This window comes from Bombyx mandarina, chromosome 22 (genome assembly GCF_030267445.1).
Source record: "Bombyx mandarina strain Sakado chromosome 22, ASM3026744v2".
In the NCBI taxonomy this organism is placed as follows: domain Eukaryota; kingdom Metazoa; phylum Arthropoda; class Insecta; order Lepidoptera; family Bombycidae; genus Bombyx; species Bombyx mandarina.
In genome coordinates this window covers 4,920,950-5,065,128 of record NC_143228.1, presented here as the reverse complement: position 1 = coordinate 5,065,128, position 144,179 = coordinate 4,920,950, and the positions used below count along the sequence as shown (strand labels likewise).

The following is a 144,179-nucleotide window of genomic DNA, read 5'->3' as shown; positions in this document are numbered from 1 at the left end:
GCATTATTTGCAAATAATTATTATACAGTTTAATAACGGCATCTAACACAAAAAATGTAAATCTTGAAATATTACCTTCGAAATTAAAATATAAGCTGTTTGAGACATGGCAATTTTCGCACATACAATATAAAAGCGTATGCTCAAACAGAATGGAAATATATACATACGTATATGGGTATATTGTACATATTTCAGGAAGCTTAATAAATATAAAAAAAATATGAATATGCGAACAGAAAAGTATTGCGTGTGTACAGAACCTTATAAAATACTTTCGCGTCTGACCGATTCACCCACGGATCATTCGTTTATTGAAAAAGGTCTAAAGAAAGATTAGAAATTTATTGGAAAGGTCTGAGCTGCAGACAAGATTGGAAATCTTATGAGCTGCACCTTTTCGTGACCTCTGGCTGCCGTCGGGAAAATTTAAATGTAATTACCTTATAAATGAAACGGTAATAAATTTGAGTTTTCAAATAACATTTTCAACAAAACAAAAACATTTTCTAAAAATTTTGCGAATACATCCAAAATGTTTGCAATTTTTTTTATTTATTGCTTAAATGGTTGGACGAGCTCACAGCCCACCTGGTGTTAAGTAGTTACCGGAGCCCATAGACATCCATAAAGTAAATGCGCACCCACCTTGAGATACAAGTTCTAAGGTCTCAAGTATAGTTACATCAGCTGCCCCACCCTTCAAACCGAAACGCATTACTGCTGCACGGCAGAAATAGGCAATTGAAAAGTAAAGTATAGAATTTCGTTTCATTATTTTCGATGCTGTTTTCTTTATGGCCTTTGTGGACATACGAGCGTACGGCCTACCTGATGGTGAGCGGTTAACGTCGCTCAAGGAAATCAACAATATCATTAGCACAGCCAAGTCGCTGCCTATCACTAAGTACTTTCTGCAAGCCTCATGTTATAGTGCTCTAGAAACAACGTTTAGGGGACTTCATTCCAGAGCCGGGCAGTACTTGGCAAAAAACATATCTGGAAACTTACTGCCAATTATGCAGTGGTTCCAGATATTATTAATGAGCTCTGAAATGGTGGCGGAAGGGGCGGAACGGAAAGAAAACAGGAAGTGGAGAAATCATCTCGAAAAAGTCTTCAGAACACTGGGGAGTGTAACGTAACACAGAGAGAACCGAAGTCTCTCTGAGACCCAGAAGTTCCAAAAGATGGGTGATTTCCTTTTAGTTTTTTTTTCTCAGATCATACATCTTAGCTAATGACTTTGGTGATGCTCATGAATACCGTTCATTTGTCAAGTACCATTTTTTTTAAATATTTGAATAAAATATGGTGGTCATTTTATTTGAGCTGTAAATAACTTTTATAAAGATCTAGACCGATCTAGATCTAGATATTTAATCTAGAAACACAAAAAAATCACTTACAGTCCATTAAAACGATATAAATTCGTTTAAAAATGTCTAAAGGAATTTTTCAGTTAAAACTGTAAAAAATACTCAGTGCTTAGTATCCAGTGTTCATATCGTTATAAAAGGTAGCCAGTATTTCATGTTCTTCATAAAATCTCATGTTATATATTATATATGTGTACAGAACTAGCATAGCACAACAATGAAAGGAAATTACTTCAGCAAATAGCTTAGTTCGAGTATTGATTAGACCAATTTAGGTTTGTTTGGTTCTGATATTGACAGCTAAATTGGACGTTTGATCATAGGGATAATCTGTCCACTTCGTAGCTATTCGGACGATATTCGTACACTGCTAATAATATTATTGAATTTATTTCCTTTTTTGAATCAAATATAATACTGAATGAACGACATCAAAAGATAATATTTGCTTAACAGATATTACGATCTCTGAGGGGCGATCTCCAAAGATATGATAGAGTTCATTCAAAATGTAAACGTATCGTAGCCGAGGTAATTTTGTAATAGATTCACTTTTATCATTTATTTATACCTTGGCACTGGACTGTTTCATTTTGAAGATGGATGATCGACCTCACAGCCACCGCTCTAAAATGGATAACAAAATCCATGGGCATTTCGTAGTGAATGTAGCCACCGATCTAATTCCAATATAATGTATAATTGGAAAACGAGCTCATAGTCTACCTGGTGTTAAATGGTTACCGGAATACATAGACATCAAAAACGCAAATTCCGCCACTCATCTTAAGTCATGAGGTCTAAGCCTCTGTTCTATTGTACAACAGCTATCCCGCCCTTCAAACCCTAACACATTACTGTTTCATGTAAGGGACAGCCGGAGGGTGATTGTACCTACCCATCCGTGCTACCCTACCTACCACCCTACCACCAGTAATTACAAATGCTAATTAGAAATAATCACAACGCTGCTGTCGTTTCTCCGGGGAATCCCCTAAACGCCTTTACGACGCCCACTGGAAGAAGTGGTGTAGTGTAGCACTATTCTAGTGCACCGTACAGCTGAAGTACTTGAAAAAATTCATAATTCATTAAACGCCTTCAAAAACGAGGGAGGAAGTTAATAAATTACTGTATTTGTTTCCACAATATTTATTTTCTAAGTTATCTTAGTGTAAAGAGCAGTCAAACTTTTTCACGAGAACTGTTCCTAAATCTTAGTTTTTAAGCACTTCTGTAATTGTACGACACTCAGAACTTTTTTTTTAAATGTACGAATATTCATCAGTTAATTTCCAAATCACGAAACTATGTTTAAAGTGCCTCCCTTATCGGAGCTATAAACTCTGAACTATCTAGGTCGTTAAATATCGTTCAATAAATGTAGGTCTTCTCCGGACATCGATTCGCTCTCGAATCATTCATCAATGTTAGAAGCGGACCGGTCACACGCTAAAGTATGTCCCAGAAATCTTTAAAAATAAGCATCCCATAGAATACTCCGTCCAAAATGGATTTAAATAAAGCACAGGCCAAGGTTGTGAAACAAAGCAGTGATTCAGACTACCTCTTGTTGAAAAATCGAATAGAAACTAATATTCACATGCTGCTATACATATATTGGGTTTAAATGTAAAAATATTCGAAAAATAAATGGATTCTGGACGTAAAATTAGTTAGTTAGTTAGTAGTAGAAGGAGGCGTGTACATGTAATTAAAAGGTTTCACTGGTGGTGTGGCCTAGTTATGAGTCTTCGTGGGAGGCTATTTTAGGTGCGAAGTAAAATATATGCTCCAGTTTTGAAGCCTTTGAGAGCCATTATGTATTCAATACAGTTGTTTATTGTGTGACGTGTGCTCTTTAAGATCCATAAAATGTTAATACTAGGCACCATAAGTTGGAAATCGGTGGTCTAGAGCAAAGTTTTAAAACCACGAACTAAATTATTATTCACGTGTTACAATTTTCATAAAATATAGTTATAGTTTGAAAATTTTCATTAATCTTATATATTTAAACGAGCAATTCATGTATATAAATATATATATATATATAATCTGAATCTCGGAAACAGCTCCAAGGATTTTTATAAAATTTAGTATACACGGGATTTCGGGGGCGATAAATCGATCTAGCTACGATTTATTTTAAGAAAATGTCGTTTTATTCGTGTTTTCAATAATCAACTTTATCGATAATTTTGATTTATCTTTAAATAACCAGTTTTAAATTTAAATAACCATATTTTTTTATTATTCTGTCGGTAAGATAAAAAAAATTATTCATAATTCATCATTTTATCAATATGTAATTCGTATTTAAATATAATTTCTAAAAAACACAATTTATCAAAAAAAATAAAAAATACCGAGCGACTACTCGGTCATTAACTAGTCTTGTTTAAGAAAAGACGATGTACAGTTATGAAATTCGACGAAATTGCGTGATAGATCGTTTTTATATGTAATAAATGAACCCGTCTGCGATCTCGGCTGGTGTGCTAGAAAATTACTTTATATATTACATTATTGTTGTGGAAAACGCATTCCGAAATTTAGTCACATGAATGTCAGAGCCCATGAATTGAAATTGAGCCTCAAATGAATTGATTAACTGTCATACCCGTTTAAAGAAAATAAACGTATGCTTTGAAAATAAATAATAGTTTTAAAAATGCAAAAGGTGCATGGTATTAATAGTTTTTATGAACAGATGAGTAGAAGGATTATTTTGATAATATCCTGAAAAGCAACCTACGCTTTTTTTACAATAAAATATTTTTTTCTTACACTATTTTTAATTAAAATTTATTAAGATTTATTTTCTATTTTTAATGGGATTTTCTATAAAAGCGTATTTTTTTAGTTTTTTTTAAACTATTATTTATTTTTCATTTTTTAGTTGAATTTCAATTTTTCAATATTTTTTTGGTATTCAATTGTCATCGGTCCTTAATAAGTATACCAAATTTCGAGTTAATCCGACGTTTTGAAGGAGTCAAAATCATGTTCAAAGATTCCGTTACATACCGAAGTCTGAAGCTAATAAAAGAGTATTAAAAAGAATTCCAACGGTAGTGTACCCACATCCGCGAGTTAACAATACGCTTTAGGACAAGTAAGCGATTTTTTATTTATCAAAATAATTATTTTTCTACACCATGTCATTGGGTATGTATTTATTACGGTAAAAACGTTATCAGCGGGATTGGAAGTGTGGAACACTCGCATCATTTAACCCGGGCATGTCTCGCCTTTACTTAGGCACTTTTTTTATATTCACAAAAAAACAACACCTTACATTCATCTTCTTTACTTGTTCTCACTAAGAAAACCACTAGGGTATGTACTTGAAAATTCCTACTGTATGGATCCTAGAATAATTGGTTTAACTCGATGCACGTATCTGAATTTGATTTTCTTTTTAATAATCTCTTATTAGCTAGGTTTTGTAATGGAAAATATTCGAGATCAACGAAATAAAAACAAAATTAAATGATAAAATAAATCGTAAAAATAGTTTTAATTACAATCGAGTCATAATCGAAAACTGAAAAAAAAAACACTGTAGTGGTTATTTATTTACTGACTATTTACGGAACGTCTTTGGATACAATAGCAAAGGCAATTAATAGATTTTTTCATAATGAAATAGTTGGGAGATACCAACGCGCCTCTATATCAATAAATCATTCGAAAAGTAAAAGTAATTGAATGTGATCACATTTTGGTTGTCCCAAATGACGTTTTGCGAACGCGATATTCGGCACAATACGATAGCAAAGAGTCATTTTTGCGGAAATTAAATTGCCTACCGTATAAAAAGGAAATAGCATTTTGATGTGACAAGAGATACGTTCGCTGGGCGAGTAATTTTTCCTCATTTATTTTACGTTAAGGAGACGTTCCGCTTTTATGGGCTGGGAGGTCAAAATCACTTTTATTTTTATTTTTTTATTTGCTTAGACGGGTGGACGAGTTCACAGCCCACCTGGTGTTAAGTGGTTACTGGAGCCCATAGACATCTACAACGTAAATGTGCCACTCACATTATTCGTAGTGTTTTTCTTCAATATCGTATTAATTTTCTTACTTTCAATATTTCGCTATTCAACTGAAAAACGAATTTTGTGTTTTTTTTTTATTACGGTTATTATATTTTAGTAATCTGTAATGTATGCGAAATATTGGTAATAGAGAGACGTATTCACAAACGCGATGTTAAACAATAAGTAATGAAATCGAAACTACAATATAATTATTTTTTATTTTTCGGACGAATTTTAAATACTTCTAATATGTATCTAACTCTGACGAGGAACAATGATGTTGGCGACTTTACATTTAAATATTAACGGTGTATTGTTTCGAGGACTTTGATTATATTTGTTTGTAGAAAAAGTTGAAGCTTTACTTGAAAAGTTGAAATATACAAAGTTGAACTGCGATAAACGCCATGACCTAAATCAAAACTTATCTACACTTTTCACCAAGAAAACCTAGTTTTTTTCAGTTGAAAAGGCTGGCAAGCGAATCGACTCGACATTCATCCATACTATTAATAATACCCTCAATAATTCTCAAATAGACTGTGAGCACTCACGAAAAGATTATACTATAAGATTTATCATATTTGCCCCTACAATAGTACGAAACAATGAGTTGAAATTAGGCAAAAATAAATTGTATCTTCGTTGTGGTTAAGTATAAATTTTAATAAAAATACAAATGTACATCCCATATTAAAATTTGATGTGATATGATGTGAGATTTGATAAACTTTATACACTGTATCAACTTAAAGAGATTTTGCTATCATAGGACTACAAACGTGACGTCATTCTAAAATTCCCATTATAACTACTATTAACAGTCGCAATATGTTTTGTTGGAACGCAAATAATGCATTAGACCTTTCAGACCACCAGAGACCCTTTTCAACGAAATGACGTGAATCATTTATAACTGTTAATTTTACTAAAATTATTTTGAAATGTACATTAGAATTACTGAGCTAAATCATAATGCTACTATTTCGTTTGCATTACAATTACTTGCTTTAAACATCCATTTGGATGTGCATCTCTTCGATATATATCGTCTTTTCGCATTAAAGGTGTACAATTTCCTAAAATATTCGAAATTGGGTTAATATGCGTAAACATTTGGTATCACCAGTATTTTTCTCATAAATACTGTCAAAAGAGCGTAGTTTAGTTTTAGTTTTTTTTTTTACCTATGTTTTGACTACTATTAACAAAATTACTTCATAATTTTATCTTACTTTAATAGACAGATAATGTAACTGGTAAAAAATTTAAAAATAATGTTGCAAATATAATTAATATTAAAAATATCACATGCAAACAAATCTTTAAAACATTCTAAGTTTTGAGATTAGACAGTTTTAATGCGAGAAGATGATATATTTCCACTTCATACGATCTGGGAAAAGATGCGATTGGGCCTTCCTAACCTTTCTCGGGTTAAGCTGTGGAAATGACATTTAACGCGCGTTGCCCGTCGTGTGGGTACGTAGTACGGCCTATCAACACGAACGGCGCGGCACGAGACCTAGATCTAGAAAAACTACATTTTCTCTAAATCTAATTGGAATTTTGTAGAATTCCAATTGGATTTATCAAGAAGATAGATTTCTTTATGTAATGTCTAATACTACACCTAACAGTTCTAATAAAAATAATACGGGGTACGCAAATTTAACTTTCATATTCCGATAAAAAAAAATTAAAACGCTTGCTGGATGTAATATTATAAAGTTCTTAAACAAACTAACGTACTTAATACAAACACGATAAAAGTGGCACATGTTCCCATACATTTTGTTTATACAACACGCGTTTCAAAATAAACGACCTACTTCAAATGTCACTTGAGTGGGTCTCATAATTCATTTGTTTAGAATACGTTTTTGACGACAGGGACAAAAAGTGTTTTGTTTCCAATAATTTAAGCTTATTGCCAAGCCAGTTTAAACATGGACATGTCGTTTTATTTTATAGATTTTGAGTATGAGCGTCTCAAATATGACACTCAAAATTAGTGCAAAAAACAGTGTCTCAAAAAAACTAAGATTTTGCAAAATATATGCTTGCAAGTGGTATAATAATTAATTATTCAAGATTTACATGAAACCGGGCATTCACTTCAACGAAAAAAGCCACATGTCTGGAAGAAAAAACATACAAAAAAAATTCTTAAAAATAGTGAAAAATAACAACGAAGGCTAATAAAGTACAGATATATATACTTATATGTTTATTGACTTATTCAAAATAAAAAATAAACATTATGATTTGTTTTTTTTTTTCGAACCTATTTGATTGATAGGTCAAATAAACATTTTTTTCAATGTTATCGTGAAGAATAAAAAAAAAAAAAAATAAAAAAAAAAAAAAATACAAAAAAAAAAAATTATACAAAAAAAAAAAAAATACAAAAAAAAAAATATATAAATATAAAATTTTGAAGCTGGCAATATTTTTCCCGCAAAAATAAAATTCTTGTTTTTTTCAATAGAGTTACTTTTTTTAAACTACTTATTGTAAACTGTAGTGGCGCTTATTTGGAAGAAAGTAAATGCATATTTATTTATGACAAAATTAATGCACTAAGTATTTTTTCTCTAAACTAATATTTTTAACCTTATAAATTAGGCCTTAAGTATCATTTTAGAATAAATATTTTTGTACTGATGTCTTTTTATGTTCAAGTGACATTTTAAATTTATTCCATAATATTCTTTTTCTGACGAAAGGACCTAAATACATATATTTTGCAATGGTAATTAAACTTTATGTTTAAGTATTAAGGTTTAGAATAAACTGAAGTCGTTAACATTATTAAACTTTTTTCTAAGAAATGAAGATGTTTTCGTGTCTGCAAACGTGGCCACTGGAGCGTCTTATTTTTGTTCCTGATCTTTAATCTAGTACTATTATTGATCGAAGACCAAACTACGCAAAAACGTTCGACAAAAAAAAGGAAACAGCTATAGAAATTTTTAAGTGTGTGTCGAATCGCGGGAGTGCGTAGCAACGTGTTTATTGTGACTTAATTCCAATAATTTTAATACTTTTGGTGGTTATATTTACGTGGTCTTTTGTTGTTTATAAGGTAAGTAATCTACTAATACATAAAAATAAAGGTTTCAGCATGAGACACAAAATTTAGGCTTTTCTAAACCTGATACATTTTGGCGTTTGCTTTGTTCGCTGACGCCATAATTTTACTCTCATTTTTTGTTATTTTTTTCCTGTTTTATCATACTAAATACGATTAATATGTTAGATCAACTTATTATCAGCGGGAATAATCAAAGAGAGGCGGTAGAAATGGGTCCCCATAAGGGGGCACCCCAACAGTGTGGGGGGAGATGAAGAGTGTGGACAGCTCAGTCCCATGGGGGCACTCATTATGAGCACTCCCATATCACTCCGGTTAAGCCGACTATCTTACCATAGCCGGGGGTTCCAGTAGCTCCCTTGGTAGCGCCTGACCATCAGGTGGTCTGGCGTGCAAGGGAGCTATATTGTGGAGATGCTCGCGGGGTCCACCGTCAGCCCGCTCGTACATATTACGAGCTAGCCTCCGGATGAACTCCTCGAGCGACTCCACATCTAGATCCCGGGCGATTACGTCATTTCTGACGTAACGCCCTGCTCCGACTATCGTGCGAAGAGCCAGATTCTGCTGGGCCTGCAACTTCACCCGCATGATCTGCGGGATGAGGTGATACCAGGCCGCAGCTGCGTACGTGATACGGGAACGAACATACGTATTGTAAATGCCGAGTCTAGTCCTGGTCGGCAACCTGGAGGCCAACACCGGCCGGAGGAGAAACCTCGCATAGCGGGCGGCCGCCAACGCCGACTTGGCGTGGGCGGTCATCCTCAAACTCCGGTCGATATTGACTCCCAGGTATCGGACACTGGGCCTAAACTCGACATTGACTCCACGGAGACTGAGCTGTCCTGGGACGGCTCTTGTGCGGACCGGACCGAAGAGGATAGCCGCGGTCTTCCCCACGTTGACCGCGACCCTCCATCGGTCCAGCCACTGGGGCAGTAGGTCCAACAGCCTCTGCATCCTCGAAATGGCCGCAGAGGGGAAATTAGAGGACGAGAAGTAGGCGCTGTCGTCGGCAAACAGCGCCAACTTCACGTTGGCTTCCCACGCTTGGAGGTTGCCCTCAAGCGTGGGAATGTCGTTGGTGTAGAGAGCGTAGAGGACTGGTGCCAGGACGCTTCCCTGGGGAACTCCGGCCGTGACTGGGCGCACCGACGACTTTGCGCCCTCGACCGCGACAAGGAAGGATCTTCCCTCCAGGTACGACCCCAGCAGTCGCACATAGGCGTGCTGGAGGTCCGTGTTCTGCAACAGCTTGTAGATCAGTCCCGCATGCCAGACACGGTCGAAGGCCTTCTCGATATCGAGAAAGATTGCGGCCGTGTACTGGCGCGCGTTGGACCGATCCGCCAAGTGGTGCATAACGCGGACCAATTGCAGCGTTGTCGAGTGACCGCTGCGAAACCCGAATTGCTCGGGTCTGAGAAGGATGTGCGGCGACACCCTTCTCAGCAGCAGCCGCTCGAACAACTTGCCCATATGCGACAGCAGAGTGATCGGACGATAACTGGAGGGATTTCTCCTATCCTTGCCGGGTTTGGGCAGGGCAATAACCTTGCCCAATTTCCAAGTTCCCGGGAAGTGTCCTGTGGACAGAATGGAATTGAACAGTCGTGTCATGAATGACACGACCGTTTCGGGGAAGTGGAAAAATGCGAGGGAGGGAATACCGTCCTCGCCCGGCGCCTTGCGCCTCTTCATCCGCTTGATGGAGAGGCGCAATTCACTGGGAGTGATGAAATCACCATCTCCCAACGGTGGCACCGGGGAGGAGAGTAGGCTTGCTACGCTCTCTTCCACCGATTGGTGGAATGCGGCCTCTGAGGGTGCAGAGTTATTTGGAGCGAACTGCCGCTCCAGCATTACGGCCAGGACATCGGCGCGGGCCTGAGCCGAGAAGCATCGGTTGCCCCTCTCGTCCACGAGTGGACAAGTCGGGGCAGGCCGATTTGAGAGCTGGCGGCAAAGTCGGTGGAGGGACACGGACGAGGGGTCCTCACGGGCCTCCTCGATCCGTTCCTCCCACGCATAGCCCCGATAGGAGCTAATCTTCGCCGCCAACTCCGCTTCCAGCTCATTAAGCTCGCGCTTGATCCTGGGACAACGAGTTGTCGCCCAGAGCCTCCTCAGGCCCCTCTTCCGGCGAATAATCGCTTTCAGATGGGCCGGGAGTATACCTCTGGGCCCGCCGCTGGGCACAAGAGTCGTCGCCTGGTCGATCGCTCCCCTGATGGAGTCGACAAGGCGGACTGCCGCGTCGTCGACCCCCTCAGGGGTGTTGGGGTCCTGAATTACGGGAAGGTCGACTAGGAGTCTCTTAAAGAGCTCCCAGTCGACCTTCGGTCGTAGGGGCGAGGTCGCAACCCGGGTAAGCCCCATTCCCAGTGTGACCAGGATAGGGAGATGGGGGGTACCCAGGTCGTACAGTGCCTCAATAGTTAAGGGGCACCGTAGCCCCTTATGAACGCACACATCCAACACGTCGGGCTGGAGTTGCGCGGCGGTCGGAATGTGCGTGGGTTCGTCGGGGCCGACCACAGAGTAGTCGCCCCTATCGGCATCTTCTAACAGCCGCCTGCCCACTGCTGAGTTCAGTCGGGAGCCCCACGCGACGTGCTTCGCGTTGAGGTCCCCGACCAGCAGAGCTGGGCGGCTGTCGCAATTCAGGACCCGTCTTATGTCCCCGGGGTGGAAATCAGGCCCCGGGGGTCTATACGCGGCATAAACCCGCATATCTCCCCCCGAGGTGTGGATCCTCACACCGATCGACCTTGTCGATGTGAAGGCCAGCAAATCCAACTGATCATGCACCACGTCTCGCCTGACGAGCGCCGCAGTGCCCCTGAACGGCGTCCCGGCAGGACTCACCTCGTCACGTCGGTACATGAAGTAGTTTGGAATCCTGAACACATCCCGAGGACGTAGCTTGGTCTCGCCCAGGAGCACAACCTCAGGGTTGTACTCCCGGGCGAGAACCAAGAGCTCGTTCTTGCGGGGTTTTACCCCGCCGGGGTTCCAATAAATGATGCGCAGTTCCTGGCTAGCCATTGAACTGCGCAATCATTCGGTAGAACCCCGACAGGAGAGCCCCGAAAGGGCTAGCTCCTGAGGCGATCTCGCGGATAATTCCGGAGATCACCTGAGATAATTTCTCCCAGAGCGCGAGGAGCCATGCAGCAAAGCCGGCAGGTTGTGAGGCCTGCCGACCGCTGCGCTGCTCGCGCTGAGGGCGGGGGGGAAGAGGAGGCTGACTAGTGTAAGGTGGCGCGCTTTGATGGGCCTCGGATAATACCGGGCCTTCATTAGTCGAAGGTTGGTCGATGTGTGAGGCCTCAGTAGTAGACATTGCCTCAGCTTGGGTGGTTTGAAGGTCCGGCACAACTGGCTCGGTCGTAATGGGTGGGTTGTTAGTATTTGCCTCTTTTTCTTTTATTTTTCTTAATTTTCTGTTTAGCTTTTTCTTCCTATTTTTCTCCCTCTTTCTGTTGACTGTGGACGTGCTCTGGATGTTCTGAGTGAGAGGCGCTGGCTTGCTTACTGTTGTGGTAGTAGAGGAAGCTCGACCACGAGGAGTAGGGACAGGCTTGTTTGTTCGCCTCGGCGGGTTTGCCTGTGCCATCAGCGTGGCCGCTGACGGCATAGCCTCCACTACCGAGGCAGACGGAAGGGTACTAGGAGGGAGAGGGGCTGGGGTTTGGGAGGATTTCCCTTTCCCCTTCCCCTTCCCCTTGGGGATGGGTGCGGACACAGGAGCAGCTACTGGAGCTGGGACATTCCTGGTCCGAGGCACCGGTGGAACAGGAGGGGGGATGGTTACTCCCATCATCCTGGCCCTCTTGCGGTATACCACACACCGCCGATCGGTAGCGGCGTGGTCCTTCCCGCAATTAGCGCAGGATAATGGGCCATCCCTTGGCCTCGGGCAGTCCGCCACAATGTGCTCGCCGGCACATCGAACGCAGCGGACTGCACGGTGACAGTTCGTGGACGCGTGCCCGAAGGCCTGGCAGCGGTAACACTGCGCAGGCCCCCGGGTTGGACGCCATCCCTCGACCGTCACCCCCGGCAGGTATAACAGTTCGTTAACTGAATACAGCCGGGCGAGGTCACCCTTGGAGAGGTGGTCCAGAGCCACGAAAAATACGCAGCCCTGTCTCCCCCTCTTAGCCTGGATGCACCGGGCATATCGGGCAGGAAAGCCCAGCTCCTTGAGGGCGTTCGTTACTTCCGCCGCATCGGTGTCAGCAGGGAGACCCCGGACAGCCACCTTCGAGGGTATTTCCTCCGACAGCGCATAACAAAACCATTTAATGGCTTTGTCTGCGGCGGAGGCCCTCGAAAGGTAGTCCTGAATCACCCTATACTCCTCCGCCGATGACGGCAGGAAGCGGAAACCGGCGCCGTGGGGTCTGGCAGAAGGAGCCCTACCGAGGCGCTCCCTAATGGCCGCCATATGGCGAGACCAGTTCGGGAGAGCCTCCACCATGATAGGTGGATGACGCCGGAGCTCCTCCTGGGCCCGACCCCTCGGCCTCGGGGGTGGGGGAACTTGCGGTTGGGTAGGCTTGGGGCGTGCACCTACTGGGGGTTGTGATGCGGCTATGGTCGCGTAGGACGTAGAGGGGATGGGTTGTTGGGCTTTGGTGGACTCGAGGTCCATATATCTGGTAGAGTCCAGATTGCCCGCCGTGCCGCTTAGGGCGGGGGCACCTCGGGTCGAATCCACCGGGATAGGGGAAATGGTAGGGGAGGGGGATCGGGGAGGGGATCTAAGTAGGCGTGGGGCTACCCCTGTCCTGACGGGGGCCCTCGGTTTGGGAACAGGTTTGACTGCTGGGATGGGACTCCCAGTAGGGGATGAGGATCTTGAAGAGTCTGGAGTGGAAGATTGGGAGGAGGAGGGGGAGGAGGACGTGGCCTCACTATCCTCTCCTTCCGATTTAGAGGAGGGACCTAGTCGCGGTCGTTTGTCGTGGTCCTCCGATGAGCCTCGGTCGGACTCAGACCTGGCCTTCTTTCTCGGCCGAGGAGTCCCAGGGTGATCGGTCGACAAGGGAAGGGAACCTTCCCCCGGTCCGATCCCCTGGGAGACCCGGGCCGAGACCGAAGGTCCGGCCGAATCGTCCTTACCGGGGTCCATCGGGACCGGTCGGGTTCGTGGGATTGGGCGACGGGCGTATAGTTCGTCCATTGCTTGACGTCCCTTCCGGGACGGGCCGGGTGTGCTGACGATGGGGGGAGAAGCCCCACCAGACATGATTTGGCTATCCTAAGTCGGTCGCGCGGACATCAAGAGCACTCTCACTAGCAAGTCAAACAAAACTGTCTAACAAGGTTCTTTACCGGTTGACAGGTAAACTATTGCTGACCCTATCAGTTACTGCCAAGTTATTAAAATAGAGAGAGAAGGAAAGGTGAATTTTAGAAAAGGTACTATATTACTATAGTATCTAATATCTATAGTTATCGATAAGAGCTATGTTCAACTTAAATTAGCTAGAAAAATAATCAAAATAATCAAAATCAAAATCAAAATTAACAATTAACAACTGGACAATAAGAAAAAGGAATTAGGAGAACAAAATTAGAATTAATATAATTAATAACTAAAAATTTAGTGTTTATATACACTAACGAATAATCGTGTACGGATAATGTTACAACACGACAACAAACTACAATACGGAGGCGGTTGCGGCCATCAGCGCCTACCACTGGTATTAATTAATAATTACTAACTAAATCATTAAAGAAAGTTAAGTTTAAATGAAAGAATTTATATTGATATCTAATGAAGGACAATCACATAAAAATAATAAAATAAAATAAAAGATAAAAGATGAATTCAATACTATTTATATCCTTTAATAGTAGTAGTAAGGGTGCAACCAAGACGGCAAGGTCGCAGGGCCGGATCGCACCGGGTTTGAAAATCCAGAAACACAAGTTCTGGATCTGGAAGCCCAGAGTTCAACGGCCGAGCGATCCACAACCGCCAGGTACGAACTCCCCTTCCCACTCAGTACTACACCAAACACTACTAGGTTCTTAAAATAATATAATGAATGGAAAAATAATAAGTAATAAAGTTAAAAGTTTCAGTCAAGTGACACAAAATGCTATTTAACAGGGCAACACGACCGAAAACCGCAGCCAACAACCGTGCACCATATAAACGATGCGTATGCGATGAATATCGACAGGGACAGCTTAGTACTGCCGATCGGTATGCCAGATTTTAAATTACGGTGTGAAACTTTGGATGGATTGAAAATATTAATATATGAGAGGGTAGAATTGAAAAAGATATGAATTGAATGTGCAGTCTGTATATAATTGCAACTCGTTGTTATTCGCTTAGAGCGAGACGGCACTACAAACTACTTGAATGATTGATTAATTAAAATCTTAACTACTTAATTATTTACGATTATGGATAAGGAATCTGAACTGAATTAAAGCTAGTAATGAATTAATTATAAAGGGAAAACAATTATATACAATCTACACTAAACTTAAGCTAAGACCTACCTGTAAGGGCTCCGACGCCGCAGACCTGTGGAGGATTGGCCTTCGGGTGTTGGTAACAGCCCCTCCTAACCCCGAAGGGTAGGGGAGGACTGGGAACAGACACGGGCGGCCAGACTCGATGGCGCTCACGAAAACCAGTTTTATTACCAAATAAAACGGCTTCGCAGCTTTCACAGGCTGATCGACACCTACCCGCTATTAACCAATGTTAAGAATAGAATAGTGTCAATCAACTCACCTGTTCCCGGGTCCTGCGTTACGCTGCTCGGAATGTCTCCAACCCGAAGCAGCACCGCTAGATGAAAACACACGCACTGTGGGCACACACTAACTGTACAGCACAACACAGCAAGGGGCCACTTAGCCTGGTGTCCCGGGGGAAGCAGTAATGCGTTTCGGTTTGAAGGGTGGGGCAGCCGTTGTGACTATACTGAGACCTTAGAACTATATCTCAAGGTGTGTGGCGCATTTACGTTGTAGATGTCTATGGGCTCCAGTAACCACTTAACATCAGGTGGGCTGTGAGCTCGTCCACACAGCTAAGCAATAAAAAAAAATATATATATATTAAATATGTGTATGGGTATAATAAAAAATCTTATATTTATTTCCGTTATCTGGTACCTGTAACACAAGTTCTTTACGAACTTATCACGGGACCAGTTAACGTGGCGTGACTGTTAGTAAATATTTAAAAAAAAAAAAATTACTGTTTTTTTTGTCCTCAACGTATTACCACATGTAGGATAGGTATCGAAAATGCGGCATGCTATCTGATATTCGAATAAGTCCCTCCGCATATGACACGGCGTGTCTATCCGAAAACTAGACATATCGTCTTTTCGTATTAAAAGTGTACAATTTGCAAAAACATTCGAAATTGAGGTAATATGCGGAATCATTTCAAAAGATCGTAGCGTATAGTTTTAGTTTTTTTTTGTTTACCTGTATTTTGACTACTATAAATATAGCAAAATTAATACATAATTTTATCTTACTTTAAAATACAGATAATGTAACTGGTAAAAAATTAAAAAGAAATTTTGCAAGGATGATTAATATTAAAAATATCACATGTTAACCCTTTAAAACACTCTCCTGTAAAATTAGTAAGTTTTGAGATTATACAGTTTTAATGCGAGTAGACGATATGTTACTTTACTACGAACGTGATAAATGACTCGTCCAATGTCTGACAATTTGAAAATGCTCAGTCAGATAAATAGAAATCTGATAGCAAATAACACACATCAAATTTACCAACAGACATTTTGTGTTGAATTCTGAAAGTAGCAAAATAATGTACTATAACCGAAGCGGAGGTTAATTTGGTTTTAGGTCATGTCAAGGTACGAAGTATCGCCGAGCGCACTCACTTGTACCTCTGGGAAATTTGTTAGACAAGCCTATTACCTCACGTGTGGACTTACATTCGGTCGAGAAACTGTACAATTGTCTGACCTAAAAGTTTGTGGTAACATTAATACGAATTCTATTGTCAAATTAATTAGGTACAGTGTAGTTTAAATTCGAACGTATGTAGTAACGTTTTCTTGCAAGAGGGCGTTTGGATAAAAAAACGTTAAAATGTATATAGTTAGTATTTTCTTAGTTTTTTTTTTTTTGCAGAAGTAATTAATACTTTTGAAGTTTAATCTCGCCAACTGTAAAATATTGGAAACGTCAGAAATAATGTATTGAAAACAAAAATGCGAGATTAAACGTCGTCGAATAGCAGAAGCGAATTTCAAAAGAACTAGTAAAATCGAGAACGCTCGAGAAGTGCAACGCCATCTATTATCAAATAACAGAAACACATATCGAAACTACTCGACCAACCAGTTCGAATGTTCTCGGTAATTACCGAGAACATCGGTAATTACCGAGAACATCTCTACAATTGTTCGGACATCTCTACAATTATACAATTGTAGAGATGTCGTATCGATAAATAAAAGCGTTGCAGAGATGACAGGAAGGCAGTTAGTAAGCGGTTCTACTGGAAGCGAAACAGCGAACGGATCGCCTGAACGTCGGAAAGAAGCGAATCACGAATTGTAAAGTGTTCTAAGACACAGTTTTAATTTGTACTTCGGTGGAAGTTTTATTTATCCCAAACCCCAGTGCGTAGCATTATTTTTTTTTTTTTTTTTATTGCTTAGATGGGTGGACGAGCTCACAGCCCACCTGTTGTTAAGTGGTTACTGGAGCCCATAGACATCTACAACGTAAATGCGCCACCCACCTTGAGATATAAGTTGTAAGGTCTCAGTATAGTTACAACGGCTGCCCCACCCTTCAAACCGAAACGCATTACTGCTTCACGGCAGAAATAGGCAGGGCGGTGGTACCTACCCGTGCGGACTCACAAGAGGTCCTACCACCAGTAATTACGCAAATTATAATTTTGCGGGTTTCAATTTTATTACACGATGTTATTCCTTCACCGTGGAAGTCAATCGTGAACATTTGCCGAGTACATATTTCATTAGAAAAATTGGTACCCGCCTGTGATTCGAACACCGGCGCATCGCTCAACACGAATGCACCGGACGTCTTATCCCTTAGGCCACGACGACTTCAAATTACTAAAATACCGGTCACACTTCCACTTCATATCCTAATATAAACACAGCAGCGTCCACTTTGTGATATCTGCAGACTATGATAACGACTTAAGACCTGTTCGCCTGCAGATTTTATATTTAAAAGAAAGACAAGAAAACATTTTGCTTCTGAAATTATAAACTGAACTATCGTTACTGAAGTGTCTTGCACTACAACAATATTAACAAGAAAATACAAGTTTCGTAACGCACATGGTCAGTACGTGTTCCGTACAATATACTGTTGTCTGACCTCAGTAAGGAAATTAATGAAATTTTCTTGGGAACTTTGGATGTATTCGAGATAGGATTACATAGTTCTCAGGAAATTAACTCCGTATTTTATGTGAGATACGAACGCTTGTATCCCCTGTTACCGATGTTAATCATACAAAGTACTTAGTATTTATAAGCCAATGAGATTTTAGAATTAAAACAGCACTTAAGGAAAACGAGTATGATTTGTTTAGAGTTACTGGATATTTGATCAGTTCGAAAATATCTCGAGATGGCTGCTTGCTTCTACAATGTTATTTGATGAAACCATTTAGTGCTTACTGTAGACCCAGTAAATACTAAAGACCAAGTTAGCTATTAATTAATCTACATCAATTAACGTTCATTTCTTGGTGTGAAACGGAAAAGTAAAATGATGCCAAAAAAAATTGGTGTTCAAGTGTGAAATCTAGGACTATATTTTTCTACATCTCTTTTAAATATGATGTAATTGAAATTCGTAGGTTTAGAAAACATGTCATGTGGTGAAAACTAGCAATTGGCCTTTAAAATTTTATTCCTATTTTTCGCAAATCCACGATTGGTTACACGAAACCTGTGATAAGTTTTGCAAAATACTTCGCATAGAATATCTTCTAGACATCATCTCTATGTTATGCCATCACCTTACAAAGTATGCAAAGCGTAGTGTTCTTGCAGAATCTGTAAGTCCGGTCCTCAGTTAAGTTTATTATTGGCGAAAATGCCTCCTAGTGATCACGTAGGGTAAGCATCTTAAATAAATTTGATGAAAACTTTATATTATAAACTCGTTGCGTTTTAATACCAAACCAAAACTCTGCGTTTATAACAGAGCTTTAATACAAAAACTTTTATGCAGGTTATATTTGTCAAAAACGTATTTACAAAGGTCGGGCATGACGTATCGTGGTGGGCGGGTGACCAGGGGACATTCCATCATCATTTGTTTGCGCGATCCATCGTTTACGGACGTCGAAAGTAGAAGGCGAGCCGAGCCGCTGACCAGTTAAGTCTCGTTAAGGTTGCTACTTTGGATATTCTAGAAATGTTTCAAACAAAAATAACTTCTTTCTATTTTCCTACCTAAGCTGATAGCCGTGAGAGGCTATTTCAGCGTAACCTTAACTAGTAGGTGAGCTCATGGGGCTCAAACCGGAGAGTTGCTAACACTGACCCTAGCAAGAGCAGGGCTTCGCAGAATCTTCTACCACCGGGTCGGAAACACGACCCACTGAGAAGATCCGGCGAGAAACTCAGTGGGCTGTGTCTATGGGTTAAATCGCTTGTCGAGCCCTTCGTTAATTTTATTTACGAATAGTGCCTCTTAAAATAAATTTTTTTTATTGCCCGAGCAGGCAGACGAGCATACGGCCCACCTGACGATAAGTGGTTACCGTCGCTCATGAACGTCAGCAACGCCAGGGGCAGAGCCGCTTAATACTCTATTTATTATACTTATAAAAATGATATTTGAAATAGTAAATATAAAGTTAAGGGATACTTCAGCTATTCAGAAAATAAAAACACCAGCATACGATCAACCTGATGGTTAATAGTGACTTTCAGGAGTACATTAAAGCCACTGCCACTGCTACTCTCTCTCTCACTACTACTCTCGTTAGCAGAATAGATCCTTGTCAGTCGCTTCGTGATTTTCAAAGCATTCGTGGTCGTCTTAATGTAACTTTGATATCGTTTTCCCAAGAAGATATTCTTGCTTGAATAAATTACAGAAAGCGGTGTAGAACTTAGCATTTATTTTATTTTATTATTGTTCTCGACGTGGTATCGATACTACACAATCTGGTTAGAATTCCTAGATATTAGTTATTATAATAATTTATATGACGCTAAATTTTTTTAGTTATACTAAACTCCTGAAATAGCTTGTTACGTTACAAAGAAACGAATTAAGCAAAATAGATGTTGCCGTATCAATTATTTTGAATTAAAGTTTATATAGAATTTTTCGTCTGCAAATTTTTTTTTTATTGCTTAGATGTGTGGACTATGGCCCACCTGAAGTTAAGTGGTTACCGGAGCCCATAGATATCTACAATGTAAATGCCGCCACCCACCTTGAGACATGAGTTGTAAGGTCTCACTTTTAACGGTAGGTACAACAGTACAATAGTGAATACAAAACCAATATACATATTTATTATTCACATTTTGCATTCGATGCTCTAATTTTATGAATAAGCACACCCCCGCCGTCTATACAAAGCCCCTCCAACATTATAATATGAATAGAAGACCCTAACTCGACACAATGAGCTATAGATTTGTTTTTTGATATTGTTCTTTGCTTTTCTTTCACAAATTATGCACACACGTGTGGATTTGCTAACACCTTTTTTTTTAATATTTAGGTCACATTAGTTTGAAATCTGTCGACTCGATCTATTTTTGTACAAAACGAAGATGACATCACGGTGCGACCATATTGAATTTCAAATCCGCATGCCACAAGGTTTCAATATTCCAATGATCCCTTAAAACAGCTGGCGAGTCTTTTCTTTTATAGAAAACGAAAGTAAATTGACGTGGTACATCTTATACCTTTAAACGAGCAATTCTTGTATATTAATATATATTATGTATATAATCTGAATCTCGGAAACGGCTCCAACGATTTTCATAAAATTTAGTATACAGAGGATTTCGGGGGCTATAAATCGATCTAGCTACGATTTATTTTCAGAAAATGTTGTTTTATTCGTGTTTTCAATAACCAACTCTTCCCGACATCTATTGGCGAATAATAATACTATTTTTCTTAATTGAGGGCAACTAATCGCTTTAAAAAAACAACAAGATGGCGTTATCAAAAAAAAAACTGAGCAAAGCTCGGTCAGCATCTAGTTTAATTTATACAATGCTCTTTTAACAATTATGTAACTTTTCTAAAGCGAATCCTAAACGCTCTTTTAACTTTCAAGCGAAACCTTATTGAGAAAAACTTCATTATATAAAGCTTCGACGTGAAAGTTCACCGCTTAGTTTCGATGAGGATAGAATTCGTTTTAAAAGTTGTTAAGACTTTTTTTTATTTCGTGAGTCGACCGGGCTTCATTTTTAAACGTCGAGTTCTTTTGGGATTTCATAATTCCCAATTAATTAATTCGTTTGACAACGTTTGATCAAAAGTATCTATTATACTTTTTGTAGTTTTGATTGGAAATTCAACGTGTAAGGTAATTGAAATTTGTACATTTGTACCACCAGGTAGGACCTCTTGGGAGTCCGCACGGGTAGGTACCACAACCCTGCCTATTTCTGCCGTGAAGCAGCAATACGTTTCGGCTTGAAGGGTGGGGCAGCCGTTGTAACTATACCTGAGACCTTAGAACTTATATCTCAAGGTGGTTGGCGCATTTACGTTGTAGATTTCTATGGGCTCCAGTCACCACTTAACACCAGGTGGGCTGTGAGCTCATCCACCCATCAGAGCAATAAATAAATAAAAATTAGTAACTTTTGTTGTTAACGTGTTCACATGGAGGATATGTATGTATGTATGGTACAGGTTTTCTGTTGAATCTCCTGCAGTTCTTTTATATCAGTCACACGGCGATTTTGCGTTCTGATCTTAAGGCATTTGACTATTAATTAAGATAATTAAAACTACTTTTAGGGTTAAATCTCGCTTTTTTATGGTCAGTATTTTATATTATCTAAAACAATGCAAAATACTATACGGCTACCGTGACCACAGATACCTAAAGTTTTGTTAGTTGACAATTGAATGTTGAGGTAGCAGAAAATATTTATTAATTGATATTACGACTGCACGTCCCGACTTAGTGGCACCTATACTAGTAATTCTTAAAACAATAATTAATAAATTCAAAGAACAAAAATACATGTTAGGTACCTATACAGAAATTATGACACGTTTTGTTTTTCCCGCAATTAAACACAGTTTGAAATCACGTCAGCTGATATTGTTAGTTCTGCGGTTTCGATGCTTTTGCCATAAATTACTGGTGTATGAAATAATGGGAATTCATAATTATGCACGATTAGTTCAGTGAATTAAAAATTTCTACCTTTCGCTTTTGAGTGGTTTGTTTCAGTTTTGGAAGCGGATTTTAACACCTTTTATAAATGTGAATCAAACTGCAATTTAAAATTTCTTATGCTCCTTATTGTCCTCATATTTCTAATACAAACCGTTCACGCGTTCCATTCTAATGACAAGGGCTACCATTATCCTAATGTTGATGAGAGTTTGACCCTATACCTCGAAATGGGTGATTTTATTTCATACATACATTTTTTTATTTTTTTATTGTTGATATGGGTGGACGAGCTCACAGCCCACCTGGTGTTAACACATCGGGTCCATTAACTGCCTAACACCACGTTGTACATACCACGGAGTAAATAAATGAAATTATTATTATTATTATGTGTATTAAGCACTGCCACGCCTGGGAAGACGGCAGGACACACTCCGGCGAGGTGGGCAACAATCGGCCGGAGCGTTAGGGACTATTGGGAGAGAAATCGGCGAACTATACGGGCATTGTTGAGCAAGACTGCTTTTTGCATTTGGTCCACCACCGACTTTTTGTTGAGACCAAGCCTCTCGAGATGTTTTGAGAGGCTTTTAGGGACCAAACCATTCACCGACACAACTACTGGGATTATTTCTGTAGATACCACCCTCCACATGTCGGTCACCTCGTGCGCCAGGTCCAAATATTTGGTCTTTTTATCTGCCTCGGCCCGCACGAGGTTCTCGTCGTAGGGGATGGTGATATCCACCAGAAATACCCGAGACTCCATCCGGTCCATCAGCACGATATCAGGCTTATTCGCAAGAATAGTCCTGTCCGTAATGATGGGCCGGTCCCAGTAGAGCTTGGCACGGTCGTTTTCGAGTACAGCGTCCGGCTGGTTATTATTATTATTATTATTATGTGTATTCAACACTGCCTTGCCTGAGAAGACGACAGAACACACTCCGGCGAGCTGAGCAACAATCGGCCGGAGCGTTAGGGACTATTGGGTGAGAAACCGGCGAACTGTACGGGCATTGTCCAGCAAGACTGGTTTTTGTATTTGGGCTACCACCACCGACTTATTATTATTATTATTATACATGTGCTTGTCTAATCGTCTATGGTTTTAAAAACTGAAACGATGCAGTTTCTCGGATAATTGTTTAAAACATCAATTCACCATTTTTATAAGTTATTATATATATTTATAAGTTTGGAGCCTCTGGGTTTGCGGAGGGACTTCGGTTCCCTCTGTATTTTATACCGTATGTTCCATGGGGAGTGCTCTGAGGAATTGTTCGAGATGATACCAGCATCTCGTTTTTACCATCGCACCGCCCGCCACCGGAGTAGAGTTCATCCATACTACCTGGAGCCACTGCGGTCATCCACAGTGCGTTTCCAGAGATCTTTTTTGCCACGTACCATCCGGCTATGGAATGAGCTCCCCTCCACGGTGTTTCCCGAGCGCTATGACATGTCCTTCTTCAAACGAGGCTTGTGGAGAGTATTAAGCGGTAGGCAGCGGCTTGGCTCTGCCCCTGGCATTGCTGAAGTCCATGGGCGACGGTAACCACTCACCATCAGGTGGGCCGTATGCCCGTCTGCCTACAAAGGCAATAAAAAAAAAAAAAAAAAAGTTATCCACAGATATACAGGCGAACAGAGATTTGAAATGAAACCGTCTACTTAGCGAAATTTGTGCTTAGTTGTAAACTAAACTAAAAGTTGGTGAAATCTCTGAGATTCAGCTAATTCGTCATGATCTGTACCTACAAGGTTTGATTGATTGTGTACTCAGCTCCAACAGTTGCGGTGAAATACGAATGGAAATCACAATGCTTGCAGTTTGTGTTTGCTGGAAACAATTCAAAGTTGCCAATAATTTTAATTTTTACCATTTCAAAAGCGAAGTGCATACAAGGAATCTAAACACACTTAGCATCGAATTGATCGGTGTCGGGGAGTATAACTCGTATCCCATAATAATAGTCAGACTCACTAGCACTAGGCGACGATTTCATTTTTATATATTATCTATGTATTAATACATGAAGCAAAAACGTTGTAACTACCCCTTTTTACGAAAATTGCGCGGGTGGAAATTTCCCACACTTATAAAGAATATAGAGAAAGAGTGCAGAATGTTTTTTTTAAGAATGCTTAAAAAATACATAAAATCAATAAAAAACATTACACACACTAGCATGCATTTCACACAACAGATATATTATATACTCTTTGTTTATTGTCTAGATTTTGTTTTTGCTTAAAGTCTGTGATCAAATTAAGAATAGATTAATATTGTTTGTCCTTAATATTATTTTTCTGTAGTGGCGAAATTATGAGTAGTCTTTGACAATAGAACCATAATAAATTTCAAACTTATCGTTTCAATTCATTATAGTCGAATTTCGACTACTGGGGGACCACTAGTATACATATAAACCCGACCCATACACGGATTATAACCATGTATGGGTCGGGCTTATCATTCCTCTGGAACGGCTGGACCTTTTTTGATGATACTTTTTTTTATGTATTGAGCAATTCTTAGATAGTATAGATTCACAATTCAACCGATCCGCATTACAATCGTTTTAGGTTTTATTAAAATGTATTTTTAGCCCTAGAAAACGTCTCACTTACTAATAATCTTGAAAGTTAAGTCTTAAACATAGTCTCTAGAAATATCTTGGCGTAAAAGCTCTCGAACTGCGTCAGTTTTCAAAAAAACTTTTAATGGTATTTTCTGTTGCGTGTATGATAACGCTAGCTATCGATCATTGGAAACATCCATGTTTGTCAGCATTTCACCGGCTGCCGGCCAGACAACGATCAGTAATGTCACTGACATATGCGCCAAAATAGTATTCCGTTGATTCGTTGATTAATTAGTATTAAACGCAAAGCGTGGTATGTCTATCGTAAAGGTTTGTCTAGCTTAATTAGCTTTAGTTTTAGCTTTATCAGCATTTTTATAGCATAATCTACGTATAAATAGACAGTCAGCTTTAGTGTCATTTTATCTTTTGTTTGTTGCTAAAGTGACTGGATGGCATCATGGCCAACCTGGTGTTAAGTGGTTACCGCAGCCCATAGATATGAAAACATAATTGCCGCTACCTATCTTGAGATATGAGTTAACATTCTGTTTTATAGTACAACAGATCTGTCAAAGTGAAACACATTTTTCCTTCACTGCAGAAATAGGCAGCTAGTGGTACCATGCGACTCACAAGTAAAAACTTTCGCTTTTGACCGATCTTTCCTTAAATAGTAGTGTTTATTATTGTTAAACACGATAAGTTTCATCAATATGGTTTTGAACAATGAAAGACACACAGTCTAACAACAATTTTGGTTAGACATATCGGAGCTTGACTTAGTTTTAAAAACATTTTAATACGAGCGTAATAAAAAAACGAATGAATATAAACAAATGATTATAGGGTACTACAATAGATATTTAATGGAGCGGGTTTTCGCTCGGAGCGACAGTCCGAATATTGTTGTTCAGAACTTTTTGTCCTTCTTTGTGTGTTCAAAAGTAGCTTGAAACTACTGTCGTTAGCGTTTTCAGATTTTCGGAAAGTACCTTGTATTCCATAACAGCTAGCATTTGAAAATCTACTGTATAAACAGGCAATTAATCTTCAAACATCTAAATTCTTATATAACTATTATTTGTTTACCACATTATTTATGTTTCACATCTTTGTACTTATTGATCTATTTTAGGAAAATATTAAGAGAGAATTACGATGGAGATGTTCTTAAGCCCTCCAGACTGCATTTTATGGCTTCAATTATTTTAAGCAGCTGTTGTTTTTCATCCATAAAAATAATAATGATTTACATAATTCGTAATTGAGCGAAACTTTCACGAAGCCAAAATTTGGTGAGGCAATTTCTTAAACAGATTACAAATTAAAAATAACCAACGTCAACCGATAATTCCCTTTCATTATATTGAACTAAATGCCTTGAATGGCTCGTCAACTGGTTTTTTGTGACGCAGCAAAAAGTGTACCTTTACATAAGGACTGCTTTGTCGACAGTTGGTCGAGAGCTTTTCCATGGAAACGCTTTTCCACTAAAGGCTTTCAGGTTATTTCCGTACAACAAAAGAAACGGCAGACGCCGAGTTAGCTGAGTGTTTCGTGACCACGAATTCGGAAATTAGATGGAACTGTATTTTTGTTATCCAACGGCTTGAACTAGTTTTAGATGTGTGTCGTCGCTTTTATTAAGCCTTTCTTTTCAACTGATCTATTTTTGTACAGAACATGTTAAATTCTTCGATGTGCTTAACTGCTAAAGAGCAGGAACAATTTTGCTGTATGTTTTGGGTTTGGTTTAGCTTGTCGTTAGTTGCTATTGTAATGATAAGCATTGAATTATATTACTGAGGAATTTGTCTGATGTTTTGTTCTAAAGAATTGTAAATTGTGATCAATAATACATACACGAATAGTATCTCCATTAAATAAATTTAAATGCAGAATGCCAGAATGTAATGCCATCATTTTTAATTAATCTTGGTAATAAAGCAAGATGCAACTGTCAGAAAAAACATATTTAAATAAACATAAATATGGGAATACATTTTGCTATACAAGTAGCCAAATAAAGTAGCTTAACTAATCTTGTACTTGAATTTCTAATTTTGTTATTTCATAAGCTCTTGTCGTCCACTTTAATTTAGTTATTGCAGACAAAACCAAGATTGGGTTTATTCTATCATGGCATAATCTGATTTTTTTTTATAAAATATTACGCATATATTTATTTATATTTTTAGGATTTAACGATTATAGGTTTCCCAAAGGTCTTTCCAGTTTCACTAGGAGAAGTGGGCGAGCAAAGGCTCAGCCAGCACGAGTTTTGTATTTTTACCCAAGAAGTCTCATTTTTATTTCAATAGTAATATATTTGTCTGCGCCTCAAACTGTGAATTTTCTTATTGACAACTATACTGTATAATTTATTAATTATGTAGTAAGTTGTTCCATATAATTTGAATACAATGAAACTTAGAACTAAACAAAACCGAGCACTTTATAGGTTTTCTTAGGAATAGTATCGAGACGTGTGTTATATGTATTTTGAGCGCCGTTAGTTCGTTAGGAGTAACTTATGTTTATAAAGCATTTATATTTATTGAAATCGTCGACTTAATTATAACCTACAATAAAAAGAAAACCTCTATTTTCAGATTCAATAGAAATATTATAATGGTCACGCATAATACCATTTATTTATTTATTTATTTCTGGTGGTAGGACTTCTTGTGAGTCCACACGGGTAGGTACCACCACTCCGCCTATTTCTGCCGTGAAGCAGTAATGCGTTTCGGCATGAAGGCTGGGGCAGCCGTTGTAACTATACTGAGACCTTAGAACTTATATCTCAAGGTGGGTGGCACATAGCAATAATAATAATAATAATAAAAAGTCGGTGGTGGCCCAAATGCAAAAGGCAGTCTTGCTCGACAACGCCCGTATAGTTCGCCGGTTTCTCTCCCAATAGTCCCTAACGCTCCGGCCGATTGTTGCCCACCTCGCCGGAGTGTGTCCTGCCGTCTTCCCAGGCGTGGCAGTGTTTAATACACTATAATAATAATAATTTATTTATTAACCTTGAAAAACATTTACACGTAACAGTTTGCTAAAAAAAAACATTCTTTTTCGAATCACAATCATTAAACCGACTCATTCAACTTTCACAAAGAACTTCAATGTCGAGTTATCACTCGCGTAGTCAACGAAGCGGTGCCCTCAGAGAAGTCAAACTTTAACGAGAGTACGGCTCGAGATCCCTCAAGACGCATGGGGCGGCAAAATTGAAATACTCCCTCTTGCTCCTTAATAGCATGCAAATTACGTCATTACATGATGTTCTACTTGTCTCTGGGAGGCGTAAAAGATCAGGTTTTATGACATGGATGCTGAATTTATAGATTTAGTGACACGAAGCTAGCAAGTAGCAGGGTTTGTGTTTAAGGATGTACTAATTAAATAACCTTCTAAGTCGAATGTACAAGATAGTGTTACAATTTTTCACGTAATCTGTCTATATATCTATATTATCTATATATCTATATTATCTATATATCTATCTATATATATAAAAATGAATTGCTGTTCGTTAGTCTCGCTAAAACTCGAGAAGGGCTGCACCGATTTGGCTAATTTTGGTCTTGAATTGTTTGTGGAGGTCCAGAGGTTTAAAAGGTTAGATAAATATGAAAATGTTCGGAATTAAATAAAAATATCAATTTTGTTTTTCCTTTGATGTGTCCCCACACACAAAAAATCCGTCGGTCGGATTCCTTTTGTTTATTTTAAGTTTATTTTATACAAAAGTTTAGGTCTTTTATTTATGGATTGAGGCACTGCAAAGTCTGCCGGGTCAGCTAATTAAAGATGTCATGATTAGGAAAAATATCCAGAACAAAGCAGTATTGTTTTTTCTATCTATGTGATGCAGAAAGCGACACACTAAGCAATCTAGTGAACCGAAATGTTGATTGGACTTGATACGCTACAGGGCCTTGTTAATCTTAACGAACGTCGAGTGTGAGGCCCGGATAACTTTGTTTGCCGAGTTCCAGTGCGCGGCCTTCGTTGTTTGAAATTTTACTACATTTTCGACGCTAACATTTTTCCTTCAATTATGTAAAACTGTTTGACTTGGTAATTTTACTAATAGCCCGAATGTTTATTTAGACCCTGATCTATGACTGTGACTACTATGATGCTATATCCTCGCATTTTGAATTTATTTATAAAATGAAATAAAAATAAGTATAATAAAATTCATTTAATTCAGACCCTCTTAAGTCCTTATGTTGTAAGTAGAATAATACTTAGAGCTATGTTAGTAAAATTAAAATAGGCAATTAAAATATTTAAACATTTAATTCATAATTAAGAAGTAAGCGTAAAAAAGCGAGCTGTGTAAACTGTGTGAAATCAGAACATACAGTATGAAATTAGATAAAAATAAAATTATGTCGATGTACTTTTGTCACGTTTTAGTTTCTGATCAAGTTTTGATACGCGATAAATTATTTTTTTGTTAGAATAGGTAAGCAGATAGAATGCCTTATGGCTTTAAACGACTCACCGTGCAACATTAAGTCGAAGTCCTATTTGTATTGTAATACAACTATCTTATCCTTCAAGCCGTAACGCACGAATGCTCTGCATAAGATATAGGTCAGTAGTGTCTGCACGTATGGGCTTTCAATATGTATACTGTTAGCAAATCCAACCGCTCCTGGCTAAGCCTTTGCTCGCTCACCTGTCCTGGTGGACCTGGAAAGGCCTCCGGCCCACCAGTACGTAATCGTTCTATCATAAAAAACACGTATGCTCTGCATCAGAAATAGAAAAGACGTGTCCACACATATGGGCTTTCAATGTGTATTACAAATATATACATATATTAATGATATTTTTTTTTGAGAAATGAGTCTCAGAACTAATTCATTACTGAAAATATTTTTACTTATCTCTAACGAGAACTCCCCTTCTAGACAAACCGACCACATCGTTCGTATTGTTACGCACGCCGGTAAGAGTAACGCCAACTATCGCCGAATATCGAAGGATCTAGTAGCATCTAGAACGCTCGAGAAGTACAACGCCATCTATTGTCAGATAGCGGAAACAAAGTACTCGGCTTTTGTGGAATATTCTCGACGATTCTTGGGATTTCGTTTCGACTATAAAAGCATTGCAGAGATGGCACGCAGTCAGTTAGTAATCGGAACTACTCGAAGCGAAACAGCGAACGGATCACCTGATAAGAAGCGGAAGAAGCGAATTGACAGTTTTGAAGTGTTCTAAGTGTTGAATACAGTTTTTAGTTGTACTTTGGAGGAACATTTATTTATCCCGAACCCCAGCGCGTAGCAGTATTAAGGTCGCCTTAAATCAGAGTCTGTTTCAAGTAGGTAATGCTTTAAGCACTACAATTGCACTGGCTATCTGTGGACTTGTGTTGCTAATATTGCCATCCCTAATGCGGATAAATTTGTTGCCTCCCACTTCCTACGAATGCGAATATATACTGGATAGGTGGTGGTTTTGTATTCTACTGAACCTGGTGTGCTTTTGCGGAATATTTTCAGGGCTATTTGCTGGCTGGCATGTGAATAAAGAATAATTGCTTTAGCAACTAATGTTTTATGTTTAGCCGATAGTAGAATAAATAGTAATGTCAAAATTTCAATGGTTGTCGGATATTTATATTTATTCAAGTTAAAATTAGTCAGCAGTAGATAGTGTTATGTTTGATTTTTAATATTTTAAAAACAACCGTATCTACTCGTAAATCCAAAAAAAGCAAACTATGTACTTTTGTATTAAATCCTGAATGATACATATCATTTCACACAGTTTTCATGAAACTTAATAAATGAATATATAACTACTTCGTTTTGTATTAATTTATATAACGTATTATGTTTGACGGAGGAGAAACGCCGAAGGAATGTTTTTAAAAAGTGTGACGTCACCATTGCTGACGTCACGGTCATTAAGTTCTCGACGATGACTCATGTTTGGGCTTCCAAAACAAAACTTCACCAGAACTTCACAATAACTGCGTATATTTCACGAGAAGCGTGACAACGTTCAGAGAGATCCGTACTGTACTACGGCTCGGACACGAATGAATCAACGCTTTTTTTTTTTTTTTTTTTCCTACCTATTCTGATAGCCTTGAGAGGCTACTTCAGCGTACCCTAGCTTGTGTAGGTGAGCTCGCGGGGCTCAAACCGGAGAATTGCTAACACCGCCCTAGCAAGAGCAGTGCTTCGCAGAATCTACCACCGGATCGGAAGCGCGACCCACTGAGAAGATCCGGCGAGAAACTCAGTGGGCTGTGTCTGTGGGTTAATTCGCTCGTCGAGCCCTTCGTCGCAAGCGACGGGTTCGGCGAGGACGGTGACCGGTGCTTGTATTGCCTAAAAGCACCGTTAATGGATCAGGAGGATCCGTGATGACGTGCTTTGGGCGACGTCGACGGTTTACCAAACGGTCTACAGGATCGGGTATGTAGTTTCCGGCGGCCACGACAAGAGGGTTCTCATGTCGTGCCGCCTTCTCAAAGTGGCGCAGCGATGCCGACTGTAGATACTTACTGACGGGGTCGAGCTCCAGGTCATCGTGGAGGTCCACGTTCCTCTGGAACCATGGTGCTCCGACGGCTATCCTGCAGAATCGGGATTGTATAACCTGAAGGGGTTTCAAGTTGGTGCGGGCCGCGTGAGCGAACACTACGCTTGCATACGTCATGACGGGGCGTATGCAAGTTTTGTAGAGGGTTACCTTATTACGGAGGGACAGTTTGCTTCGTCTACAAAGCATTGGGTAGAGTCTCCTAGTATAAACGCGGCGCGATCGCGTACCGTTTTTACGTGGGGACGGAATGTCATCCCTCTGTCGAGGGTGACGCCTAGGTATTTGACCTTCGGGGCCCACGGTATGGGCTGGTCAAAGAGAGTGATGGGGCTAACGGCGGAGGTGTTTACGCGCCTATTGGGGAGTGGGGTGCTCGAAGTGGTATTCGGAGGGCGACCCCTTTTGAATAGCACCGCTGTGCTTTTCGTGGGGTTAATGTCTATTCGCCACTTCCGGAACCACTGTCCCTTGGTGGTTACTGCGGTCTGGAGTCGCCGATGAAGCAACGACATCTTCCTACACGAGTAGTAGATAGCCGTGTCATCGGCGAAGAGCGCTAGATGGGTCTCCGGAGACCGGGGTATATCGTTGATATACAAACTAAATAGTAACGGGGAGAGTGCGGAGCCTTGCGGGACTCCGGCAGTCAGATGACGGGGACGAGAACGAGTTCCCTCTACTCGATATCGAAACGAACGGTTCGACAAGAAGTCTCGTATGATGAGCACGAGTCTGTCTGGCACTCCCATGTTGTACAGTTTGTAGATCAAACCGTTGTGCCAGACTTTGTCGAACGCCTTCGCTACATCGAAGAAGAGGGCGCCGGTCGGGATTTGTTTACGCCTATTTAGCCCTATTAAGATGTGCTCCGTGAGGCGGTGCACTTGTTGTACGCACGAGTGTTTGGCGCGGAATCCAAACTGCTCGTCTATTAGAATTTTATTCGCGGTAACGAAGTCCCAGAGGCGTTTCCGAAGGAGCCGTTCGTAAATTTTGCCTATCGCTGGGAGGAGACTGATCGGTCGGTAACTAGCGGTTTCATTATTCGGTTTGCCCGGCTTGTGTATACCGATAACGTCTGCTTCTTTCCATACCGCCGGAAAGATGCAGTGCGTCATAGCGGCATTTAAGATAGTAGCCAACATTGTTATCAGTTGGACTGGTAAGAGTTTTAACGCGCGGTTGCGGATGCCGTCGGAGCCGGGTGCCTTCTTAGGTTGAAGGTTGTCTATTACTTCTCTAACTTCGTCAGAGGTAATGGGGGGTAACGCGTCCGAGGGTGGCAGGGAAGCTCTGCGCTCGACCTCCCTGTCGACTGCCTCGGTGTGTTCGGGGTCCGCGTATTGAGTGCTGGTGGTGCACTGCTCTTGCAGTGCATCGGCCAACAACTCTGCCTTGTCATCGTCATCGAAAGCCGGTGGTTGGCCTGAAGGGCGTACGAGAGGAGGCATAGTAGCGGTAGTTTCGGACTTGAGAGTCCTTGCTAGTCGCCAGTATGCTTGATGAGAGGGCGCGAGTCCTTCTAAGTAACTATCCCAATTCTCATTTCGGGCGTCGCTTAGGCGAGATTTTACATCCCGCTGTAGACGACGCATCCGAATCCGGTTTGAGTGCGTGGGAAGTTGATCGTAGGCCCGGATTGCCGCGTTTCTAACTCTTAGGAGGTTCCTAAGTTCGGGGGACAGTCTGATGCGGTGGAAGCTATCCTCCACATCGACTTCTTTTGAGGATCTTATGATCGCGGAAGAGATGTGATCCGTGATGATGTTTATGGATTCGACTGTGTCCTCGGGGGATGGAGTTGAATCCGGGCCGCAGGGGAGGATTGGTGGAGCGGCATCGGCTAAGCATTTGCCCAGCTTCTTCCAGTCCACCATGGTCCTCGTAGCTGTGACTGGGTTGTGGGGGCGACCGAGCTGCATAACGACAGGTCGGTGGTCTGAGTCGAGCTCTGACATTGCTTCGATGGAACGCAAGCGCAGAGTTACGTTCCTCAGCAGTGCCAGGTCTATAGTGCTCGGACGGAGCGCGATGTTATACGGATAACATGTTGGAGTTGGGGGACCGACTACTTCAAAGGTAAGGTCGTCTATAAACGCGTCGAGACGCCTACCGTTTATGTTTGAACTGTGGCAGTTCCACCTAGTGTGGTGGCAATTTAAATCGCCTGCCAGGATGACGGAGTCTCCCATGCCGAACAGTGACTCGATGTCACTGCTCAGAAGGGGCTTGTCCGGGGGGAGATAGACGGATGCGATGACGATCGGCTGGTGTCCCGTCAGCGAGATACGGCACACTGACGCCTCGATATGTGAGAGCGAGGGGGTATCGAGAGGGACAACGTGCAGGGCCCGCCTATAGTAAATGGCAGTCCCGCCTTTGGAGGCGGTGAGTCTGTCATTCCTAACCATGACGTAATTCGCGACTTTCGGGTCACGACGCGAGGGCTTCAGGCAGGTCTCCTGCACTAGCAGAATATCTACAAGATTGTCGCGGAGGAATTCGTAAATTTGATCGCGTTGTCGCGCGAGTCCGTTAGCATTGTAGAATGCTAACGTAAGGGAATATGGTTTCTCTCTAGCGTTTTGCGCCATTGATTACCGGTGATTTTAGAAAGTACGGGCCACGGACTCGTAAACGTCCATGTATTCGAACGCGGCCGCGAGCCGTTGTTCGGGGTTTACCGCCCTTCGCATCGCGTCTGCGAACGATCGCAGACGGTCGAAGTTGACCGCCGTGACGAAGTCGCGCACGAGCGTGAAGTCGTTGACGGCTGAGGGTTGCGGGGGACGGTACGCGGGCGCGGGGGGAGGTGCGAGCAGGGGCTGCGGCGCGGGACGTGTCGCGAGCGGGGGCTGGGGTGCGGTTTGTGTTCCCGACCTCGTATACGGCAGCGGTTTGTTCCACGCCGAGACGGTGGGAATCAACGCTAGACAGCACGGCCGTATTTATAGGACTTTACACGTCAGCGTGTTGACAAGTATTAAACACGTGAGCGTGTTTACAAGATTTTAAAGTATTGAAATTACAATAAAAGGGACTGTTTAACATCAATTTCTTATCACAGAGTAATTAGTTGATGATCAGTAGGTAAATAGTCATATTTGCGCCGACATGTTAAATGTAACTAAATATTTTATTACTACGTTCTATACAAGTACACATATTTAATAAAAGCTACAACCCCATTCGCACAATACAGTCGTCCAGAATAAAACACTCACCACTGAATTCACAAATAAAAATGACCTCAAAACAACTAGAGCATCAAGCAATGTCTACTGTGTCCCAGTTCGGGCGAAAATACAAATAAAAACGCTTCGATGTATATTATATATGTATGTATATTACGATGTATATTATATATACTTAAACAATAAAATTGGGAATAATAGTTATTAGTGTTGCATTCCCGCATCATAAACATTTTCGTTTTTTGCATTTACTAACGACCCACCCTCGCTTCACTTCGGAAACTGTAATTTATTATTGATTTCTCCACTATTTTAATGGATGTTATTATCTATATATTAAGACGTGAAACAAAAACTTTGTATCCCTTTTTACGAAAATTGCGCGTACGGAGGAGTATGAAATTTTCCACACTTATAGAGAATATAGAGAAGAAGTGCACAATGCTAATATTTTTTTTAAATAATGCATAAAAGATACATTAAATCAACAAAGAAAACATCACACACACTACATACCATGTATTTGACGCACACACGCATGCATACTATTTATTGTCAAACTTTTGTTCTTGACGTCTGTGGTCAAATTGAGAATAGATTAAATATTGTTTGTCTTTATTATTAATTTTTATAGTGTAGGCTTGGCGAAATTTGTGATTATAGAAGTATAAAATACAATCATAATAGTGTACAAAATTAATTATAGTCGAATTTCGACTACTGCGGGACCTCTAGTACATATTAATCATCCTGTTCAATCACTCTATCTATTAAAAAAAACCGCATCAAAATCCGTTGCGTAGTTTTAAAGATTTAAGCACACATAGGGGTATAGGGACAGAGAAAGCGACTTTGTTTTATACTATGTAGTGATGAGTGAGCGAACTTCCTCACGGCTTGCCAGATGTAAAGTGGATAACTCACGATGAAAATTGCAGTTCGAATCTCAGTTGTGCAATGTTTCGATTGTCCCGTCGTTCAAATAAATGACATTACTGTTTCGTGACACAAGTATACATGATGATAGTGCCGTGAACCCGTGAACCCGTGTGAGCTGATACTCTAACACGCTCCGGTTATTAGTGCAGGTTTGATTTTTTCACGCGATATATTGGTCTTCTTCGTGTAAGTTATTAGTGAATACGCGGGAAGGACGTATTTTCTTAGAAAAAATTGTGCCCTCCTCCGGAATGCTTGGAGTGACTATCAATCTGGTATCTTATTTTTTAGACAACGACGATTCCAAATATTTTAAAATAGATTTTTAGCTTAGTACATTCGAAAACATTGAAATCTATTTCCGAATAGTTATTAGGAACTGATATATCTAATCGTTTTCCAAGTTAATTTTATCACGGAGCTAAAATAAGAAAGGGTACATAGCCAACAAAACTAAATGAAGTACATATTTTCTTCGGTATTCGCGACTCGTGGTCATGGCGTAAGCTGTTAGGTGGTTGTCTTAAAGTCCACTAGGGATTCACTGGAGGATGGGCGCGCTCTCTAAGAACTATAACAGCGTACAGAAACCATCACGTAGGATTTGCTAGTGTTAGCGTGTATTATGAGCCCGCACGGGTAGGTACTACCGTCCTGTTTATTTCTGCTGCCAAGCAGGCATACGTTCCGGTATCAAGGTTGGGATAACTATAATACAATACAATTGAGACTTCGACTTTAGATCTCAGGGGGAGGGCATTCCTCTGGAAACCACGTTGCACCGAGATAGAAGAAGAGTCTGGAACGAACTTTCATGGACAATAAAGCTATTACATTGCTAATTGAAAAATAATTTATATTGCATTAGGCTTCGAGCCGACAACAACTATTATTTATTATAAAATATAGGTATTGTATTCAATACTTAATTAAAGTTTTTAATGGCGGGCGAATTTTAATCTGACTTAAACGTTTAACCGCAATTAAATTTGCTAGGCGCTGTAGGTTAAAATATATTAGAACGTATGGAAACTATGTTACGTATTATGAATAGCTTTTTTGGCAAATTTGTGTTAATTTAAGTGTACGTTTGCTTGGCAAAGAATTAGTTTAATAAACCGAGAGCCGAGCCGCTTAAACGTTTTTATCGCGACATCCAAAAGACCACTCCCTTAGAGGGGAAATGGATCCTAACCAGTAAACTCAGTGAAATATGAGTCATTATGCTTCTCTTTTAATATGAGATTGCATAATAAAACGAACAGGTAAGCTATGGCGGGAAATTAGCGGAACATGGGCCAGGTATCGCATCCGGAGGTACGGGGCGGCGCGCGCCTGAAACAAGCGAATCTTTGGGTTGAAAGCGCTGAAGAAATATCCAGATTTCAGCATTTTCCATAACGCTTACCTTCGTAGTTAAAAAAAAAGATACTCTCAAAGATACTTTAAAATATTGCGAAGACAAAATTCCAAGAAAAAACGCTACTCAAAAATTACTAGATTAATAAAACTAACTGTAATCTTTTATGAATTTTCTAGAACTTATTACTTTAGATTACTACTGGATTTAGTTTGATTTATATATTAAATTCATTGTGATTTAAGCATTCTAGAAACTTTTTGTAGAAATATAAAGAGAGATTAGGAGGCGCCGTTTCTTTCTAGCCTCAGTTTTCGGTTTACCATTTTTTTGGAGAAAATCTAATCGTCACTAAGCATTGACAACACCGAGTCCGCCCGCTCCTCACTGGTCCTCAGTTCGGCTTTAGGTGTCGTGGAAGACGTATGCTTTCCGTGGAACATCTATCGGTGACGAAATCTGTCAAATTGTGAATTAAATTAATCAACAGAACTATTAAACAATACACGTTTGTGGTTTTTTTTTTCAATTTATTACAATAATATTTGTTCATTGTGTTTGAGTGATTTGTGAACTGATGTGTTTTTATTTATTTGAGATGTCTTTTTGTGGTAAGTATTATAATATTTTATACGTATTGTAAAGTGCTTATAATATTTGTTACTCGTTGTAATTATTAAAAAATAAACCAAATACGTAAAGTAAGTTAATCTATTTTATTTACATGTAGTTTATACAAGGTGATCTTATTTTAAGAAAATAATAATCGTGAATTATTGTGGGTCGAAAGTTTTTTCTTACTTTTATTGTTTTTATTTTATTCTCATCTTTATCTCATCTTCCTTCTCGTTTTTTTAATTTTTTTCTGTTCCTTCTATACGATATTTTTATTCTTGAAGCTTTAATTGTTATAATTTTTATGATCGACATTTTGTTATTGATCAAATCATATTCAAAGTATAATAAATATACCTAGTATGTTATTTTATTTATAATATAGTGCACCTAGCATATTACAAGGAATATTTGCCCAAATTTTAAATTAACTATATTCGTCTACGCTGCAATAAAATATAAATAACATTAATTGTATCGATTGTTAAAAATTTAATAGCACACCATTGGTTGGTGTTTAAGTGTGTCCTAATTATATTAGTAGTTGTTATCTAAAGATGCGAATAAATACATATATTCGCACCTTGCGTAGAGACCTAATGAAGTATGATATATTATGTAGCTTAAAGAGTTTCTATTACCACTAGAAAAGTGTATTATACCGGAAATTATTATTTATATTTTTCGTGTATTCATGTAGCATATAATCAGTAATAATATTATAAGCACGTGTATTGTTAATAGGAAATGTTTAGGCACATGCTTACAAAATAATATTCCATCGGGAAATTCAAAGTTGTTTGTTTGACGATTATTTCCTTGCCATTAATCGCCACCGCAGTTATGTGCTTCAGATGGATTAAGACAATCGTTTTGATATATTTTTAGACGTATATTAATTTCATATAGGTATACTGGCTTATTGGATAACAGTACGCGCTAGTGAAGAATGCAGAATTTATCACACGTTCGCCTTGGTAGCTATTACAATATTCCTAAATAATTATCAGAAACCAAAACATAAAAGCGACATATTATTTATGCTGTAAACGGGATCATAAAATCGTATTTTACTATTGTCACGCCGCATTTACTATTAAACTAAATCAGTAGGTACGTTTATCTTCAGTGGTAAACATATTCGTTTAGGATAATTGAAATCACTGATTAAGTCTATTCGAGGGCTACAATATTCAAGACTTTTGTGCGCAAGTGTCTTTGAACTACAAATATTTAACTGAGTTTTTCTTCTCAATTTCGTGCAAGTGCACTCAAACAGTTCGTAATAAAATTATTTTCTTCATCGTTTTTTTTTCGGCCAAAGTATTGTTTTGTGAAATAATAAGTAATCAAAATGAATCGCCTTTCATGAATATAATTTTCATTAACACGCTATTATTAGCTTGAAAGTCATCGTGGCCCAAAGGATACGACGTCCGGTGCATTCGTATGTAGCGATGCATCAGTGTTCGAATCCCGCAGGCGGGTACCAATTTTTCTGATGAAATACGTACTTAACAATGTTCACGATTGACTTCCACGGTGAAGGAATAACATCGTGTAGTAAAAATCAAACCCGCAAAATTATAATTCGCGTAACTACTGGTGGTAGGACCTCTTCTGAGTCCGCACTGGTAGGTACCACCTTCCTGCCTATTTCTGCCGTGAAGCAGTAATGCATTTCGGTTTGAAGGGTGAGGTAGCCGTTGTAACTATATTGAGACCTTAGAACTTATATCTCAAGGTGGGTGGCGCATTTACGTTATAGATGTCTATGGGCTCCAGTAACCACGTAACACCAGGTGGACTGTAAGCTCATCGACCCATCTAACCAATAAAAAAAGCTTGATATGTATTTATCGTTGTTTCTATCTAACGCAACCTTTAGAAAGGGATGTCTTCAAGATATCCGATTAACTTGAAAATTTGCACGCGCTTCTAAGACCGATGATAACTATAACTATAAGATATAACTTCGCTCTAATATCCTGTCTAGTATCAAGAGAATAGTAAATTAATTGTTAGTTCGGTTTGCTATTGAAGCCTATTTTTGTTATGTATATCTTATAATGGATCATACAAGCACGTTATCATGTACCTTGAAGTACCGTTACCACATAAAATAAAATAGGCCGTTAAGACTATTCATTTAGATAAAACAAATCACGAATCCTTAGTGTATTTCCTTTTTTTTATTAAATAATTCGTGGTCTTTTGATAAAAAATTATGCAAATACAATTATCAGAGATTATTGTCATCGTAACCTATGTAATCTAAGCTCAATATTAGTAGTAGTAGATAGTGCTGATAAGATAGAATGAAACGGATAAATGTAAGTGAGGAATTAGTGCGTACGCAACTGATTTACATAACTATTCATTAAATTAAACTGTCTAATGAATTTGGACGGTTCGAAAAGTAATATACATTTGATTTTTGTAACAAAGAAAACCAGCTCATCGAAATGAGGTATGAGCGGTAATGTGTCTTGAAGCCAGGATGTAGGTAGAGGCCATGTATATTTCTGCCGTAGAACAATCACGAATTCCGGTTGAAGATTGGGACGGTATAATAAATTACGATCTCTTGTCTCAAGGTGGATAGCCGCATTCAAATTTGCAATATCCATAGCCTCCAGTAACCAATTAATGCCAGAAAATAAATTGATATCTTATTTATCTAAAAATGTTTTTTTGTAGATATGATGTTGCTCTTTCTCGGCAAACGGAGTTGCTTGTGTTTGGTCGAAAAACTCGCAAAAAGTGATAGTGGGCCGGCCATATATGCCGTCGCACTGAAAATCGGTGGGGCACAAAAATACTGGAGTATAGACCTCGTACTGGACGTCGTAACGTGGGTAGACAGCCAACGAGGTAGACCGATAACCTAATCAAAGTAGTTGGTAGAGATTGGATGCGAAAGGCAAGAGACCGAAAAGAATGAGGTGCATTGGAAGAGACTCAGCATTGGGTGAACACGGGTTGAAGAAGAGAGAAGAGAAAGGTCAAAAAACCACCAGTCGATGCTTATATCCGTTGATAAACCAGCGTGTACGAAATGCACGAGATGGTAGCGATAAGTCGAATTCTAGGCCGGGAACCGCACGGCATTACCATGATATAAAAGTATCCTGTCTTAATTTATAATTCGGACTATCTTTATACGAAATGCCTTCCAGATCTCTTTAGATAATTTCGCGTGAAATACACACCTAAACTTAATTTCTAATTTTAGTATAGATTGAAATAGTATATATATATTTTCTGATATGACTTATTTTTGTTTCATTGAAATGGTAAACTTTAAAGTCAGAACCATTAGGTTGAATTATTACGGTAAACGAATACTTGTGCAGTTATAGTTTCTTTTTACTCGAATTTTAACATATCTACACTATAACATCAAGACGTATTATTAAAAAAAAATACAAATTTGCTATAACCGATATTCATTTGAAATGTTGTATTTATACAATCGAAAATATTTAATATCAATGTCAAGAAATACTATTAACGTTCCAATTAGAGACAATATACATTTTAAATCGATGAAGACACCATTAAAAACGCGATAAAAATCAAGCACATCAATAAAAATTTATATTCGGAACTCATTACCCAATAACGTATATAATCGTATAAGATAGATACGATAATATGATTCATAAAATTCCTATATCAATGAGTCATGTTCACTAAACGCTTGGTCCAGAGAACAATTACATCACTATTATCATATCACGATTATGTGCTATGAATACCAAGTTAGATCTTATCGTACTTTTTGAAGTCAAAAACTCTTCGCAGTTTTGCCGACGGCACGATTGAAGATCCTGTTAAAATTTTATCAAATCGATGTCCTTTTTTTGTGCAGAAACAAAAGCCCTTTAGCCAAGTGTGTAATATTTTGATACAATGGTCGTTAACAACACAATAGTTTAATATAACAATGGTTATTGTTTTAGTTCAATATATTGTTGAAATTTAATCTTGAACGACATTATTAAAATTGTAGGTGAACATTTTAGTAATGAGATACATTCTTAAGATTTTCTGAATCTTTATAACAATGAATATATTTATATTGTGACAAATTACTGGTTCCAATGCATTTATCAAAATTTGTAGTAAAAAAATAATTTTATTTTATTAATATGGAGCATTTTATTTAAATGAAAAACATATAGAAAATAGCTGATCATTCATGAAGGTGTATCAGAGCACAATAATAATTGGTGTAATGATTATTTAAAAAAATACGCCACAGATTAGGGTTACGCAGAATCAAAAACTCATGAATTAACCTAAAGAATAGGAATTATTTCAGAATAATATCTTTTATCAAATTTGTACTACGATAGGATTAATCTGGAGACGACTTTAATTTTCTGTCTTTAAAAGCTATCCCGGAATACTTAATCTGTCTCCCGGGAAATCTGAATTTCCAAGTACAGATCCGTTTTTGTGATGGTCGCTTCGATATTATACCGGTATATATATTATTATAGTATTGTAGGCTTTTCATCTAACAAGTTATTCTTTAGTGAACTATTATTACAAATTTTCGGAAACAATACGGAAACTTTACAAGCGCCTACTTAACCCACATATTTCGATTGCTTTGTCAATCTTAGCGATAAGCACAGCTAGGTTATACTTTGGCATTGCCGATTTCTTTAAGAATTTATAAGTGGGCGTACTTGCTGAAGCAACGACGCTTACTATTATCAAGTGGATCGTGAGCTCAGCAATAAAACGTCATGCCCTTAATAACTACGCAAATTTAGTATTAGTGGTTTATATATATGTTTTTGATTATACTAGAAGTCCCGCAGTAGTCGAAATTCGACTATAATTAATTGGAATTGTAATATTTGTACACTATTATGATTGTATTTTATACTTCTATAATCACAAATTTCGCCAAGACTAGACTATAACAAATATTGACAAAGACAAACAATATTTAATCTATTCTCAATTTGACAACATACGTCAAGAACAAAAGTTTGACAATAAACAGTATGCATGCGTGTGTGCGTCAAATACATGGTATGTAGTGTGTGTAATGTTTTCTTTATTGATTTTATGTATCTTTTAAGCATTATTTAAAAAAAATATTAGCATTGTGCACTTTTTCTCTACATTCTCTATAAGTGTGGAAAATTTCATAGTCCTCCGTCCGTGCAATTTTCGTAAAAAGGGATACAAAGTTTTTGCTTCACGTATATAATATATAGATTAGTATTAGTGGTTTATACATACGTTTTTGATTATACTGCGCAACGATGTTTCTTCAGTGCGGAAAATATTCGTGAAAATACGCTAAAGGTTTTTGGATGTATATTCTTACTTCTATTTTTTCAGAGAGACACACGTAATATCGCAGAGGCCCGGCGTACATTAATTTTGTATAAATACCGAATTCAAATTGCTAAAATGCGTTTCTGATTCATTTATTATTTCTCTTATAAACCTCTTAGGCAATATATCTTTTCTATAAATTAGATAATTCAAGATGTTCAAATGCCCCCAAAAAAATTATTGTACTTACATAGTATTGTATATTCGATATTCAAGATTCTTTTAAATATTTTCGATTTCATTAAACTATTTTAAATCGAATCATAAAGATTTTCATTCGAATAGAAATTAGGAGCCCCTACACACAGTTACGACTTTACCACTGATTTAGAACTCAATTTTAGAACTGAGTAGAAATTAATGGCTAGTTTTTCAAATAAATACTAAAAAATTGTTATTTAAATCAACTTAATAAACAATAAAAATGCTTAATACTGAAAGGAACAGGATCTACATTACTGATAGCAAATATCAGCTTAGTACTGTTGTCATATGGAGTACAATTTCGATTCCACCGATGACTGTAAAGCACCTAATTCCTTGTAGATTTCCGACTACGTACGTCCGCAGTCAGCCAATAAATTACGAGCATTCTTGAAATTATACTATGCGTCTATAAATCACTAGAGCAGTCCCAAACAAAGAACTTAACTACTAACTACTCAGTAACCAATCACATACATATGTATCCAATAACAAACACATTTTTGTGGGAAATCTAAAACAGGCCCGCACTATTTTTATCTTGTTGTACCATGACAGATGCGAGCTATCTATGCTGGAATTTTATATCTCAATACAGACCGATACAGTATTGAGCAATGACGTCACTAATCCAGATGATCTGCTAATCATCCTACGTCTCTATAAAAATCACATCCACTAGAACTGTTCAAAGAAAATTATGTTTACGTCAATTATACGTAATAGCACGGTTCATTTGTTTAATTATTTTGTTAAGAGTTCGCGTGCGAGAAGTTTCGAGTTGAGCCTTTTGATAAACGTAACTGCCAGTTTCCAATTTAGACTTTAAATGGTTTCAAAGTAAATTGCCTTTGTTTGCGTATGAAATATGCGTTTCATTTGACTGTGTTTGTTTTGGGCACAACGTTTGTAGCATTTGTCTCTGAATTATTTCACTTCGTCTAAGTGATTAATATGCAACGTTCGTAAGTTTGAGTTGTGAATTGTAGAAAGGTCTCTACGAAAATAAAATGATAAATTCACTTTTTTTCCCTTACCTAATCTCTGTTAGCTTCGAGGGGCTATTCGAGATAACCACAAATTTATTAATTGAATAACTGAATAACTACTTTTGATGGTCTAATCTTTTCAGATTATAATTTGGTCATTAATTTGGTAACATTGAAATTTGCTTAAAAGATGACGAAACTTGTAAGATTAATAGCCATAAACTTATGATAAGTTTTAGAAATGTCAGTATTTGGTGAACAATTCAATATGAGTGATTAAGTACTCGACAACTCATATTCGAAATATTTTTAACTTATCTTTCAACGCAGGATTGACCCAAAACCCTTATTTTCACTGAGAGCAGATATGATTGATAAGTTGAGTGATAATCGGTTTTAAAATATACATTGTTTATCTTTTCGTTTTAGTGATTTAGGGCAAACGGATCTAATACATGGAAGGCGGGATTTTTACATTCTGAAACCAAATTGCGATGTTCTTTGCATTTAATATTCGATGCGAATATTATAAACCTAGTATTTTATAAAAATCGGACGGATAAAACGATTATTTATTATAATATGTTTTTCTTTCTTTCGCTTCTTTCTTTCGAGTAATTGCTTACAGCAATAATGGATGATGGTATATCCCAGTAATACATATAAAATATTCCGGTTTGAGGGTAGGACTATAGCTTTTTTTAGCCCTCGCAGTTTCTCGCCGGATTTTCTCAGTGGGTCACGTTTCCGATCCGGTGGTAGATTCTGCGAAGCTTTTTTTTTTTTTTTTTTTCCTACCTAAGCTGAGAGCCTTGAGAGGCTATGTCAGCGTAACCCTAACTTTAGTAGGTGAGCTCACGGGGCTCAACCTGACGATGTTGCTAACACGAACCCTAGCAAGAGCCGTGCTTCGCAGAATCTACCACCGGATCGGAAACGCGACCCACTGAGAAGATCCGGCGAGAAACTCAGTGGGCTGTCTCTGAGAGTTAGTTTACTCGTCGAGCCCTTCGTCGCAAGCGACGGGTTCGACGAGAACGGTGACCGGTGCTTGAATTACCTAAAAGCACCGATAGTGGATCGGGCGGATCCGAGATGACGTGTTTTGGGCGACGTCGACTGCTTTCCATTCTGTCCGCAGGATCGGGAATGTAGTTACCGGCGGCCACGATGAGAGGGTTCTCGTGTCGTGCCGCTTTATCGAAGTGGTGCATGGACGCCGACTGCAGATACTTACTGATGGACTCTAAGTCCAGGTCGTCGTGGAGGTCGACGTTCCTGACGAACCACGGGGCTCCGACGGCTATCCTGCAAAAACGGGATTGAATAATTTGGAAAGATTTTAAGTGTATGCGGGCCGCGTGAGCGAACACTACACTTGCATAGGTCATGACGGGGCGTATGCAAGTTTTGTAGAGTGTCACCTTATTTCTAAGGGACATTTTACTTCGCCTACATATCATCGGGTAGAGACGTCCTAGAATGAAGGCGGCACGATCGCGTACCGTCTTGATGTGGGGGCGGAATGTCATCCTACTGTCGAGGGTGACGCCTAAATATTTGACCTTCGGGGCCCACGGTATGGGCTGGTCGAACATCGTGATCGGGCGAACGGCGGGGGCGGGGGTATTGACGCGCCTAGTCGGGAGGGGACTGCGAAGCACTGCTCTTGCTAGGACCAGTGTTAGCAACACTCCCGGTTAGAGCCCCGTGAGCTCACCTACACGTCATCAGTGGGTCACGTTTCCGATCCGGTGGTAGATTCTGCGAAGCACTGCTCTTGCTAGGACCAGTGTTAGCAACACTCCCGGTTAGAGCCCCGTGAGCTCACCTACACGTCAAGGTGAATCTGAAATAGCCTCTCAAGGCTACCAGCATAGGTAGGGGGAAAAAAAAGTTTTTATTTTTATTAAAACAAACAGGGACTTGTTATAAAAGTTTCCGAAATCTTATTAAGTCTTTATAATAGCTTAGTTAAACATTTTCGTTAATATATGATTCTGTAAATTAAATGAGAATTTTACTTGACGATTTTAGACGACTACTAAAATAAATGCATAGTACACATACATATATATATATATCGTATATAAAACATAAAACCTACAGGCATTTAATGAGCTTGAATCACAAGTACCTAAAGGAGGTTTTTGTGCCATTGGTTTAAAACAAAACGACACCCATTCCAGCGAATTTTAATCACATCTCTGTGTCTCAATATTGATTAAATAACGCGTTTTTCTACTTTTTGTTTTGATTATGAAACACTTTTTGTGAAATAATCAAAGATGACCTCGACAGCTTCTTTCCACTCTTTTTAATTTCACTACGTTTATCTACCAAATGTCACAAAAAGATATTTTTGCTAGTTCCTAGAATGCTCTGAAATTTATTCCCGTTCACGGGGCTTTCCGAACGCTGGGGAGTTAGGAGAGTGCGAAATTGATCGATATGATGCCGTCATCTTCTTACCGTTGCAACACCCCTGTCGTCCGGACCTGAAGTGAACTTCCTTCCATAATATTTCCTATTTCCGTAGGACTTTTATATATCTCTCATCCCTGGTTTCTCTGGTTTCAAAAAGGACTCAGAGGTGGGATGTTGATTGGGTGTTTGACATTACTGATTCTCATGATAAACAACTTTAACGCCTGTCAGTTTCATTGTAATAGAATGATGCTTAATTTGTCTTCCACGAGGATTGAATGATTTTAAACTGGTAAATAGAATATGTAGAACAGTTAATATTGCATTGTATGCTTTGATTAAATATTTGTTAATACAAATGTTATCTTCATCATTTTACTTATTTTAGAAACTTATACTCTATATTATATACGACGTATCTACCGTGTACCTATTGTATACCACCAGCAAGAGGCATAGTCAAGCCGCAATCTAACATTTTTGCCTAAGAAAAAGAATTTATGAAAATTGTTCCAAAAAATTCCGAATTCCGATTAGCCTTGTTTTTTGTTCTTTCAAAATAATTCCTCCATCCCTTTTCAGTGGCGCATGAGGCAGTAACTGTAACATTAATTACCAGCGGCTTAAGTTCAGATTTAATCTGGTTGTCACATTAACAGTTTAGTACAAATCTATCTACCTACGATCTGTCATCCCTTCCGTTCTCTTAGTTAATGAGTTAATGTAGCTTACGCCTTCCTTGGGCTTGCGGTATTCCCCGCGTGTCCCCTAGGCGCGGACACCTACAAGGAAATTCGGCCCACTGACCGAAATAAAAATACACACGCCTAATTATTTTGTTTTTTTTATTTATATCTAATATTATATATGTATTGTATTGTGTATGTGTTGTATTGTATTGTATTGTTGTATGTATGGAAGTACTCTTACTGGTGGTAGGACCTCTTATGAGTCCGTACGGGTAGGTACCACCACTCCGCCTATTTCTGCCGTGAAGCAGTAATGCGTTTCGCCGAAACGCAGTTGTAACTATACCTGATGAGACCTTAGAACTTATATCTCAAGGTGGGTGACACATTTACGTTGTTGATGTCTATGGACTCCAGTAACAACTTAACACCAGGTGGGCTATGAGCTCGTCTACCCATCTAAGCAATAAAATAGAAAAAAAATATATTTATCTTGCTTCCACTGTTCGGGTGAAAATTATTTTTACACTAACTTCCAGATAAGAAACTCTGAGTTCTTATTCGGAACAATTATTTTCTCCGATTCGAATGATGGTGTAAGAAAAAAAAAATTTACAACTAATAATTTAAAAAAAAAGCTGGTATATATTTTAAGATTTAAGTACCTGTTCGCTTAATCATGTCTGAAAATCCTGAAGCCGTATTTACGTCAGTCAGTTCGACATGAAATTAAGAAAATTTTCAGCACATGTGAAAAATTATTTATAATTTTCATAACCTCTGGTGGGCAGCCAAAAGCTCTTGATTTATTATCATTTTGCGGCAAACTCTTTGAAGTTTCCGTTTATCACTATAGTTAATAGTGTGAAACAGTGCGTGAGCCTACTGCAGCTGCGGTTTTTGGTGTTTTTTTTTCACAATTACCTCACCGTATTGTAGATTAAAATTATAAAATCAGCAATTTTATGAGCTTGTTCATGAGGCCCTCGGTTAGGGTCATACACACGGAGATATGTTGTTACTACACTTGAGACCTTAGAACTTATATCTCGAGGTGGGTGGCGCATTTACTTTGTAGATGTCTATGGGCTCCAGTAACCACTTAACACCAGGTGGACTGTGAGCTCGCCCACCCATCTAAGCAATAAAAAAAAGAAACGATATGTACATACGGTCTAAATTTTCATCACGTTTTCAAGAAATACTTGAATTGCTATATTTATATGCAGTTTTCTTACACCTGGGTAGAAAGTACACTTCAATGTCAATAGTCGGCTGCTTCAAAACAATGTTTAACATTTCAATATAACATGTATTATATATTAGGAGGTGGGCGCCACTGCGTGACTTTTGCTTAAAATTCTAAACTTATTTTTGAGTCACTGCTTTATAAAGAAGCTTTTGATTGAATCTACTTACGGTGGCGACCACTTTTCCATTCTGAGTCTTATACTTAAGGACCTCTTTGGCTTTCAAGTCTCTTTGAAAAATTAATAACTTCATGTTCCGCTGATTCATCACAACCTTTTCACTTTTTAAGAAGATTTTATTTTGATTTTGTCGTTTTTTGGGTTTCCGTTGATTCTGGCACAACTTGTTTTCTTATAATATAATATTAAAAATTAATTACTTACTCGATTATTTTCAGAAGAAAAAAATATGCATTCAAAATGACCGAAAATAAAATAATTTAATTAGGTATTCCAAATTGCATGTGCAAAATGATAACTGCCATAATGAGTTATTTGTTTCACACTATTATCGGAAAAATGGCTTCTTTTTCTTATTCAGCTTTATAAGTATGTTATTCAATAGTCGTCTAGCATTAATTAGAGACAATATTACTGAGACAATAGACTTCATAACATGAATATCCCAACCACTCTAGAGTTCTGAAGTCGAAATTTCAAATCTGTTAACAGCTGCCCCGCTCTTTCTAAAAGCATGACCTTTTCAGAGCAGATATTGATAACTACCCGTATGAGATTACAATATAATTTATCACTCAAGTGAGTTATATGTATTTAATTGTAAATTGATCTTGATAGCATCTGTCAGTGCATAAAGCAACTAGTGATCAAGTTATTCGTAGTTCGTTAACAAACTTTAGTTTTATTCTCTATATCGAAAATACTGTAGATTAACTGTCTAAATCAATTAAATAGAACGAAAGCAATCTTTTAAGCCAACAAAAGTTTCATAAGAAAATATTTTCGTCAAAGATTATTTACTTAAGTAACAGAAGTGAAACTTATTCATGAACCCTAAAACGTATTGAACGTCAAAAAGCGAGACCAGGAGATCCTAAACAAACAGATCGGCCCCGGAAGATACAAACATTGTATTCTTCGTGAAAAGTTTTTGTTACATTTTATCGCGAACGCTGCAAATCGTCCGACTGTTAAAACATGGCGGACCCTGATAGAATCACCGGTAGCAATAAATCTAGAACGGACAGACTCTTTTTCTTAAATTTTCCGCTCTCTTTGATTATTCTTTGGGAATATGATAGATGATTTGAACGTGACAGATCTTTATACTAGCCGACTTCGAGAGAAATTCGAAGATTCAAGCAGTTTTTTTCCACTGACTATTATTTGTGTATTATATTTGTTGGATTCTTGTTTATCGAACTGAGCTAAACTATAAACAAAGTAAACTTTTAAAATCATAATAAGTTTTCATTAAAAATTTGCTTTTGTTGGTATAGTCATCGTTCGGTTTCGGACATCGATTATGATGTTTATAACACAGAGTACCTACAGGTTTATCTTTAAATAGGCTTGATAATAACATGTTATTTGCACTGAGCGCTCCAACAAATTGTTTTAGATAATCCTCTCATCTCGTTTCTACTATCGCATCGCGACGTAAACGTCTGATGTTGTGAAGTAAATCTTTTTCATTTAAGTTGACAGATGATTAATATGTTGTAAATTTTTATAGCTAAATACTACAAAAACTATACATTCAATCAAAGTGTCCCTGGCGTCTTTTATTTCATTTTTTTAATTCCTGAAATCGTTTTACGAATTCGCCAAAAATCTGCTGTCTATTTTATATAATTTCTATTAAATATACGATGACCCTATGAAAACTCGTGAATATTGGTTATATAACCCGAACGAATGATTTAAAATGCTTCTAATTTAATTTCTCTTGAAAAAGTTAGGAGAACACGCATGATTATAAAAAATTCTGTCTCATTTAAAAATACACTAGCTTGATTAATGATTGATGCATTAACCTTACCTTGCACATGACATTTTAATGGCATTTTTACTAGCTTAAATTGAATAAATAGTATAATTCCGGATCTGCACTATAAACAGATTAAATTACAATTTATGATCACACTATCACACATATAACAAGGTACCAAATATAGAACAGGATATTAACAGATTTTTTTTCTTGGATGCGTGTTATTTTTAGAATAATGACGGCGTCACACATCTTGAGATATTATTAGGTTGGATTCTCAATTGTGTTGAGTAATGAGTGTTCTACCGTTCAGACGGGAGCAAGTGATTTTTCAAAGGCCTCAAGAGCGCTATAGTATTAGGCGCTGATAGCAAGCAGTGTAGTTCAAGTGTGAGCTACAAAGTCAAGACCGGCTGTTAATAATAGTGGGCTATTAACCTACTTACAGGAATGCACTTATCCACTGATTTTACTGATACAGTGAAGCGCTCAGTAGTAGGTTTGAAAGGAAATTGTTGAGTTCATTACAATTGAATAAAAGCAAAGTAACGAAAATTACCCTGTAAGTAGTTCTGGTAGTAACTGGTGGTAGGACCTCTTGTGAGTCCGCACGGGTAGGTACCACCACCCTGCCTTTTTCTGCCGTGAAGCAGTAATGCGTTTCGGTTTGAAGGGCGGGGCAGCCGTTGTAACTATACTGTAGCCTTAGAACTTATATCTCAAAGTGGGTGGCTCATTTACGTTGTAGATGTCTATGGGCTCCAGTAACCACTTAACACCAGGTGGGCTGTGAGCTCGTCCACCTATCTAGGCAATAAAATATTTAAAAAGTCTAGAGGTATTTACCTAAGCTCTGTTTAAAAGGCGCAAGTTGCTCTTTTAAAATGATAGCCCGTGTTGTATTGACGACAGGGTATGATGCACGCTGACACGCGTAGATAGTACTATCCTTCTTCCGCGATAGCGTCGGGAGTAACGTTTTTAGATCGCCATGGTCTGGCTCATATCTGTCTGCATTTAGCACTTCGAACTGGGGAGCAATGTTCAGTGCGACGTCTGTAAAACCGGTAACGTATCGTCTTTGTTAACAATAAATAAAAACAAAGATGCGTCTTCTATTACTTATAACCTGTCCATAGTATCTTGACCAAAATTTGCACATACCTATCATTAAGGCTACATTATTTGCTATTAGAAAATAGGAGATGACAAAAACCTAGATGCTAGATTTTTTGTGTTTATAAAAAATGTATTTAAAGAAGCTGTGGCCAAAACAATGGTAGGGCCGTTGGTCTATCGATAACTTAACACTTATTGTGTATCAGTGGTAAGACGTGTCAAACTTGACCCTAGCTCCAGAAGAAATAAGATAAAATAAGACTTCAAACAATTCTAATGCACACGAAAACAACAAATGACAATGTTGTACGTATGTTTGTATAATAGTTACATGTGTTTCATGCACTTCCGCTTACAGAATACTGATAAGGCGCTGATAACTGTTGTCCCTATCGAAAAGTTAAAGTTCTATTTTAGGTTCAAACCTAATGTGCAAATGTTTATAATTTAGCTAATCAACTAGCTCAATTATAAACATTAGCATCTGAACTGAGTAATTAGTTTTGAATTTACAAGGAAATCAACAAAGGCACTCTCTAGTAATGTTCAAAATACCACGATTAGAATAACTACTACCATACTCATCAAACTGTGCGTACGATTATAAATATGTATATTTCAGCGAAATAAGCAGAGTCACGAGCTCACGATTATTTGATTGATTGATATTACTAAAATAATATTTAAATTCAGACTTATAAAATGCCGTGGTAGCTATTATGCTCTTTGCGGATATAGATGTTCCGCCATATATAAGATCCATGTAGAGGACAATGATTTCCATTCAAACAGGGAGATTTGGGAACCTTTTTTGCTATCTAATCGTTGGTAGCCTATTGAGCTACTCTAGCTATGCACGGATGGGTAGGTGAAAACTCAGATGAGAAACTCAATGGGCAATGCCTATAGGCTGGGTTGCGCTTCAAACATTTTTTTTTATTGCTTAGATGGGTGGACGAGCTCACAGCCTACCTGGTGTGAAGTGGTTACTGGAGCTCATAGACATCTACATCGTAAATGTGCCACCCACCTTGAGATATAAGTTCTAAAGTCTCAGTATAGTTGCAACGGCTGCCCCACCCTTCAAACCGAAACGCATCACTGCTTCACGGCAGAATTAGGCGGGGTGATGGTACCTACCCGTGCGGACTCACAAGAGGTCCTACCACCAGTGACTGGTGACTGTAGCTTGGAGAGCCTAAAAACACCAAGAATCCGAAGAATCCAACATGAATTCTTAAGTACCCTCCACTACACATAGCGCACCTTTTAATTTCATTATCAAATGTATACAAAATTCAACTTGCAAAGGTACTAAAGAAAATTAAAATCAATGCAACAAGTCTTAAAAATCTTGAAAGTTCTATTAAGAACGTAATTCTATTATTCTATTTTAATCGTAGGGCATAAATTAAAACGATACAAATCTCTTTAAAGGCTTACATTGTATAATCAAAAAAGCATTTAACTTCGCCTTTAGCAAATTTAAAGTAGATATTTACTTTTCATTTGAATATTTCTTTAATTACGGGGATCACGTAGTTTTATATATTTTTGTTTCGTAAACCTTAATGAGACTTAAAACTCTTCGGTTTCGAGAAAATCACTTCATTTTTATTCTTAAGTTAGTATTTTGATATAGTAAGTAATAAGTAGCCAAACATTCATTAAGTTCTGCCTTGATATGATTAAATTAATATTAATGCGAAATATAACTTCCATGACGAAAATTAATATTGCTCAATAATTCACCGGCATCACACATAAAAGTCGTAAAACACATCGATTTTTTTGTGTTTAATGCAATAGCAGAAGTATAATTGATGTAACTCTAAAAACTAAAGTTTCAAATGTATGTAGTATGTAAGAACTTGTAATAAAATCTCTTTGGCGATACTATTTGTATCTGGCTGGTTTTGGGATAATTAAAAGTTAAATTTTTAAAGAAGATAATTCCAAATTCAAATTAGGAAAATGTGTGATTTTTATATATTTTTCGTACTGTCAAGATGAGTGAATCGAATGAAGAAATTCGATACATTTTAAAATTTTACTACAAAAAAGGTAAAAATGCAACGCAAGCCGCGAAAAAATTTGTGATGCTTATGGACCTAGAGCAGTGTCGGTGAAAGTAGCACAAATTTGGTTTAAGCGTTTTCAATTCGGAAATGTTGATGTCAAAGATGCACATCGCTCTGGTCGCCCTATTGGATAAAATGTATGCCATTTTTGAAAAAGTGGAGCAAGATCGGCATATCTACGACAGTAGCTACAACGTAGCTGAAGAGCTGGGAATTGACGACAAAACAGTTTTGACGCATTTGAAAAAAACTGGGTACACAAAAAAGCTCGATATTTGGGTACCTCACGAGCTCACTGAAAGTAACCTAATGAACCGTGTACTCATTTGTGATTCTTTATGATGACGTAATGAAACCGAACCATTTTTGAAGAAGCTGATAACTGGCGATGAAAAGTGGATCACGTACGACAAAAATGTGCGAAAAAAGTCGTGGTCAAAGGCCGGTCAGGCTTCACAGACTGCAGCGAAAGCCGGGCTAACTCGCAACAAGGTGATGCTGTGTGTGTGGTGGGATTGGAAAGGCATTATTCATTATGAGCTGTTACCACCAGGCAGGACCATCGATTCTGAACTCTACTGCGAACAACTGATGAGATTAAAGCAAGAAGTTGAGAGAAAGCGGCCGAAATTAATCAACAGAAGGGGTGTGGTTTTTTCATCATGATAACGCTAGACCTCACACAACTATAGCCACTCAGCAAAAATTAAGAGAGCTTGGCTGGGAGGTGTTAATGCATCTGCCGTATAGACCTGAACTTAAACCTTCAAATTTTCATCTGTTTCTTCAGAATTCCTTAGGCAGTGTTAAATTAACATCACGAGATGACTGCCAAAGCCAATTGTCGCGGTATTTTGATCAGAAGCCCCAAAACTTCTATAGCAATGTGATCATGTCCCTACTTAAAAAATGACAAAAAGTTATCGATCAAAATGGTACCTACATACTTTAGTTAAATGTAAATAAACTATATAAAAAAATGTTGTGAATTTTCTTAAAAAATGCGAAGAAACTTTTTTTCCGACCCAATATCCGAAATCGATTTCACATTACTTACTGTGAACGATAAAAGGTTCACGTTGGAAATGAATTCCTCAATTAACTGGAAATTAGGCATCGGGTAACTCGTGAAAAGTTGTGCCGGATAGGGCCGGGTATAAATAAATAACGTTAGATAGTTTCGGTCGGCGAGCCGTATCGATTATTTACGGCAACAAGAACAAACTATATTTACCTGTTCCATAGGTAAATTATTTTGGGAGCATCATCGGAATCCGATTTCAAGTAATCGATTTTGGATATTTTAAAATTAATTCGGCTAGCTCTTTTTGTAAATAAAATTGAATTAGTTTCCTATAGTATTTCCTTCGGTTTTCGCGTAGACATATAATTATTATTTATTTAAATAATAATAAAAACCTAATTTTAATAGACAAGATAGTTGATGCATATATTACGCCTGGGTTGCTCTTACTGGGAAAATGAAGCCCCAACATAAACAAACTCCTCATGATACTATTACTTCTTTCTATGTGCAAAAAATTAGATATATAAATAAATAATTACATCGATAGATGGTAGTTAGCACAGTATTCAATTTCAACGTTATTTTTCGTTTTAATTAGATTATAGAAAATGAAAATAAAAAATAAAAAGTTTATTTACCAAAACATAACTTTTAACTTATCAATAAAGTTTTTATAACTTAGATAGGTTATACCTACGCTTGGTTGGACAGACCAACTAGAACTAAGCCTGCTAAGTACATCAATATATCACACATTTAAAAAATCTTTACTCAGTTTATACATACCCGTTATATCGGTTTTCGTTTTAAACCGATTGGTTTTAATTGGTTTTAAACCGGCCTTACACTGTAAATAATGGATTCAAAGTAATGGTCTGAAAAGAATAAACGCGAGATCAAACCATAAAAGTAGCTTTGATAGTAGATTCGCATGTTTTAACTATTCTGAACGGATCCTTTGCAGCATAAAGAGATTTCTTGTTCCGATTTACTATACGTTTACTTCGAATCTGTATTAATATAATCACCATCAGCAATGCGAACTCGACAATTAACGAACGGAAGAACTCTTCCTTGAAGACGAATTCAGAATTGAAATCATTTGACGTTTTTATTTCAACGAAAAAAGTTCTTGGATAATAAATAATCAAAGGAATTGTCGTGAATATTTTGGGTAACCGCAAATGGAAGCATGCAGACTCTGCAAAGTGCTGTCTTATGAAGTAATTCAATTATACGGCAACGCCTATCACGGTGGTCTCTACTCAGCGGTGCCTTAATGCAAAGTGACTGGGACCAATATAGCAATTAGATTGTCGCAATGAGATTTTAAGACATACATTTTGCTGGTGAATTGAATCATCGGATTTTGCGTTAGGTTAATAAGTAGATGGATCGGTACAAAACATATGACGCAATTTTTTGGGTTTCTTTTTGGATTCGTCATCTCTATATATAAAAATGAATTGCTGTTCGTTAGTCTTGCTAAAACTCGAGAACGGCTGGATCGATTTGGCTAATTTTGGTTTTGAATTATTTGTGAAAGTCCAGAAAAGGTTTAAAAGGTAGATAGATATGAAAATGCTTGGAATTAAATAAAAATAATAATTTTGTTTTTCCTTTGATGTGTCCCCCGTCCGTCGGATTCAGTTTGTTTGTTTGAGGTTTATTTTATATAAAAGTTTAGGTATTTTTTTATCGATTGAGGCACTACAAAGTCTGCCGCCGGGTCAGCTAGTCTAAAACATATATTTATATAAATTTATTAAATAACTATTGTCTTATATTCAACATTAAACTAATATTAAACGTTTTCACTGCATCCCATCACAGCACTTTCATTGAAACAAACACAGATGTCACATCTACCAAAACGTTTTTAAAATTTCACACTAAATTATCTTGACTTGCTCTGTCAATTGAGCTCGCTTGATTTAACTTCGTCTTTCGACAATCACTTTTAAGCAATCCTATTTTGTAAACTAATGCACTCATCTATTCCAAACAACGCGTACACATAGATTGTAAAAAATGTTCTGATTTAGTAGTATATCAAAATTCATGTGTTGTTAGATACTTAATAAATATACTACCTACTTATTATGCATATGTGCATGTCATATTTAATATATTAGCATCAACAGTGTTTCAATAAAATAATTTTACTAAAGACGTTCATTCGACAATTGAATAAAGAAAATAATATATACTTTGTGAGTTGTTTTATAAAATTCAACATCGTCGAGGCAAAATATTTTAATTTTCCTTGTTCTCTTTCATTTCCATTATAAGATTATTTGATGCTCCGAGGAACTTAATATTTAAAGCGATTACTCAAAAATATGCTTACAATGAGACAGAATATTAAAAGAAAATATTCCATTTTAAGGATATTATAGAATCATACAGTTTATTAACGTATATGAAAAAATAAACATAGGTACTTAGGAATGTTTACACTATACTGTCTTTTATATACGGCTCTTTTACCCTCCTATATATTTATTCAACAGTATTGAAAATATGTAATGTCTATTTCAAAATTAATCATGTTCTTACTCTGCTTTAGCATAACGCAATAAAAAAATTAAAAAATAAGACACTTAAATAGCAAATTGAACTAAAAATTAATTTCATATTTTTTATCAAGTCTCAATATTATTCTATTGTGAAGTGTGTGAATTTATTATATTGTCAACGTTCCTTGTAAAAATATTTCAAGTTGTTCGGACATCTTGAAGTTCATGAAAATGGCGTCCAAAGATTCTTTTATATACAAACAAATAGACATACTGAGCTAATAAAAGTATGTTAAAACACTATTAAAGATGGTAGTAAAAATTATGATGGAAATGTTTTTTAGAATGAAGTTCCTTATGGGACGATGCGGAGGGGTACCCAACCGGGAAAAAACGTCCGTAATGTAAGATTTTTTTTATTTAGTTTGGTATCAACAGATGTCGCTGCACGTAAATTCAACAATTCCTGAATCGCGGTGACGAGATGTTACACAGTTGCTAGATGTTCTCGTATTTCTCTTACTAAATCATACTTACCTGGCGCAGGGGATACCGTGATCATGCAGGCGGTTCCCCCAGGGCGAGGCTGCTCCATTTCACTTTTTTTTATACCTAAGCCGAGAGCCTCTCAAGGCTATTCCAACTAGTGATGTGAACCGATTACAATTTCTGGCTCCGGTTTATTACCGATTTTTTTCTCAAAAAACCGGTTTTTTTAGGTATTTTTAGGTTTTTTCCATAAAAGCTAAATAATCACTAAATAAAACAAATTTACGTGCAAACGAAGAGTTTTCTTCATACAATTAATTGGGTGAACATATTTTATATAGGCTTTTAATGATCATATTTATATTATACAATAATAAAAAGCTTTTTAATTTTTTTTGATGAAATTTGATGCAAGAAGCATATTTCGTTCACTGCGTCACCAGACCACAGGCGTCATCCAGAAGCCTGCTCCTTCTGGATGTTAGCACGTACCCCGACGTCGAAAACATACGTTTGGAAGGCACAGTTGCTGGGACTGATAGGTATTTAAATGCTATTTTGTTTAAAGGCCTTAAATGAGTATTGCTCATTCAAAAAGTGCCAGCAATTTCGGTGTGGTTTCCTGTGGCGGCTTCAGTCTCAATATACAAACGCACTATATTCACTGCGGCCGCTGTGGCGTTCGGAATATCCCGTTTTCGCGAAAGCAAAAAATCCAGAATACCAGGCTTTTTAAAATTGTTTGTGGTTTCTTCTGGCTGTTCCGATGATAAAGCGAGTTGAAAATTCTTTAAGAGGATTCCCCATTTCACGACACACCATCTCTTTTGCAGACAACATGTGCTCTGGTTGGCGAAAGCCATTTCAGAGTGTTGGGTGCAGATATGTGGATATTTGGGTCACGGTCCTCATTTCGTACGCTAAAAGTCTACCAACCATATTTTGGTTATTGAACTGTAGTTTTTAAATGTAATGCACGGTAATTTGAGTCTGAAACACGGTTTTTTTTAGGTAGCTTGTATATTTAATTTTGATCTGGTAGCACTGGTGTGAACTGTGAATGTAACGCGTAATTAAAAACCGGTATTCTTAAATAAAAACCGGTGTTTATCGGTATGTATAAAAACCGGTTTTTCTCCGGTTTTCTTCGAACCGGTTTACATCCCTAATTCCAACGTAACCTTAACTAGTAGGTGAGCTCACGGGGCTCAAACCTGACGATGTTGCTAACACGAACCCTAGCAAGAGCCGTGCTTCGCAGAATCTACCACCGGATCGGAAACGCGACCCACTGAGAAAATCCGGAAAGAAACTCAGTGGGCTAGCCTCCATTGCACTGCGGAGTGGTTGACCCTTGCGATCATTTTTATTTTATCAATAAAAAATCATAATAAAAAATGTATACCCGAATAATTATTTTCTTTATACCTCGAATAGAACTTAAAATTAATATTTTTATAATATGGAACTTCGTTCCTATCCGGTGTCCCACGACACCACACATCTTTTTTTTTGTTTTTTATTCCAAATGGCCTCATAGTCCACTATCCATATTCCATCCAGTCCATATTAAACATTGAACAGAATACCTAGATATAGCGATAAACTTAATGTGACTTAAAAAAAAGGAATTTTCTTTTGTTGGGCGCAGTGCGAAACATTACTGCAAAATCCCATAAAACTTTCAATTATATACTTATCTTTTAGAAAACTATCAAATAATGTTTGTGCACAGCATCGTAAAGTATTTTATAAATTTAACGATTACCTAACAGATAACATGATATGAGAACGAAGTGTTCGCTCTAGACCGTTCCATTTTACTACCGTTAGCGTCGTATTTTAAAGTAAAATGTTATTATACGTTTGAAAAAAAAAAACGACAAGCTGGCCGAGTTTATTTTGCTAATTCATAAGTTCTCTTTAAGTTAAGTTCTCTAATGCTGACATATTTTGCTTGACACTTGTAGAATATAGAAAAGCTATTTTAAAATATTTATAAGGTGATTTAGCCCGATGAGTATTATAGTTTTATAGTGTAAGTTGATGTATAAAATAATATGTGCGCATTGTGTTGCTTTTGTTTTTTTGTAATTTAAATTTCTAAATTTCTCTTCTCTGTTCACTTTCTACTTATATGTGATTTTCATTGTGGAAAAATATTTGCTTATTGTTTTAGCTATATTTTTTAAAATATTATATGTTTGTATTGTACTTTTTTTTCCCAAAAAAATAAATATGTGTTTTAATTAATATCTTTTAACATTTCATAGAAATATATTTGATTTAATTTTTTTTTAAATTTACAATACTATCTATAGTACACGTGATTCGATTTGTAATTCAAAAATGGAGTATTAAATAAAAACGTAATGAAAATACAAATTGCGTATCTATTTTGAAATTTTCTATTGTGACTCATTTTTATAGCTAATCGTTTCCTTACAATTCTATATAAACGAAACTTCTCGGAATTAGTTCGGGTACCGATCATTCCCTTGAGTAGTCGCGTTCTAGACAACTTCTTAAGAATGCTTCTAAACCCTTTTCCGTTCGATCGACCCTCGACCGACTCTGCGACGCTACGTCATTAAATATTTGTTAAACTCTTGCGTGGAAGCTCGAAAATATTTACTCTTAGGGAACTTGGTTTTGTTGATCGTAATTCCATTGGTACCCTTAATTGTGGTAACAGCGTTTTTCGACCGACTTCTAAAGAATTCTTTTGTTGAAATATCTCAGATGCTCTTTTTGTTAAGACAACAACCCCGGGCCGAACAAACTCTCTCATGATGGTGTTTAGTTCGTTTTGCATTAATGTAGACTTCAATATGAAGAATATGGATATGTTCACAATATTTTCACTGCACGCGATTTTCTTCGCTATCATCGTCAATAAAATGCTGTTTACTGACAAAATTTGCTTAGAAGGCCTTTTTCAAAAAACGTCATCAACAGTGTCAAAAATTGTGAATTACTTTTATTGACAGAAACTATAAAACAAAAGAACGTATAAAGTGAGATACTTTAATTAAAATTATAATATTTTTACGGTTAAATCTCGTGTTTTTTATTCGCATTATACTATTTTCGATGCACCGTTTCATGAACGATCGTAGTCTTTGCAAATCTTTATTAGGCTCCCATGAGAATTGAAAAGAATACGAAAGGTAGAAAATAATGAAATAATAATAAAAACGAGAATAAAAAATAGGTTGTCTGTCAATGATATTTTATATGTAAAAATAAAAAATCATTGTTGTCTGTAAAGTCGGTTTACTGACGATAGTTAAACGTGACAACGTCATAAGAAAATACTAATGGAATGGTTTCATTTTTTAAAAGAAAATTTTAATTTTGTTTGTTTGTTAGATATTTTGTATGGACAATTGACACCACATTCACTTTTCACTGAACTTCATACTTGACGAAAACATGTAAATGTGTTGTTGTATAGCAGCTGTCTACGCGGATGCATCGCTCACTCAAGTAGGAGAGAGACAGATGTCGAACGCTGCCGAACGCGGAGGCCGATTGTGCCTCTTTGTCGCTCGTTGCGCGCTCTCGCTTGCACTTCAAGCCTTAAATGGAACGCCTCAATGAGTTATATTTTTCTTGCGTGCAGCCGGCTCCATCGAATTATAATACGTTGTCACGTCAAAAAAATGTTTTAATTAATGCTACGACTCGTGAAATCCGAAGACAGAATTAATCTACTTTGTTCCATAACATACTTGTCGTAAAACTATCATATCAGCTAGTATCGTATCTATATAATCTGTGCAACTAATAATATGCAGCAGAGATAAACTAGGAAACGAATTTAAATACAATAGAACATTACGGTGCATTTGTCCAACATAATTCACTCTGAATCCCTCTGATGGCAGAATAAGCACACGTATTCGGGTTGTTCAAATGTGTTGTGACAATTATTTACCTATTATATATAGGTATATTATACATATACCTATATATAGGTATATTATACATATACCATATACCGAATGATAAGATAAGCTCGTTATTTATCACTTATCGAGTCTACGTCTCACCATACATATCCCTAAGTCACTGGTTACCGACCACTCGTGGGCGCTGAACTAATTTAACAATGGTGATACATTTTTTGATTCGGAGTATCATAATGATTATTAGTGTAAATCAGTATAGTTACCAGACAGACCGTACAGGCAGAGGTTATGAGGTAATTTTATTTAATAACGACATACTAATTAAGCAGCTACTGAAACTTATAGAAATTATAACAAGGTTAACACTACCCAATTCGGTATGTAAGATTTAAGTTGGAATCGAAACAACGCTTCGAATCAGAATACGTGATCCTCTATCACCAATGAATAATCAATATTAGGAGTCGAATTCTACACAGCTACACAGGCACAGTTTTGAGTCGACCAGGTGTTCAACGTTAGAAAAATGTTTGACTTTGACTGAGTGTTGAAATGTTTATTTACATGAAAATGAATCAGCTACTCGATTCCTTTTTATCATAGTTTGATGACTAGCCATTAGCAAACCTTGACCTGCTTTGGTTTTGTATTTTATAGAATATCGTAAGTTTAACTAACATTCCGACGCTTTCAAATATCTATCTTTATTCTATTTACATTTCTAAGTTATTTAGAGTCGAAACCAATTTATTTGTTAATCCACGTTTGAAAGAAAAATAGACGTCACAACATAAAATAAAAGTCTGACCTGATACACCAAGATTGCCTCAAGCAACGATACCCATGGGTTACCCACTAGCCAACGTGGATGTAAACTTGTTCGTATAAAAATGGCATAAATAGAACCAAAATTATCTATGGCTAAGCTAGTATGCGTGGAACTAAAATTTAAAACTTTTATTCAAAATTACTGGTGGTAGGACCTCTTGTGAGTACGCACGGGTATGTACCACCACCCCGCCTATTTCTGCCATGAAGCAGTAATGCGTTTCGGTTTGAATGGTGGGGCAACCGTTTTACCTATACTGACACCTTAGAACTCATATATCATATATAGGTGGGTAGCGGCATTTACGTTGTAGATGTCTATGGACTCCAGCAAACACTTAACACCAGGTGGACTGTGAGCTCGTCCACCCATAATGCAATAAACAAAAAAAACTAAACAATCCAATTCCGCATCTTCTGAGTCTGTTAGTCTCAACCGCAGATGAGTCATTCTTCTAGACTGATTTCTTCTAGAGTACGTATCGCAGTTTTCGTATTTTTTTTATCGTATCGGGAATCAGCCCGCAAGTTTTTCGGTTTCCTGGGGCCCGTCTTTTTCGAAATAACAATAGCATCAATGTATCCACGTACACAGCCCACTGATTTTCTCGTCGGGTCTTCTCAGTTGCTCGCGGTTTCAAACTGTTGGGACATTCAGCGAACCACTGCACTTTCTAGAGCTAATTCTTAGCAAATTCTTCAGGCTGAGCCCTGTGAGCCCACGTTCGTCGAACCTAGTACATAAAAGCATCTCGGATAGCCAGGAAAAACCAAATCAATGTATACACTGTGTTAAGTAATGTTACAAAATTCTACTATTTACAATATATTTATCTTATTATTGCTGATAATGGTGAAGACGAATTCGTGATGATACATTTTGCATCTTGTGAATATGGTTACGTAGGTAAGGATTTTGTAAAAACTGAAATTGATGACGTATTTAATAATCGTTTCGTTGGCATAGTTGAGTTTTTCATTTGTATGATTTTATTTTACCCGAAAATCAGGTTCGTTTCTCGATTAGAAGCATCTTATGTTAAAATATTCATCACTCAGCGAATCACTTATTCGCTTATTTGATTTTGATGTCTCGGGCAAAACAAGAAAATTCCAGTTCGGGTTCATTGAGTGTGAAACCTTTTTAAAATTAACCGCTTTATTTCTTAGGTTTCTATTTTAGTTGATAGTATAGAAATTTATATAAAATGGGACTTTGATTTTATATATCGTGAATGATGAGTACCATTAGGTGGACCTCAAGCTCATAGCTTCATTGCTCTGCAGTAGGCAGGTAGGCAGGTAGGCAGCGGCTTGGCTCTGACCCTGGCATTGCTGAAGTCCATGGGTGACGGTAAACACTCACCATCAAGTGGGCCATATGCTCGTCTGCCTAGAAGGGCAAAAAAAAAATCATCTAGTTCATTAAAAAAAATTAAAAATCGATCACACAACATCTGCTTAATGAAATTTTTCTATTTCAACCACGAAGCAATCATCCGAATCTAAGAGTGTGGCGGGTAGCCATCATACAACGCAAGATAATTGACAGATGCCTGAATTTCTCGGTGGAAGATCTTCCACCGAGCGGATGATATTGCTCGGTAGACCGACGGTCCAAATGTTGTTATTCGGAACTTGTATATATGCGCTTTATCTTGAAAATGTCGTAAGCGAAATTCAGGCATCTGTCAATTATCTTGCGTTGTATGATGGCTACCCGCCACAAGAGTGGTCGTTGTTCGAATATTTTGAATCGAATTTCAGCTCTAGTAACCGCTTACTACTACTTCGTGTGTTTGTGGAAAGATATAAGATTGTTACTCAGAGCATGTGAGGCTCTATTTCAATCGGATAATCCACAAAAGCGGATACCTAGTACAATTACCATGATAATACATAAATTGTGTGTGCAATTTATGTACTTACTTCGTATGCCGTGTGCCAAGTCACAGCCGAGCGACGTTGTGATCGACAAAGGAGCGTAGCATGCTAAAACAAGCGTTAATAATTCGATTTGACGCTCGCGAAAATACGTGTAATATGTTTTATCGTACTTTTTATTCGGGCATATGGTACCTAAACGCGCGCCAGACTCACCTTGTTATCACATTTGTGGTTTATATGTGAGCAGTTTTAATCTTTTTTTTTTAACCGATTTCAAAAATGAAGGCTGTTCTTAACTCGATTTTTTAAATTCTGGTTTTTAAATTTTTTACTGGTGGTAGGACCCCTTGTGAGTCCGCGCGGGTAGGTACCACCACCCTGCCTATTTCTGCCGTGAAGCAGTAATGCGTTTCGGTTTGAAGGGTGGGGCAGCCGTTGTAACTATACTGAGATCTTAGAACTTATATCTCAAGGTAGGTGGCGCATTTACGTTGTAGATGTCCATGGGCTCCAGTAACCACTTTACACCAGGTGGGATGTGAGCTCGTCCAGCCATCTAAGCAATAAAAAAAAACTGTGCTCTATGAATTTATACTTTTATGGTTTTTCATTACCCCTGCCAACGGGTATCCAAAATTTCATGATGATCATTTGAGTAGTTAAAACGTAAAAGCGTAAAAAGCAAACGGGCACACACACTTATTCATTACATTATTTATGGGTTATGAATAATCTTTATTATTGCTACACCTTGTACTTATGCATGTACACGGGTAGCTGCATGGAGATACCCAGAACCCGATTGGCAATGGTATCACTAGTAATGACACTAGATCCGGTCGGGAATCGAAACTAGACAGCTATGCAGAAGCCAAGGTGCCCACTACTATTACTATATCCAGGCAACCCTCAGAAACACAAACTACTTTGGCCGGAACATACACCACATATACATGACCGCGTTATGTAGAAAACTTTTTAAATAACTTTTGACATGTTGTACTGCAACTTTTTAATTGGAATAGGGGTATTTTTAATATTTTACCAATTGAAATGTCGAGGCTATAATCCGAAACGGGTAGTAAATTATTTGTTAAATAATTAAAAAAGATGTGTGGTGTCGTGGGACACCGGATAGGAACGAAGTTCCTTATTATAAAAATATTAATTTTAAGTTCTATTTGAGGTATAAAGAAAATAAAAATGGAGGTTTCGCAACAACCCACGGTGATTCGGTAACGTGCGAACTTTTTGTGGTACACTTTATTCACGGTTGTTTGCATAAGAGTTAGTGTATTGCGCAAACGAGCGCTCTCAGATTGTGGTCAATGAATGTTAAAAAAATATGTTATTTTTTGTACGTTATTACAAATTTAAGTCGTACACTGTGTGCATTACTAATAAAAATCTTACGTTACGGACGTTTTTTCCCGTTTAGGGTACCCCTCCACATCGTCCTATAAGGAACTTCGTTCCAAAATAATTATTATAAGCTGTTCGTCTAAAATAGATACATAGAAATAGGCAGATTGAACTGTGCTTTCAAAATGTCCAGTAAAATATGCGTTGTTCTCGTTCAAGATATCTGTGTTTATACTCCCGTTCACGATTGGCATGTTATCAATTAGCATTATTAATAATGCCCGTCTTGTTGGATACTTCTGACGGACACTCGTTGGCTAGAAACGTGACTAATGAAAAAAAAAAACACAAGAAAATCCAGAATGTAACATAAACACTTTAACATAAACTAGTATCTATTTCAGTGTTTTTATGTACACGTAAACTAGCTACGCTCCGGAATGTAACGGCTTTTAAACAAAACAATGCGCTAATTTTGTATTTCGCTAACGTAGTCGGCGCGCGATGTTCAGCGAAAACCCTCGTTCAGTTTACTTTAAACTGGTGGTAGGACCTCTTGTGAGTTCGCACAGGTAGGTACCACCACCCTGCCTATTTTTTTACCGTGAAGCAGTAATGTGTTTCGGTTTGAAGGGTGGGGCAGCCGTTGTAACTATACTGAGACCTTAGAACTTATATCTCAAGGTGGGTGGCGCATTTACGTTGTAGATGTCCATGGGCTCCAGTAACCACTTAACACCAGGTAGGCTTTGAGTTCATCCACACATCTAAGCTATAAAATAATAATAAATCCCATGCCGCCCGTATCGAACTTCAGTCGGATCAGTACACACCAGTGCAGAGTTCTCATTCTTTCATCTACCATATTACTCAAGAAATATATTTAAACGGAGAGTTCGATAGTGAAAATAATGAAAATGTTACCCACCGTGTTATTACATCAGCGTTTAACGAGACCCTCTTCAAACTAAATTTTAGGAAAAATAATTAAATGATGTTAATGGTCGACAACACCGCTTGACACCATGTGAGCGTAATTTTGATTGGTAGATATGAGACTACGCGAATTACATAATGACTTTATCATCATCTAATTATCTGTTCAGCGGTATTCAGGGTATTACGAAACAGATGTTAGCGTCAGTTTCAATATAAAGGTATGATGCATCACACAGCGGAATATACGCACTGTAAATATAATGATTTAGATTATATAATCGAGCCTGTGTAGCACATAGTACGTGTAGCATGTTATAATTACTGCCTCTCCTACACACTATATTTAGCTTTTCTGAAAAAGTATGGATGTTGGACGAGAGGTGAAGTCTTAATTTTTTTTTTTATTGCTTAGATGGGTGGACTAGCTCACAGCCCACCTGGTGTTAAGTGGTTACTAGAGCCCATAGACATCTACAGCGTAAATGTGCCACCCACCTCGAGATACAAGTTCTAAGGTCTCAAGTATAGTTACAACGGCTACCCCACCCTTCGAACCGAAACGCATTGCTGCTTCACGGCGGAAATAGGCGGGGTGGTGGTACCACCTACCTGTGCGGACTCCCAAGAGGTCCTACCACCAGTGACTACGCAAATTATAATTTTGCGGGTTTGATTTTTATCACACGATGTTATTCCTTCACCGTGGAAGCCAATCGTGAACAATTTGTTGAGTACGTATTTCATTTAGAAAAATTGGTACCCGCCAGCGGGATTCGAACACCGGTGCATCGCTACATACGAATGCACCGGACGTCTTATCCTTTAGGCCACGACGACAAATCGCCTAACGGATTTAAATCCAAATCCCATCCAACGAATTATGCTCTCATTTGTCCGTAGATCGTGTAGGGTACATGATACGACATCTTCTCCAATGACGACATCTTTTATTTCTCAATCGGAATATATAGCTAATATATAATCTAGTTCCGATTTGAAGTATTAATATTGATTCGTGTTATTTATTATTTAATTTTATTACTTTTTTGTAGATTTTAAGTCAATAATTTTAATTATTTTTGTTTACTATCTACGTATGTGTGTTGATAGTATTGATGGTGAATTAATTTATTATGATTTACTTTGTCGATGTATTGTAGTATGCTTTGGATTTCCAAACAAATTAATTCAAATAGGGGTTACGTTTTTAATGTAAAATTAAAACTTACAACCGACTGTACATGCTTTTTTTTTGTCTGTACATAAGTTCTCAATTAAACCGAATACTATAATTTGTTCATATACTATATGAACAACACGTTGATATGAATCCGTAAAATTTTCATTAATATTGTCATTATTAATTGAGTTAATGTTTTCTCTTCTTTTTCTTCAACCCGTGTCCACCTAATGCTGAGCGTAGGTCTCTTCGAATGCACCCTATTCTTTTCGGTTTGTTATTGTTACTTAATTGTAATTAAAGTTATATTCTCACTATCATAACACCACGCTTAATCTGAGCACCTACACAACTTTAACTAATAAATCTTAAATTTAGTGACTATAAAGTACTAAATATATAAAATATATCTAATAAATATCTATTTACTTCGACACTGGAACCACACAATGCTTCCGATGTTCGGATGACATTAAGCATGGTCGGATTATATTGTAATTATTACAAAATTAGGTCACATGGCTTACCTCACGGGGTGGGGTGGCGCTGGTGGGTGTCTCTTGACATCGCTGACACATTTAACTGCTGAGCCGACGACGAGGTGCCGCCTTTGTGGACATGACCTGGACACGGCGGAGCATACGCTCGCTGTCTGCCCCGCTTGGGAGGTGCAGCGCCATGTCCGTGTTGCAAAGATAGGACCGGGCTTGTCGCTACCTGGCGTCGTGGCGTCGATGCTTGACGGCGACGAGTCTTGGAAAGCTATGCTCGACTTCTGCGAGTGCACCATCTCGCAGAAGGAGGCGGCGGGGTGAGAGAGGCAAAGCTCTCCTCACTACGCAGAAATCCGCCGCGGCCGAGCAGGGGGTCGGGACCGGGGTCCCGTCCGTAACCCAGCCCCCTAAGAGCTTCGGGCTCCACCCGTTTTGTGCGGGGGGAAACCAAAGCGTGGGGCGGCGTGGTAGGCCGCGTTCCCCCGACCGCTCCGAAGGAAGGTGTAGCTTCGCGCCATCAATGCGGGCTCTTGGCCCGTCGACCGAGGGAACCGGCGGTCGTGTCGCCGGCGGCCGCCGGTCCGGCGTCTGGGGGACGGCGGGATGGATGTAATACGCTCTGTGTAAACCCTGTCCCGCCGTCTCAATAGCTCCGACTGGGGTCCCGCCCGGTCCGGGGTAAGGCGCCGGCTGTGAGCGGCAAGAGTTCTTAGTGAGATTCGACTCCCACATACCCCACCTGCCGTGCAGGAGGGTATCCGGCGATTTTCTCCTGTGGGAGAAAAAAAAAACTTGGCTTACCTACCTATTTAAACCACTAAATGTACGTATTGCCATTTGTTTAGTATGATTGTAATCGATTTGATTGGATTTGTGAAAATGAATTGAAACTAGCGAAATCTATGTGCGAGCTTAAAAACTTAGTCATGAAAAATGTATCTTAATAAAAAAATACTTTTGTAATTTTTAAATCTCGCTTCTTGGCCATTTTTATTTGGATTATAATCACATAGTGAATGTTTCTAAAATTTTGTGTTGAGAAAATTGAAAACCTACAAGTATTTGCTCACAACCCACCTGGTATTAAGTGGGCACTAGAGCCTATTGACATCAACAACGTAAATGTCGTCACCCACTTTGAAACCTTTTTTTTTTTTTAATGCTTAGTTATTTGGACGAGCTCACAGCTCACCTGGTATTAAGTGGTTACTGGAGCCCATAGACATCTACAACGTAAATGCGCCACACACCTTGAGATATAGTTCTAAAATTCTTAAATTACCGAACAATGACTACTAACTACCCTTCAAACCGAAACGCATTACCGCTACACTCCATAAATAAGCAGAGCGTTGGTAATTACCCGTGTGTTATACCCAAGTTTTACTCTGAATTGTCGTGCCATTAAAAACTTGTGTCTCAACGGATTAAATCGAACTGAATTCAAATATATTGCATTTCGAAACTTCTCCCAGGGGCTCTGCGCTTCCAGCAGAAGTTTCAATTGCTACTCCTGAATCATGATTAGAAATAACCTTTGGCAGCTATTACCATTTTGTAACAAAAGAAGGTATATCATTGTCAATATGATGTTTGTCTGGAGCACTGAATGCTTTTGTTCTACTGCAAAATAAGCAACAAATGTGGCAAACTAACAAAAAGGAGTGTGATGTCGTGGGACACCGGATAGGAACGAAGTTCCTTATTATAGAAATATTAATTTTAAGTTCTATTCGAGGTATAGAGAAAATAATTATTCGGGTATACATTTTTAATTGTGATTTTCAATTGATAAAAAAAAAACTAAGCCATCTAAACCATCATACTAAGAATATACATAAATAATAGAAATATTACGTTATGGACGTTTTTTCCCGGTTAGGGTACCACTCCGCATCGTCCCATAAGGAACTTCGTTCCAAAAAATGTATATACTTTTTAATGTAATGCTTAAGACTGTTTCAAACCGGCTCGCTGCGATACTTCACTTCGCTTCCTGAAAATTTCATCAAAATCAGTCTAGCGGTTTCGAAGTGTATAGGAAACCTACGCACATACACACACAGACTTTATTATTTGTTTGTACATATCGGAGCATGGGAAGGCCGGATTGTGGCATAGTGTTGGTGATTGGTTAAGACGTCAGCACAGGAATCCATGGTGGGCGTTGGAATTCAGGAAACACTAAAATATGTAGACTGTAGTGTTGACTTTTCTCTATTTTAATTATACAAATGGCTAAATTACTAAAACAATCAGGGATTACAATTATAATTATTGATTCAGTGCCAATTGGTTTGTGGATGATCATCACGCGCGACCTCTGTCAGCTAGAGACTAGAATACTCGATGTTCGTCCACCATGACGCAACTCGATTTAGTGTTACTCGCTCATAATTAAATTTAGCATTGCGAATACAAAACGATTAATTGTTATCAAAATAACATAATAATTTTAACAACGATTATAAATTGTGACTTCCGAAACTAACTGATTTTTATGATCTAATAATGTCACGAGCCTTTTAATACCTGATTAATAATAAGGAAAGAAGCCCTAGGAAGTGGGCGTGGCCTGCTGACGTAATACAGCGACTTCAGACTGGTCGGAGTTGAAGAGGGGAGTTGAGGGGACCTCTAGCATATTGCATCGTTCACGGCCTCTTTCTGATCTCGGCACCAGGGATAGACAGACGGACATGGTACATTCGCGTGTCCACTTAATTACCCACATTTTGTCATTAGTATTTAAAATCAATAATTGTTGAAAATTGTGTTTTGTATCGTTCTAATTATATTTTTTTAATATTTTGAGTCGTGATTTCTAATTATAGATTATTAGACAACATTTCAATACGTAAATAGAAAATACGAAAAGTCACCGTGGCTCTTCATTACAAGAGCATGAACGCTGTGTCCTAGAGGGTACTGAATAGATAAACACTGATTTATCTGAAATTTAAAAACAAGGTGTTTAGCCAGCGTAATTCTTTCGACATAATTAATTAGCTACGAGGTAAGTACCTATCAAGTAGTATCAAAGTTGATACCTCAACAAGATTTCGATAGAAGTATCATGTACCAGACCCAGATTCAGACCGGATAGTGAGGCAAGAGCAGCGGGAATCCAACGCATCGATGAGTATAGTTCACAAGCAGGTCGAAATCTATATGGCCATGACAAAAACTTTAATCAACTTCACCATTAATTTTGCGAATGGCTTAATAAGTTTATTAATCACTCTGGTCTACGAGGTTATTGCAGTCAGTTATTGCAACTGACTTGTAATTCGAAGGGCTTTTATAGATATAATACGAATAGGATTAATATAAGAAGTTGAACGACCTTCCACAAAGGCGAAATCTTGTTGCTGTGCTAAGACAGGCAATATATGCTAATGCGTGACAACCGCGTTAACAACTCACCATCCAAAGGCGCTTTCGGTTAGCGACTATGATAAAATCAGATTAGCAAAAATAATATTACTATCACGAAATTTAATAAAGCCACACTCGGAATAAATGTTATTTAATCTAGCCATTCTTTACATGCTATTGTTATAATCTGATAAGATATGCAAGTAATATTTCTAAAGTGATTGATTACGGTTTTGTATTGTTAGAACGATCGTTTTAGAACGAGAACAATCAGTCATGTTTATCGAATTTATTTGTTGTTGTACAGAGGATGTCGAAAACGTTAACAAATTATACTTTCAAATTTAAACTATGTATGCGTATACAAATTTAAATGCTCAACAACCGTCCAGTGATATTATACTTTTGTTCGTTTTTTTTTGCCTTGTTATATATTTATGTACAGAATTCAATCGTTCAGCTTACAAACTAATACATTTTAATTGAAAAAATATTCTATGGCTTAATTCTATTTAAATTTTTATGGGACCAAGGACAATGACGAAAAGCTTAAAGTATTCGAAACAGCAATAATAAAATGAAAATAATAAATGATAGATTAAACCGTAAAAGTAGATTTGATCTTGTCTACATCAGAAAGTACAATGATACTTTTTGCTAGAAAATTTCAGTCCCTAGACGCATTGAATCGCGCTCATCTGGTGTCATGTGTTCATGATAGATAATTCAGTTTATATTTGCTTCTCAGACTCAGAAGGCATCACTTCTTTACGACAGAATTAGTCGGATTGGTAAAATCTACTCGTGTTGTGGCCAACCATTCCCTGTCACCAGTAAGCTTTATACGTTCAATATTATTAAGTTATTTCACATACAACGAGAGTTTCCCATATTTACTAAGCTTGTTCTTCTAGTATATTCTTTTATTATTAATGAGTGGACGATCTCACGGCTCATCTGGTGTTTGGTTATTATTTTACTATCTACTTACTAATTTAAAATACTATAGGATTTTTTAAATACTATAGGGTTTACCAGAACGTAAAAGACCCCATCCAATTTAAGACGTGAGTTTTAAGTCTCAGTTTTATAGTATAATGATTGCCTCATTCTTCAAACCGAAACGCATTACTGGTTCACGGCAGAAATTGGTAGGGTACTACCCGTACGGCAACGCTCTCTACTATCAGTAATTACGAAAATTACATATTTACGGGTTGGAAGGATATTGAGGAAAAGAAAGAAGAAGAAATGGATGGATTGCGTGAAAGACGATATGTGTAAGAGGGGAGTGAGCAAAGAAATGGGATATGACAGAGGAGTATGGAAGGAGAAAACATGTTACGCCGACCCCAGGTGACTGGGAGAAGGACAGGAGAATAATGACATATTTACGTGTTCGATTTTTATTACACGTTGTTTTTCATTCATCGTGGAAGTTGTTCGTGAACATTTATTAAGTATCAATCGAAATATTGGTGCGTGCCTGCCTGCGTAATCAATCAACAACATTGTCGCATCACTCAATACGAATGCACCAGACGTCCACGATGACCTCAGTACCTTCTATTATTATATTCTTCTATTATTATCGTGCTTTAAGTTTGAATTATGCATCCAATTTCATCCAAAAAGCAATCACACTCTCACATTTAAATGAAAAAACCGTTCTCTAATGTTATTGAGAGCTCTATATATACCATTGTTGAGCTGTGGAATGGAATTAATTTAATTAAAAAAATTGCTAAATATATTCATAAAAGAAAACAAAGCACATTTTTGAAAAACTGAAAAGTTCTGTTTATTAAAAAATATCAACTCAAAACCAATAATACTTATTACGAATGAAAAAATTCCAGTGTTTCTAGAGCCCTTAATATTTATGTCCCACTGTCTGTGTCTCACGAAAAAGATATTGTGATACCTTGACATTTTTAGCGAAATGGTCGTTTTTAGATTTAGTATACGGCAAATAGCACCGTATTCACATTAAGCTAAGGTTTAATATTGCTTATAGCGTTCAAACTTTGGAAGTGAATTTATGCTTCTGAAGAAAAATACCACTTTATTGTCTCCTTATTTCTTCGTACTTGTTAACTGCTATTTATATCGTTGCTACGCTTTTTATTTATATGTCTATTGTCGACCAAAATCATCATAATTACATAAAAGTCGACCTCAAAAACAATGTTTCAGAAAAAAAGATCCACCATCGTAATACCATCCCTTTCATATAACCAGGACCCATAGACATGAGTTCAAAGTCTCAGTTATATGTTTTACATAACGGCTATCCCATCTCTCAGAGCAGAACTTATGATCTCTTTCCAGCAGAACAGGGATTATGTTTGTGGTTTTTGTTGGAGAACGCTGCTATTGATACTCCGGCAAACCCTTTAGTGATCTTCTACGATACTCACTGAAAGAGATGGACCTATGCTATTCCCGATCAAAACCACGCAGACCTTACTATTTGGTTGCCTTTATTGAGCACTAAAACAAATTCTGCAACAAAAGATAACGTGTATTACTTCTGCAGTGTTACTAAACACTTACTGTTCTTAAACTGTTCTTAAAACACAGGAACGCGATCATCCTTTCCTCGTCCTACTAATAATACTGCTTCGTCATTCTTCGACAGTGATCTTTTAACTTTATCTACCTAGCTGTCTTCGTTTCAGAGTTCAAAATTGAATTATTGGTTGGTCGTGGTTGGAGGCTTTTTGATCTCATAATTCAGTTTCAGAAATTAGGATAATTAGGAATTTAAATGGTCTACATACATACGTTTAGCTTTCTGATGTTAGGTATTTGCAGAGGTAAAGGCGTGATTGTCTTTTTTAGGTTTGGTTTTGTCAGTGTAGTTACTGGTGATGACTTGAATAGTGGACGATGCTGTGAAAATTTATTATCTGCTTTAAAAGTAATGTTAATGAGAAGTGAAGCTCTACTTGGGTTTGTTTACGTCATCAAAATTCTAAACATAGTTACATTGAACAATTTAACAGGATCTATTGGAGCAACAATAATAGATAATAATGCAAAAGGGACGATGAACATGATTCACGACACCCCCAAAATGAGGGCGATGAATAGGGAAGTTAGGAGGTGAACGACCCACATGTTTGAACAACAAATGGTTACGTACACAAAATTGTTTTCAATAAAATATTGATGCTGCCGATTGGTTCTTAATAATTTAATATTGGAATTGATCGCCGGTTTTTAACACAAACATTACAAAATTTCATTTTGTCTTTTTGCAAATCGATAAATCCTCTACCGCACATGGTTCCAATAGCGTTATTTAATCTCAAGCATTTTCTAGTGAATAGTATGTTTCGGTTATATACTCATTACTTATGCTTTTACAAAAAGCACTTAATTTAAATTACAATACTTTCTCGTCTACATTGTTCACTTGCCGGGGGAGACGCTTTAATCTGCCAGTGGCAACTTTGAGATAGGAAGTCCAAATCTCAATTACTTTGGAAACTTCTATCTCGGCCTTTAAGCCGAAACGCATCCTTGATTTAAGTGCATGATTATCTAATGCCAGAAATAGGACAGCAGTGCTCGGTACTACTCAACGTGCTGATGAGTAAACACACTTTGTAGGTTACTCAAACATGATTCGTTTGTACGATTATAAAACTGTAAAAAAAAGTATACAAATTGTAGAATTTATAACAAGTTTTTGGTTGCATGTACTTGAGACCTTAGAACTTGTATCTCAAGGTGGGTGGCGCATTTACGTTGTGGATGTCTATGGGCTCCAGTAACCACTTAACACCAGGTGGGCTGTGAGCTCGTCCACCCATATAAGCAATAAAAAAAAAAAAAACCTTTTGCCTAAAAAAAAAAACTTTTTTTTTTCTATCTATTCCCTCGTTTGATTGTTCGAGCATCACGGAAAAACTGCAAAACCGATTTTGTTGATTATTCGAAAGTTCGTAACTCTATTATTAGACTTAAAAACATGGTGTTTATTATATTTGGCGTACTGCGATCTTGAAAACAAAGCCAAAATGAACGTACCGTAAACATTTAGTAATTAAAAAAGCTCTATTATACATAAAGCAGAAGTAGCCAAACAGGATAGCGTGTTGTGCTTAAATAATCAACGTGAAAATTTATGTGTTGCTCGAATCTTGCACGCAGAAAAGTCTTTATGGGCCGTGTTTACTTTATGTCCCTCGAAAAGAGAATGTACGTAAAATTCACGAGGTGCCCATAATCCTCTTGTTTGCGTGCCTCTTAGAAACACAGACCTTGCATTAGGAGGAAGCGTGATATTTATTTCATTTTTGCAAAATTATTTTTCGTACGTGCTCGCAACTCACCTGCTATCCTCGTAGTCCATCCTACATGATACCACAAATTTAGTGGGATGAGGACAAGGTATTAATTATATTATCCGACGTTTATCCCACAGGAAATAGGAAAGATGGTAACACCCATTCGTGCGCATCAAATTATTATAATAGATTTGTTATGAGTGTGTTTCATGTATTTAGCATTGTTATTAGACGAGTCTCCATCGGAACCTATAAGTACTACAGCATAAATGCCGATATTAACACTTGAATATGAAATTTCGAAAGCATTGGATTTACAGCTATTCAAACCAGTATAGACAGACGGATTCTTCGGGTAGAATTTATCAGTGACCCCAACATAATTCTTTTAACAAACCAAAACAACACCTTGTAAACAAATCACCATATTTATGAAACGATACTATTATTAAAACTACCACTTATAATCTTTACATAGTATAAAACAAAGTCGCTTTCTCTGTCCCTATATCTGTCCCTATGTATGCTTAAATCTTTAAAACTACGCAACGGATTTTGATGCGGTATTTTTTAATAGACAGAATGATTGAAGAGGAAGGTTTATGGTGTATAATAACTACATTAATTAATGGAGAAATCAATAATAAATTAGTTTCCGAAACGAAGCGAGGGCGGGTCGCTAGTTAATTATAAACGACAGTTCGCACCTTAAAATAATTGTGTCTATGACATAATATGAAATGAGAGGAAATTACTACGAGTATTATCACGTTGGACATTTACCAAATGTAAAAGGTAGATTTTTGGATACGCGTTTTTTCTAAGTTAATTTATTTGTGTGTTTAATTTCAACGTTACCTTTATGATCGGGGATAGGCGTATGAAAAGGCAACGGGCCGTAACGCAGGGCACGCGATCGATATTAATGCGTCTAGCAACAGGTGCGCTATGGAGCTCTCACAACCCTAATGAGTTAGTGAAAACTGTCGAATAATCCGCTTACATTCCAAAGCTTGCTGAATACACGATGCATACTTAATCTAATCGATCTACGACGTATAGAACGCGATAAGCAGAATAGTGTTAGGGTTAGTAAAAGGAGAATTATATATTTTTTTATTATAAAAATTAAATTCCGTTTATTCGTTATGCATTAATTGGAATTTTATTTACGCTACACAAAAAAAAGGATGCAGGGTGAAAAATACCACTCTCCAATTGAGATTTCATAGCTCAAGGTGGGTGACGAAATTCAAGTTGTGATGAACCCCCGTAATCATTGTTAAATGTCGAATATGTGTATGTATAAGTTAGTTAACACTAGACTAGTTTAGTCACTGACTTCGCTCACTTTTATAACATACTATAGATATAATACTTATAATGTAATAGGCCGTGATTGATAAGAACACAATTTTAGAATGAGACGTCTGAATGGTCGCCTTTGTCTCAACAAGATCAAATTACTCTGAAAAGTCCGGTCGGAACGCTTTTAGAAATTAAGAACTGGTATTCTATGTAGAGAATATGTAATGAATATGTATGGAAGAAATGCGACGGAAAACCAAAGTCGACAAAATGCTTCTCAAAGCTAGCAGGCTAAAATGGCAATGGGCCGGTCACATTTGTCGAGCCAGCGACGTCAGGTGGGGGAGGAAAGTCCTCTAATGGAGGCCACGGATGAGTACTAGGAGTGCGGGGCGTCCTCCAACCAGGTGGACCGTCGACTTAGTGCGCACGGCGGGGAGTCGTTGGATGCGGAAGGCGCACCGCATTCTGTAGAAGGCATTGTGGCCTTCCCCATAAGCCTTCCTATGTCCAGTAGTGGGCAGATAAAGACTGATGATGATGATGATGATTCTATGTACTGCTTTCTAATACTAAAGTGCCCAAGCAATTCATTACTTAACATTTCTCATAAAAACGCACACAAGAACTTGATCATTTCCCTTGACACCTTTCAGGATATCTCGCAATTCACCCGCTACGGAAATAATACATCTTCCAGCGAATTACATAAAAACAGATGAGAAACTCCCGGAACATTTTTATTGTCGTCATTCACGTGTCCCAGATAGAGTGTTTTCATTCCCGTATTATGTCACACATAAAGTTATCCCGCCAAGTAAAAATAAATTCGGAATAACCGCCGCGATTTAAACTTTCTGCTTCGTTTTTATGTTTAATCTTTTCGAACGAGTTCTAGTTACAAATTATTCGTCGTTCACTTCGTTGGTATTAAATTTAGAAACATAACTTAAAACTGATTTATTGGAATGGTCCAAATGGTTGAAATTTATACTTCGGACAATAGTTTCATTTACCTCTTCAAATTACGAACATTCGGATTTTTCACTTGAAGACCTGAAAGGAATATTTAAAAAAAAAAACAAATCTTTTTCCTTTCATAAATCATGATTTTTTTATAAAGTTTATTAGCGCTTTTATTCTATTCATTTCTGGATTCTGTATTCAATGGAATCTCAATAATGACCACGACCTGCGAAAGACTCGTAAATTACTAATTAGCGTAGCTCTTCACTTTATTAAATTTAAAAGCATTTTTACTTGGAACTTTTGTGAGAAAAGAAGTATTGCATTGAGTTAATTTTGTTATAGGTATTTTTTATTACTGGTACTCGCACAGTCAAATTGCACCATCATTGCATTAGGCAGTGCACATCTAGATTAGGTCTAAAATTATGTGCCGCTTTTAATAGTCCACCGTTCCTTGCTCGAAATGCCCCACGGACTGATTAGGTCGTAACGTTTTGGAAGAAAGCTACTGTTCCGCGCTGGGGTTCGGGATATATAAAATTCCGCCGAAGTATAAATTAAAACTGTATTTATCACTTAGAACACTTAAAACACTTTAAAATTCTTAATTCACTTCTTCCGCTTCGCTTCAGGTGATTCGTTCGCTGTTTCGCTTCGAGTAGTTCCGATTACTAACTCACTGCGTGCCATCTCTGCAACGCTTTTATAGTCGATACGACATCTCTAGAATCGTCGAGAACATTCCTCACAAGTCGTGTATTTTCGATGTGTGTGTTTCCGCTATCTGACAATAGATGGCGTTGTACTTCTCGAGCATTCTAGGCGATACTATATTCTTTCATAATCGTTTCGGCTACTCGACGATAGATGGCGTTACTCTTACCGGCGTAGCACTACTATAGAACTATAATATAGAAAACAGACGCTGGCTTATTTCGAGTTCTTGAAGTATAGTGATAAGTTTGTAAGAAACTCTGTCTAAGAATTCTAAGCATTCTTCTCCAGCACTTAAAGTTTAATTCAACTTAAACGGTAAGCAGCAGCTTGGCTGTATCCATTAGAATTATTGACGTCCGTGAGCGATGGTAACCGTTCACCAACAAGTGGGTCGTATGCTCGTCTGTCTCTAAGGCAATTTGGTTTAGAGCAAAAGCTGTTAAGTTTCAGATTGACAAGCATTCTTATTTATAAATAAGAAGTATACAAGAAGGAAAAATAGACAGACATTTGGTTACCACGTATGTACCTCACATAATAATATACTCTGCTAATAGTTAAGTTAGGAACTACTGATTTAAGAATTAGGCAGTTGGATATGAAAATATGTAGGTACGTGAGAATATTGCCACAGCTAAAGCAAAATATTTTTGTATTTTATGATCTAAAACAATACCCAAATTTTATATATTGCGTAAAATAAAGTCCTACAAAGTCTAATCTTGAGTCAGCACACGGCCCAACTAAGCCTGCGCTCTTACCCGAGTATTATATATTGGTGGTTACAATCACAACTTGAACCCGACAGCTTTGACAAGTGATGTCTGGCATTTTTTTTTAAATATCATTTTTCCGTTTTTTTTATTACTTAGATGCGTGGACGAGGTCATAGGCCACCTGGTGTTAAGTGGTTACTAGAGCCCATAGACATCTACAATGTAAATGCGCCACTCACCTTGAAATATAAGTTTTAAGGTCTCAGTATGGTTACAACGGCTGCCCCGCCCTTCAAACCGAAACGCATTACTGCTTCACGGTAGAAATAGACGGGGTGGTGGTACCTACCCGTGCTGACTCACAAGAGGTCCTACCACCAGTTGATATCATACCGCCTAATTCTAAATCTTATTAAATTATCATATACATAATAATATATACAGGGTATGATGATACCTACACGTGCCGGTAATTATTACGCTCTACAACCGTTAAAAAAATATCGTGTTTCAATTATATCGTTTCATAGAATCGAACGAATATATAAACGGAAAGGCGTGTCGGCCGCAAAAAATTAAACCATGATATACTAGTAGCCCGAAAGAAGCAGGTTCGTTAACAGCAATATTTCAATGGTAAACGTAGTCGGAGGTGCATGACACGCGATCTGTTACCCCACGCGAATTACCGCGTCGAATAAATTATGCCTAATTACACTTTCAGGTATTAAACGCTCTGATGTTCTCAAATTGACTCGTTATACCCGACGGTTAACAACCATTTTTATAGAATAGTCCAAAAACAGACGTATTTGAAGATTTCTGGAATGAAATAGAAAAAGAATGAATACTTAACTCAACTCTCGAATCGGTTGTATGCTCCTTTGCCCCCAAACGGTAAAAAGTAAGGGCTAAATGGCGTTTTCAAAATTATATTGGCCTTAGATTGATTGGTATAATGTTGGCATATCAGGGATGCCAGGATAGCCTAGAAGTGATCGCGCTACGCGATAAATCGGATTATAATATTCAGAATATTGTTTTTAAACACTAATACTATAATAACACAGCAACATTATTTCAACAGCTTCTGTGTGAACAAAATATGTTGTATATGTAGCATTAGATAGTTTTTTCGATCACTCTTTAGGTTTTTTTTCATTACAATAAATAAAAATATTTACTTTCAACTTAGTATTTCTGTTAAGTCTTTCCCGTTGTCTAGGAAATACTTTTCCAACAAGATTTGATATTAACTACTACATATAATAAGTAATTCGGAGAATTATTATCAGAGTTCCACTTAGTGTTGTATTACGCGTAGGATCGAGGGTCCGAATGTTTCAGGAATTTTATGCTCGTATATACAAGATTATAATCAAAAGTACTTTTGCGGTCTAATCATGGATTTTTGCCGTTATGGTCATGTATCATTTCTGACGTTTGTTAAACTTTACAACTGTAAAGTTTCGTGGTCAGGGATTCGCGAAAACTGAAAAGAATGTCCAAGGTTAGCAGCTTAAGAATATCGTTAGTGCGATCCAAGTTTTTATCGTACACATTTCGTCTATCTTATAAATGGCCAGCGCCACAAAAATATTATTAAGATTGTATTCTTTTACACTATAATACATTCTGACTTTAATAAGTAAAATTATGAAAATTTATCTGATGAAATTTTGGTTACGGGCGGCCGTACTAGATTAAGCGCGTGGATGAAAAAGATTTCGTCGTTCTATGACGTCATTTCATATGAGGTTTTGTGTACAGAATTTAATTAAACTCACACCACCGCATCAGCTACCGCGCCGGCATGTTTACTGAAAACACTTGTTCATTTTGAATGTTCGCTTTGAAGCAATTGTTATTGAAGAAACAAATAGAACAAACGCAATTTTCCGCTTGAAAAATCTTCAAGCAGAGCATTTTTGAGGTTATTCAAATTTATTTTGTTGTTGATCACTCACCTTCAAAACTCACCTTCACTTTAAAGTGGAAGTCTTAAACACTTTGCCTCACCCCACATTCAAGATTGAAGTCAAGAGGAAAAAATAGGTAAGATGGTAGTTCCCACCTATGGCTTGGAGTGACTTTAAATGGATTGGGACGAGGACTAAAATCGACAGACACCCCAATGCATTGCGACATAAACTATGTTTTTTACCAAGACTAAATGTTACTAAATAGAAATAAACATCAACATTTCATACCAAATTTACAGAGTTTTACTACTCTTGATCCTATTTAAAAAATAATCTTTAATTATTATTTATTAAATATTTTCCTTAACCAATCACTTACACAACCCAATACACTTCAGATAATTTAGTAACAATCATCACTTTTTTATTACGCCCTTGGAACGTGTCTTTCATTAATCTTCCACGAAGATTCTAGAACAAAGCCCAGAAGTTGCTGAGAGCTAAAAGGACAGATACATCTATTGAATATACATACAAAAAGCATAGGCTCTATTTAAATTCTAAACACAACAGACTGTAATGCTGGATTTTCATAATACAAAGTAAAATCTTAAATCACGAATGACATTGTAGTCTTAAGCAACAAGTAATCCAAATCTTTTGCAGCTTTGAGATTTCACGATGGATTATGCCGTTTGAGGGCCGAAGTGAAACAAAAGATTCCTTCAGATCTAATCTTGATGAGGGGATTAATGCTGTCCGAATTCCCCCATAAATATAAAATCAGAGCTACAATTCAACGGCTTGGATCACTTTAAGCGCAATCTGTGTTTGAGACATGGTCATGTTTAATTTTATGATGAGAATTTGGTCTCGTGTCTCAAAGCGGGAGGCAATATTTAGCTTGTGATGTCTAAGGACCTGTGTAACACTCAACTGGGCCACATGAGTTAGTTTGGTCATTTACAACAATAAAAAATATCTACCCTCGTATTTGGTGGTACTAACTAAAACTTATTTTACGGTTTAATCGAACGATTATATTTATCAATATTTTTTTCAGTTTATTATTTCATTTAAATTGTTTATGTTCATTTAATTTTCGTTTATGACTGTCAGCTTGCAATGCTTTTTTTAGTATTGAAGGATTACTGGTGGCTCGGAGGCCTTTTCAGTTTCATCAGGACGTGTGGGCGAGCAAAGGTTCAGCCAGGAGGGGTGGGATTTGCTAAAAGCTGCCCGAGCGCCTCCGAAAGAGACCTATCAACTCAAGAGCGGCTGCTTCGCGAATGAATCTACTACTGGATCGGAATCGTAACCCGCTGAGAAGATCCGGCGGGAAACTCAGCGGGTTGATGCGTGAGTTAGGCTGCAAGTCGAACTCTTTGTCGAGTTCGACGAGTACGGTTACCGGGGTTCCTAAGTCTGCTCCTAATGTTAGAAATGAAGGTGTCAATTTCGCAGCTATAAGTCGTTCTTGATAACCAGAATTGCGAAGTAATCGACTCGTCGGAAATAATAAAATGAAAATACTATGACGGAAGATGGTCAGAATATATAAAAAAAAAACGTATTCATATAAACGAAACCTAACTAACAAACACGTCTCATGCACACGACAACAAAGTAATACGCAACACTTTAGTTGTATTAAACAAGCCTAAGCCTCGGGGCTTTAGCCGAAATCAGATAAGTACAAAACCGTTCTAATTTGTACTTACATCAGCACAGTTGAGCCGTGGTAATTAGCCGCAGGGCAACACTGGAACGCATAAGAACGCTTCTAATGGCCACTGAAGGAGAAATGTGGGACTACCGCTTGGAAATACGAAAACATATGAAATATATTCAGAGTATTTTATTCACACAAACAGATTTCAAAGTAATATTCCAAGGTGAATTCCACTTCTCAATAAATCGAATGCTTATCGAACGTAGTGGAAAATAAAATAAATTTCAATCGAATTGAACAATTGACAGTCATTTTATGTTAATACTAGCGGCCCGCTCCGGCTCCGCTCGGGTCTTTAATGAAAATTTAGTTTTATTTTTTTAAATAAAAGAACACTTATTGCGGCACAACAATAATAGTTAGACATGTGTTGTCGTGATACTTTTTGTAAATAATAATGTGTTCTACAAAGTCGTAGTACATTATTTTATTCTATCAACAATAGTTTTCGCAGGGCACGCGATGTAAATAATATTTTAGGTAATTTTTTTACACATTGGGTTACATTATTTGAGTTTTAGTAAAGCCCATGTCACTCGAGAATAGTGTAGTTTCCAAACAGTGAAATCATTTTTCAAATCGGTTCAGTAATTTCGAAACCTATTCAATACAAACAAACAAACAAATCTTTCCTCTTTATAATACTTATATTAGTATAGATATAAAACTATTATAATAGTTATGATTCAGACTCAATTCCGACAACGTAAACGACAACTATACTAAAAGACTACATTTGAGGTTTTGTCTACATTTCAATCCTACAATGTATCTATGCGTATACAAAACACCGTCATTTCACACAAAAAAGATAACAAAGTTACCTCATTTTATAAGATTACTTGAAGTTTGGAAGCTTCAGCGTTTGTTCTAAATTACAAAGGCGCACTTGAGATTATCGATGTGCTTATAAAATTTAAACCGGTAATTACGTCAGTTACCAAGCATCCATCGTTCTTTGTCTCTCTATTTGGGCAGACTAGTTCATGGCTCATCTTCATAGAACCTTTAAAGATAAGCCTGAAATTATTATCTGTAAAAAGATATTGCGTGCCATCCGGGGAAACTCTTTTTCTAAGATCTTATATTAAAAATGTCAAAATTATGGTACTCAACATGCCTGTTTCACAAATTACATGAGGCGCGCAAATTTTCAAGCTGGCCATTTCCTATCGAATTCCACGCATCGAACAGCAGCAAAACAAATCCTCAGTAATCACAATCAAGGGATGAAAAGGGTATGTTTTCGTACATTGTTTTAAACCCGCTCTGACCTAATTTCAGCATATTCCACCGACGCAGGGTTGTCATCCGGTATTGTTTGACCACATTGTTCTCTGTTTGTAACTAAAACTGCAACAACAACTTTGATATATGCTAGCTGTCGTATTCGTAATTTCTGATTAGCCGGTTCACTGTTCATTGTAACTTTGGAATATATTCAAGTCACGAACATTTGCTGATTTCCTATTAAGATATCTTCAAACGAGAATAGTCATTATGTGCATTCCTTTTTCGGTAAATATTTTCTCAGGCTCGATTGTAAGCTGTTATTATCTGTCTACAATCATAAAAAAGCCTTTGATCAACAGGCCAAAACAATCATTATAATTCTTCACTTTCTTCTTCATTCTACCGTTTTCTCGGATATTCGCGTTGTGATATCTATGGCCTCTTGTAAGCACCTAACACCAGGTGAGCTAAATTTGTATATCGCTTAATAAGGTTGCACGACAATCAGCTAAGTTGACGTTCGTTCAAACTTATTATTATTATACATAAAAAAATACATAAAAAACTAGTATCAAGTGCTTTGTGCATATACACATTTCTTTATCATTCTTTACATTTTTTTCTTTATACTGTATTAACTATGTCAAGCTTTTTCTATTCCAATTAAACAGTGGTTAATTATGCTGATTGCTGTAGATAAACCAAAAAAAAAAACTTCAAAAGAAATTTAAGCGGATCAACTTCCCTTGACATTTTTCGTTTCGAAATAATAATTTTGACATCAAACGACCAACCAACCCACGGACATTTCATTATCTCTAAAACAATCGGATTTTAGTTTGTTTTTTTTTAAAAAAAACCTCATTACGTTGCCTTGTTCCAAAACTTTAATGTGTCACGAAATAGCTGTACCGTATTCATTCGATTTAAAAAAAAAGTTACTCTATATATATTGACATAATGTTTTAATTACATCAACAAATTTCTCAAAGCAAGCTGTCGTTCGCCGATTGTATTCCAGCCCAAAAAATGGTGTCAATACGTAGCCATTTAATATTCGATGGATCGTTTTACAAGAACATTTAGTCTCCTTGTAATAGCTTTAACGACAGCCAAATCGATCAGGGTTCGTATTACACGATTTTGTAAATGGTGTGTGAATACAGCGATCGATATTCATGCAAACTTCACGCACCTGTGGTTTAAGGCTTATGTCTCGTAAATTTTAGCTAGACAAAATATCAAGGCCGCAAAGATTGAAGTTAAACACATTATCTTAGTAACCTACTTTACTGGTGGTAGGACCTCTTGTGAGTCCGCGTGGATAGGTACCACCGCCCTGTCTATTTCTGCCGTGAAGCAGTAATGCGTTTCGCTTTGAAGGGCGGGGCAGCCGTTGTAACTATACTGAGATCTTAGAACTTATATCTCAAGGTGGGTGGTTTACGTCGTAGATGTCTATGGGCTCCAGTAACCACTTAACACCAGGTGGGCTGTAAGCTCGTCCACCCATCTAAGTTATATATATAAGTCTAGTTATGATTTGAGCATTTAATAATTGTAAATAGATATGCTTTAACAAAAATCGACTTCAAATAGAAAAAAAGATATTCCAAAACAAATGAATATACACTAAAAACAATAATCCTCAAAATCGAACCACCCAGTCAAAAGTTACGAGGTAACAAACATTTAAAAAAAACATAGTCGAATTGAGAACCTCCTCCTTTTTTGAAGTCTGTTAAAAAACACAGTACACGCAATAAACAGAAGGTACTTAACAATTTAAATCGTTCCCGATTATTCTACTCCATTAATATTTGTGTGAATGAATAATTCACAAAACGATTGTGCGTATTCGTTCCAGACGTTCGAGGCGCCTCGCACTCGAGATATTCATTGAATTAGTAATTTGACTCACGACGTATCTCCGAGTGATTACTGATTCATGACATCGATTGCTCGGATCTGGAATGGTTCTTCTGGAAAAACTGTTGAATGTACGGAAAGTATGAAATAATGTGTATTGTTGGAAAATTATTTAACACTTTTCAGTCAGAAGCCATAATCCGAGAATCGATTTTTATTATTCAGGGAGAACTCTCAGCCGTGATTTTTTTACTACCTAAGATAAGTATTATACGTTATATCTTTCAGTGAACTAGTATTCATCCAATGATCGAAACAAGATCATAGTCACTGAACCCTCAAGATTTACATTCATTCCATTTATTACATAATTTACTCCTTTGGTTTTTTTATTAACATCTTTCTTGTATAGGGGAAGATATTGATATAATAAACCTCCTGAAAAGCTACTAACTATAAACAAAAAGAATAGTTTGAATTTACAGTGGAAAAAAGATACTATCAATTTTGTCATACTGTGATGTGTTGAATTTTTAGAAACTCTTTTTAGATAAGCGGAATCAATTTTATTTTCGAAAATGTACCTACAGTATGATATAAAATCATTAAGTATAATTACAAGAAAAACGTAATAACGACTGGTAAAAAGTAGTTGGAAAGATCCGAATACGCGGATTATAAATCATCATACGTCGGGAAAACCCTTTGACTTGCTGTAAACCAACGTAGACTGGTGATGTTGACATTTAATACTCAAAACAAACATAAAGCCATTAAATTATATACAAGTATTTAACAGCAGAAACGGCAGCGGAATAACTTTTTATTACATTTTGAAATTACGTGTTCAAAACATACGTTAATTTCTATCTTTTTTTTTTTATTGCTTAGATGGGTGGACGAGCTCACAGCCCACCTGGTGTTAAGTGGTTACTGGAGCCCATAGACATCTACAACGTAAATGCGCCACCCACCTTGAGATATAAGTTCTAAGGGTCTCAGTATAGTTACAACGGCTGCCCCACCCTTCAAACCGAAACGCATTACTGCTTCACGGTAGAAATAGGCAAGGCGGTGGTACCTACCCGTGCGGACTGACAAGAGGTCCTATCACCAGTAAAAATGAAATTGAATCTGAAATTGAGCAGGCTTATGTTAACTATTGAAATTCGTAATACGTTGATTACGAATCATTCATATCTCATATACAAGAGTACGCAGATTACAAACAAGTATCAAAGCGTTATGCTTATCGGCTTTTCTGTAGTGTGTACATGCCCCATGGTATCTAGCTTTCGAAATTTACAAAGAAAGACTCTACTGAGTCTAGGATAAATAATTATGAATTTAGTCTATTTAAAATCTATGTGCTCGATTTCACAGTAGTCCGCCCTTTGTGCTTTTAAGACACAAATCCTTCAAATACGCGATTCCGATACGTGATAGATGTATTCGCGAATCAGTTGTCCTTGAACTGTTAGACCTCAATCAGAGACATTCGGGTAGTTGCTAGCAAATTCCAGCTATCTTAATTTAGCAGGTAGGCAGCGGCTTGGCTCTGCCCTTGGCATTGCTGAAGTCCATGGGCGACGGTAACCACTCACCATCAGATGGGCCGTATGCTCGTCTGCCTACAAAGGCAATAAAAAGCCAGAGCTTACTCATCCTGATGAATCTGGAATGACCTGCAGGTCCCCAGCTATTCCTTCATAACAATCAGAAATCTAGAACTCATATAATATCTTGAACATCAATTATCGGCTGTGTAAAAAAAAGTAACCACAAATAGAAATAAATAAATCGACCTCCTATAATCTCATATTGTAGGTACAATACATCATTTTGCCTTCTGCCGTGAACATTAATTCCAAGTCAAAGACTAGTAGGTACAGATTCACTTAAAGATATGAAAACTTCTCTTTTTTTGTCTTATATTATATATCAATAGGAAAAAAACTAGAGATTTTTAAAGCAATTCAGCAATTCAGCAGAGAGGATTTTTAAAGCAATTCCGGCATGGAGGTTTGAAATATCAGCATATTTTGGAAAAGGGGTTTATTTCCCTAAAGTAGTTTGGGAATCCCTAATCTACATAATCTCAAATAGTCAATCTTTCTTAATTCCCGATATCACCGTGGGTTTCGTGATCATTTTTATTGTATTACTTAGACGGGTGAGCGATTTCACGATCCACCTGGTGTTTGATGGCTACTGGAACCCATGGACATTAAACAAGAAAGCCACCACATATCAACATGAGAAAGTATGTCCCTATCGTATACTATGACAGCTTTGCCATCCTTCAAACCACAACGCATTACTGCTTTGTCTCCCCTAGATTAACATTTCTTTAAATAAAACAGTCTCATTAAATATAAAATAAACCTGTTACTGATACCGTACCGCTTTTATTGGCGTGTCCAAACGAGAAAATCAACGGACACCAAGCAACTTGATTTCAGTAATTAAATCATTTGTAACTTACAATCACCAATGCGGTGGACCGACTGAAAATTGCAGTGGGAGGTCCCCTAAATAAGTGCAGTAGAATGGCCTCGAGCAGGGAGAGATGGCGGGACATCGTGAGACGCATCAATTCTGCCCCTTCCAACTCTACATGAGGATCATGACCACTCTATCAAGAGTGACACGATTGAGAAGAAGAACTTACAATATAAACAAACTTAATATGTGAAATTGCATTGTAAGAACAAGAACTCCTTAGAAATCAGCTTACTTTTTACGTAGCCTACCAAAATGAAGTAAGTTTTGTTGAGAACACGAGAAAGGCGTACGTACGCTTCCCGATTTGTTATTTCCCAACTAAAAGTTTGTGTTGTAAAGAAACTCGCAACAGCCCGAAATTGGCAATGAATTATTTTGCCTAAGAGTAAGGTTCGGTAAATGAACAATAACACTTAAAGATTTACAAAATTTAAAACACTGACTTAGAAATAGTCTACATAATATAAAAACTAACCAAAGGTAATATAAAAAATCAAGAAAAGAAATTAAAAAAAAAATATTTTTACTTTCTTCAGATTCATGATATTTTAATATATAATATTATATATACCAAGGCATTGAAACTTCGACATTGTTCATACTCCAAGTAGCTTTTGATTAAGGTTCCCTTTGTATCCGATCTCAATTTGAGATGAACGGGTATTCATCGCCTGTGTTCTATTTAGAAAAAAGTCTTATTCATAAAACTAAATCAAAAAGTTGAAAACCAACTTCAACTCTCTAAACAGTTACCTGAACTTTTGGATGATGGATGTTCGGAATAGGCGCTTGTCCTAACTATTAATTAATGAATGTCTTGTAAAAGTAACATGTTGTAACTATACATATATATAATTTCTATTTAGTATAGAGAAAGTTAAAGACATTTTTTGAAATGTTTTTTTTTTATCAATCAAAATATGCACCCATGCAATTGATGAATCTTAGTGGTAATTTTTCAATGCCCCCCTTAAATAACTCAAGTGTATGGGAGCCAACAAATTCTTCAAATGCATTCTGTGTTTCCTCTCGATTATTGAATTTTTCCCTACCAAGTTTCCAAACTTTGGAAAAAGTAGAAGTCTGTCGGCGCAAGTTTCATGAGTACGGTAGATGACGCAAAACTTCTAAACACGCTTTTGCATACATACTTAGATACAAAAGGCGGTCTGTAAAGTATAATTTGAGGCTATATGACACCTCACTGGCAGTGCTCATAGCGAGCGCTGTCATGTAGGAGCAGCGAGGACGAGAGATTTTTGGACAACTGTTAGCAAACCCCACCCCTCTTGGGTTTTCCAGAGCCTTTGCTCGCCCACCTGTCCTGGTGAAACTTGAAAGGCCTCCGGGCCACCAGTAATCATTCAATTAGGTGCATTGCAAGTGTCAATGCGGCTTAAGTACTCTTGGTTTCTCTGCCTGTTAGGCAAAGCAAGACATACCTTAATGCGTTCGATCGTTGAATTCGTGCAGCACACTGTTTTTGAAATTTGTCAATTTGATATAAATATATGAATAATTAACTAACTTTGTTAACATTAAAAGCTACTGCCAACTGAACGTTGAATTAGTAACGTCAGCTTCTACTATCGCCTTTAATATGTCTTTGTTATCTTTAGTTTGGAGCGACCACGCGATTTATTGTTTAACTACAAATTGGAATGGTGCAAAACATGAATGGTTTTGGAATGGTCCAAAACAATAACGAGGCGTGTATTCGTTTGCAGTGTTCACTCCGTAGACATCATTAGCGTTATGAGCCGTTAGTGCGGCATTGCTACCGCATCGAAACTCATATTTCATAATTACTCGTATTTTTATCATGTTCATACTGATGAAAAATATACAAATGTATATTTGAAAACAAAACACTAATAAATAAACAAACTACCGAATTTAAAACAAATTACATTTTAATGTGTGTATTGTCAGTCACACACAAATTTTCCTTTAAAATGGTCAGTATTATAATACGGCAACTTCATAGATACAACCCTATTATTTTATACAAGTTTAAACGTCACCTAAATAAATAAATAACAAAACAAAAGAGATACCAATTAAAACTAGTCTAAATCTTATAAAATCAGTGATTACGATCCAATTTCGATCATTGGACGAACACTAATTTAATGAGAACGAATCTATTGTATGATTATGTACGTACTAAACCAGTATTATAATTTATTTATAATGTTTTATCATTTCTTTTACCTAATTTATTTTTGAAAAATCAATGTACAACGCAATATTTAAATGAAATGGGAGAGTTCGTTGTGATTTTTTTCTCTACTTAGGATGAGCAGATATAATTGTCAGCTGTCATCAACAGACCATGCTCTCGGCTCTGTCATAAGCAGGCTAACCATGGTCTCGGGCGATACATGTAACCTGAATTTTAATAACAAAAACGTGCTTCTAGACAGAAATTTATTTATATTGTTAAGTTGGATAATAATAATAATAAACTGGGAACAAATAACGCACAGCAATCCGGTCCCAGTTTAGGATTCCTTGTGTTATGTGTACCAGAGACTGATAAATATATTTTACGGTAGACAGCGGCTTGGCTATGTCCCTGGCATTGCTGAAGTCTATGGGCGTCGGTACCCACTCACCATCAGGTGGGCCGTATGCTCGTCTGCCTACAAGGGCAATAAACAAAAAAAAACTTTAAATATACACTTAAAATAATATTAATAGCCACCCAGACAGAGAGCAAGTAAACTTGGTCATCACACAATGTTTGCCCGATGTGGGAATCGAACCCACGACCCCCGGCACAACAGTCAGGGTTGCTAATTACTGCACAACAGAGTCAGTCACAAGATAGCATAAGTTGTTAAGTCGTCAGATGACTTAAGCTAACTAAAAGACAATATACCATTAATCGAGCGTCTCATGATGTTTTCTGTAACCAAAATACACAAAGAGTCCTCTTGTTCAACAGATGTCCGTGGCATTATGTAAGAAGTTCGAAGCGAGGTAAAGAAGAACGGGGTCGCGATGAGCTCTCCGGAGCCTCTGGTGCTCCAAGCGCTGCAGGGAAACACGCAGCTCAGTGACAAGTGGCCTGGACCTCGAGCCGTCAAGATATTCGTCGCTTCCGTATACAATGGTAAGATCCTAAAATACCATTAATAATAGGCGTTAAATTGAAGTGAAACTTCTTTATCGAAGTAGAGAGGAAAAAACGTATGTAACGTTTTTCGGTTACGCGCCATCTTAATTTCTTCCGTTACGCGCCATGTTTATTTTATTTCTATTTAGTTTGTTATCAACAGATGTCGCTACACGTAAATTCAACAATTCATGAATCGCGGTGACGAGATGTTATACAGTTGATAGACGTTCTCGTATTTCTCTTGCTAAATCATACCTACCTGGCGTCGGGATACCGTGATCAAGCAGGCGGTTCCCCCGGGGAGCGGCTGCTCCATTGCACTGCGGAGTGGTTGACCCTTGCGATTATTTTTAAAGTTTTTAGTTTCACTTCTACCGTGTGTGACTTACACACACACATATTTTTTTAAATTGGAAACCTCTCCAACTTGTTGAATCTTCACTTCCCTTATCATTTATCTTGGTTTTTCACATAATAGTCATATAACTTTAGTACAGGACATTTACTTTTATAGTATGTGTAAAAATGTTTAATGTCAACTGTCATGAAATACAAATTTAATCTCATTTTATTATTCATTTATTTGTTAACGTTAGTTAAATTGAACATTGAACGAACAAGAGTCTAAAACAATATCACGTTACGCATTACTTAAGTTTTTCCAATTAAATTTAGAAATATCTTTATTTATTTATTGGATCTATGGATGCACGAGCTCACAGCCCGCTTGTTGTTAAGTGGTTACGTACAACGTAAATGCCGCCACCCACCTTGAGATTGAGTTCTAAGGTCTCAGTATAGTTACAACGGCTGCCCCACCCTTCAAACTGAAACGCATTACTGCTTCACGGCAGAAATAGACAGGACGGTGGTACCTACCCGTCCGGACTCACAAGAGGTCCTACCACCAGTAAGCCTATCTCAATAAATTAAATGGTACTATAATTCGCAGATTTTCGAGAAGAAAGACGGCAGATCTTAGAAATGGTCGGACCTGAACTCCAGTCAACTTACGATGATCGATACATCGAGGTAAATCTTTGAATTATTTTGTTCATGAAATGAGTTTTTTTCCATATCAAATCTTTCAATATTCTTATCATAGGCTGGTTAAACATCTAAAATACTTCTCTCTTCGGAATTACTAATGTTACATAATATCCGAATTCTTGCCGGTGTATTTTTACTATGTCTCATAGGATTAAATATTATGTCTGTTTTTGATGCTTAACCATCTTAGGTTCCAATTTTAAGTGTCTGTATACCTTTCACTATACGATGGATAACTGTTATCAGTGGCTTCGCTCGCGTGTATTTTAAAATAAGATTCGAAGTATGAATTTAATCTCTTTAATTATGAAGTCCATCCAAAAGTGACAGTTTCATAATAGGGGTTAAAGTATGAAATTGCCATTTAATTGTAATATGTCACGGCTTGAGATTTTTGAGTGAAAGTTATTTTTAAACGGTACCTATGAGGTTCTTCTTTTAAAAAATGTGCGACATTCGATTATCGACTGTCAGTTGTTTTTTTTTATTAAAGATGGATACTTCGAAAATTCGAGTCATTTTTGAATACGAGTTCCGAGGCGGAACTAACGCTACAGAAACAGCTCTCAATATCAATGTCCCGCTTGGAGAGAGGACTGCTAATGAACGCACGCATCTTGATGGAAATTTTGATTTGAATAACGAATCACGTGGAAGACTGCCCACACATGCGAATAATAATGAATTAAAAGAGATGATGGGAGCCGATCCAAGCCAAACTATCCAGGAATTAGCGTTATAGTTTAACGTTACCTTACCAACAATATTGACTCATTTGCGTCAAATCAATAAAATAAAAAAATAGGAAAAATGGGTGCCTCATGATTTGACTGATCTGCAGAAAGAAACGCGTGTAGAAACTTGTGTTGTGTTGTTGAATCGATACAGAAATGAAATTGTGAAATGTGATGAAAAGTGGATTCTTTACGATAACCGTAAGCGAAAAATGCAATGGCTTACCCCAGGTCAAACGCCGCAACAGTGTCCTAAAGCAAAGCTTACCAATATAAAGGTAATGGTAACTGTTTGGTGGTCACAGTAAGGTGTTATTCACTATAGCTTTCTCTGATCTGGTTAAGAAATAACGGCAGGTGTCTACTGTGCCGAACTCCGAACAATGATAGCAAAACTTGCAGTGAAACAGCCCCGACTCATGAATCGATCTTCACCATTATTGCTCCAGGATAACGCGAGACCTCATACAGCACGAGAAACCGTTTTAACTCTACAGGAACTGGAATTAGAAACCATTCGTCACCCTCCATATTCGCCAGACCTTGCTCCAACGGACAACAATTTTTTTCGTGATTTGGACAATTTTCTACGTGATGAAAAGTTTTCTTCTCAGGAGGCAGTACGAAATGCTTTCACACAATTTTTTAAATTTAGATCACCAGAGTTCGATCGCAAAGGCATAAATGACTTTCCTATTAGATGGCAGCAATGTATAGGTAATAATGGTAGATATTTTGATTAAATAAATATGTTAAATGAAATAAAAAAACGAATTTCACTTTTTCAATACAAATCGGCAATTTCATACTTTAACCTTTAATAAATAAACTTGTTCAACAACTTAACGGTAAAATATTGAGAAAAAAAGACCAACAAACCCATTATCTATTTAATTCAAACTAGACGCGTATATAATTTATTTCATATTAATACTACTAAATTTCGTTTTTGTTAATTTGAAAAATAAACTCCATACTATCATTCAACTCTTATTTTATCTCCTTCGGGATGAAAGTTCCAAACATTCTTCATTAGTGGATGCTCACAAGATAAAGACATCAACTGCCAAAATTACAAGTATGTAGTCCAAGTGGCATAGGCTCTGTGTTGACGAATCAAACATTCAATTCAGTTAAAATTATATAAGTCTACGCTAATTTATCATTTATTAATAATGAGATGTTACTAGATCTACCGTTCCTTCTGCGTTATCAGAAATCAAAAAGAATTACAATATTTTATTAAAAATTCGGTCGGACTAGATAAATATTTTTCTTTCAAAGTGTCTTTTATATGATGAGTTTCTTTGAGTGCATATTTTTGTTTAGAACTAATTAAAACAATATATTATTTCACACAATCTCTACGCTATTGATTAAACTGTCCTTAAACTCCACAAAACACATTTGATTTTGAGAAAATTTATACTTTAGTAAAACTAACATAAACACAGTCACAGGAGGCACATAAATAAACAAATAAACGACATTAAAACTTCACTGAAACTAGACCACTATGTTCCACATACGTAGGTGTTACGTTACAAACAACTTCACTACGTGGCCGTAGCGTGAGCGTTGACGACACACATCTTTAATTTTGCAAGGCATAAATTCGAACACAGAGCCTTTTGCTTTTGGAAAAACTATCTCATAAAAATGTGATTTTATTACTAAAGATCTCCAAGATTACAAATCCAAATTTATCTCCAAGATACGTGAGTGTAGTGAGACAATATATAATATGTAAATCTTAATCTTTCCGTTACGTATTTCATTGATTTTCGTTCAGTGATTTAAATAAAATACAAAGTGAGTTTTATTGTGTCAGGAGCTACCACATCTATGAGTGGTTTTCGGTAAGGGGGAAATTTTTCCAATACATTCGACTATTTTCGTATTTTGCAACATTCTTAAAGCTCAGAACGCCTTGCGGCAGAGCCTGACTGTTAGGAATCGTCACGTTAGGAAAAAGCGCTAAATCTTCTCCAAGCGATTTCTCTTTTTTTCTATTATAATTCTTGTGCGCATACGACTTTCGAAGTTGGATTGGAGGAGCATTATGCGCTGTCGGTTGTAGGATTCCTATAATTTATTTATTATTTTCTATCTAATTTGCTGAATTATTATCATTTCATATGTAAATTATTTATAAATAATTATTGAATTTTCAATGTAAGATTTTGTTGTAATGTTTTTGGAACGAAGTTACTTATGGGACGATGCGGAGGGGTACCCTAACCGAAAAAAACGTCCGTAACGTAAGATTTTTATTAGTAATGCACACATTGTACGACTTAACTTTGTAATAACGTACAAATTAGTAATGCACACAGTGTACGAATTAACTTTGTAATAGCGTACTAAAAATAACATATTTTTTTATCATTCATTGACCACGATCTCTGAGCGTTCGTTTGCGTAATACACTGACTCTTATGCAAACAACCGTGAATGAAGTGTACCACAATAAGTTCACACGTTACCGAATAACCGTGGGTTGTTGCCAAACCTCCAGTTTTATTGTCTTTATACCTCAAATAGAACTTAAAATGAATATTTTTATAATAAGGAACTTCGTTCCTATCCGGTGTCCCGCGACACCACCCATCCTTTTTTTTTGTTAATGAAGAAATTCCTTACTGCTTGGGTGCCCCGACTGCAGATTGTTTTCCATCCTTGGTATATTGAAAAACGGAGACTGATAGCAATCCTCTTAATTGCTGAACTAATGCCACAGCACATGATAGGGAAATAGAGCAAAAACTCGAAGTAGCCAAGGTCACACACCTGCATCTTCTGATTAATAGTAATAATATAAATAAATAATGTAAATTCTCATATTAACTCACAAAATTATTTACCAAAAATTTAATTATCCACCAAAACGTAATCTCTAACTCCAACCCTGCATCACGTTAAATTCTAATATATAGGTACGTGTAACTGCAAACATTTCGCACTGAAACTTCGCTTCAGCAGTAACTTTTGGCTGGCGTTCGTGACTTCAATATGCATCCGATAGCAAGTTTCGTGGCAAGGAAATACTCTAGTACACATGGCTTGAAATAGAATGCTTGACAGTATAGTCAACTCTGAGTGATTAGGGGTATCTACATATCAAAAATCCAAATTTTATTTCCGAATATCAAATCATACTACCATATGATACTGGTGGTAGGACATGTTGTGAGTCCGCACGGGTGAGTACCACCACCCTGCCTATTGCTACCGTGAAGCAGTAATGCGTTTGAGTTTGAAGGGTGGGGCAGCTGTTGTAACTATACTAAGACCTTAGATCTCATATCTCAAAGTGAGTGGCGGCATTTACGTTGTAGATATCTATGGGCTCTGGTAACTACTGAGTTCGTCCAACTATTTATGTATTAAAAACAGTATCCAAGTGTGACTCACAACAAACAACAACACAACAAATAAATATACTATCAATATATCAAGGTTTTACATTCAAAGCCCCTAGACCAAATCTGGACCTTAATATTCAGACAAATACAAATTAACAGTTTAGAAGTGCGATACTGTCAAGTTGCAGAATTTACTCTCCACTAAGTCTCTTAAATTTAATAAGTACCACATCATCCATGTACTCAACTGACAATTACTTCGATATGCCGATAACCCAGACGACAAGTATCAAGATTGTCTCATTTGCCGCGTCTTTCATTTTATTTGTCGAGTTAATAAAAAAAATATGTTAGGAAACACTTCAAATTTTACCAACATTGTATAAAGTGATTTACTAAAAAGATAAAATAATAAATACCTTATTTATTACACTAAAATATTTTTTTTATGTTTCGTATGGAAACCCATTATAACATGATTAAATAATAATAAAATTGCTTAAGATCTTTATTCGTATTCTGAATATGACCACAACCCGATTGTCGTAAAAAAATTAAGCAGTTTTCTTTTTAAGACACGCTCAGAATCGCGTTAAAGTCAAGATTAAATCTTAGACTCTTAATTTTTTTTTTTTATTGGTTCACAAAATAGTTAAGCAGAGCTGTACTACATTCTTCCAAATCTAAATGGTATTCTGTTTCACAGATTGATTTTGTGGATATGCATTACGGAACAGACGGTGGAGATGAAACGAATCCGGCGTTATTACGGTATTATCTGGACGAAATAAGGTCTTGTAATCATTCCTCCAAAGCTGGATATTTTGTTGTGAGTATACTAAGAAGGATTTCTTGGAGAATTCGGTGAGATTTTTTACAGGGCCAATAGACAGCCTGAATTCTACCTTATGGTAAATAGTTACATCCACACATTCACATCGGAACATAAGCTGTCTTTCAAGAACAATATTCTGATAGTCACTTGTTTAAAAAAAAGTAATGTTGCTCTTCAGAAATATCATAAGGGTGATTTATTCTAAAATTTCAATATATCCAAATGGCTCATTACAATTTTATGATAGCCAATAGCAATTGATACTTAGAAGCATCAGCCAGGAGTTCATAGTATTACACCTGGTATTTTTTACAAGCTGAGAGCATCACCTATGAGATTCCCACGCTAGGGAATCGCTAGGGAACTCGCACTCTGTGGCCGAAAATGTTAATAGAGACCAAACGTGACCTGAGTTTCCTTTTAAGCATTTTCTTATTTAAAAAAGGGTGCGTGTACTTATGTACGCGCGTAAAAAGCTATACTTTATTTTTATTAAATTTATTTCTTTTTTTATTTAAATTTTAATCAATTTGAAAAAAAATCGATTAAACTACATCCTCAAACACGCATATTGGACATCCTTTTTCTTGACATCGCATAAATTCGGTAATTCTCGGTACGGTTAGGAAAGTTCACCTGCGGCTATATTCAGGCTCGCCAAGTTACGTCGGTCGTATTGTAATAAGCGATTTAGTAGGCAACTTCATTCTGTTAATTTTGTGTCACGGTGCGCGCGCATCGTAAAATTTCACTCTCATCAATTTTTCATAACGCGCCTAAAGAAGTATAACTTCAAAAACCGGATTCGCTACCACAAAAAGCCATAAGTCCTGACTTATGCTTTAGAAAGCAAGAGACAGAAGGAGCATAACATATGGTGCCGGGCTTCTTTCTTCTTTCATCTTTCAACTTTCAAAAAGCCAATTTAAATTTAACCTTTACATACCTTTTTGATGAGTGATAATTTGATGCTTGTGTAACATGCCTTTGGTATTTGCCTATACTTTTAAAAGCAACAAAACTCATGCATATTTTCTTTATCTTTTAGTGTCTCTTTGGTGGTGATGCCTCATTGTACCACCCAGTTTTGCCTTATAAGATACCGTCAGATATCTTCGAACAGATGGTCATATCAGAAACAGCACAGGCTGACCTTGTTCGCGCCTGTTACCGTCTTAGTAGTGACGGGATTTACCACCTGGAAGACGATGACAAATGGTGAGTGATTTTTGTTATCTTTTATGAACGCCCTCAATTGTTAATGTTAATGAGTTGATACCGTGTTTTTTCCTATCAACTTTCTGATGTTAAAAATGTTCCATATTACCATTTACTGGTGGTAGGACCTCTTGTGAGTCCGCGCGGGTAGGTACCACCACCCTGCCCATTTCTGCCGTGAAGCAGTAACGCGTTTCGGTTTGAAGGGTGGGGCAGCCGTTGTAACTATACTTGAGACCTTAGAACTTATATCTCAAGGTGGGTGGCGCATTTACGTTGTAGATGTCTATGGGCTCCAGTAACCACTTAACACCAGGTGGGCTGTGAGCTCGTCCACCGACCTAAGCAATAAAAAAAAAAAAAAAAAATTGATATCTGTAGAACATTACTCTAACCATCAACTAGGTATGGAATAAATGCTGTCCGCAAACCAAGTATCATTGAGATTCAAACCACAACGCGTGGTTGCAGGATTCTTACGATTGAAATACTGTAGGCTGATCAACTTCAAATATACAAAGATATACAAAAATCATTCATCGGAACGATTACTCAGCCGGCCTCAACAAAACGTTTAAATCATGCTATGATCGCTCTTTCACTCCGTCCCATCTATTTAGCTCGTTACAATTTACGAGCGTCCCCTTGCAGGTCCGATTACTCAGCTGGCTCGTAAAATAAATAATTTATCTTACACAAGAAGGTTCTGTTCACATAAATATTGCTACACCTTTTAAGGAAGGTTATCTTTTATTGCGGGGACAGAGAGAGAGAGAGACAACAAGTAATACTTATAAAAGGAATGAATGCAGGAGTGGACCGTTTTGTTTGATCGTGAGTGGATTACATAGCGTCTGTATATGAGGTCTATTGCTCTTATTTTCATATTATTCGGGTGTGTGTTTCGCTTTCACAATAAAAGTCATGAAACTCTAGCGTCTTTGTAAGGGCTGTATCAAACGTAGTTGGATCCATTTAACAAATGAATATGAGAAAAATATTGACATTTTCTGTTGTTCTTTTGTTTTTTTGTGGATAATTTATAGTTTTGCCGACGAATTCAGGTCCTATCTAGCTTCGAGTGGCTACTAGAGCCCATTGGAAATGACGTTTTACTCTTTGCGACCGAAGTTTAAATGCATGAGATAACGGTTTCGTGTTTTAAAACCATGAATACATTATTGTTTCACGGTAGAAATTTTAGAAACGGTGATGGAAAAGCTAACTGGTACATAAAATACCTCTCCAATCGGGAAACAATGAAATAAAGATTTAAAAATAGGTGAAAATAGAATTAATATAGAGAAACGGTAAAAAAAATAGGAATGAAAGCTCAAGGTGGCGAGGTTTCTGATATTATAAAAGATCACAACTTTAAGATCGTGTAAGCTTTTTTGAACAACAAATTAATTATTATAATTAATGAGTTAAGACAGAATGACAGACGGAGCCGTCTAAGTTGAATGCTGTTGTAGACCACAACATTAATAAGATTACTTAAATAAAATAAGTAATTAAATTGATTCTTTTTGGCTTCCTAGACTTATACTGCACATAGTACAAAACAGTTAGTAAGTGTTTTTGTTTTCAATTGTAGGTGCACGTACGCCTTGCGCATCGCACCGCAAAATAGGTCAATGATACAGTTTATATGAAGTAACGAGTCACGATAAATTTGAATAGTCTTTTTGTAGCTATACCTATAATATAGGTATGTTACTCATAAAACGTCTTTGTTGGATCTTTGAAATGCCATAGCAGTAGTCCGCAAATGATGTAAAATGTATAATAAATTTGCTTCAATATCTTATCAAAGGATTTTCTAAAGATTTTTCTAAACCAAACGTGCCCGCGTTTCCTTATATGCATTTGCTCATGCGAAAACCCGATTCAGTCTTCTGTTTTCGCACGTCATGGACATAATTAAAACTAATTATTATTAAATGGCTTAATCTGTCCTTTTTTTATTGTCATTATATTATTTTCGGCGCTTTCAGTACTGTACAGTTTTTCGTTGTCTGTGACCACGCGAGATGAGCAAAAAACCCGAGAATAAACCGTAAAAGTCGTTTTAATTAATAAACGTTTAATAAAATAACAAAACGTTTTAGAAGAACGTCAAAGAGACGATCTCTCAGCGGGTGATATTCCTCAGTAGACCGACGGTCCAAATGCTATTGTTTGGAACTTTTACATACATGTGTAAGCTTATCTTGAGAAATTTCGTTAGCGGGATTCAGGCATCTATCAAATATCTTGCGTTCTGTGTTAGCTACCCGCAAACGAAAATCAAGCTACAAGCAAACTTCATCAACAAGCAATAATTAACTTACGCATGTAGCCCAACGTTCGAAAGTCGTTTATCCAATTGTATTAAAGTCAACCTTATGTCATAAGGTGAATGGCGACAGTAATTAAAGAAAAAAGAAAAGATAACAGATTTGTATCGTGGAATTAAATTTACACTATACCAATGTAAAAAATAGTTAAAACAGATTTAAAACATTTAATTGTGATATTCGTTTGAAAATGATATTTACAGTGAACTTGATAAGATAAAAGAGTAAGTACGCTGTAATGGAATCTATTAAATGATTCAATCTTAAAATCTAAACAAAGCTATTTACAGCTTCTTAGAACAGATATTATCGTTCCGAGAAAGAAGAGCTTAAGCAATATTTGTTTCAATAAATATTTGATTATAATCCTACTTAACATCTATATTTTCATCAAGATTAATATCAAAAGGAAACAATTTTCTCTAGTGTCGAAGTAAATAAATTAATACTAGAAGTTGCGCGATAAAACTTTTACGTTCGTGTCGCTTAGAGAATTGCTTCCGTTTCTAATAACAAGAAAATAATAGCTTCATTTGCACCTAACTGTTAAGATAACAACAACGGCAGATTGTGCATTAATAAAGTACCTATACCTCACATTAGCCTTCACTTCGCTGGAGCAGACGACGCATTGGCATATCTAATATTAGACGTGGTTCGGATATCATAGATGAATGCCGCCGCCCATCTTGAGATTTGAGGTCGAGCTTCAGTTCTATTGTTTTACGGCTGCTATATACTAGGCTGCACTAAAAGTATCGGGAATGGAATATTTCCACTGCTCCTGTCATATTAAAATATTTTTAATTGAAAACTCCTTGGTTTTAAAAATCGAATACCATTTATTTATTTAAAAAAAGATTCTCGGTCTTGTCACGAGGATTTGTCAAACTTGTTTAGTCGTTGAGAAAATGGAATTGACTCGAGAAAATTCAAGAGTGATGATTTATTATGACTTTCGAAGTGGTTTAACACAAAACAGTGTGTTGACCGGATGATTTCTGCATTTGGTGATGAAGCCCCATCCAAAACCACAATTTATCGCTGGTTTGCTAAGTTTCAAAGTGGACGTGTCAAGCTCAGTGATGATCCCCGTCAAGGTCGTCCAAAAACTGCAGTCACCCAAGAAAACGTTGATGCTGTGCGTAAGCTGATTGAGGAAGATCGACATGTGACATACCGCGAAATTCAGTCAACTTTAGACATTGGCATGAGTCAAATACAAATAATCTTGCATGAACAATTAGGTGTAAAAAAGCTGTTTTCCCGATGGATACCGCATTCGCTCTGTGAAGAGCAAAAAGCGGCTCGCGTTACTTGGTGCGTCAGAACTCTCGAAAGATTCCACGCAGGATCCTCAAATGCTGTATACAACATTGTATCAGGTGACGAATCCTGGATATACGCGTACGAACCCGAAACAAAAAACCAGTCACGAGTTTGGGTGTTCGAAAATGAGTTAAAGCCAGCAAAAATTGTTCGTTCACGGAGTGTTGCAAAAAAAATGGTGGCCACGTTTGTCTCCAAAACCGGCCATGTTACGACTATTCCTCTTGAGGGACAAAGAACGGTTAATGCAGAATGGTATGCTAGCATTTGTTTGCCACAGGTCGTTTCTGAACTCCGTAAAGAGAACTGCAACCGCCGCATCATCCTCCATCACGACAATGCGAGTTCTCACACCGCGCACAGAACAAAAGAGTTTTTAGAGCAAGAAAACATAGAATTATTAGACCATCCGCCGTAAAGCCCCGACCTAAGCCCTAATGATTTCTATACTTTCCCTAAAATAAAGAATAAATTGCGTGGACAGAGATTTTCATCACCTGAAGAAGCTCTGGACGCCTACAAAACGGCCATTTTGCAGACCCCAACTTCCGAATGGAATGGTTGCTTCAATGATTGGTTCCATCGTATGGAAAAATGTGTCAAATTTCGCGGAGAATACTTCGAAAAGCAATAAATACATTTTTAAATAGTAATGTTGTGTCACTTCGTTAATTCCCGAAATTTTCAGTGCCGCCCTCGTAAATAATACCACATACATACATACGGGCTTTTAATTCCTTAGGAGATCGATTTCTCAATAATTAAATTATGAAAAAAAAAATACATATGTACGTTCTGTCAATTATTTTGTCCATTTCGGTTATTTTTTGATAAAAGTCAATAAAATAAAAATCAAATAGGAACCGCAAATGAGTCGGTAGGTTACTTTAACGCCTCGGTATTAAAATAACATATAAATCTATATATTAATACGTGAAGCAAAAACTTTGCATCCCTTTTTACAAAAATTGCGCGGACGGAGGAGTATGAAATTTTCCACACTTATAGAGAATATAGAGAAGAAGTGCACAATGCTAATATTTTTTTTAAATAATGCAAAATAGATACATTAAATCAATAAAGAAAACGTTACACACACTACATAACATGTATTTGATGCACACATGCATGCATACTATTTACTGTCAAACTTTTGTTCTTGACGTCTGTTGTCAAATTGAGAATAGATTAAATATTGTTTGTCTTTGTTAATATTTTTATAGTGTAGTCTTGGCGAAATTTGTGATTATAGAAGCATAAAATACAATCATAATAGTGTACAAACTTACAATTGCAGTTAATTATAGTCGAATTTCGACTACTGCGGGACCTCTAGTTAACATTAATTTGCCGAATGTGTCAGATGTTCAAGTCGTAATTTGATAAAGAGGGAAAACCTCCTCGAAAACGTTTATGGTAATCGAATTACGTTCTTTACGATTATTTTAGTCTCGGCCATTTGTGAGAACCAAACAATATTGGGTAACAAGAAAAAGGGAAAAGTATCATATTTTATTATTTCATTGTATTTTGTGTATTCGAAAATTGATATCGGCATTTCTATTTGGGGTTCAATTTGGGAAAATATGTGTATGTTTTTGGAACGAAGTTTCTTATCGCGCGTTGTGAAAGGGGGCTAGGCGGAAAAAATTCTTACGAAAAGTTGTCACGACACTTTTTGCTATAAATTCTTACGAAAAGTTGTCACGACACTTTTGGAACGAAGTTCCTTATCGCGCGTTGTGAAAGGGGCTAGACGGAAAAAATTCCTACGAAAAGTTGTCACGACACTTTTTGCTATAAATTCTTACGAAAAGTTGTCACGACACTTTTTGCTATAGTAAGCTATTGTAAGCTGTGTGGCGTCGCATGTTTCTCTGTCTGTCTGTCTGTCTCTCTCTCTCTCTGTCTTTCTCTCTTTCTTCATACCTCGAATAGAACTTTAAATTAATATTTTTATAATTGGGAACTTCGTTCCTATCCGGTGTCCCACGACACCACACATTTTTTTTTTTCTTTATTTGTAATTTGGCTTAGGTTTGTTTGGAAAATTCGCTATTTCACTTCACTTTAGAAATGACGCGTTACCCACAGTTCGATCGCGAATTTATCAAATGGTATCAGATAATTCCGTCCAAAAATTAACGAGTAATTGCAAAGAACGTAAACAAAAACCTATAATAGTGTTTTCTTCCGTACACCCGAATCGTAATCATTATGAAAACCCACTTCGATAAAGCGGCACGACACGAGAACCCTCTCATCGTGGCCGCCGGTAACTACATTCCCGATCCTGCGGACAGAATGGAAAGCAGTCGACGTCGCCCAAAACACGTCATCTCGGATCCTCCCGATCCACTAACGGTGCTTCTAGGTACTTCAAGCACCGGTCACCGTTCTCGTCGAACCCGTCGCTTGCGACGAAGGGCTCGACGAGTAAATTAACTCTCAGACACAGCCCACTGAGTTTCTCGCCGGATCTTCTCAGTGGGTCGCGATTCCGATCCGGTGGTAGATTCTGCGAAGCACGACTCTTGCTAGGGTTCGTGTTAGCATCGTCGTCAGGTTTGAGCCCCGTGAGCTCACCTACTAGTTAAGGTTCCGCTGGAATAGCCTCTCTAGGCTACCAGCTTAGATAGGAAAAAAAAAAATGAAAACTAAAGTATTCGAAACATAGATTTCTTCTAAGCATATATTGAAATCTCCTTAAATTCTCTCAATATAACATCAAGTATAGTCTTTCCGCACGTACATTGGAAATATTAACATAATTATATTTTACATGTCAAATTATTATCATAGTTGCCAAAATACCAGTGTACACAAAACATACAGTAATCTGTACTGAAAGCAATTGTATGTAGTATGTACGAAATGTTATATTGTCTCGATCAATCTTCAAGGATTATCCTGGATAAGAAGAACCCAAATTAATGGAACTGCTCGATCACACAGAACTGACCTCTTTGTGTTCTATAACTATAACGCGTTTCGGGAGTGCCCAAAAATTTACAATACCGAAATATCTACTTCGGACAGCATCAGATGTGCTTTATTCCTTTATTCCTTCGCCTTTCATTTCATTTCATTTATTGTTTCTTCATAAGCGTAAGGCTCTTTATGAGTGATTCAGTCAACAACACTCAAATGAATTTTAATTAGTTCTGGCCATGCAAAGATATATGCATTTTATAAGCTAAATCGGAAGACATAATCAGTTACCGGAGCCTAGATACCTCAAGATGAATGTCATCATCCGTTTTAAATAAATTTGAGGTCTTAATAACATATTTACGGTCTTAATAACAGGGATACAAGCTTCGTTCAAACTGGATATGTCTATCATACGCAAAATTATAGTAATTTCTTAACCTAATAGAATTAGTACCTAACAATTGTTAAAAAAAAAATTAGAGTCTCTTACTTTTCATTATGTTCTCGTTAAATTTATAATTCCATAGTTTGACATCAAAATTTTCTGCATCTCCCTTTTATTAATATGCGGTTTTAAGAATTTATCTTTTTTTTTGTACTGTAATGTAAGATACTGTTGTTATATCTGTATCTCGACCAGATTGCGACAGAGCAAATACAGTGGTTCTATTGGTTGACTAAGTTATTATTTTTTATTTTATTTTATTGCTTAGATGTGTGGACGAGCTCACAGCCCACCTGGTGTTAAGTAGTTACTGTAGCCCATAGACATCTACAACGTAAATACCTTGAGATATAAGTTGTAAGGTCTCAGTATAGTCACAACGGCTGCCCCACTCTTCAAACCGAAACGCATTACTGCTTCACGGCAGAAATAGCCGGGGCGGTGGTACCTACCCGTGCGGACTCACAAGAGGTCCTACCACCAGTAATTACGCAAATTATAATTTTGCGGGTTTGATTTTCATTACACGATGTTATTCCTTCACCGTGGAAGTCGATATAATGAGTATGTAACTTTGGAACAGGTTCAGCGATCTTTTGGAGCGAGACGAGCAGCGTAGCCGCCTAGCCGAGGTACAGAAGGCATTCAATGCTGTGATTCTTGAGGCAATTTCCAGGGGAGTCGACGTTTCAAATCTGCTGCGAAGCCCAGTCGAAGCACAATGCGAATTAGCTCTGGGTAAGATAAACGCGGTCAATAGTTACAATTGCATACATAGATATAAATAAAATATACCTATAAACAGAACTCCATATCAAAAGATTGTATCATGACTGTATATTGAATAGCTCCACGATTTTAAATTATGATACTTTAAACCGACTTTTAACTTTATCCTGTCTGTTCCTGCCGTGAAGCAGTAATGCGTTTCCGTTTGAAGAGTGGGGCAGTAGGTGGGCAGCTTAGAACTTATATCTCAAGGTCGGTGGTGCTTTTACGTTGTACTGGGTGGGCTGTGAAATCGTCCACCCAAATAAGCAAAAAAAAAACTAAGGACTACTTACGGAACAAAATACATTAACGGCCATTCTTCTCGCGGATTACAAAGTTCAAATATTATAATAGTTGATAAGGAAAACCTCTGAGCAAGTTTTGGGACAAAATAATAATAATTTGACACACTGTTATTACTACGCGGACAAGTCGATATAAAAAAAAACTTCAGAGGTGTCAAGGGACACCCGGATGGAACGAAGTTCCTTTCGATTAATTAGTGAAAGAATTGTAATGTTTTTTTTAAGTTATAATAATAAATTACGGCTTTATGAAGAAGAAAAAAACAATACTATGAACTAAATTACTATTGTTGAAACGCTATCTCGAGAAACTGTACTCATTACGCGGACCAATCGGATACGAACAATGTCACGCGATAAGCGCCTACACGTTGATTGGTCAGAATTACGGATCTAAAAAGTGTCGTGACAACTTTTCGTAAGAATTTTTTCCGTCTAGCCCCCTTTCACAACGCGCGATAAGGAACTTCGTTCCAATATATAATAAATTATCGCATAATAATACGAGTATGTATATCCGTGTATCTAACAGATGTCAGAGTTTGTTATCGCTGACTCCAATGGTAAAATATAATAGACGAGTACCTAGAAGTCTCCTTTAAGTTGTTCAAAGTTAGAAATTTAGAGGAGCTTTAGCAAGTTTTGCCGACTTAAGGACTCTTTACAGTCCGGAGTTTAGATCTCTCGAAAAACTTTCCAACTTGATGTGTTTATGACATTAGACTATTGAAAAACGAACCGTGGTGTATTATTGTATTATACCTTTTTTGTTAATTATTATTAACATCCCAATACGTAATACTCACATACTGACCGCTAGTTATTATGAATTTCACTAAATATATGGGATACACGCTATCGTTGGCTATTGCTATCGCTATTGTTGCGCAACTATCATTGTGTAAAGGATTGTTATGTACAAAAATAATGAACTCCAAACACGAGGGCTCGGGAAGTGAAACGCTTAGCTAATTGGGTGCCGTTCGCAGACACGGAAAAGCTACGCAGAGGATTAGGTCACTAAATGTTTGTGAAAGATGTTTGTACATCATGGAGTAAATGTTTGTGCCCTTGGTTATTCTTCAAAGATATCTCGCGTCCAATATCTAATGAAAATGATACTATAGCATAAACTTTCCTTGCTGTGCCGACAACTATACAACGTTTTAACACCAAATTAGATGAACGGCACACGACCACACAGAACATGAACAGACAAATTAACTTACAATTTAATATTTACATTTTACATTTATTTGCTAACACTTATTGATTATAATATTGGTTAGTTTTATACAACGCTCGATTGCTGGCGAATCTCTGGGTAATCGGAGAAACTTGCAGTCTCTGAGAGTGCTATAAGATGATGATGCACTATTGTTGGAGATGATCGTCTCATTTTTACTCATAACGAGTACATACCATCCAGCTTCGGAGTGAATTTGCCTCAACGGTGTTACCTGAGAGCTATGACACATTCTTCTATAACAATGTTTGAAAAGTTTTTTAGTGGTATCATCAACTTGTCTGTCTCCTCATCATCACCCGTGGGCATTAGGGACAGTAACCACTTATGACCAGGTTGCCCCTAACCGTCTGCTATAAATGGGAAAAAAATTGCAGAAACTGCAGCTTTTCTTAATTCCGTAACTTCTAATGACGTAAAAACTCACGCCGAATAGCCTCCGCGTATTACTATTAACATCGAATGAAAGATTTCCATTGTGGCATATGGGCTTATCTCATGGATCATTTCAATGACCAATACTGCACTATCCGCATCGTATCTATTCCATTAAACAATGTCAATTATTGCTAAAGAGTCTGGCAGCCCAGTGCTCGTAAATGCATCAAAATGCATCCCATTTGCGTTAGCAATTGTAATTTTATTACAATGTTTCCTACACAACGAGGATATTATTCACGTGCTCCAAAATACTTTGACACATTTATGGAAAAGAGACAACACTTACTTATCATTTAGAAACGATAAAAAATACATAAACTCATATTTTATTGTCTTAATGTACATCAAATCCACGAAGACGATATTTTGTCAAGGATAAACTTAAAATTGGAAATTCAGATAATATATAAATAATATATTTTGTTCGTTTCTTTTACGGCGAACATATTACTGCTTTTTCTATTTAATTAAATTGAATTGCTCCAGTTTACATTAACCAAACTTTTCAATAGAATCCCTATTAAGTTGCAACGTAAGTTGAAGCTTTGTTCGCATTTAAAAAAAACACACCATGAAAGGGTGAAGGTTAACCTAATTTCTTACAAATCACATCGCTATTACTTTTCAAATGTTGAATTTAATGCTTATTTTATATGTGTCTTAATGTTTTTTCCCCGATTGAAATTATGTCTGGCATGTTGAATGTATGTCTTGAAAATTAAGAGTTGCTTTACACGGATTTTTATCTATGAACTGTAATACTAGTAGCAGGAGTCTTTTTTTTGTTAAGCGTGTGTAACTCAGGAAAACGAAAAAAGAAATACCTACGACATGTGAAACCTACATAACTTTAATTGCAGAACTTTTATCAAACGGGAATCATCCCAAAGGACTTATAGCAGTGTTTCGTGACTTGGCGGAAGTTGAAGAGGACGACTCCAAAATTACTGTCCTCGCACATACAAGGCTGTTAGAACTGAAGAAAAAAATGGAAGAGACATTACCTGATACTCACTTTATAAGACTAGAGTGAGTCAATCGATCCTGGCTATATTTGTAATAGTAATAAAAAGATGCACTTCGTCAGGAACAAGTGTGACAGAAGTCTATCCAACTAACCTGAATATATAAATAAGTTACTAGTTATCTAGTACTTCTTCTTACTACCTGACGTCCTTCTACAGCAGTAGTAAATTAAACTTATTTTGTAGCTTTATCCGCTCAACAATCATTTATGTCAATTTGTATCAACACACAGTCTTCCATTCTTAAACTTCTTTAAGTCATATTGCCTGCAAAACTGAACCAAAACAAATATCCAAATTTCTACCTATTACTCTACCGAGCCAACCTTGTAGAATAAGGGCAAGAAGATCATAATTCACATAGATTCAATGGTTCGAATCTTTCTTTAACCAATTAAGACCGCAATTTATCAATTTAGGCCATCGTCTGCTGATTCTTCGAGGACGGATGGGGGATCTGAGAATGAAGAAAAATTAGCACCATTCAGGGAAAAAATTCTAGGCTTAGTGAGTTCACTAGTCGATGATAGTCTCAGTACTGAACCTGATCAAGGAAAGGGACGGAAGAAGACTGTACAGGTAGTATATTTTTGCTAAAGTTGACTAAAGAATTACCTTCGCTCGTGCCAGTGATAATATCATTCATTTCTTGTTTTCATATCGATCTTGCGACGTCTAGAGTGTTAGTGTTACAAATTGATAGGCTTGTTTCATAATTTCAAAACCCGACACACCATAATTATGAATTCTGATTTTAAATGAACACAAAACAACATCGTAGCTATAAATTAAATGAACAACAAAACAGACAACAAGGTTAGAGTTAAAAAGCGTAATTAAAACTCGAAAAGTAATTAAATTACCGGCTGAAAGTTACAAAGCAACTTTGATATCTTTAGTTCAGGGTGCCGCTAGGAATAATTAATCGTTCGCTCACGGTTCCGCTTTATTTATTTCAGGAAGTTTTTCTCGAGCACATCACTCATTTAAGAATATGTATAGAACACGATCGAACTTACAAAGTCAACGCTAAACAAATAGAAGAAGCATCTAAAAATATTTTGAGCACCGTGAAGGAAAATTACGAGAACCGAACTCGACATCCTCCGGTGTTAATATATGGGCCCGACGCTTCCGGAAAGACCACTTTGTTGACGCACTTGTACACAAAATGCGAGGAAATTTTCTCGAAGCCAGTTCTAAGGATAATAAGGTTTTCCGCTTCGACGCCGCGATCGGCCTACAACTTGGAACTTTTAAGAGTCATGTGCCAACAAATATCAATAATCTTGAACATTCCCGAAGGCTATTTACCTAAAGACGCCAGCTTTGATCCTCTGTACATTAATAACTGGTTTCAAAGTCTATTGCGGAGATGCGAAGAGATGGAAAATGAAATATTGTTTATATTTATTGATAACGTTCACAGAGTCAATCCTTTAGAGTGCGATATAGTAACAGGGCTGTCGTGGCTACCGATGTCTCTTCCAAGGAATGTCTTCCTAGTATGCACCAGTGCGATGTCTTTAGAGCAATTGCAATTGACCCCGGCGCAAAAGGAAAAGTTCAAAGTTCAGAACTGCTATTACTTTTTGGATGCTATCGAAGAAAGCCCGGAAAACAAATGCTACGGAGACTACATTGACGGTGCCTTCGATAATTTAGAAGTGGTCTTCGGTTCAAAGGCTTTTAGTAAATTAGCAAGTGAGTGACAACCATAAGTGGAATGAAGTTTAGTTCATTAATCTTAGCAAACAAAAAAAATACCAAGCACTGCGGAGTTACTAAAATAGATTTGACCTATAATATACTAGTTGCTTATTGACTTTGTCAACAACTAGTTTCTCGATTTCTAGCTCTACAGGAGCGCCGAGTAGAAATAATTTGCCTCCAGTTTTCTTTTTGTTTTAGGTTATATAACTTGTTCGGAGTTTGGCCTAACGGAATTGGAACTTTTAGAACTTTTGATGCCGACGAGCAATAGCGAAGCCGTTATAACATTAAAAGATGCAAATTTTAACTTTTCAACATTATGTGTCGCCAAGTACATGATGAGTAAGTAAACACTGTCGGAATCATTACCGAAATTTTTTTTTTTATTGCCCGAGCAGGCACTCGATCATACGGCCCACTGGATGGTAAGTGGTTACCGTCGCTCATGGATGTCAGCAATGCAAGGGACAGAGCCAAGCCGCTGTCTACCGCTTAATACTCTCCACAAACCTGGTTTGAAGAAGGACATGTCATAGCGCTCAGGAAACAACGTTAAGAGGAGCTCATTCCAAAGACGGATAGTACGTGGCAAATATATGAAGAAAACTTTTTTTACAGTCTTGATAAATTTGCGTATTAACTGTTCCAGAAGTACAAATATGTATTTTTAAACTGTTCGTATTCTATATTTTAGGATTAGACAATTTCGTTTCACGTTTTCTACAGTATTCACGGTGTGTTTAGTGAGAGCTTTTTTTTACTTCTCGATCGCGTAAAAGTTAATTCAAATCAAATCAAATCATTTTTTTTTATTCAACATAAACGAAAGTACATACTAGTTGAACGTCAAAAAGAACTACCGCCAATTCACAAAAACTAGCCTCCGTCCTGAGAAGAACTGGCAAGAAACCTAGCAGGCATTCCTTTTTTTTTTTAATATTACATAAAATAATTAAATATTAGATTTTTTTTAATGTTCATTTTTACAAGAGGCATTAGAGAGAGAAAGAGAGGCAAGAGAGAACGTAACAATTACTGCAATATTGAGATGCCTGGATGCGAGCAACTCAATTTGTAACGAGTTGGGACAGCTTCCCATCGTTTGCCGTTAAGCATACAAAAAAAAATAGTTTAATGTTCATTACGGTGTAGCACAAGAGAATATTTTCAGAGAATCTCATAACAGAGACAATAGTGTCGGGACGTAGTACCTGGCGTTGGGCGGCGGCGGCGGCCGGTGCCCGGGCCCGACGCCGCTATGTTCGCGTGCAGAGCGCTCTTCGGGACGCCCATTCAGACCTTGCTGCACTACACTTCTCCTCCTTCCTCAACGACGCCGACGACACGGACACTTCAGAAGCACACGAGCTCGGTCAGTTCACGTCCTTACGGATCCCTCAGATCCAATAACCTTAGACGCCTTTAGCTCTAACACTAGGAACCGGCTTAAGAACCCCTGTAACCGTACTCGTCGAACTCGACAAAGAGTTCGACGTGCAACCTAACCCATGCATCAGCCCGCTGAGTTTCTCGCCGGATCTTCTCAGCGGGTCGCGATTCCGATCCGGTGGTAGATTCATTCGCGAAGTAATTGCTCTTGAGTTGTTAGGTTTCCTTCGGAGGCGCTCAGGCAGTTGTTAGCAAATCCCACCCCTCCTGGCTGAACCTTTGCTCACCCACCTGTCCTGGTGAAACAGGAAAGGCCTCCGGGTCACCAGTAATCTTTCAATCATAAAAAAATAGCTCGGTTAGCTGAGTATCCACCACATATTTTTACTGGTGGTAGACTGTAACGATACCACCATTGTTTGTTTTTGTTGAGAAGCGTTCCTCTTCGGAAGTTATTTTTATAATAAAGATGTTTTTACCTCATGTCTCAAGTTAGACGTTGGTATTAATCTGGTGATATCTATAGGTACACGTCACTATGTTAGAATCCGCCGGACTCGTAGCTTGCATAAAGAGATGTCAATATATCCCAGCATTGGTTATTGGATCTTTCATACCTTTGATCTTCTCTTATTTATTAATAAATACTTAGTTGAAAAAATACGATTATCGAAGATCACCTTTCATATTCGAAGGTCACCTTTCATATTCGAAGGTCACCTTTCATATTAGCAGATTAATGATACTTATAACAGAACTTGTTTCCAAATAATACAATAGATGTATACGTAACCTTATTACTCAACGCGCTCGCGTTAATGAAAATATATTTGTACACAAAACCGAACTAGGCTTGTTGCTGCAAAAGTAAAATTCAAAATATCCGAATACAATTTATCATCCGCTAAACGGTTCATCGTCACGCAATGACACGCCGGATCCTGCACTAAAACAGACAAATTACATGGCATGACAGCAATAAAATTTGTGGTAAATTGACTTCCACAAATCCAGAAGTCTTCTAGCAGAAAACGTGTTCAATATAATATAATTGACCTAAATTGAAAAGACTGGTATAATTCATTGTAGGCAAGCTAGGTCTATTCTGATATAGTTTTACGCTCTGTAAGGCTACGATTACTTGCGTTTTAGTTCATAATTCTTGAATCTGCGTTATAATATAAATGAATGGCTGCACCTGTGTTTGCTTCTCCCGGAAATCGTAGATTACGTGCGTCAGCTGTGTGATTCAATTGCTATCGTATCTGAAACAGCAACACTCCCACCGGAGTATACATTTTAGGGAATGATATCTGGGTGACCTAAAATAGCCCAACTGCAGCAAGATTAAAGTACATTTTCCTTTTATCAGGCTGTGTAGACGATGACGACGCTCTTCTAGATTCGACGCCATTCCATTCGGCAAGTAGGACGGCGGCCGCTTTCACACAACGTCACGTAGAGGAGTCTTGGCTCCATTTACTTTTGGCTGGGGACTTTTCTAAACTGAAGGACCTAACTGTTTGCAACTTCGACTTTTTACTAGCGGCCGTGAGTATAACATCGTGTTTTGTTCAGAAGTTTGAAGCGTATCTTTGGTTTAAAGCTTTGACATAAAATTGATTTTACGAAGGGCATAGAGGAATTTACATAACAAAAGACTGTCCGTTTATTATTCAGAAGAGACGATATACCTAAATAAGTTCTGCACATAAAAACTATGAACTTAAACCACAATGTGTGAATTTATTAGTTATCAGCACCTATCACTATCCCAGAGAGAAAACGTTAAGGTGCAATGAATAAATCAGTATTACCTACATAGTTCATCTAAGAAATAAGCAATTTAAAAGGTACACAGAAAAAAATGTAACAAAAAAATACTGTACATTTTTAATTTATTAAAGTTAAGAAAACCTACAAAATACGAATACACAATAAAAAAAATTACAACACTTTTAAGAAACTCAGCATCGTACCCGACCTCCGCAACCTCACAAATTCATCAACATAAAGTTACAACGCAACCAACCCTTTGTTCTCGAAGTTTCGTAATAATTTATTTGCCCACCAAAAGCCAGGTAACGACGGCCTGTTACACAAACATTGAAGAGGTAATCACCAACGATTACACATCATCGATAGTTTAGCAAGTTTTGTCATTATGACATCCGGAGCTCACGTAAGCTGGTCTTAATTCGTCGACAAAATAATAAAACTTTGATTGTTAGTTTCGAGGGAACTTTACTACCGTTCCTGTCAGTTTTCTTTCAGTTTACGAGTTCTAGTTAGAAATGTTTTATTTTTATGTTTATATATTTGTTTTCTATATATTTATTGGTCACCTTTGAGGGATGGGACAGCCGCTTTATTGCATAGATTACAGATGCTCACGTCTAACTTTAAATCGTTACTGAAGTTGATAAACCTCACAATGTCAATGTGGATGCTGCCGTCCACCTTGAAACATGAGGTCGAAATCTCAAATGCATTTCATGGCAGCCACCCGTGCAGTCTCACAATATAATTTTTTATGTAATTTTAATTAAAAAAAAAAAGATATGCGCGCTGATTTTCTTACCAGTTCTTCTCAGGACGGAAGCTAGTTTTTGTGAATTGGCGGTAATTTTTATTGACGTTCAACAAGTGTGTACTTTCATTTATGTTGAATAAACAAAGTTTTGATTAGATTTGATTTGAATAAGTACCAGTTGGGGACCGCAATATCTTAGTTATACTCGGAGTATGCCTGTTCTCGGTCGATACCCGTAGTCACCTTTTAAGACTGGCATGAGAAGAAATAAATATGTCATTATAGAAAACATATGTCACTTAAGTTTTACGTCATCATTTAAGTCATAATAAGTCTTCAAATTTGTTAGGCTCTTATTACCAGGGACACTAGTTGTTTCCAATGAATAATTTATTAAATCGCATCAAAAACCGCACTACTCCCTGACTTCGTTTTTAGGGCACATTCTGTTACACCCTGTATACGAACACTTTCCATTTGAAACTGACCTAGCTTCTGAATAATCACCAAATGGGGTTAATTAACGAAGTTTCGTCATTAATTCCTTACAAGCTCGAGTAAAATTGCTCGGCCATTAGAAGATAATCCCTGGAACAAAATACTAAAGTTTGGTTCTTAGTCGGAACAAAACATTTCCACTCCTCGAGCCAATCCTTGGAGATTTGTCATAAAGTAAACTTGGAACTTGTTGGCTCTTTCTTACGGCGCGTTGGTTTAGACTGCTGAAAATATATAACGTCCAATATATACATGACTCTTATAGTACAATGGCTATGTTATAGATATTGTACATGAGTATTTTTCAGAATTTTATGTTTTTTTAGAGTTAAATTTACATTTTTCCACCATAAATAAAAAAAAGTCCCATACATTTGCCGTATTCTGAACACGCGAGTTTCGCGCTTATCATTGGAGTCACGTAACCTAAAATATTACAGGGAAATTTATATTTCATTCAACGATACATATGATTGCATGCATCAATTATTATTTGTTATCCACCCAGCCTCAAGTTTTTTTTAAAGATTTTGTGGGTGGACGAGCTCACAGGCCACCTGGTGTTAAGTGGTTACTGAAGCCCATAGACATCTCCAACGTAAATGCGCCACCCATCTTGAGATATAAGCTCTAAGGTCTCAAGTATAGTTACAGCGGCTGCTCTACCCTTCAAACCGAAACGCATTACTGCTTCACGGCAGAAATAAGCGGGGTGGTGGTACCTACCCGCGCAGACTCTCAAGAGGTTCTACCACCAGTATTGACTCGATGGGTAAATTATTGTAAGTATGGTTTTATAAAAGGACCATCCAACTAACCAAGTGGTTAATTATTCGGAGTACTAAAGTACGGCGTTTGGGTTTTATTCCCGGTCGGTGTATCTTTGTGAAAGATTTTCAACAGTTTGGATATAAACATAGTTTTTCTCCCGGTAATAGTATCATACGAGAAAATCAGTCAGGATTTTAGTTTACCTTTCTAAGCTGCTTATAGTGGCTCAGCAGTCACGCTTTCCAGGTAACAGTAATAAACAATAAACAATACAATTCAGGCTTCTATGTCATATCTCAAGCTGCCAAGAACCAATGTGTCGTTTCAACTTTGAGCAATTAAAAAAAATTAGCAGACCAAATTTTAGCAAACACCCATTTATGTTTATGTCCGTTTGGAACAGGTCCAAACGGTGACAATATCGTATTTACGCTGCATACTCGAGCACGTGCGTTGTTACATACTGGACAGAGACGTGGAACTCGTCTACGGAGCAGTGAAGAAGTCAAGTGACATATTAACACGGGATCCTATGCAGTTGGGAGCGCAGGTATGTGAATATGAAAGGGAATCAAATGAGAAGTATATCTAAAATTATATATCTATTATCGTAATAGTTAATTTGTGACCGTAATTATTCTATAATAGGGTCTGAATTTTGTTCACTATCGAAATAAACCTTTGTTACTCTGCGGTTACGGAACACGGGACACGTGATAAAGAGCCTATATACATACCTAGTCAGGTCATAAATTCTGTCACATGTTTAATGTAAAATAATTGAAACAAGTTTATTCATTATGTAACCATTCATATACCAAAATGAACTTAACAAAACATAGATTCTTATGACACTAAAGTTTATTCAAAATGACCTCCGTGATTTTGAATACAGGCCTTCAATCTGCGCGGCCAGTCGTCTATCGCAGCACGAACGCGGACCATGTCAATATCGGCGGCTGCCTTAATCAAGGATGTCTTGAGTGACTCCAAATTGGGATGAGGCTTTGAGCACGCCTTTTCCTCCAAGTGTTGCCATATCTTGTAATCTAACGGATTCAAATCTGGACTGGAGGAGGGCCAGTCTTCGTGCCGGATGAAGTCGATTTCATGCGCCGCCAGCCAGTCTTGTGTGCTCTTCGCTCTATGAGCTGGCGCCGAATCTTGTTGGAATACCCAGTGCCTGTTATTGAACATGATATGAGAAACAGGTTCCACAAGGTTTGTCAGGACTGTATTTTGATACACAACTGCATTCTTTTTTACACCTTTCTCACAAAAATGTACCTCTGTTAAGCCCCAATAAGAAACTCCCAACCATACCATGAGCGAGGATGGAAAATGACCTCGTTGAACACGCGGAATACGGTTGCTCGCTTCTTCACTACTGTGTGCGTACACCTTATAATTTTGTTTGTTGTAGCTCTCTTCTACGGTAAAAAATTTTTCATCCAAAAAAGAATTTCCCGATATTTTTTTCCCGCGTACCGCTTCAACAAAGCGCGGCATCTCTTCAGTCTCAGGTCCATTAGACGAGCATTCAAACGATGTCCTGTTTTTCTTCGATATGCCCGAAGCCCTAAGTCTTCATTTAACACCCTTTTCACCGTGGTTCTGCTTAACCCCATCTGAAGGGCCAACAGTTTCTGCTTACGTTTGGGATTTCTTTGAATTCGCGCCTTCACAGCTTTTATCACTGCTGGAGTCCTAACAGACCGAGGGCGACCACTTCTTGACCTGTCATCTACACTAGAGTCTTCATTGTATCGTTTGATGGTACGATAAACGAGTCTTTTGGTTATAATCAAATTTTTCAGTATGTTAAAAATTTGAATTGGCGCGTAACCGCAACGATGCAACGCAATAACTGCAACATGGTCTTCTTTAAGCGTCCACTCCATATTTAAAAATAAGTAAAATTCTAAAAGTATACATTTTTATTTTCATGAACAATTCGCAATTCGAATTTAATAAACTTTTTTGTGGCCAGCATTCTAAAAGAAAAGTTTTTACTGTGTGACAATACTTATGACCTGACTAGTTATATCCCAACGAGAATGGCCAGGTCGAAATCATAATAGTCTAGAAATAACGCCTTGCACAATTACCAAATTGCCTAATTAGACAGGATGGAGTTATAAAACTAATCATTGACTAACAGTTATAGAGAGAGAGAAAGAGAGAGAGAGAGAGAGAGTATTCTTTATTGTACACCAAAAAACAAATAAACAGTGCTATACATTAAACACAAAAAGTACAATTGGCGGTCTTATCGCTAAGAGCGATCTCTTCCAGACAACCATCAGGTGGACAATATCACGAGCTCACTCGTCCACCCATCTAAGCATTTTAAAAAAAAGTACAATCCCAATGATTTTATAAGAAAATCCTAACGGAATTTTCAGCGAAATCCGAAGCAACATAGAATGTATGATATAAGCACAATTACCCTATTGACTGGTCGTGTTCATTGGTTCAGATAATAGCTTGGTTGCGGCCGGCAGTGGCTCGACGCGGTGTGCTCGCCACACTCGTGACAGCTGCGATGGCTTGGTGCGATGGATACGATAAGCCTCTACTCGTCCCTCTAAACGGCTGGTAATTAACGTTACTGTTAATAAAATTATGTGCAGAATATTAATTACGTAAATACGTATAGAAAATATGAGTTTTTTTTTATTTCGGTTGTAATTGCTTCACAGCAATTAGTTCAGTGGTAAGCGGACACGATAAAAATTACAATGTTAATAACTCCTACTTTGAGATCTGAAGTTGACTCAATTGCATAGTATATCCACTATTCAAACTGGAACGCATGACTGGCGTACCGCATAAATGCCTACCCTTGCAACCGTAGTAGCAAACCTCAAATATCAATCAAATCAAATTTCATCTGACAAGTCATTGTGTAATTTAAATTCGATTCGAATAAGTTTTCTACGTTCAAAACTAATAAAAATTCATATGCAATATTCATTCTCATTATATAACAAAATCAGTAATGTTAGCAACGACGAATGGCCACCGATATGTTGATTGTATTATACAGAAAATATAATGTTGAATTAAAAATATGTATTTTTACTGTAAACTAAATTTTATATTCAAAGACCTTTCATTCAAAAACATTATTTAATTAAATTAATATTTATCTGTAATCTCCATAATCTTTATTTGGTTTGGAAGCGTTTCAAATTTATATAAGAATTGATATTTTAATACTAAAATAAGTAAACAATAAAGTTTACATTTTCTTTATTATTGTTACGGTAAATTCATTAAACAACAAAACCTATTTTCCAAAACGAATTATCTAAATCGGATCACGGTCCTGCTTAATTGAATACCAGCATAATCAACTTCTCATATTCAATCAACCGCAAGTAAATAACGTCGACCTTAAAAATGCCGAGAACAAAGGTAAACGGGTCAATAGAATTATTACAGCAGTTAGAGATCGGTCGTAAAATACATTAACCTCTACCATTTGTTCTCATAATTACATTCCTCGTGAGAAAAGAAATGTAGGGGGAGCGGGCGTACGTGGGAATACAGTATGGCATTAAGTGGGGTGGCCTAAAGTAAAAGGTAAAGCGATCAATTAAGTCGGAGCACGTGGTAATGAACACGAAAACCATTGGTAAAAGATCAATTCCGCTAATCTATTTTATTCAATTAGAAACGAACCCAAAAGGTTCTCCGCTCTAGCCACACCTCTTTATTTGAACTATAGTTTGCTTTTATCTCTGAGAACATCTCTACTGTGGAATTCATTTTTCCGTAATTTACTGATTATTTTGCTCGCAGATTATTATTACAGATTATTCAGCAATCTCTTTAAAATTTAAAAGAGTAAAAGTTACCTTTTTTTTTTGTTCAAGCTGTTAATAATGTTTGTTGGATGATCACCTTATTTTAAATAGTTGTCGTTCTCATGAATAACTATAGCAAATTCTAGTACTACCGTATTGAACATAAGGGTAATTTATACTATTTATGATGACATATACATTTATGATGACTATGATAGTAATTTTAGTGTATTATTTATCGTGTTGGATGTACATAGCTATAGAAACTGTAAATTACTCTATATTTGTTCTAATTGAGACCGTCAGCGCAAAAGTGGCCTAACCCACAATTCATATTCGTGCTTAGGTATTGCAATTTATTTAAAACATAATAAATTTTGATGCAATGTCAGCTTATCCCTAGTTTCATCCATAGAAAACAGATACCTTTCTAAACATTATTTTAGCGCGTATTTTTTTGCCTACGAAGTATTGTAAAGGTAAATTCGAACCTCATTATCTCCATACTAACTATGTTAAGCTTAGGCCACTTTTGCGCTGACGGCCTCAATTGGAACATGTACGCAATGAACGCTAAACTAAAATGTAGATATTTTTTTTAATAATTATTTAATAGCCTAACGTGCATCTAACGTTCTAACGTAAATACAAATAGTAATTCTTCAAATGATCGAAATGCGGTTGTAATCACTTCAAGGCTATGAATAATTTTCAATAACTTTTAATTTATTATTCACATTTTGAAGAAATAAAACTAATTATTTCCAGAAAAAAGAATTGATGACAAAAACTGAACAATGGCTGTTTAAAAAAGTCGGTTCACAAACAGACTGGAAAATTGTAACTGTTTAGTCTTTCTTTAGTTAGAAATAGATAACATCATTACAGATGGTTTATTTTATTGTAAAAAGATGGAAATATACACAAGATTAATGTTTTGTACTTAATAACACTAAAGCAATGAACATAATATTCGTGTGGAACATTACCTCTATTGTATAATTTAAAAAAATACTGTGCAATAAAAATTGTGAAAACAGCGAAAAGTGATATATCTTTTGTTAGATTTTTTTCAATAGACTCATTTTTAGTTTAATATGATATACCTTCTAGTTATCACTTGTAAGGCATTGTCAAATAACAATATAATGAGTCTTTTAATTACTTGTAAGGCACTGTCCAACAGAGGCGCATGAAAAAACGCACATTGGCTACCGATAGATAAATAAAATAATCTACACATGCTTTTCCGACCCAAAATGGCTCAATTCGCGGTTCATCCAAGACCTTGGTCAGTACATTTTTAATAGTACTAACCGGCAGATACTTTTTCTTTTTGTTGTTACTTACGCTTTTTTGTCTGATTCATACTCACGTTCCATTCCCTCAGGCTTCACCCTCCTATAGCATCGACAGTCCGTGTCGTATCAGTGGGGGGTTCGAACCCTGGTGCTGGAACAAGACTCCTCCAGCTGGCTCCCTCGGGACAGCATCTGGTACTCGCACCGTCGGCTGGAGATCCTCAACTTTGGCACATCATGTCAAATTCAAAGGTGCACACTTTCAAAGGTAAGTGTTTTTTTTTCTGCGCTTAGGATATTAGTAATTGAAGCGTCTAGTTAAATTCTCTATGTGTGCTATGTAACTGATACAGTGATTTTCATACTCTACCATAATCGTGAGTGATTAGTTCAGGTCGATAGTGATCGATGCAGATCTGGAACTCAAGAATAGTAGTACGGGTAAGAGCTCACTTACTTCGCTCCCTACCTATGAATATAAATATACATATTAATTAAAGTACTGTACGGATACTCGAATGATCTTTAAAATCACACAGAAATTCAAAGATTTAATCTTACTAATAAAATAAAACAACTAATTTATTACCAACATTAACCAACCATAAACTTTGGTTTTGGGCCTCAGAAGAACATTCCTTGCTCACACTCAGCTGGGTCAACGCAAAATTAACACAAAAAGGTCTCACGAACCCTCAACATGTCATAACATTAACTAATTACTCTCCGGAACTCCTTGCGGGCTTACCCCCAGCCTCAAAACTCAAACTTATTAAACAAATACTTTGGTAAACTTTGTTGCAACTGCCGTGGTTGTACTGATGCTAAATAACCAATTGTAGTTGTAGGTAAATATAATAAACTAGCGACCCGCCCTCGCTTCGCTTCGGAAACATTAAAACACACATGAAACCAAAAAAATAAAATTTAAAAAAAGTAGCCTATGTTCATCAGGGACAATGTCGGCTTCTAATGGAAAAAGAATTTTTCAAATCGGTCCAGTAGTTTCGGAGCCTATTTGAAACAAACAAACAAATCTTTCCTCTTTATAATATTAGTATAGAAACACTAACTAGTATTTTGTAAGAACTGTTCCGAAAACATATGACTATTTTACAGTAGAAATAAAACAGAATAATGGAAACTCCTCTGACAAATTTGGTTTAGTAAGTCGGCCGTCTCTACCCTTACTTAAAGCTTCGATAAAAATATCGAATAAAATATAAGTATCTAAAATATATATACAGATATATTCCATTTATCGCCCAGTCCCTCTTTCGGCGGAACACAAATTTATTGGTAATGGAAATATCGTGTCTGCCTCTTTGAGATTAAATCTTTCTCAATTATCTTTTTATGTCACTCTTTCTCCTTTTAGATTTGATTAATTATTCAAGGAAATTCCCCGTTCCGGAATCCGGTACTGGATTAAAATACTAAAGCAAACTGGAATTAATGTTTACTTAATAATTTAAACATAAAATGGTTTTCGTTTTTCTAATTTAAAGTATTTTGAGAGCTCACAATGTCAAAAGTGTGCTTGTATCAAGAAATACGACCATGCGGGGGTTCAAATCATGCATGCGAGTAAATTTTTTTCCTAAGAAATTACAAACCCAGCATATTGTATTATTGTGTACAACGACTACAATTCTTACTACGATGAAGCAATAATTCCATTTAATAAAAATGAAACTCGATTTTTTTTTGATAAAATTTGCGTAATAACTTGTGTAATGGTATTGTGTATCCTTGTATTGTAAGTCCCAGCGAGTAGGTACCATTTTCCTACTTATATCTGCCGCGAAGCAGCCATTGTGCTTCGTGCGGGTTTTTTTAACGTTTTCAGCCCTAGCGGCAAACGTAGGCACTCCATACAAATTTGAGTTAACTTTTACGCTATCGAGAACGTTAAAAAACTCGCACTAAGCACACATGTATTCATTCCGCTTCGAAGTATGGAACAATTGTTAAACAAACCAATTGGAACTTTTCTCTAGGTGGATGGCGACAATCACGTTGTGATTTCTCTAGCCTTCAATAGTCACTTAAAACCATGTGGGCCATGAGCCCGTTCACGTTTCTATACAATAAAAATAATTCGATCGCATCTTACAGATACGCAGAGCTCGTAAATGTGGTACATGGGCTGAATTTAAACTATGCCATTACATGCCAAAACATTCTTAATCGAATTTTTAGTACCTACTATCATTTTAGAAATCACTGATATGCCAATCTTCATTTTCAGATAGTAGTTTTCGTATAAAGCTATTTATACATCGTTCTTAAGAATGAAGACAAAATATTCGATTGGTGTATTCTTCTTCTTTCTTTATTAGATTATTCAAAAACTCACTGCAAGGAAAGCCTCTAGTCTCGACTCCCGCGAAAATGATATAATTAATTTTATTACACGGCCTAGTCAACGTTTGCCTTTATCCTGGATCTTTTGTTACACCACGCCTCGATCTCAAAGCGCCTATTATCTTTATAAATGGATGAACATTGTCGACGTTAATGAAATTTTACCTTAAATAAATCGTAGCACCATAAAACGTCATAATTTATTTTTAAGTATTTAAGTTTTGTTAATTATCATAATTTATTTAAGTTTTGTTGTGTGCGAACTTAGAGAGTTTGTTCCGATCCAACTTCGGTATTCAGAGAGCATGTGTTCTGGAAGACAAATCGTTGGAAAGGTTGGACGAACATTTGGCAAACTAATATATTTTTGTATACCTTAACGAACAATAATACTCACTAATACTAAGCCTTATTAGAACAGGGTCTAATGCCCGTATCTTTAGACGTTTCGTAAAATAGTCCTCCACTCTTAACTCATCCGATGATGCTCGAGAATTACCTCCAAACTTACTCGAGTTTGGTATTTTTAGTCGACCATTACAATATTCCTCAACTGTCCTCGAGTGAGGTAATAATGATGAAAATTTAATCAAGCTAGCATCAAACCCATAGAGTTATGTAGTCTATGGTCATTGTTTAATGTCAAAGTCAAGCTGCCGCTGTCTGTTTGACACTAGATGAACTTGTTTGATGTTTTGGTTGCTGAGTTATTCGTAAATATGTGTGTGCGGTAAATCTGAAAGTGTATTATTTATTTTCTAACCTATTATTATTTTAGATTTCGGATCCGGTTTTGTATTTTTATTCGCCGCTTTTGTGTGATTTTGGTTGCATCGTGTTGTGAAGTGCTTTTCTACAACCACCAGTTTATTATTATATAAATAAAACTTATAATCGCATTGACTTTATTTATCAGTTAGTAGCAAAATATGTCTCTTATGTAGGTAAATAAAATAAAGAGTTTCAAATGTCTAACCTCGAACTATTTACTTTATTAATAAATATTATCAAACTTAAATTATCAAAGTATGCGGGAATCATGCACAGATCCAGGCCATTGCACAACTATATCATATATTTCCATTTGCGGTCCACATACTATTTGGATATTGATAGAAAACAAGCCTTGAGGAACGTTCAAGGTACGTCGCGACGTACCTTGACTTGACAGTTCCTTACTTCACTCCGGTTAGGAAAATTTTCCAAGGGCGTTTGAGTGGAGTTTATTTTTACGACTAATCATACCAAAACGCGCGTTGGAGGTTGAGTCGAGTCGAGTTAAGCTCGTGTAAACGACTAAAGATACGGGTGTAAGCTTCTGACTACATACTATCTAAATAAGTTAAAGGAAGTGAATCTATTATGATAGGCAGATCTAAATAGACAAATAATATTTTCTATTTCTGTTTAGTACATAGCTATTTTAACATCCATCAAATTTTAGTGTTGAAATTATAATTGAAGCAGTTTTTTTTTTCCTAAAGAGAAAATGCGATAACATTTATATATTTGAAGTGTAGTAATAAAGAATCATTCGAGTAGTTACATTTACGTTCTAGCGCATATAAGTTGCAATAAATGTTCAATCCCAAAAGAAGTGAAAAGTATTTACCGTAGCCCACAAATTTTAAGAAACAAATCCAGAATTAAGGATAACATGCCGGGTATCCTCGTATAGAGCGATGCGATCAAGCCGGTGCTCAAATCCCGCAGGCAGGTACGAATTTTCCTAATGAAATACGTAGTTAAAATATGTTCCCGTCTTCCACGATGAATGAATAGTATCGTAGGTAGCGGCTGGTAGGCAATGGCTTGGTTCTGCCCGTGGCATTCCTGACGACCATGAGCTACGGTAACCGCTTACCGTCAGGTGGGCCGTATGCTCGTCTGCCTGCAAAGACATTAATAAAAAAATATTATGTAAAAATGTAAAAATAATGTAAAAATCAAACCCACAGAAATTGTACCACTCTTAATTACTAAACAATTAGGACCCCAATTAGGATCCCAGAAACGACACGATACAACACCAGATGGATCATCAACCCGTTGCCCGTCTACACAATAATAATAAAAAACTTTTAAAAACTTGGTTTCGTTATATTTGTTGCCAGGACATTCGGGCAGAATTCTCTGTATGTGTGTGACCAGAGAATCACAATATCTACTCACAGGCTCTGAAGATACAAGCGTCATCGTCTGGGACTTACACACTTTAGCAGTTAAAACCAAAATATTGTGAGTTACAAATCATCTTTGATTTATTTTCGTTTGCTTCGTTCAATATTGTTATGCGATTGTGGTCTTTATGTTTATAAACAGAGAGCACATCGCACCTGTACTGTGCGTCGCAGCGATTGTGAATCGTTCGCTGGTGATCAGCGGTGGAGATGATTCCGCTGTTATAATCACATCTCTAGTGGACGGTGCCTTGGCAAGTATTAAATTTTTAGTTTTCGAAGACAAATTGCAAACATAACAATGAGTTATACAGATTAAGCATTTAGCTCTCAAATTTACAGACTAGTTAGTGGTCCCGCAGTAGTCGAAATTCGACTATAATTAATTGAACTTATAAGTTTGAACATTACTCTAGTTCCATTGTCAAAGACTATTATATTTTTATAGTGGCAGATTTCGCCCAGAAAAATAAACAATATTAACTTATTCCCAATTTGAGTACAGACTTTAAGCAATAACAAAAGTTCGACAATAAACAAAGTGTATGTGTGTATGTGTCAAATACATGGTAGTGTGTGTAATGTTTTCTTTATTGTTTTAATGTATTTTTATGCATAATTTTAAGATTAAATTAACATTCTGCACTCCTTCTCTATATTCTCTATAAGTGTGAGAAATTTCATACTCCTCCGTCCGCGCAATTTTCGTAAGAAGGGGTACAAAGTTTTTGCTTCACGTATCAATATATAGATAAAGTCAATATTCTAATCTAGTTATATTTCTAAATGCTTTACTCTTCATTAATTTAAAGGATGTCTCTATATTGATGTTTAACACGTACCGATTTTACTATATGAATTTTCTTGTATTTATGGTTAAACAGGTAACAAAACTAGATCACCACAGAGGATCAGTGACATCTGTGAAAGTTATTCAAGATGGTAATATATTTATAACCGGATCCCAAGACGGCACTGTCTGCACTTGGAATGTAGAGAATTTTACCTTGCTATCAACTGTCACTGCTGGAGTGCCTATTCATATCTTCGATGTCACCGACGACAATGTCTTCCTACTCACACTGCAAGGGGACAACGAACTGCATCTTAGGACGTTCATAACGGGGACTTATTTACATCCTTTGAAAAGGCACAAAGCCAAGGTACGTCATTAATAGCCCCTATTTGAACCTAAGTATTGTAGAATGTAAGTTCAATATTGTAATTTCTAGAAAAACAGGTCTGAATGTTTTTTTTTCAAAAAGATGTGTGGTGTCGTTGGGACACCGGATAGGAACGACGTTCTTTATTATAAAATTATTAATTTTAAGTTCTATTCGAGGTATAAAGAAAATAAAACTGAAGGTTTCGCAGCAACCCACGGTCATTCGGTAACGTGCGAACTTATTGTGGTACACTTCATTCACGGTTGTTTGCATAAGAGTTAGTATATTGCGCAAACGAACGCTCCGAGATCGCGGTCAATGAATGATAAAAAAATACGTTATTTTTTGTACGTTATTATAAAGTTAAGTCGTACACTGTGTGCATTACTAATAAAAATCTTACGTTACGGACGTTTTTCCCCGGTTAAGGTAACCCTCCCGTCGTCCCATAAGTCATAAGGAACTTCGTTCCAACTAGGGAACAAACTTACGACTCACCTGATGTTAGGCGGTTACTAGATCCTACAGACATTAAGACATTATCTTGAAACATGAGGTCGAAATCTCAATTGTATAACCGCTGTCGTGCCATTTAATTCAGAACTAGACTTGCGCAAAACATCACTTCTCAATGTAATGTGATATGACATCACTTTTACAGACAGGTGATATTACTCGAAAACATTACACATCACTCTTAACATTACTCGGTGCGTTCAATAGATACTGTGACGAATACATTGTACCTATACACCCGAATCATTACTTAAGTGATGTGTTCATACTTTGTATTGTAATACACTGTTATATTACTTGACTTATTTAATTATAATAATTTTATTTTTTACTTAATATAATTTATTGTGGGATGAACGTATTTCATATGGCGACTTAGAATGCAAATTGAGCTCGACGATAATGTTAATATACGAGAGCAGTAGACGCATTGTTTCGGCGCGATATCCTCGAAGTGCATCCAAAGAGGACTGTACTTTCATTTAGACGCCATTCTTTCTTTCACTTATTAAACACGCATTAAAACAAATAATAAAACTATCTTCAAACAAGTGCTTAAGTAATTCAAACACAAAAATTAATATGAAATATTACTAAACAATTACGAGCGACTAGCGATTTTACAAAAGTTGCGAATAAAAAATTAAGTAACTACTTGCGGGGAGCTACCGGCTGGCCCATGAAAAATATAAACACAAATACATATATTAAAATTCAGACGCTTGCTCATTTATTTTGCGTAGATCGGTCTGTCTGTCTCGCTCGCTCGGTTCCGTTCGTGTATCAAGCAACATTACACGACAAAGAAAGAAACATGTTGGGTGATAGCTTCGCTAGAAGTAATAGTGTTCTGTGGGTGATAGTGTGATGTTTGTTTCCTTAGCGTAATGTGTGATGTTGCATTACATCGTAGAGTAATATTACCGGAGTAATATCACTCGCATTACTTACACATGTCTATTCAGAACGCATGCCTGCAAATAAATAATGAGACCGGTGGTATCCAATGGCTAACTATCTATACTAATATTATAAAGAGGAAAGATTTGTTTGTTTGTTTGTTTCGAATAGGCTCCGAAACTAATGTGTGTTTCATGTGTGTTTTAATGTTTCCGAAGCGAAGCGAGGGCGGGTCGCTAGTGTAAAAATAAAGACAGTGCTTCGCAACATTAACGTTTCACAGAATTGTGTTATATTTTTGTTGTAATATTAATCTTATGTGTGAAAACCCTGGCGTATCGCCGCCAGGAATATTTTCCGCTCTACCGCCAGCGAATGCGAGCTGGTGATCGCAATACGTTTTTGTAATATTGACGCTGCTGTCTATTCTCTAATGAACCTGTTGGTCATTCTTAACGATACACATACGAGGAGATGGAGTGCCACGCAATTCAACTTATTCGAATTAAAAGTATAAATGTAATTAAAACAGCAATGGCAGTAAAATGCTTGCGCATTAGTTAATTAATTCGTATGTTATTTTTCGGTGGTTATTGGTGATGTTTTTATAATATATTAAATACAGGCAAAGAACCACTGGGTTTGTCTATAAACTGATCTCGCTTTAGTACAATCTGTCTTTTGCATCGTATGTTCCGCTGAAGAATTCCTCGAGATAATTTCCTCATCTTTCTTCATCATATGTACCGCCACAATTATAGTCCTTACGAATCTGCCACGTACACCAACAAAAAAATCAATAATTTTTAATACGAATAAGCAATATATTACGCAACTATCAAATTCTTTACTCATTATTTTTCTGAATATTTCGTCTGAGCGTATTGTAGCTATGGTTTTCCACCGAAGAAGTATTTAACAAAACAAGTGAGCAAAACTACTAGGGGGCGAATGACAGGAGGGTGGTGGGGAGGGGGGGGGGGCGAGCGCCGTATGTGTTTCGCACTAAGTTGTGTATGGGCTTCGGAAACTAATTAGCACCGAGGGAGTTTGCCTGACCATCTAGATTCTAGACCAACAAAAAAAAACGGCTCGTCTGGTCGTCTTTAAAAAAATATAAATTACGTGTAATTAGTTCATTGATATAAATCCGATGTTTTAACTCAATGATATCGACTCCAGAATCTCCACTATCTACATTTTTGTTTCCTCGTGCAAGCGGCCCTTAATCTATTGTTAGTCAGAAATGCACAAAATTTCTAAGTTTCATAATAATACGAGTTTTTTTTTTTATAGCTTAGATGGATGGACGAGCTCACAGCCCACCTAGTGTTAAGTGGTTACTGGAGCCCACATACATCTACAACGTAAATGCGCCACACACCTTGAGATATAAGTTCTAAGGTCTCAAGTATAGTTGCAACGGCTGCCCCACCCTTCAAGCCGAAACGCTATTACTTCTACTTACTATTAACATTTATTTAGAACCACACCCACATTTGCATATTTAAATACATACTATATACATGGTGACACTCAAGTAAAGTAAATAGAGAGACGATAAAAAGGCGAACGTGAAAAGTGACTGGCCCACTTTTGTTGAAACTGGATCGAGAATTACGAAATTGATTAAAACATCCACTTTGCCGTTTATACGAGAAATAAATTACGATCGATTTCAAATAAGCGCCCTCGAGGGAGTGAAGTATTCTTGGAACAGTTCTCTAACATTGCTGGACTGTGAAAAAAAGAGTCCAAATCTAAATGGATGAAAAACAGTTCAGTTTTTCGTTTTGTCTCAATATCCACTTGATTTTAATATTATGAAGCCAGATGACGGTCCTGTAATACTACATAGTATATTGTTGAACTTCCGAAATTGTAATCTTTGAAAGAAAAACACAATAATATCTCTGTCGTGTTTTAATTAACAGATCTCACAATACAGTCAGTTCAAAACCAGGCGAATCAATATAAAGTCAAATAAAAAAATCAATAACTCTTCCATGAAATATTTATATGAAATATTTACAAAAAGGCAGTATGTACGTGTGTTAAAGAATTTTATTTATTTAGTTACACCAAGAAAATGATCATTAAATTAAAAAAAATGCAAATTGACAATAAGTACAAGACTGATGTCACCTCAATTATATGTGCAATCGGCAGTGCAATAGTTTAATGCTCTAACTAAAAAGTTTTCAGAACTGAGTAGGATATGTCATTATTTTCCAGTAACATAAGTATTGGTACATAATTTGCACCACGTCGTTTATCAGCTAATACTTTTACAGTAGCTTTCTTCAGTACTAATTATAGGCTAAGACAAGTGGTTAATGAACTGACTTCTGCACTATAATCTTTTTATTAATATGATATCTTGCGCTTCGTTTCTCGTATAAAATATATACTATAGAGGGATGAAAGGCGATTTGGTTTAAACGGCATTTCGCTTAATACGCGACACTTTTCTTTTTAATTGAAGGTCCATTTTATTTGGTATTTGTATAAATAACTAGCTGACCCGGCAGACTTCGTAGTATCTCAATCGATAAATAAAAGACCTAATCTTTTGTATAAAATAAACTTAAAACAAACAAAAGGAATCCGTTCGACAGGAGACACATCAACGGGAAAACAAAATTGTTTATTTTTATTTAACTCCGAGCATTTTCATATTTATCTACCTCTTAAACCTTTTCTGGACTTCCACAAATATAATTAAAGGCCAAAATTAGCCAAATCGGTCCAGCCGCTCTCGAGTTTTAGCGAGACTAACGAACAGAAATTCATTTTTATATATTTGATGTTTTAAATTGAATTTGAATTAAGTTTACCCATTCAAATATCTGAAGAAGTTTATCTCTTATGATTTTTTTTTCAAAATTTTACATATTAAATGGTTCTTCTGTAAATTTGCAAAAATATCTCTTAAACCAAACATCCTTTCGCCCCTCGTTAAATTAAAGGAGTAAATTGCAGCTTGAGGATATTAAAGGAAGCGTTTTAATTTGTGAAAAACAATTAAGCAACGGATAGAATAGGATGATTGCGCTAATAAAGGTTGAAAAGGTACATTTGTTTCACAGGTAAAGTGCTTCTGTGTTGCTCATGACTCGTCCCGGGTAGCGGTCGGGTGCGCCGACCAACGCATATATTTATATAGCTTACACAGCGCCCAACTGCTCCGGACATTGGCTGTGGCACACGACTTAGCAGCACTAGCTGTTGCCGATCGAGACCATTTCTTATTGGCTGCTGGTGAGTCTCTTAAATTGCACTACAAGAACTACGCAGCGGCTTGGCTTCGCCCCTAGAATTGCTGCAGTCTATGGGCGACGGTAACCACTCACCATTAGGTGGTAGGACCTCTTGAGAGTCCGCACGGGTAGGTACCACCACCCTGCCTATTTCTGCCGTGAAGCAGTAATGCGTTTCGGTTTGAAGGGTGGGGCAGCCATTGTAACTATACTAAGACCTTAGAACTTATGTCTCAAGGTGGGTGGCGCATTTACGTTGTAGATGTCTATGGACGCCAGTAGCCACTTAACACCAGGTGGTCTATGAGCTAGTCCACCCATCTAAGCAATAAAAAAAAGGTGAGCAATATGCTCGTCTGCCTACAAGGGCAACAAAAAAAAACATAAATACCATAATTTTATTCAACAGCTTGTATTTTTGTTAACACTAATTATTTGTGAACCCGAATGATAAAATAGTTATATAACTTATCATAACCACCATTTGGCCTACAAAATTGTTATTTAAAGAATTCAAAACTTTTCTTAATAACAAAAGCCGCTCTTGAATTATCCGTGCTTCGATAACTCGTTGGTACTCAGGAGTAAAGCCACGAACGAATTCCACCGTAAATAACTCCAACGTAAAGTACGTACCCATAGCATTTATATTTACAGGATCGACTTTTTCTCTCAAGTTTTACGGACTGTAAAATAACATAAAACTGTGAATTCTATATTTTTTGCTGTGACGTATTACAAATATATTTTATATATTTTATACTCCTACTTCCACGAATCGACTAGATACGCATGTGTTAAATATGTTCATTTAGTGTTTGTTTTTGAAATATTGCTACTTATGTGCAGATGAAGTTCGTAGTCTATTCCGTGTCGCCCAAGTCAATAGATAGAGTGAATGTGGTGCGGTGAATGTGGGTCTTGACAGTCTGTAGATGTTGGAGACGGACCGTGGGCCAAATATGTTTTTAGGACTCTACCCACCAACTGTCTTCCCTACACTCTTTCCCCCCACACTTAATCTCCGCCCGGAGTCGGAACCCGGCTAGAAGAACGGGATTCTCACGGTTAGCACTACAACCTAGCCCGCGGCGACACCCCGAGAACCCCTTACCGACGAGATATTTAGAATTCAGAACCAGCCTCTCAAGTCGAAACACGATCGCCTACCAGGTTGCTCTTTCACAGTACGTCCGGCAATAAAAGAGGCGACGATGGCAACGTGGACCGCATCACGGACCGTAACCACCGCCCATCCACTTGGTATCAACTCGCTAGAGCGATAGCATATGGCACATCCTCGACTCCCTCAGGCCGAACCGTGACCATCACCGGGAATAAACTGCCTCCTCATAGTGGTCGGAGCTGGACGAACGAGCCTGGCTCAGCAGCGGTATGCCACCGAGAGGAAAGAAGAGCTCTCCCTCTACCATTCCACTGGCACTTTCTGCGAAATAGTGGACTCGCAGAAGTCGAGCATTATCTGCCAGGACTCGTCGCTGCCGAGCATCGTAGTCACGATGGTCGGGAGCGACAGGTCCGGTCTTATCTTTGCAGTCTACTTAACGAAAGTAGGGCAGTATACGAGCGTATGCTCCGCCGTATCTTCTTCACAGCCACTGAAGTGGTGGGATTCCGGCATCGACTACCTTTGGACGACGTAGCGCAAGTAGTCGCCAAAACAGTTTCCAAACTCCAACCCCTGTTCTAACTATTTTCACCGTAATTCTAACTTAAGTGAGACTTAAATTTAATGCCTTAAATGGGTAGCTTACGCGGTCCCAGTGTCCATTAACTATGGCTTAATATTAGGAAAGTCGTCAGATAATATGTGACTCAATATTGCCCATTAAATACGCTTGTATAAGAAATATTTCAGTGAAATCTCGTGACGTTTCTTCACAAGGTGATAACTTCTTTGTTACGTCCCTGAAATTGCCAATTTCCACGAATATTAGTGAAGACTTGCGAACACTTGAAACGGAAGCTCGTCGCTTTTTTGACAAAAACAAAATTGTGAAGGCTAATTTAAGTTCAAACATTAAGTTATGAAATAAAAGAATTTAAATACAAACCGAAACTATCTACATTTTTTTAATAAAAGAAATAAAGCCCTTTCATCAACAAACAAAAACTTTATAAGGAATCTATAAAATATAACGCGTCTAAGATGAACTCTGATGTTCTGAACTTTTGAAATTGTGTTTACGAAGACAGATTTAATTAAAATATGTGTACGCAAAGTCTTTGTGGAATTAATTATTTTCTAAGTGCTCCACGTTCATTTATCAATAATCTTTTAAAGATAAATACTTACGGCGTTTTTTCTAGGTGGAAACAGAGTTACGATATACTCATTTCATACCGAAGACAACCTGACTAATTTCAGACCAACAAAACAAATGAAGAGACGTCAAACTAAATCCACCACAAATATTACTTTGCTTCAGGTAAGTTTAAATATTATTTACAGCTCAACGTAGAATATTTTTTTATGTCTTTAGTCTTATTAGTGGTCCCTCTGTAGTCGAAATTCGACTATAATTAATTGAAATTATAAGTTTGGAAATTATTATCTGGTTCTATTGTCAAAGACATTCTACATTTAATCATAATAATCTGTTCTCAATTTGACCACAGACTTTAAATATATAGATATGCGTGTGTGTGTCAAATACATGGTAGTGTGTGTAATGTTTTGTTTATTGATTTAAACAACTTTTTATGCATAAAAAAAATGTTAGCGTGCAGAATGCTTTTCTTCTCTATATTCTCTATAAGTGTGAGAAATTTTATACTACTCCGTCCGCGCAATTTCCGTAAAAAGGGGTACAAAATTTCTGCTTCACGTATTAATATATAGATAAACAAAATTCCATATGTGACCAGGCTGAGCAAAGCGACTTGATACCAATAAGCTGCCTTGAAGTATCCCGAGACGGACAGCTTGGCGCCAGTGGATGTGCTCGTGGCCTTGTTAGAGTCTGGCAACTCTCAACACACAGATTACAAGCAACACTGAATGGCCATATTGGTCATATAACTTGTGTCACCTTTTCACCAAACAATCTATTGGTACTGAGTGGATCTGAAGACCGAACTGTGGTCGTTTGGCAGCTTGCGGATAATTCTCCTTCACTGACATATAAGGTTAGTACTTGTTTGCATAGAGAAATTATGAAAGGCGATGGCATGCAGTAGAGATGCGAATGTTGCGATAGATGTGTGAGTAACGAGAATGGATAGAATACGAATGAATATGTTAGAGGAAGTCTGAAAGTGGCACCTGTGACAGAGAAGCTGAGAAGTGCGCATTTGGGATGGTACGGACATGTGATGAGACGAAATGAAAATCAGGTTGGTAAGAGAATGTTAACTATGAATGTGGAAGGATATAGAGGAAGAGATAAACCTAAGAAGAAATGGATGGATTGCGTAAAAGACGATAAGGATAAGAAGGGAGTGATCGAAGAAATGGTATATGATAGAAGAGTATAGAAGGATAAAACATGTTACGCTGATCCCAGGTGACTGGGAGAAGGGCAGGAGAATGATGACTTGTTTGCATAGAGCAGTAAAATGAGTCAAGGAAACCAATGTTTATATTCTTATTCATCATTTAGGGTCATAGCTCAGCAATTCAAACCCTGCTGATGATGTCGGACGGGCGCCGTGCAATGTCAAGTGACAGGGCTCGTAATGTCCACGTCTGGCTCGTCGACTCTGGTATAGTTCTACATTCTGCAACCGGACCGTCAGCTAGTATTGACGTCACTTTAAATATGAAGTATGCTGTAAGTATTTATGCAATTACTGTTCAGATTTAATATTTAGACGTCTTTAGGATTTAATATTTAAAGAGTTTTAGGTCATACAATATTATTATTAAAATGCAGAATACGAAAGGTTTCTTATGTATTAATCCGTCGTTATCAGAACGAAGGTGAAACAAAATTTTAAACGTTGAATTATAAACTAGGAACATAACAGTGAACTTAATAAATATTTTAAGTCTATAGTTTCCGATCTAAGCGTAAGTTATAGGTAAGCAATTTAACTTTATCGCAGGTTCTATCGGACGGCGATAACTCAGTGCGGATCTGGTCTCTGGCTGGAGGTGATAATTCAGAAGACAACAGACGTTCAGTATCGCACGCCGAACGAATCACCTGTTTCGCTTTGACCGCGGACTCACAACACGTCGTCACTGGATCGATGGATATGTCACTGAAAGTTTGGAAATTGGATGGAGGGAAATTGTCGCAGGTAGATCAGGCACATCCACTATTATATAACGTAACTTTAACGTTTCATGAAACATATGGCAGGGAGTCAAATTTGAAGAATTAAAATAAAAATAAAAAAATAGATTGATACAATTTTCGTTGATTTAATATTTGAAAACTAAGCGGAATATACTGGTAGTGCTTCATTTCTTTAATTTCCAATAGATTTAAGAAAGTAGGCTCATCCCGGTATCAAAGTGAAAATACCTTCTTCTTCTTTGCCTCCACCTTATCCCACTGAGTGGAGTCGGCGCAGCGAATTTTTCTATTCCGTTCTCTTCTATTAGCCGTCAACTCAACACTCACTCCTCTCTCTCTCTCATATCGTTCTCTCATTCACACACTCCATTAATTCGGTCGACCTCTTTCCCCGTCTACCTTGCTCTACCATTTCCATGCATCTCCTACTTACATGCATCAAAGTGAAAATATGTGACCTAATAATAATGCTTTAGGTATTAGTCGGCCACTCAGACATAGTTACGTGCGTAGCAGTATCAATAACGAACAAAACTCAAGTTGTATCCGGCTCCTGGGACTGCAACCTTATTGTGTGGGACATAAATACTGGTTCTGATCTGCATTTGTTATCTGGACATCTTGGGAAAGTGACTTGCGTCAAAGTAACCGGCGACGGTACGATTGCGGTATCCTGTAAGTTTTCTAAAGCTGCGTAAATGTAGTGTAAAGTTAAGTTTTTTTTTAATTAACACAAACTTCATTTTAGGCGCTGAAGACAAGACTCTTATAATATGGGAAACTAAAAGAGGCCTTGCTTTGACATCATTTTCATTGCATGTCCCTTTACTCGGATTCCAAATAACAAGCGACTGTGCGAGAGTTGTAGTTCATCTTTTGGATAGAGGTAAAAAATATTGATAGAAATGAAGGATTTGTATCACTAAAAATAAAAAATTTAGCTATCATGCTGTAATGTTAATTTTGAAATTATTTATATAAATATTTTAAAGACTAACGTTTTTAGCAAGTAGGTACACCTCTAATTAACTCGATAGAAAAGTACTCATTACATATTTCCGAACTGTGTGACATCTCTTTTCTTTTTATAAAAAAGTACAATTTGGCGCCATAAGTTTAGTACTGATATGGTTTTGAAGATGATATTCAATAGTTTGTTAAGCCCTGAGCTCCAAGAGGGCCTGATTTTTTCCATAAATCTGAGGAAAACTTATTTGGGCTTACAAATCTGTTGTTTTTTATTTGGGGAACAGCTATTACTAATACTTCATCGAAAATGATATCCTGTAAAATTATATATTAAGGATCAAATTCTACTATCAGTAAGATATCTTACGTTCTCCGTTCTGTTATTCTTATACGATAAGTAATGTGTTGTTTAAGTTTTAATGGCTATTGTTATTTGTTGAAGAAACTTCGTTACGAAAAAATAACGGTCGATTATTTTTGATCAGGTTGTCTACCAATTATATGTTTGCACAATACACCGGCAACTTACGTTAAAATACCAACATATACAGCGCCAACCAAAGACGTGGATGGTGAGTTATATATTATAAAACATTAACTTGCTATTATTTTCTAAAACATTGCTTTACGTCGAATGAATGATGAATTACGTTAGTCAATAGAATACGTTTATTATTACTTTTTCAAACTATCCCTACTATCTACTATAAGCTATCCCTAATCCTTTTTCAAACTAACAATGACAGAATTACGTCCGTTGGCACCAAAAAGACCTATGAGAAGGCTACTGAAAAAGGAGGTATCACTTGATACGTACACGTGGCAGAAGAAATACGGACATCTCACTTCTGCGGCTATGATGGCTCAAGTAGATGAACGATTAAAAAGAAGGTACCAATAAATTATTTATCATGATGCCTGCAGTCTTGTTGCACTAAATGTAATGTACATTTTTAGTAATTTATTTTATGCAACATTATATTTTACTTCATGATCCCCAGATTCTCAGTATCTGCCTCTATGGAAGAAATATCCAAAATACAGGAGGCCAAGAATAAGGATTTGGGTTCACAGGTAGGAACATACAATTTAAATTTGTAGAAGACGTACACTATAAAATTAACTATATTTTAATTAATTAATAGGTGAGTCTTGGTCCCGAGGAAGCAGCAATTGCTCAATCGCAACATTTCGATCAACTAGAAGCTTTGTGGAACAAGATATCACCTCCAAGACGTCGCTCAAATAAGGTATATTATTCTTCTGAGTATAGTAAAAGCGTATAGAATGGCTAATTATCGAGTATATACAATCTTTTTGCAGTCCTTATCAAAGCAAAGTTCATTGATCGAAAGATTTGACTCTTCAGATGAAGAACATACCCCTGTCGAAGAACAAGGTAAGTTTATGTATCCATAGATAAGTGAGGAATATTCTACCGAGACTATACTGTGTTCCTTTATCATTCTTGCAGAACATATGGTTGAGTAAGTTATTGGAAGCGTCTAATGTTTTTTTGAATTCTAGAATTATTTTTACCTCATTAGTGTTAACTTGTTGAATAAGTTTTGTTCGTGAGCTGGTCTCGTGTTAAGGAATTTGTTGATTTAAATTTCTTTGGTTACTGATATTGTAGCACTTACAATGGTTTGGATATTTCATTTAATAATAATATCTTTATGGCATTAAATTTTGTCTTTGAACTTCGTTTTTAATGTTTAATGTATTATCTCTAATAGAATACACTTAGATATCAAGCCTCTGCAATGTGATCTTCTAGATGTAGCTCCTTAATATATAATTAATCATAAGGACCCGTTTTATCAGAATTGTAAAACAATTTTTATGTTTCATTTACTGTTTGTAATTTCTGCTTCGGTTTTATGAAATTAGTCAAATCGATTCAAGAACTTGTTTCTTTTGGAAAATCCAAAAAACTAGTCCCGATTTTAAGTTTACAAAACTTTAATAGTATTTAAGACTTGATGATTGTAAGTGAATCTTCTTAGCCTATTTCTAAGATCACATCGAATAATTTGATTTTCTCAGTTTTTGTTCTATACTTTAAATTGTGTTGTTGATTAAATTAAATTTGATATAAATACTTTCTCAAGATCTCAGCCAATAGCTGGTTTCAGTTCACGTTAGACTACGTAAAGAGTTCATGAAATAGTTAGAACTATGGGCCAAAGGAGTTACTGTAACTCATTTTCAAAGAATATATCCAGCCTTATCTGTAGAGATTCACAATGTTTTAAATTATTTCAAGCAATTTAAATATAGCTTATGAAGTTTGTGCTTAGTAGTTATTAGTAGGTTAGTATAAGTGGTTAAAAATAGTTTATGTTTGAAAGTTTCAACGTGACCATGATCACGAATTTAGTGAAATTAAAATTTCGGTTAGCGTAGCCATTTTAATAGTTTACGAAACTTAATAAATTGTAATGTTTACTTAGTCGTAGCAAATTTCACATAAATGTCGTTTATCAGCTCTAGTTAAAATCTCCCTGGTCGATGTATGAAACTAGAGTTTTCCAAGCTGTGATCCCTTATAAAGACTTCTATATAAGTACACGTCATTCATAATATAAAATTAGCTCTATAATTTAGATCCTAAATTTAATGTCTTATAAGAAAATTTAGATGTACCTTTATCACTTAATCTTTATTTTAAGTTTAAATTTTCTAAAAAAGCGATGTTATTAATCACTATAAAAATCACTTCGTCAAACGCTCACCGCACTGAATATAATGTTTTTCCATTCATTGCCATAATTTTTTTTTCAAAAACTCAATTCCAATAATTCTACTGAATATATTTTTTCCCCTACCTAATCGTTGATAGCCTAATGGGCTATTCCAACAACGCACGGTAATTAATGTGAACGTGTCCCTTATATCTATAGCGTATCTAAATTTACGAAGTATTTAAAAATACGTAGATTTTACTTAAAAATGTTGAAATTTTTTGAAAAATGCAATAATTATTCTAAGTAGTTGCACGTAAATTAGATGTCTAGTTTATGACTGGTTTTTCGCTGAAATGCTCTTACTTCAATACTTAAGTATACCTGCCTAGATTCACGCTTCCTCCTGTATTTCTCACATAAACAGAGCAGGAAAGGAATCTATCTGGAAGTACAGTTTGAGGACTCGGTTGGATAATAACGATCGAGATTCAACAAAAATCCAGTGATGGTAGATCCAATTAAATCATTGTTGAATCCTTTTAAAACTGACTTGTTTATTTGGTCCTCAAGAATGTGGAGCGGCTACTTATGCATGTAGTTGTTAGGCTCTGTTTACTTGTTAACTATTTGTATAGAATTTTATAAAATATGTATTGTTTCTAATCACTCACCGAGGTGAGCTTTGTTTTGGACCTGTCATGGCATTATATCTGAAAATATAAACTCTCCGTGTTTCTTATGTGCTGTTTTATTTGTAGAAATTCCTTTAGTAAAGTTCAAGCCAAATTTCCTATGTCCAGCATTGGACTGCTATAGACTGATGATGATGATGACATAGAAATTACTACCTACTTTCTTCGGTTTTTACGACTCTTAGATCGCATTTTATTTCGTCAGCTACTTTTAATAGAGAAGTTATCTAACACCTAGGATCGTCTTAAGACGATAATGAAAACCAAAGTCGTACAAACTGCCAGACCTCAAGTCGTACTATTAATTCGTTATATGCTAAGAGTAACATGAAATTCTCTAAATATTTTTAAAGAAAATTAGGCGGTAGTTAGCAAAATATTCAAATGTCGAATAACACTTTTAGTCATCCGCTACTACGAAAACTGTAAAATACTCGAAACATTAGAAGTCATATAATGACAATAAAAATGCAAGATTAAACCGTAAAAGTTGATTTATTTACACAGAAATTAATTAAATATCGTTTTTAATTTCAGTTACCGTAAATCAAACACGTTTTAATTTTTTTTTTAATAATATGTTATGGGTGATTTACGAAACACACTAAACATTTTTTTTTGTTAATTAATTTTGATCAAGGTATCTATCTATACTAAAGCCTAAAAATAATAAATCTGCACTAAAGCTATACGACATTTTTATCTTGGCACATAGTATGTATGTTAATGTTTTGAAATTACACATACAATCTTGCACATATTGAAATAAATAAAATCATAAATACACAATGCGTTGCTTATCGTAGTAAAGTAATTATTTTTTTTGTTGCTTAGATAGGTGAACGAACACACCTGGTATTAAGTGGTTACTGGAGCCCATAGACGTCTACAACGATATGAGTCATAAGTTCTGAGTATAGTTACAACGGCTACCCCACCCTTCAAACCGAAACGCATTACTGCTTCACGGCAGAAATAGGCAGGGTGGTGGTACCTACCCATGCGGACTAACAAGAGGTCCTACCACCAGTTGTTCGTACCACCTGATGGTGAGTGGTTACCGTCGCCCATGGACTGCAGCAATGCTAGGGGCAAAACGAAGCCGCTGCTTACCGTAGTTCTTGTAGTACAATTTAAGACACTCACCAGCAGCCAGTTAGAAAAAAGAAATAGGCAGAGTGGTGGTACATGCGTATACACTATCAGAGTAAAATGTTTCCAAATTATTTAATCTGTTCAGGTGGAATCATGGAATTTCATGTAAATGAAATATTGAGACTTTAATTTGCCATTTAACTTGCTGCAGTGAAGCAAAGCTATACAATAAATAGCTAGCCAGTAAGTTTAATACTAGATGCGTCTCAAATTTTACGACAGTATAAAATGAATGGGTATTAATATTCGTTTTTGAAAAACAGCCTAATCCAGTCTTTGAATAACGAATTTATCTATGTAGATAACAGTTTAACAGTAATTATAAAACAAATTCCAGATAAGCTGCGTCTAAAATATCTATCATGTATTTAACAATAACTGTTTTTTTTAATACAAATATATATCCTGAAACTAGTATATTTTATCAAAACATGCTATGGGTCTGCACATGGCGACACCAATTACTATTTCTACCACAAAAAATTTCGCATCCGATACAATTAAAACTTCTAGAAAGAGATCGAGCTTCGTGTATTAAGGTGGGTGGTATTTAAGTTATGACCTACGTAACGTACTTAAGAATGGGTGGACCATTAGCTCTTCGCTATTAAAAATAACCCCAATATCTGGGAATACATAAGTTCATTATCGCAATCTAATTAATCAGTTTACGATAACACAATATTTTGTCAGCCATTAATCTCTAGTCACTGAATTATTTTCAGTCAATTATAAATGTAGTAAATAATAGACGTGTTTAATTAAATGTTTTTGTGAGATTATTATATTAAAATTGAACCTTTCCTTATTATTGTGAAATTTTACGCGAATAAGCAATGGATCGACGGCCAGCAAGTTCTAAAATATGAAGAAAAAAATCAAGAGATTTGAGAGATAACAAAAAATAATAGAGATAACACAAACAATTCTTCAAAATGAACGTTCTAGAAGTAGAACAAGGGACGAACGTGCTACCACCTACAAATGACAGTAATCTCTTCACCGCTTTCACATTTTCTCTTAGCACCGCTGGCATACTGCTATCGGCCACGACGGTAGTTTTACTAATATTAACGGCCATTCTCTTCAAAGAATGGAGGGAAAGCTATAAAAATCAACTCCTCATTCAATTCATGATAGCAAGATTTGTTTATACTTTCGTTAGATATTTCTACGACGTCAAGAGGGTGTTTGGATTCTGCGTGAGACATGACTGCATCATTTATCTCGACCAATTCTCCATGGTTTACACGGAAGGGACTCTCATTTCCTGGATGTTCGTCTTCACGAAGCAAATGTACGATAGCTTAGTGAAAGTGTTCGCTATTGAAAAACCGAATATAATAAAAGTGTCGTTGTTAACTTGGATTTTGCCCGGGATCGTATCAGTGATACTGTATTGTTTATTCTATTTACAAAACGATAGTGACTTTCAGTATTTCTATATGTATATATTGTTGGTAAAATGGCCTGTTTTAATAGGTACCGCAGTGCTATTGATAATAATACTGAGATCTGTTATGAAAACCAACAAAAACAGTGCCGGGAAAAATTCTAGGATCGTTTTTGTTATGATCTTGTTGATTTGTATGTTTTGTGTACAGCAGTTAATACTGGACGGCTATAAAATAGCCTACGTCATGGTTCTTTATCGATATAGTTTATCAACGTATGTTTTGTTAATTGGAAATATATTTTTGATGTATCACTGTCCCTTTTCGATAATTTTTTGGGTGTTCGGTAACGCTAAAACGAGATTACTTTGGATGCAACGTTTTAGGAGACGAAATTTGATTGAAAAAGTTAATCCTCCTTTAGGTGACAACAGTGCCCGAACCTTAGACTAATTTATTCAAATTATGTATTAAAAGTACTAAAATTTATATTCGTCTCACTTTATATTCGTCTCACGAAGTACGAAAAATAAACGAAAAATCCAAGTATAACTACAATTTTTTCTCAAAAATTGATATATGAATTATCAAAAAAAATATAAAGTCGTTATGTATGTTTGTATGTTTATTTATGTACTTTTTTTTTAATACATATACAACGGATTTTGATTGGTAGATCAATATAATTACCAAACTTATATCTTAAATAGAAAAGTTTTTTTTTCAACAAAACATTCCTGGAATTCGAAAGTATAGGTACCTTTACTCCTGTCTCCATATAAATTAATGAATAGTGAATATCACATTTACGCACAGTATGTTACGTTTGAGGGAGTAGCGACTGTAGCG

At 37.0% G+C, this 144,179-nt stretch overlaps 1 protein-coding gene across 2 annotated transcripts; it reads left to right on the top strand.

Moving 5' to 3' along the window:
• Window positions 1-37,016: 37,016 nt before the first annotated feature.
• Window positions 37,017-140,828, top strand: LOC114240297 (protein qui-1). Of its 2 annotated transcripts, XM_089737120.1 has the most exons (31): window positions 37,017-37,231; window positions 91,549-91,716; window positions 92,675-92,754; window positions 97,578-97,700; window positions 98,755-98,924; window positions 106,555-106,709; window positions 109,595-109,763; window positions 110,179-110,338; window positions 110,719-111,463; window positions 111,671-111,814; window positions 112,644-112,844; window positions 114,234-114,412; window positions 117,067-117,213; window positions 119,143-119,261; window positions 121,866-122,044; window positions 126,258-126,381; window positions 126,466-126,577; window positions 127,208-127,486; window positions 131,995-132,166; window positions 134,497-134,615; window positions 135,055-135,315; window positions 135,789-135,959; window positions 136,234-136,431; window positions 136,907-137,105; window positions 137,179-137,316; window positions 137,885-137,971; window positions 138,146-138,290; window positions 138,401-138,473; window positions 138,545-138,649; window positions 138,723-138,798; window positions 138,874-140,828. In XM_089737120.1, exons 2-31 carry the CDS (start codon window positions 91,605-91,607, stop codon window positions 138,888-138,890), a joined length of 4,959 nt encoding a protein of 1,652 aa, XP_089593246.1. In that variant the 5' UTR covers window positions 37,017-37,231; window positions 91,549-91,604; the 3' UTR covers window positions 138,891-140,828. The 2 variants fall into 2 exon arrangements, with proteins under 2 accessions (XP_089593246.1, XP_089593245.1); XM_089737119.1 differs by lacking the exon at window positions 138,874-140,828 and having other exon boundaries at window positions 138,723-138,867.
• The last annotated feature ends 3,351 nt before the right edge of the window (window positions 140,829-144,179 follow it).

Bases quoted from the DNA above. Each gene is read 5' to 3' on its own strand.
- LOC114240297 (XM_089737119.1), top strand. From the start codon at position 91,605: ATGAGCTCTCCGGAGCCTCTGGTGCTCCAAGCGCTGCAGGGAAACACG. The intron at 109,764-110,178 runs GTGAGTCAATCG...TTATCAATTTAG, and splicing joins ACTCACTTTATAAGACTAGA to GCCATCGTCTGCTGATTCTT. The intron at 135,316-135,788 runs GTTAGTACTTGT...TTCATCATTTAG, and splicing joins CTCCTTCACTGACATATAAG to GGTCATAGCTCAGCAATTCA.